Source organism: Molossus molossus, unplaced genomic scaffold, assembly GCF_014108415.1.
Source record: "Molossus molossus isolate mMolMol1 unplaced genomic scaffold, mMolMol1.p scaffold_m16_p_1, whole genome shotgun sequence".
Lineage (NCBI taxonomy): Eukaryota > Metazoa > Chordata > Mammalia > Chiroptera > Molossidae > Molossus > Molossus molossus.
The window spans coordinates 106,202,384-106,346,562 of NW_023425344.1; the positions used below are offsets into that span (position 1 = coordinate 106,202,384).

The 144,179-nt window shown below is 38.2% G+C and overlaps 3 protein-coding genes and 1 long non-coding RNA gene across 9 annotated transcripts; 1 reads left to right on the forward strand and 3 right to left on the reverse strand.

Moving 5' to 3' along the window:
- Positions 1–531: 531 nt before the first annotated feature.
- SPAG6 (sperm associated antigen 6) lies at positions 532–96,401 on the reverse strand. The gene is given in 15 exon segments (XM_036270191.1): positions 532–1,317; positions 19,585–19,648; positions 33,745–33,802; positions 33,805–33,885; positions 37,379–37,502; positions 44,542–44,687; positions 44,690–44,728; positions 47,328–47,472; positions 48,635–48,823; positions 49,688–49,893; positions 68,773–68,956; positions 72,351–72,516; positions 95,791–95,887; positions 95,975–96,062; positions 96,111–96,401. Coding segments are annotated over 15 exon segments (2,664 nt in total).
- A 13,857-nt stretch (positions 96,402–110,258) lies between these two features.
- On the reverse strand, positions 110,259–120,042 carry BMI1 (BMI1 proto-oncogene, polycomb ring finger). 5 transcript variants are annotated; one of them, XM_036268944.1, is made up of 11 exons: positions 119,794–119,968; positions 114,932–115,062; positions 114,516–114,612; positions 113,871–113,926; positions 113,727–113,777; positions 113,451–113,559; positions 113,327–113,372; positions 112,808–112,906; positions 112,379–112,459; positions 112,158–112,296; positions 111,971–112,075 (listed from the first exon to the last, which is right to left on the reverse strand). In XM_036268944.1, the coding sequence occupies exons 2-11, from the start codon at positions 115,041–115,043 to the stop codon at positions 112,068–112,070; spliced, it is 798 nt and encodes a 265-aa protein (XP_036124837.1). In that variant the 5' UTR covers positions 115,044–115,062; positions 119,794–119,968; the 3' UTR covers positions 111,971–112,067. The 5 variants fall into 5 exon arrangements, with proteins under 5 accessions (XP_036124802.1, XP_036124810.1, XP_036124828.1 ...); XM_036268909.1 differs by having other exon boundaries at positions 110,259–112,296; positions 119,794–120,042; XM_036268917.1 differs by lacking the exon at positions 119,794–119,968 and adding an exon at positions 119,318–119,364 and having other exon boundaries at positions 110,434–112,296.
- LOC118634435 lies at positions 119,762–123,486 on the forward strand. Its single transcript, XR_004960353.1, has 3 exons — positions 119,762–119,875; positions 121,568–122,136; positions 123,313–123,486. It is a non-coding gene; the product is annotated as an uncharacterized LOC118634435 (long non-coding RNA).
- On the reverse strand, positions 121,367–125,290 carry COMMD3 (COMM domain containing 3). 2 transcript variants are annotated; one of them, XM_036268957.1, is made up of 8 exons: positions 125,126–125,290; positions 123,667–123,778; positions 123,502–123,565; positions 123,375–123,409; positions 122,949–123,009; positions 122,811–122,867; positions 122,657–122,716; positions 121,367–121,728 (listed from the first exon to the last, which is right to left on the reverse strand). In XM_036268957.1, exons 1-8 carry the CDS (start codon positions 125,262–125,264, stop codon positions 121,669–121,671), a joined length of 588 nt encoding a protein of 195 aa, XP_036124850.1. In that variant the 5' UTR covers positions 125,265–125,290; the 3' UTR covers positions 121,367–121,668. The 2 variants fall into 2 exon arrangements, with proteins under 2 accessions (XP_036124850.1, XP_036124859.1); XM_036268966.1 differs by lacking the exon at positions 122,811–122,867 and having other exon boundaries at positions 121,617–121,728; positions 125,126–125,285.
- Positions 125,291–144,179: the final 18,889 nt, after the last annotated feature.

Consider the following 144,179-nt stretch of genomic DNA (forward strand, 5'->3'; position numbering starts at 1 on the left):
GGCTATGGAGAGAAAGAAACGAGTAGGTAAGCAGTCAGAAGCTCTAAACCCAAACTTTTTACACGGTGCTATCGACAAACATTCTACTCCCTCTGTTCTGTAATTGCAGGTCCTTGTGTGATCAAACAATAGATGCTTTCTCAGCGCACAAGCCCCTTTCTTAGGTTCGGGGGGCCTCCCACCCTCTCTGACCAGGCCCTTTCTTCGGATCTGCATAAAATCACAGACGCCGGGACCCCAAAGTAACGTCAGCCCCCAGCCCGCTCCTCCCTCCCAGCTCCGTCAGGGCCTGCGTCTCGGCTGCGAGCATCGCCCACCTGCAGCTTCCTGTGAAATCCCATTATTTCTGAGAGAAAAGAAAGGATGTTAGAAGGGTCCAAAGAGAACGTGGTTACGTAGACCATTTGAGTGGGGAAGGAACACATTAAAGGGTGGAGTTCAGCGAATGGTAGCTTTCTACTACTGCAGACAGTAGGACTCATGGCTGAGAAAATGTCGTGAGGGGGAAATGCGGCTTTTTCCTTTCTTCAATTAATTGCCACTGGTGCCCGGAGCGCGCCCGCTGACGGCGCCAGCCATTCGGGAGACGCCGCTTCGCGACAGCTCCTCGTGCGGGACAAAGCCCGCGGCGCCTCCGAGGCCGCGCCGCCACGCGCGGGCGGGAGAACGGGCCGCGCCGCCGGTGGGCAGGCGGACAAAGCCGCGGCCGGGCCGCTCCACGCCACAGAGCAAAACGCCCTCGTCCGTCCGTTTCCGCCGCGTCCTTCCAATGAAGTCGGCCAATATTACTGTAACGGGGCGGGGGGGGGGGGGGACACACGACCCGAGCCCGCCCCTCCCGGCGGGCAGCGACGCGCCCCAGCGCTTCGTCCGCTCCCGCCGGGCCGAGGAGGGTGTCCCCGCCGACAGCCCGGCTCCGCGGAAGTAGTGCCGTCCGCGCGGAGGGAAACGGCCGGGGCGCCGCGCTGGAGCCTCGGCAGGTGACGCGTCCGCAGAAACGCGGGCCGGCGGCTCCCACCCTTCCGCCGCCCGGGACTCGGCCGCCGCCTGGCCTCGGCCCGGAACAGCCCTGCGGGGCGGCCCGCGGCGGGGCGGCCGCGGGGCAGCGGCTCGGCGCGTTTGGCCCAAGTCTGCGCCCGGCCCGGCCCGCTCGGCCCCTGAAGCTTGACAGCAGGTGCCACAGGTCCGGCTCCAGCCCGAGGCCCCGGGCAGCCTGGCTGACTGACGGGCGGGGCTCGGCCGGGGCGGGCCCCAAACTCCTCCGCTGGGCGCCGGAGCCTCCGGCCGCCCTGCTGTGAAGCCCGAGGGTCGTGAGGGCTCCCAGGGGGGCGAAGCAGGTTAACGTGCCCTCCACGTAGCCTACGCAGTAATTTTCTCCAAAATAGAGTGGGGGTACACTGGGACACGGTGTTAACCCACGCGGCAGCGTCGTGCGTCTCAAGGCAGCGTGTCGGGGAAAGGTAAACGCAGGTGACCACGGTCACTCCGTTTCTCCGAAATTCTAGAACAGGCGAGACTATTTCCAGGAAGCAGTTGCCCGGGGAGGGGTGAACTGCAAGAGGATGAAACGCAAGGAGCGGGAGGGAACTTTGTGGGGTAACAACAGTTCCACAGCTTGAGGGGGGTGGTAGTCATAGGACAAAGACAGTTGTCAGGATGCATTTCGCTGAAGTCCTCAAATAGGTAAATTTTTATATACCCAATTACACCTCAAAAAAAAAAGTTGGGGGAAAGGTTACAGTAGTGGCTAGTGGCAGCTGAGGAATAAGGGACAGGTTGGCGGGGGACATCTGCTGTCTCGGCGCTGAGTGCTGTCTCTGAGTGGAGGGGCTCCTTGCTTCCTGAGAACCAGTGAACACCTCAGGAATGCCTCAGGTCCAAGGAGGATACACTTTGCCACACCCAGTTTATGCACCTCCCAGATATGGGGAATCCCACCCCTACAACCTCCCTTTTAGCCTCTCGCTCAGCGCAGAAGTCTGGCCTCTGGTGCTGTGGTTTCCCGTCAGGACAGCCTCCCGCTGGGTGAGGCAGCGTCAGGCGTCAGCACTGCCTGTCACACCACGGGCTCTGATGCAGGTTCAGGCTCCTCTCACCAGTCCTAACCGCCTGTGCAAAACCTTGAGGATCCGCATGTCCTTGCTTCCCTGGCAATGAAAAGGAGGGGTTAGTTGCCACACCCAGAAGAGTGGGAGCGTGAGGGCCCCAAGAGACAAACTTGCATCAAAGAGTGTAGAGAGCAAGAAGTAGCCAGCATATAAACCCCTCTGCCTCTCCATGGACAGAGGGTCTCAAGTTATGACGGTTCTGCATGCTTGTTTGGAAGCTGACCTTTGGGACCGAGCAAAGAGCTGTACTTTCTTGTGAAGCTGTTTTCAACTCAATGTATTTTTGCTTTCCTTTGCATTTGCCCTCACCCTTACCACCCTAGGATTGCCACTCCTAAAAAAGTCTTAGCTTGTAAACTTGGCCACAGGCCCTGCTTTCTAGGTAATCCTTTAGCAGCATTTGAGCTTCAGTTCTGTTCTTTACTGACAGCTTCACAGCCACAAGAGCAAACAGAATTAAGATAATTTTGGGCTCTAGCTTACTGTCCTTTTAGCCCTAAGCCACTACTTTAAAAGACATCCAGTTGAGACCATTGCTAAAAGCACACATTTATATATGCATGCCTCTGTTTGAAGTTGGTAGAGATAAAAGTTTAGTTTTCCACTTATTGGTGCATAGTGATGTTTTCTCTCAAAAATAAATTCCTAGACCACAGGCACTTACATGTTTTAAATATTTGGAAGCTTAAAAAACTTGAGATGCATGTGGGTGCAAAACAAAGACAATTCTTTTCGATTGTGATCATAAAGCTGTTAGTTGGAAGTGGAGGGGTCTAGATATGTTTTTGGTTCATTCATAAAGTCATGTTCTACCTTTCCTAATATCTTACCAGGGGAGCTATGTTAAAGTTTTTTAAAGGGATTTCTTCTGGTCCAGATTGCTTTGCAAAACCATTTTTCTTTGGGTTATTTTAAATATTGAAGACTTCAGTAAGTTTGTATTTTCAATGACACTGGCTTTGCGGCCTCCTGTTTATTGCCAAGTTTGTCAGAACTTTTCTTCTCTCCCACCTGGTTTGCCATCTGTAACTTGATCAACAGTAATTTGAGATGGGACTAGCCAGGGTCATATGTTAAATAGGACATTTCCACTTTCTGGACCACAAAATCCTCCCTTTCCTGGCCACTTAAACACTGTTACATAATATACAAACACATGGATCTGATGATCTTCTGAGACATATGTTGGCAAAGGTCACACCTGCAAATCTGCCTTTCTATTGGCACAGTATTTTCTGTTAGACATTTATTTTTCTTGTTAATAATCTGGCCTATCGGAGCATTTAAAAATTATTTTTAAAAGCATGTTCTGCCTACATCTATGTCATCATAGTGAATTGGTTTTTGCAAAGAAAACTTTGTTATCCTATCATGTGAATAATATTTAATCTTTGCATTTGAAAAAAATGTTTTATATGAGATTAATTCCAATCATAAAGCCAGGCTGTACATATAATGTATTTAAATACCTTTTCACAAAAAGAAAAACCAATTTAGAGTATATTGGGTTACAAACATGCAGTATCTGAGGATATCCCGTTAAGCAAGCATGAGAGCTCCTCTTTAAATCCTGGCCCTTGATTCTTTCCAAATATGAGAAGGGAGATAATATTCTAGCAAACATACAGATTTTATATACTATACAAATAGGTGTTGACCCCTTCAGGATAGGTTGTAAGCTTGCTGCAATTATATTGCCATTACTCAAACATTTTTAGAATTCTTTAGAAATTTGCCACAAGAGACTGAATCACATTCTTTTACATGGACATCATCAGTGATAGAAAATCTTCCTCTGTGAGAGTAGATTTAGTTTTTAGAAATACCCAAAAGTCTTTTGAAACCAGACCAAGGATAGTAACATAGTTTCAGAGAAGAAAATTGAACATGAAGAATAAAAATAAGTGAAGTAAGTAGTGCTTTTTAAAAAATCTGAGAAAGGAGAATTAAGGAAAGATTGAAGCAGACATTTAATAAATTAGAAAACAAACAAAAAATACAATTATTGATCAAATATATTTTTGGAAGAATGTAGAGAAATATCTGGCAAATCTATTTAATAAAGAGAGAGGGAAAATATAATAAAATTATAAAGGAGACAGGAGACATAACAGATATGGAGACTTCTTTTGTTTTGTTTAATTATATGAGAATACTGTGTGTAGTTAACAATATGCTAAAACATATTTTTCTGGAAAAACATAAATCACCTAAATTGAATCAAGAAGTAAAAAAACAAGTAGTTCAAAATCATAGGAGAAATAAAAAATGGCTCAGCCCTAGAGATTATATAGTCAAGTTCTTGCAAAATTTGAAGGACGTATAATTAATTCCTTTTCTAAATGCATAAAGTCATTAAATTTGATTCATTTTTATGAACCAAATATAATTATTATAAAATCTATCAAAATTGTACCAAAAAACACTCATAAAAAATAAACTCCCAGCCCTGGTCAGTTTGGCTTAACGATTAGAGCATCAGCCTGTGGACCAGAGTCCCGGGTTTGATTCCAGCCAACAGCACGTACCTCAGTTATGGTTCATCCCTGGCCGGGTTGGGGTCATGCAGGTGGCAACCAGTTGATGTGAGAGACATATTGATGTTTCTCTTTCTCCCTCCCTCCCACTCTGTCTGAAGATAAATGTAAAAATATCCTCGGGTGAGGATTATAAAATAATAATTATTAATAATAAATAAACTCACATAAGAAAACCAATGCCAGAATTCCCCATAAAATTACCTGTAAATTAAATTCAATGAAGTAAGTCATTTTTAACATGGTTAAGTAGATTTTATCATAGAAATGCCAGGATACTTATATAATACTAAAATAATGGAAATAAATCATACAGTTAGGTCATATAAGAAAAAATTACATTTCAATAGATGATAAAAATCTACCACCACCTTTTGATTAAAACAACTAAATTAAAACAAAAAACAAAAAAACACAACAACTCTTAGGCCCTGGCTGGTTTGGCTCAATGGTTAGAGCATCAGCCCAAGGACCAAAGAGTCGCGGGTTCAATTCTGGTCAAGGGCACGTACTTCAGTTACTGTTAGGTCCTTGGCCCTGGTTGGGGTCCTGCAGGAGGCAGCCAATCGATGTCTCTCCCCCTCTCCCTCCCTCCCTCCCAGTCTCTCTGAAGATAAATGGAAAAGTGTCCTTGGGTGAGGATTTAAAAAACCCAATCTTAGTAAATATTAAATCCATAGCCAACATCATGTTTTTTAGTGTAATGTTTTATATGTTTTTATTGATTTTTTTAGAGAGATAGAAACATCGATGTGAGAAAGATACATCCATCAGCTGCCTCCTGCACGCTTCCTACTGGGGATCGAGCCCACAACCCAGGCATGTGCCCTGACCGGGAATTAAACCCCGGGACCTTTTAATCCATGGGACAGCGCTCAATCCACTGAGCCACACGGCTGGGCTATTGTAATAAGATATTTAAAAATAATATTGCTAATGGTAAGACAGACAAGCTGTAAGGAAGAGGAGAAAGTGTAAAGTTAATTCCTCAACCTCTCCTCACCACTCTTTGTTCTCCCTCCCAGTTTCTTACATAACAATTTCTTACATAACCTTCCAGAAATTTGCTATGCACATAAAAGCATATGACTATTTTCTTTGGAAAAAAAAAAAAAGAATAGAATCACACTATACATATTGTTCTACACTTGCCTTTTCCATCAAATAAAGTAACTTTGATATCTTCCCACCTCAGCACATAAATCTACCAAAATTTTTCATAACATTTGAGTACTATTATATGAATGTACCATTTTCACTCACCTATGGAGAGTATTTAGGTTGTTTTCTTGTCTGCATTTATATGTAGTAACAGTGAGTATTGTTGCGTATCTTTGCCTATTGATGCTGGTGTTCTTATAGAATTAATGCCTAGCAATGGAATTCCTAGATCTATCAAATTAGCATACAAAAGGCTACATTAATGTATAATCCCATGAAAAGTATATGCAAGAAATTGATCATTGTTGAGACTAGGTGATGGGTATATGATAGTTTATCTTAATAGTCATCCTACTTTGGGGTATATTTTTTAATTTCTATACTTAATGATATGACAGTAGAGAAATTATTAAAATCAGGTATAAAGATGCCTGCTATTCTCTATTTTTGCCATAGATTGCCTGATATTCTTTAAAATTATGTCAAAATAATTCTATAATTAGATAAACAGAAATAATAGCTAAAATATTGGAAAGCTGAGGAAAAACTGCCTTTATTTGATTATCATATTTTAGCCTAAAAAACTCAAGAGACTTGATTGAAAAGCTACTTTAGAACTATTTAAAAAGTTAATAACTTTTTCCCTTGCCAGTGTTAGAGTTTTATCCAAAGGGTTGCAGGTTTGATTCCTGGTCAAGGGCACATACTAGGGTTGCAGGTTCTATGCTCAATTTCGGGGTTGGTGTGCATGTAGGAAGCAACAATCAACATGCCTCTCTCACATCAGTGTTTCTCTCTCCCTCCCCCACCCTCCCTCCCTTCCACTTTCTCTAAAAATCGATGGAAAAAAATAGACTTGGGTGAGGATTAAGAACAACAAAAAATAATAAATTTTCCAGTGACCTAACAATAACTTGTTGGGAAACATATTAAATGCTATTCACATATAAATAATTTTGGCAAGAAGTGGAAGGATCTATGTAACAAAAAAAGAGAAAGGAAAATGGAAGAACAAAAGGATTTTTATTTTTTATTTTTTAATTAATTTTTGTTACAGATGTTTCTCCTTTTTCCCCCACTGATTCCCCCCTTCCCCTCCCTCCCTGCCCTGTCCCCAGCTTTGTTGTCCATGTCTATTGTTCATGCATACATGCATATAAGTTCTGTGGTTTATCTCTCCCCCACCACACCCTCTTCTGGGGATTATCAGTCTGTACCCCACTTCCACATCTCTGGGACTACCCCATTCCTCATACTGTTATGTTCATTATGTTCCACAAATAAGTGAGATCATATGATACTTGTCTTTCTCTGTTTGGCTTGTTTCACTTAGGATAATACTTTCTAGGTCCCTCCATGTAGTCTCAAAGGATAAGAGATCTTTCTTTCTTACAGCTGCATACTACTCCATTGTGTATATGTACCACTGCTTTTTTATCCATTCATCTACTGATGGACACTTGGGCTGTTTCCAGATCTTAGCTATTGTAAATAGTGCTGCTACAAAAATGGGGGTATATATATATTCTTTCTGATTGGTGTTTCAGGCTTCTTAGGGTATATTCCTAGAAGTGGGATCACTGGGTCAAATGGAAGTTCAATTTTTCATTTTTTGAGGTAACACCATATTGTTTTCCATAGTGGCTGCACCAGTCTGCATTCCCAACAGCAATGTACTAGAGTCCCCTTTTCTCCACACCCTCGCCAACACTTGTTGTTTGATGATTTGTTGATGGTAGCCGTTCTGACATGTGTGAGGTGATACCTCATTGTTGTTTTAATTTGCATCTTTCTGATAATTAATGATGTTGAGCATTTCTTCATATGTCTTTTAGCCATTTGTATGTCCTGTTTGGAGAGGAGTCTATTTAGTTCCTCTGCCCATTTTTTAATTGGGTTCTTTGTCTTCCTTTTGTTGAGCTGCATGAGCACTCTATATATATTGGAAATTAACCCCTTATCTGATATATCATTGGCAATTATGCTCTCCCATACAGTGGGTAGCCTTTCCATTTTGATGATTGTATCTTTAGCTGTGCAGAAGCTTTTAAGTTTGATGTAGTCCCATGTGTTCATTTTCTCCTTTGTTTCTATTGCCTTAGGTGATGTGTCAGTAAAAATTCTGCTGCGTATGATGTCTGAAATTTTGTTGCCTACAGTCTCTTCTAGGATTTAGTTACATTTAAGTCTTTTATCCATTTTGAGTTTATTTTCATGTAGGGTGTAAGTTGATGGTCTAGTTTCATTTTTCTGCAAGTAGCTGTCCAATTTTCCCAGCACCATTTATTAAAGAGGCTGTCCTTACTCCACTGTATGCTCTCGCCACCTTTGTCAAAAATTAATTGAGCATATTGCCTTGAGTCCATTTCTGGGTTCTCTGTTCTGTTCCACTGGTCTGTATGCCTGTTCTTATGCCAGTACCAGGCTGTTTTGGCTACAGTGGCTTTGTAGTATAACCTGAAATCTGGTAATGTGATCCCTCCAACTTTGCCTCCCTTTTCAAGATTGCTGTGGCTATTTGAGGTCTTTTTTAGTTCCATTGAACTTTTGAAGTACTTGTTCTAATTCTGTGAAGTATGCCATTGGTATTTTGATGGGGATTGCATTGAATTTATAGATTGCTTTGGGTAGTATGGACATTTTAATGATATTAATTCTTCCAATCCATGAAAAAGCTATGTGCTTCCACTTTTTTATATCTTCCTCTATTTCTTTTTTCAATGACCTGTAGTTTTCTGCAAATATCTCCTTTATTTCTTTGGTTAAGTTTATTCCTAGGTATCTTAATTTTTTTGCCACAATGGTCAATGGGATTGTTTTCTTAGTTTCTCTTTCTGTGAGGTCATCATTGGTGTATAAGAATGCCATTGATTTCTTGACGTTAATTTTGTATCCTGCTACTTTTTCAAATTCATTTATTAAGTCTAATAAATTTTTGATGGAGTCTTTGGGGTTTTCTACATATAGTATCATGTCATCTGCAAATAATGACAGTTTTACTTTCTCTTTTGGATCCCTTTTATTTTTTCTTCCTGTCTGATTGCTGTGGCTAAGACTTCCAGTACTATGTTAAATAAGAGTGGTGAAAGTGGGCATCCTTGCTTTGTTCCTGTTCTTAAGGGAAATGCTTTTAGTTTTTGCCCATTGAGTATGATATTGGCTGTAGGTGTTTCATATATGGCCTTTATTATGTCTAGATATGATCCCTCTATTCCCACATTGCTGAGTGTTTCTATCAGAAATGGATGCTGGATTTTGTCGAAGGCTTTTCAGCGTCTATTGATATGATCATGTGGTTTTTATTCTTCATTTTATTTATGTGGTGTATCACGTTTATTGATTTGCAAATATTGTTCCAGCCTTGCATCCCTGGGATAAATCCCCCTTGGTCATGGTGGATAATTTTTTTGGTGTATTGCTGGATCCTATTTGCTAGTATTTTGTTCAGGATTTTGGCGTTTATGTTCATCAGGGATATTGGCCTGTAGTTTTCTTTCTTTGTAGTGTCTTTTTCTGGTTTTGGAATTATAATTATGCTGGCTTCATAAAACGAGTTTGGAAGTCTTCCTTCTTCTTACATTTTTTGAAATAGTTTGAGGAGAATGGGTGTTAGTTCTTCTTTGAATGTTCGGTAAAATTTCCCTGTGAAGCCATCCAGGCCTGGGCTATGTTTGCTGGGAGAGTCTTGATTACATCTTCAATTTCTTCTGTTGTTATTGATCTGTTCAAGTTTTCTCTCTCTTCCTGGTCCAGTTTTGGGAGACTATGTGTTTCTAGAAATTTGTCCATTTTGCTTAGATTGTCGAATTTGTTGCCATATAATTGTTCATAGTAGTTGTTAACGATCTTTTGTATTTCTGTGGTGTCAGTTGTTACTTTTCCTCTTTCATTTCTGATTTTGTGTATTTGAGTTCTCTCTCTTTGTTTTTTGGTGAGTCTAGCTAAGGGTCCATCAATCTTGTTTATCTTTTCGAAAAACCAGCTCTTTGTTTATTGATCCTTTGAATTGTTGTTTTTTTATTCTATGTCGTTTATTTCTGCTCTGATCTTTACTATTTCCTTCCTTCTACTTGCTCTGGGGTTTTCTTTTTGTTTGCTTTCTAGTTCTTTAAGTTGTGAGGTTAGATAGTCTATTAGAGATTTTTCTTGTTTTTTTGAGGTAGGCCTGTAGTGCTATGAACTTCCCTTTCAGAACTGCTTTCACTGCATCCCATAGATTTTGTGTTGTTGTGTCTTCATTTTCATTGGTTTCCAGGATGTTTTTAATTTCTTCCTTGATCTCCTCGGTAACCCATTCATTGTTTAATAACATGCTATTTAGCTTCCATGTGTTCAAATGTCTTTGTAACAAAAAGATTTTAATAAATTAAGAAATCTGTTAGGCACTGAGATGCATTTATCTATTTTTTTTTATTTGTGATTTTAACAAGAATTCCAATGGGATTTTTTTTTAAATTGTTTTTCCTTTATTGATTTTAGAGAGAGAGGAAGTGAGAGGGAGAGAGAGATAGAAACATCATTTGGCTGCCTCCTGCATGCCCCCCACTGGAGATCAGGCCCACAACCTGGGCATGTGTCCTGACCAGGAATCGAACTGGCAACCTCTTGGTGCATGGGTCAATGCTCAACCGCTGAGTCACACTGGCTGGACCAATGGGACTTCTTTTATGTTGAAAACATTAATTATTTTTGGAGTTAAAAAAACAGGAGAGAGCAGCCAGAATACTTTTGAAATATGAGAGTAATAACAGGAGATTCACTGTGCCAGATATTAATACATCTTTAAACCCACAATAATTACAATGATTTTGAACTACTGAGAACAGATTGGTAAATAGATTAAGATTTCAGAACAGATACTTTAAAAGAAAATTCAATACAGCAATAAATGAAGCATCACTAATAAGGAGGACGTGGATTATTCAATAACTTATAATACTAGGAAAATCAGATAATCATCTGTAAGAAAATAAAACAGATTAGACACTCACTTCATACTATATACTGAAGTACATTCCAGATAGATTAAAAAGGCAAATGTGAAAATGAAACTGTGAAAGACCTAAAAGAAAATATAAATGAATATTTAAGTGATTTTCAGATAGGAAAAAATTAACTACAAAACAATGGAAGAAAGCACACAGAAGTATCTGCATAAGCATCTGTGTGTCAAAAAATTACAAACAATATTAATAAGTTGCAAAGGAGAAAGAGATTTGTCATAAATATCATAAAATGGCAGAGTTAGTATTTGCACAAAGGTCCTTAAAAGTTTTTTCAAAAAAGAAATTAAAACACCTTTTGGGCAACAACTGCATTGTATTGTGGACATAAACTCAGAGGGAACCACTTTGAGAAAGAAGGTTCATTTGGAAGAATAATTCGTCCCGTTTCTGGAATGCTAGGTTTTTGTTGTCTGTCTGTATGTTTTGTTTTCACCTCATCTCACGTGTATTTGGACTACAAATTCCTTTTTCTCCAATTTCTTTTTCAAAGCATCCCTAGAATATCGTGCTTTCTGGATTCTCTGGAAGTGGTTCACTTGATTTAGCTCATTACAAGCCCAGGAGTAGGTATTCTCACTACCCCATCTTCTAGATTAGGAAGGATGCATCTTTCTGACTTTAAATATAAATAGGCAGCAAACTGATGTATCGACATAAATTATTCAAAATAAAGTCATCATCAGAGGAAAAGCTAAGACAAGTGAACACAATATATAGAGAGGCAACTATTAGAAGTACCTGCCAGTCCTCAAACAGGGCTCAACCAGACTCCTACACCCTGCTCCCATCCTTAGCTGTCACAGGCCACACCTGGGAGACATAGCTTAGCTTTCCACATGAGGACAGGTCCCAGAGGCCTTTGGCTGGAGAGACGTGAGACTGTGAGGAAGCTGGTTGACCTCAATGGGAAACACCATTTGATGCCTGCACTTGTGCGAGCACTTATTGGGGCTTAAAATGGAGACTGATCTCTGTTTTCCACATTAGGAAACTGAAGCACTGAAAAGTAGTTTGCTGAAGTTCACACAGCTAGAAAAATGCTAGAAGCTATATTTGAGCCGGGTAGTTGGAGCTGGAGCCCACCTCCTTGGCCCACAAAACCACAGACAAACAAAGCCTTTTCTTCCACAAGAGCTCCTTTGACCTTCACAATTTTGTGAGGAGGTCAGGAAATTGTTCTCCCCGATTTACACAAAGGCAGTGGGAAGCCAGAAATGGGTTATTAGAATTAGTAATTTTTTTTTAATGATTTGAAAGAAACTGACAGCAGAGCACGGATGGACATGTGATAAGGAGCGACTGGCGGGAAAACAAGTCTTAAAGGCTTGGATCAGAGAAAGAAGTGCCCTGAACTTTAAGTGGATTAACCACAAGCTGCATGGAGGGGAAGAGAGCTGGGAACAGACAAGAGGAATTTATCCTGAGCATGGTGAGAATGAAAATTATTCTAGCTCATGAGCTATCCAGTCTATAATGAAGCTAGATGATAAACAGAAAAAACCCATCCCCAGCATTTCCATCATGTTGAACTCAGCAGCTATCTTCCTGAAATATTAGCTCCTCTTCTATGTCATTGTTTGTTTAAGAATCCTGTTGTTAAATTTTTATCTGTTTATTTACCTGGCCTTTGTTAGTTTAGATAACAAGGCTAGAAGTGTCTAAACCACCCAAATGAAGCTCCCATTACACAAAAGGATTTTCATCTAGTTTTCAAATACAATTATGATAATAATGTTTATATAAATACTTTTAGAATTTACTTCCATAGAATTAAAACAGTATTAGTTAACTTCTGAACTTGTTGCTTGCTTTATTATTATATTATTTTTTTAATTCCGTAATCTTGTAAATTCAGAGGAATTCACAAGAAACATGCATGTTCCAAGAGACTAATATAAAAGGATCTATGTTAAATGCAGAGGACCTCCATCCATTTAAAAGTAGGGAAATAAAGAATCCTTTTGCTATATGACTTGCCCACTCATTTATCTGATTTTTGTTCAAGTCTGAATTGATAGGTATCAGAAAAAATACATATATTCTCTACTTATTTCAGAATGTTCCTAAAATCAATATGCATCATCAACTGAAAGAAAAATTCTTTTAGTACTGCAAATCACAGCATTAACCTCAAGTTCTATGTAGTATAACATCAGTATCATAAGATTTATCAAAAGAACATTATCTCTTTAGGTATAAACATTTTAATAAATTTCCATCTAAATTCTTTCTCAAAAGTGAGTAAATTCCATGCTCTAAGCCCTTTCTAATTTCCCCTTCCTGCTCCACACATGCATTCTTTCTTTCTATAATTTTTTGTCATCAAAATCTTTCAGTGACCTGTAGTAACCAAACAGGTTTCCTGTATTTGATCTTAAAGAGTTAAAAGAAAAAAATTGGGGGGGTGGTCATTCAGATTGAAACATTTAGTTATGCCTCAGGGGAAATAAATAAAAGGCACTCTTAATCCGTGGTTCAAACAACACCGTTCTGTTCTGATTTTTTTTTTTTTTTTTTTTTATTACTGGTGCTGGCATGAATGAAAGATAGGATGATTCATCCAATGAGAATTTGAATGCTGGTGGAAAACTGTACAGAAAATCCAGGTGAGCTAAAGGAGAAAGAGATCAGGGACTTATGAGGAAAATTTTGTCAGGAAATGAAAAGAGTTTCTATGAATACAGGAAAATAAACATAAGTTTGAACTCTAATATTTAAATCCTGCTGAAGTACAGTGGCACATGACACCAGAACAAGAGAAGAGCTGAGGATGAAAAGTTTTCTAAGCTGACTATTAAGTAGATGTAACTCACTGATGAGTGTGCCCATTTGGGATTTTAATTACTGAGACATCTGTTTATCGAAGTGTACTACTAAATATTGATCAAATACAGAGATCAAATTACATGAAGAGAAGAGTGGAGATGACATTCATGACTCAGAAAGGAGAGCTATTGGCCAGGGGAAAATCAATCCTGGCTTTACATCTCACCAACAGAGAAGCAATTATTTTAGATGTGGGCTGGTTAGCATCCTAGGTCATGAATTTAATTAAATAACCCTCAAGTGGCAGAAAACAGAGCAAACCACTGTATTTCACTGTCAGCAAGACATGCTGCAAATAAATGGCCCAAATTCCTCTTCTTTTCCTTCCCTTGTCCCTCATAGATTTGGTGTCGTTTTCTTAAATTCGCAACTCTCTTCCTTTTCCTAGTTTAGCCTTTCTTTCCCAGTGGCACCCAAAAAACTCACCCCTCTAAATAGAGAGCTTGAACCAGAAGCAGGATTTGCCTTCCACATTCTCACAATGAGATACTTGGGAAGTCAGAGAAAGGGGACAAGGATTAAGTCACTAATTAAATTCCTTCTTTGGGCTCAATTAAAAGGCTAATAATTCAGAGAAATATCTTGGAATCAAAGAGAAGGCCACATGGCCCTCTTGTTGGTAGTTAGCATCTTGGCAGGTAAAGAAAACCTGAGGGAGGGAGTCGCAAAACAAGTGATGGGGCAAGAACTGTAGGAGAGATTCCCAAGCAGAGAAGCCTTCAGCTTTTAAAATTAATATTTAAAAACCAATCTTACTCAGACTGGCCCCTGGCAGCCCTCTGCTGAGCTCCAGTTAACAGTTGGCAGCCTCTTGTCCACAACTGACTCTCAGTAGAAAGGTGATGATTGTTTTCAGAGCCTTCACCTCATTATTCCATTTAGCTTTCCTGCCCACACCTCACCACTTCCTTCAGCAACACCACCATTCTTCCAGCATCCAACTTGGATTCACTGGTTCTCTAAAATGCTTTCCAATGGGAGAAAACTTAAGTAAAAGTAAAATTGCTGGACAGATATTCAGGTAGCTCATAGAACCCAAGAAAGAATTGAGCAACCAAACCTTCCTCACAGAGAACTGGACCATGACGCTTCCCAGGACCTCAGAAGCTGAAATCCACTAATTTCTCCAAAGAGCTGCCATTAACAACTTAGCTACAATCACCGGCTCTCTGTGTAAAACCCAAAATTCCCAGGACAACCTCTCTCCCTCTCCCTCCCTCTCCCTCTCCCTCTCCCTCTCCCTCTCCCTCTCCCTCTCCCTCTCCCTCTCCCTCTCCCTCTCCCTCTCCCTCTCCCTCTCCCTCTCCCTCTCCCTCTCCCTCTCCCTCTCCCTCTCCCTCTCCCTCTCCCTCTCCCTCTCCCTCTCCCTCTCCCTCTCCCTCTCTCTCTCTCTCTCATTGTATGTATTCAGGCTCATGATATTTGATAAACTCTGAAAATCATCATATAATGTGGGTTCATTCCTTTGAAACTGGTTGTGCAGGCTACCATTTTAAAGTCTGAAGAACTATTTCAGGCACTGCTAACTTGAGTTAAGTGGATGTGGCTGACAGCACAGCCAGATTTCCATGCCAAATGTGAATAAAGTGGCAGCAGTCCTGACAGAATACAGATTGAAAAGAGCCTGTTCTTGCTTGGTTGAGCTACAGTTTCAAAATGTCCTGGCCAAAGTCCCCTCAAAGGGTGCCAACAACCAGGTTGGTTTATGGACCTCTGCAGCCTCATTCATTCATTCATTCAATCAATCAATCATTATTCACTGATTGCCTCCTGAGTGCCAGGCAAAGCAATGTATTGGATACAAAGATGCATAGTTCCTGCCCTGGTGGTGCTTAAAGGCAGACTTGTATCTCTTGTGTGAGCAACAATGTAAGAGCTTCTGAGAATAATTTTTCATATGAATACTGTGTTGCTATTTTTAAATCCCCTCCCCCACCTTCTTGGATGAGAAGCCGGAGGATTCTGTCTGAGCTGTGAGGTAATCTCATTATTAATGATGTTAAGATTTCACTAGTTGAATTCAGAGAATTAGGTAAGAACTGAGATTGCTTCACAATTAACCATGGCTAGGTGCCACTTATTTTTATGATGTGACTTGGAGGACATGATGCTGGGTGAATATAAAATTACTTTCTGAAAAATAACTGATGTTTTCTTCCGCATCTGAACCAAATAGACAACTGAATACAAGTTAATTTTTTAAAAATCCTAGTCATTTTTCCCCAACCTCAGGTGGGAGCACACTTTGGAGGACATTTATCTGCTAAGCTGCCAGAGTAAAGCTAGGAGCTTCTAATTAGCAAGAGCTGCTAAGGCCACAGACAGTCTACCCAAGGCTAGGTGTGCAGAGTGTATGGAACTTTGGTTTGGATTTAGATCTGAGAAATTTTGATGTTCTGGCTTGGTTTGATTCCAATTTGAACTAGTTGCCTAAGAGTTCTTACTTGTTTTTGGTTCCACTTAAGGTGTTAATTTTAAGGTTTAGCAAATTATTAAGGTCCATTCTACTTGTGGTTTGAGGATTTAATTCAGTTTATATCTGTAGTAAGGCTATAAAAGGTTTGACTAGAAAATGGCAGCAGCTGGAGGATGGCCCTCAATGGGAGATGTTCGTGAGGCATTAGAGTATCTGTTATAGTTCACCCCTTGTGGTGCTCAGATCCACTTGCTTCTTACAGTAAGTTCTGCTACCTAGTAACCAGCAACTCCAGGACTCTGGTTGGCCTTTACTGCTGAGGAAACACAAGAAAGTTAGTGGGAAAACCACAGTTGCTGCAGCTGCAATGGATCTCAAGCCTGAAGTAACTGATACCTTACTCCCTTCTCCACCACCCATAGTAGATTCGCCTCAGCCTCAGCTAGCAGCCATGCTGGTCTAGGCAGATCACATCACAGATGTGAACACCACAGTTCTGAACACTAGCACAATAGTGGCAAAATGACATGGGGATCTGGGCCACCAGCTGATACAACTTCATTGTGCAATTGGCCCTACTCATGCCCAGTCTTTATCTGTCACTTCCATCCTCACACCTGGGGTCCTCTCTAGGGTGATAATCTTTATCCTGGGAGAGTGTACCCATTATCACTAACACTCTCCCTAATCCAAATGTAGTCAATCTTCTTCATGATTATACTGCTATGTTTGAGCCAAATTTTTCCCATGCGTGCAAAAAAAAAGGGGGTACTATAATGGTCTCTGAATAAGGATGATCCCAGCCCAGGTTCCAGATTTGCTTTCCTAAGATCTGCCATCTTGCAATTATAATATGATATTCTTGATCCAACCTTAAAAATCATGATTAAAAGTTATATGGATTAGTCCAAAATGTGCTTTGCTTTTGCATACCCAGCACTGTGTTATTTTATGTTTTGCATACATAAAATATGTCCACTGATTTGGTCTTACATTTAGTGTTTATGAATACAAGAGTAATGGTTTAATTCGTATTTCTGCTAACTTAAATTGCAGGTTTTAGTGTAGAACATGCTTTTCAGTGAGGGAAATGGGGAATGAGGCAAATAGTAAGCTCAAATGTTTCCAGGTTATGCAATAAAATGCTGACTCTTTTTATAGAGATTAACTTTGACTCCTTGATTTTTTAAATGACATTTAATGCAATAATAGCACTATCAGGAATTCTCTTTCAAACCCCATCTATACAAGTGAAAACACTATCTACTGAGCACTTACATGCACAGTTGTGCAGGCTGTGATTGCACAAGGGCACAAACACATCGAAGGGGGTGTGGTTCATATTGCAGACATCATTATTTGCATATTTATTAAGAAAATTTTCCAGCAGATGGCAGTAAAGTGTCTTTCTACCACGTGGAAGTAAAGTGTCTTGAGGACTGAATACCTTTTTCTATGGATATAAAGATATCACAAAGACTAGTGGTGGCATTGCTTACTACGTACCAGGGTCTATGCTTAGTGTTGCTTAGTCCTCAGGATTCAATGGAATGGGTGCTATTAGTAACATGTCAAAGCCACTGAGCCAATTGTAGTAGTTTTGAGACTCCAATGTGGGTCTAACTCTAGAGTCTGTTCTCTTTTGCACTAGGTGGTGATATTTCAGAAAACTACGAATTTAAGGAGACTTGACCATAGACAGCCTTGCTGCCCTGATGCTCAGTCCAGCCTGCCACCTGTTGTACTGTGTGCTTATACCACAGTGCTGGGTTTCATTCAGGACTGAAGAGCAGGGCACATATCACTCATCCCAGAAAAAGGTCATACTTGAATTAGTAAATAAAAAATGGGAGAATTATGACATTTTCTTTGGCATTTTAATTACATTTGTATGATTTAAACTATACATGCTACAGAAATTTAAAAAATAGAGAACCCAATATAGGTTGTAATAGTTCTCAAAGAATTGAATTTTTATATAAAAAATACATTAATACCATCAGTAATGTATCAATTTTATATTTTAGTATAAATTTTTAGCAAGACTGCATTATCACATTCTATATGCATTTGGAAAGCTTTTACAAATATATATCTATATCAAATCACCTTGCAAAATTATATATTATTAGTATAATATTCTTGATCCAATGCTGTAAAACTGACAGTCATAAATAGCACTCAGTTTAAAATCTCTATAGTAAATACTAGTCAATCATTAATAAAAGCAAGCCACTTATATATTTTTATATTAATCCCTAATTTATCATTGAGGAGATCCTTTCCCTAAATGCACTAAAGTAAACAAATAAGTGAAAATTCCATCTTCTGTGAAACAAACTGCTATAATTTGCTCAATGAGGAATTTGAAATTATGTTAACTTGTTAATGACAATTTTCTGAGTTGTGAGATTTGGAGTGCTGCTTTTGCTTTTTTATTTTTCCTTTCATGTACCCTAAATTTTTTAAAAAACTGATTTTTATAAACAATAAAACTCACCATTATTTAAAGCAATTATCATTGAATATGTGTCCAATTTTATGGCCTACCAAGTCCTCTTAAAAAACAAAACATAAGTATTTATATTACTAAAAAGATAATTTTATACACAAATCAAAATGTAAAAGTCCAAAGTCTCTTAAACAACTGGTAAATGTAATAGTTACTATTAAGATTGTCATTTGATCTATTTAGTCTCTGAAACAGAATAGCTACAAATCAGTATTTTCTAGACAGTAAATTTTGTGGCAAAATAAGCCAGAGTATACATAAGCCACATTTGCTAACACCTAGCTTAATCAAAGGGTTGGTGATTTTAAAACACAACAGATAAATCCTTCATTCTTTCAAGGTCAGTTTCTAAACTTGACATCTTGGATTGGAGATAGCCTCACCCAGGAATTTAAGGTCAGGGTTTATGAACTTAAAGGAAGGGTTGACAATTTGAAAACACAACAGACAAATTCTTTATTCTTTCAAGGTTAGTTTTTAAACTTGATGTCTTGGATGGGAGATGGCCTCACCCAGGAATTTAAGGTCAGGGTTTATGTTAAGCAGAACCTCAAATCAAGTTTAGAAACAAGCAAATCTTTAATCCTTTCTTTAAAGGGGTAGTTTGAGAGGAAAAGGTTAAGAAAACAGGTCAACCTCCTGTAAATATGAGGTGGTCATTTGTTTTTTATACTAAATGAAATATGCCTATTTTATGTTCAAAGTCTTGTGCCTATTTTACTCCCTGTGTCCAGGCAAATGTGTTTATATCAGAAAACTCCACATGGGCAGGAAATGTAGCTTTTCTTTATCATAAATCATCTGGTATAAACTCCACTTATCTAAGAGTATGGGGCCTGGTCTGCCCAATTGCTTGATTTTGGGCTCAAACGTGTAATCTGCTATTGACTGTCATTGCTCAAAAAGCACATATTGGCTTGCACAGAATGGTACAATTTACAAGATTGTTACATGCGCCATTTCAAATTATTTTCATATGAATCTTATTAGTAAGCTGAGCAAGTATTATCACCCTTACCACTGAGCAGATAAGACTGGAATCCAGATTTTCAACATCTCCTTCAGGCACCACTGATAGGCATCTATTTCCACAGCAAGGGAACTGAAAAAATAAGTGTCAACCAATAATAAGATTCAACCAATTCTCTTCCTGAAGTCCTAAAACTAATTGTTCAGCTAAATGAGAAGTCTTAATGACAGCTGAATTTTAAATAAACTGTAGAGGAGCAGGAACAGTGAGGACAGGGGTTGGTCTGGCTGAAGAATTAGAATTGTCAAAATTCAAATCAGGGGTGAAAATATCAAAGAACACCATTAGTGAGAGACACTGTTTTTGCTGTAGCACAAATAACAATGTCTCATAATAGACTTTTCAAAAAATAACATTACATGTGCTTTTAAGTATTAATATAAATTTTTCAAATTGCATATGATCGTATTGTAGCACCCATCCATACACTATTCAATATTTATTATTTCTTAGTCTAATACTCTTTGATAAGAATGAAATGATGTGTGAAGTAAAAACCTTTACATACAACATAACAATGGCAAGAAATACATAATAGGAAATTCACCATTCCCATAACATCAGAGGAGGTTTTATGGAATATAGACCAGTTTATTCATTACTGACATGGTCATCTAAAAAAAAAGTTCTTAATGTAAGAAAAGATGAAAACTACTTTCATTTTCTCATATTCTTAAAAGGTTCATAAGACAAACAGGCAGACAGGAAAGAGGAATAAAAGCTACAAAATTGGGAATAAAAATTCTATTTTCTAATGCAATAAGTCAACGAAATTACTGCAAGAAAGGAAAATAGGTCCAAGGAAGTATTAAAAAGTCAAACTGCAAGCAATCCCTGGCAGATATAAGGGGAAAAAACGGGGGTGGGGGGGCATCTTGGGTATAATGACGTTTAAAAAATGCAAAAAGCTATACACTATGAGGAAATGATGACAGAGATGAAACCAGAAAATATCAAAAATAAATTGGTAGGTTCCTTTTGAGAAGGAATCAAGAGTCTGAGAAGGAAGACTGAAAGCCAGCCAGATTGGAAACACTATGGCCTAGGGGCTCCCTGGTTATCACTCCCTCTTTCCAGTCTTCAGGGAGATCACTGTAAGGACTGTCCCTTTAGATCAAAAGGCACGCACACACATGCTGACTAACCAAGATTCTTAAACCTAGTCACGTATTCCCCAAGGGCAGAAACACACTAGCTAGGAAAGATGAAAAGGACAATTCTAATGCTGTTTTTACTTAAAATTTATTGAAATTCCCTCTCACCTTATTTTAGCCCCCCCCCCCCCCCCGAGTGAATGAAGATTACTATGTAAAGTCTGAGCCTGATGGTGTTCTTTTCAAATTATGTCTTAAATCTCTGAAAAAAAACTGTGACTTTTGAAACTTGAGAAAGTGAAGCGAGGAAAAGGGAATAGCGATGACCCATTTTCCATGCCTGCTTCCTTGTTTATTCACGAGCAGAGCTAGACTAAGAAAGCTGTCCATGAAAATGGAAGGCATGTCTGCAGGAACATAATGCTTAATGTTGACTTCTGTCCCCTCCAGCCCAGTGAAAGGTAGGCAACAGTTTAGGTGGGGTAAGAAAAGAGCTTAGGGAACTTGGGATAAAAAGAATTTTCTAAGTTCTTAAGGTTATCTATGACAGGTTATTCACAGAATCTGTGTTCAGTTAATGCATTTGTGTCACCAGTATTAGAGTCTCCATACTTCTGTCATCAGTTTCCTCTTTCAACTATTTTCCTTCTATAACCTACTGTAGAATTTGCAAGGATAGTTTTCCTTGCCTTTGTCTGTGAAGAACTGGCCAAAATAACGATGAGTTTTTTAATACCATCTTTCATCTGTATCTAGTTAGAAGTGTATGTGTATGTATGTTTTTTAACAGAAAAATAAGAAATGCTTTAAAATTCTTTGATATGCCCTGGCCAGTTTGGCTCAGCCGTTAGGGCGTCAGCCTGCGGTCCCGAGAGACCCGGGTTCGGTTTCTGCCAAGGGCACATACCTCAGTTGCGGTTTGTCCCCGGCCCTGGTTGGGTTGTGCGGGTGGCAACTACTCGATATGTCCCTTTCACGTCAACGTTTCTCTCTCTCTCTCTTCCTCCCACTCTATCTGAACAAAAATATCAAAAAATGTTCTCGGATGAGGATAAAAGAATAAATAAATAAAAGTTCTTTGATGTCCTTTTTAATCTACCTTTAGAGTAAATCTTGTGTAAATGACCATGAGTAGTTTCTCTTACATTCAAGCCACTAATTTTTAAAGTACTACATAAATTTAGAAAATATTATCTAACGCTATATCATATTAAATAAATCTACAATGTACTTAGTTCAAATATTTAGAAAGAACTTTATTTAACAACTCTTATTCATAACTACTCTACTGTGAATTCAAGTATAAATATGTAACTTTGCTGAGTTGTTCAGCAACATCAGTTACTTGACTTAAGAAAGACAAAGTTGCTTTTGCCCTAGCTGGTAGTACTTTATTAAAGCGACTTTGTTTTTATTTATTTTTAATTTTTTTTAATCCTCACCCAAGGACATGGTTTTATTGATTTGAGAGAGAAAAGAAGGGAGAGAGAGAAATATTTATCAAACTTGCAGCCTAGGTATGTGCCCTGACCAGAATCAAACCCGCCACCTATTGGTGTAAACAACGCTCCACCCAATTGAGTCACACCAGCTAGGGCAAAAGCAACTTTGTCTTTCTTAAGTCAAATAACTGATGTTGCTTTAATGAACATAGCTAATACATTTTTTCATAAGTTAGACAATACACTAATCAACTTCTGCATTCTGATTGTTTTTGAGATTATTCTCAGTGTATGTTTAATCAAGTCTAGTCACCCATAAAAACAAAACTTTCTGGGAGCACACTTCATATTAAAGAACTATTTTATATATGATTTACAAATATTCCATCATACAAACCTCAGAAATTAATCTATTTCATTTGTTCTTGGGCATTTATAATACTATAAATTTATATTTATAAAGAGAACATTTTATGAAAGATTTCATCTACAAGTATTAAATATATTGATTAATGCAGTATGGGATGCTTCATATACCATGGAAAGAATTTACATGCATATAAAAATATGTCAAATAAAATTTGGCAGACATTCTAGAATATAATAAATGACTAAAACTTCTAAAGTGTAATTTAAAAATTTCTAAAACACTTAAAATAAGTAAGCCTCTTAAGGTGTTTTTTCTAGATAAAATCTAATGTTGGAGACTCGGTTTAGCCTTGTTAGTTATCTTTGTTTATCCTCAGATGCTTGACATAAAAACACAAAATTGAGAGTGTACTAATTTCTTCCGCAATTTGTCAAGTTATAGTGAATAAAATAAAGCTATATTTTCTCAATAGTGTCTTTTTATAGGTAGCCATAGTTAACAGATACATACAAACAAACATAAAAGGCTACCTTGAATGTTTTTCTTCTAAAGGAAAACTCTTGAAAAAATTGCCCTTTGACAGTGGATCTCTTCAAAGTCTTCATACACTGAGGAAGTCACAATTCTCTGTGTCTGGGTTAGTCACACGTTTTAAAGTAGCCCTCACTTTCCCAGGTCTTACAAGTATGTCAGACACAAGCTAGGTATTTTTAAATGTAAATGGCAAGAAGATTAAAAATAAAAATCCAAAATTTTTTAATTGTGCTGTTATATGGTAGTTGCTAAGCACATACTCTTTATATAAGAACCAAAATGAACATCCAAAAAAGGACACAAAATTCCTTTTCTCTGCCCATCAACCTCTGCTATCCCAACGTACCTCTGTATGACCTTTAAGAATATAATTGAATTAAACTTACCCTAGACCCATGCAGAATTTGGGTTATTATACAGTTATCATATTAGAAATGTGCCAAATGGAAGACTGTATGCATGCCTCCCTCCTCAAACTAGATGTTTCCTAAAAGCATCTTCTGCCCTGGCCAGTTTGGCTCAGCGGTTGAGCATCGGCCTGCGGACCAGAAGAGTCCTGGGTTCGGTTCCTGCAAGGGGCACGTACCACAAAAAAAAAAAAAAAAAAAGCATCTTCCTCTCCCCAGTTTAGTCAGAGATCCAGAAGACAGAAGAGTTCCCAAAATATCTCTGGCTGTGGCATGGACAAGGACTAGAACTTAGATCTTCTGACATCTAATCCTGGGTCCCATCATACCAACTATCTTTATTAGAAATTTATTTTTGCCCTGGCCTGTATGGCTCAGCGGTTAGAGCGTCAGCCTGCGGTCTGGAGAGACCTGGGTTCGGTTCCCGCTAAGGGCATGTACCTCGGTTGCAGTTTGTCCCCGGCCCTGGTTGGTCGTGCGGGTGGCAGCCACTCGATGTGTCCCTTTCACATCAATGTTTCTCTCTCTGTGTTCCTCTCTCTCCCTCCCACTCTACCTGAACAAAAAATGGAAAAATGTCCTCGGGTGAGGATAAAAAAAAAAAAAAAAAAATTTATTTTTATTTTTTTTAGAGAGAGAGGAGAGGGAGAGAGAGAGAGATTTGTTTTTTGTTTTTTTTTAATTTACGCACTCATTGGTTAATTCTTGCATGTGCCCTGACCAGGAACAGAACCCAAAACCTCGACATATCAGTGTGACACTCTAACTAATTGAGCTACCAGGCAAGGGCCTTTTAGAAAATTTTAAAGATTACTCAAATTGAAAGGCAATATAAAGTCAATGTTTAGGCTGATAAGAGCAGAGAGAATATAACCATTGATAATCTGTTTAATAAAGAATAGTTCTAAAATAGTCACCAAGAGATTCTTGAGAATTATATGATTGCAAAGATAAAACCATTTTAAGATTATTTGTCTCTTTTCATAGAAAGACAATGTTTCAAAGATATATATAAAACACTTTATAGAACCTAATGCTTTAAAATATATATATCAGAAATTTTAAAAAGTCAGCTAACCAAAATTCTTCATGATAGTTAGCCAATTTTTAAAATAAAGTAGCAGATCAGAGAATGTTAGAAGTTAAAATGTTTACAATGGCATTTTGACAAAGCACCATAGTAGAGTCTAACATTAAATTTTTTTTTTTATAATTTCCCATCATGCTCTGTAAAATAATCCTAGAAAGGAGTAGAAAGAAGACTTCTATTCAAGTACTTTATCATTGGTTAATTCTAATAGGTCATTCCATTTGAGGGGCCCTTTAGTTTGCTTTTTTTTTTTTTACATTTTTCTATAATTTGGTTTATGTTAGAAAATTGTATTGAAAGTTATTTTAAACTTACATAAACCTAAAGGGATATGTAGATGTGTAAAAATGAACTTTCTTTTCTTGAGAAAAGATTTTCATATTTCCTTCACTTTGTGATCAGTATAACATTATATTTGTAAATTACATATGGTAGATATACATTTTATGATATACTATTCCTTTGGTATATTTTATATGTTCTAATATTTTCAAAGCTAACTCATTAGAACTCTTTTGGTCAAGGAGTTCTGATAAACCTTCCAAAAGTGAATGAACATATCTTTGGAAAGAATTTACTTGCAGAATATATGTAAATAGAAAACAAATTTTAATCTTAAAAATATTATCTTTGTGTTCATAAAATTAATGTTACCATATGTATTAAAAGTCACTGGCATTAAGTGGAAAGAATAGGTTATATAATTTATATAAGTTATAAGCTTTTTTTGTTTGTTTTTTAATTTTTCTTTTTTATCAAATAATTTTAGTTACAAATGTTTCTCCTTTTCCCCCCAGATACCCTCCTCTCTAACCCCCCAACCCAGGCAAACATTGTTGTCTATGTCCATTGGTTATGCATACATGCATATAAGTTGTTTGGTTTATCTCATCCCACCCCTCTGCCCCCCACCTCTAAGGTTTGTTAGTTTGAACTGTACTCCTTTCTATATCTCCGGGTTTATTTTTTTGTTTGTTTGTTACAGGTGTTTCTCCTTTTCCCCACCACTGACACTCTCCTTCCCTTCCCTCCCTGCCCCATCCCTAGCTTTTTTTCCATGTCCATTGGTTATGCATACATGCATATAAGTTCTGTGGTTACCCCCCTCCACCTCCTCTTCTGGGGATTATCAGTTTATACCCTACTTTCATGTCTCTGGGATTACCCTGTTCTTCAGACTGTTATGTTCATTATATTCCACAAATAAGTGAGATCATATGATATTTGTCTTTCTCTGCTTGGCTTGTTTTGCTTAGGATATACCCTCCAGGTCCCTCCATGTCATCTCAAAGGATAAGAGATCTTTCTTTCTTATAGCTGCATACTACTCCATTGTGTATATGTACCACTGCTTTTTTATCCATTCGTCTACTGATGGACACTTGGGCTGTTTCCGGATCTTAGCTATTGTAAATAGTGCTGCTATGAACATGGGGGTACATATATTCTTTCTGATTGGTGTTTCAGGCTTCTTAGGGTATATTCCTAGAAGTGGGATCACTGGGTCAAATGGAAGTTCAATTTTTCATTTTTTGAGTAGAGGTAACACCATATTGTTTTCCATAGTGGCTGCACCAGTCTGCATTCCCACCGGCAGTGTACTGGAGTCCCCTTTTCTCCACACCCTCGCCAACACTTGTTGTTTGATGATTTGTTGATGGCGGCCATTCTGACAGGTGTGAGGTGATACCTCGTTGTTGTTTTAATTTGCATCTCTCTGATGATTAGTGATGTTGAGCATTTCTTCATATGTCTCTTGGCCATTTGTATGTCCTGTTTGGAGAGGAGTCTATTTAGTTCCTCTACCCATTTTCTAATTGGATTTTTGTCTTCCTTTTGTTGAGCTGTATGAGGACTCTATATATTTTGGAAATTAACCCCTTATCTGATGTATCATTGGCAATTGTGCTCTCCCATATAGTGGCTTGCCTTTTCATTTTGATGCTTCTTTTGCTGTGCAGAAGCATTTGAGTTTGATGTAGTCCCATGTGTTCATTTGTTCTTTTGTTTCTGTTGCCTTAGGTGATGTATCAGTAAAAATTCTGCGGTGTATGATGTCTGAAATTTTGTTGCCTATATTTTCTTCTAGGATTTTTATGGATTCACGAGTCACATTTAAGTCTTTTATCCATTTTGAATTTATTTTTGTAAATGGTGTAAGTTGATAATCTAGTTTTCATTTTTTTGCATGTAGCTCTCAAATTTTCCCAATAACATTTATTAAAGAGGCTGTCTTTACTCCATTGTATGCTCTTACCACCTTTTTTGAATATTAATTGAGCATAATGTCTTGGGTCCATTTCTGTTCTATTCCATTGATCTATGTGCCTGTTCTTGTGCAAGTATCCAGCTGTTTTAATTACAGTGGTTTTGTAGTATAATCTGATATCCGGTACAGTGATCCCACTTATTTTGTCCTTCTTTTCTAAGATTGCTGTGGCTATTTGAGGTCTTTTTTGGTTCCATATAAACTTTTGAAGTATTTGTTCTAGTTCTGTGAAATATGTCATTGGTATTTTGATGGGGATTGCTTTGATCTATAGATTGCTTTGGATAGTATGGACATTTTAATGATGTTAATTCTTCCAATCCATGAAAAAGCTATGTGCTTCCACTTTTTAAATGTCTTCCTCTATTTCTTTTTTCAATGTCCTGTAGTTTTCTGCAAATAGCTTCTTTACTTCTTTGGTTAAGTTGTATCTTAATATTTTTTTGCAACAATGGTAAATGGGATTGTTTTTCTTAGTTTCTCTTTCTGTGACTTCATCATTGGTGTATAAGAATGCCGTCAATTTCTTGACATTAATTTTGTATCCTGCTACTTTGCCAATTTCATTTATTAAATCTAGTAGATTTTTGACAATGTCTTTAGGGTTTTCTATGTATAATATCATGTCATCTGCAAATAATGACAGTTTTACTTTCTCTTTTCCAATTTGGATCCCTTTTATTTTTACTTCCTGTCTGCTGTGGCTAAGACTTCCAGTACAATGTTAATTAAGAGTGGTGAAAGTGGGCATCTCTGTCTTGTTCCTGTTCTTAAGGGAAATGCTTTTAGTTTTTGCCCATTGAGTATGATGTTAGCTGTAGGTTTTTCATATATGGCCTTTTTTATGTCTAGATATGATCCCTCTATTCCCACATTGCTGAGCATTTTTATCAGAAACCGGTGCTGGATTTTGTCAAATGCTTTTTCAGCATCTATTAATATGATCATGTGGTTTTTATTCTTCATTTTATTTATATGGTGTATCACACTTATTGATTTGTGAATATTGTACCAGCCTTGCATCCCTGGGATGAATCACACTTGGTCATGGTGAATAATTCTTTTTGCTGTATTGCTGGATCCGATTTGCTAGTATTTTGTTGAGGATTTTGGCATCTATGTTCATCAGAGTTATTGGCCTGTAGTTTTTGTTCTTTGTAGTGTCTTTTTCTGGCTGTGGAATTAGAATTATGCTGGCCTCATAAAACAAGTTTGAAAGTCTTCCTTTTTTTTGAATTTTTAGCAATAGTTTGAGGAGAAAGGGTGTTAATTCTTCTTTTTTTTTTTATCCTCACCCGAGGATATTTTTCCATTTTTTGCACAGATAGAGTGGGAGGGAAAGAGAGGAAGGGAGAGAGAGAGAGAAACATCGACGTGAAGGGACACATCGAGTGGCTGCCACCCGCACGACCAACCAGGGCCGCGGACAAACTGCAACCGAAGTACGTGCCCTTAGCGGGAACCGATCCGGGGTCTCTCCGGACTGCAGGCTGATGCTCTAACCGCTGAGCCAAACCGGCCAGGGCAGTTCTTCTTTGAATGCTCAATAAAACGCCCCCATGGAAGGGCAGCCACATGAGAGAAAAAATGGCGGCGGAGTGAATGGAAACTACACAGACCATCTCCCAGGACCAAACTGGAATTACAATGAAAATAAAGACAAATCATCAGGAAGGGGAACCGAAAGGCAGCTTGGAGGACCACATAACCAGGGACACTGACTCAATCCTGGTAGGCTTGCGAGGATGCGAGAGGGGGCTGGGAGACCACGGTCCACAGCGGCCTGGGCTGGGACCTGTTGAGGTCTCGGCTGGGTGCTACACCCTTGGCTGGGAGCAGCGGGAGCCTCGGCTGCCCTTAGCTGAGAGCGGCACCCTCGGGTTAAAGTCCCAGGTGGCTCCACAGTGCAGAGCCCAGACAAATGCTAAATTGGCAGCAGCCACTCACCTTGGGCTCCAGCAGATAGAGGGCAGACTAGACTGGAACTGTGTGGGGACACTTGAGATTTGGAGGGTGCTCAAGCTTTTGCTGAGTGCAGCCACGCAGGACTGTGGTCATCTTACTCCTTCCCAGGGCCCTGGGGAGACGTGGTGGCCCCTCCCTCAGAGATTCAACCCCACCGGGTGGCCACCGAAATGCTACTTGAGGCCCATTAACAACCAGCATCTGCCCCACCCTCGGGAAATCCTTGAACACTGAGAACCTGAGGGAGTTTTTCATTCAACTCAGAAACCAAGGTTCTTCAGGTGACCCCTATTAATAGCCTCCAGGCAAAAAAGCTAGAGAATAACTACCATTCCCTGGGCTAGCAACTCTAACCAGGAAAGTTAAGACTTGACAATGGTTTTTAAAGTGGGTCCTCCTTGCCTCATCCAAACCCAGGAGAGGGAGCCACAAACAGCAGAACACCAACAAGCACAGGGAAAATTTGGCAGGCTCCAAAGCCCACAGTGATAGCCAAAATGGTGATAAACAGAAACAAAAGCCAAATGAAAGAACAAGAGACCTCTACCAAAGATGAGATAAATGAGGTACAGTTAAGCAAGTTAACAGAATTAGAATTCAGAGCCATGATCTAGAGGAAGCTCAACAGCATGTGTAAGGACATGAGCACCATGAGTAAAGACATAGAAATGTTGAAAATCAACCAGATGTAAATTAAAAACCACCAAGAAGAAATGAAGAATGACATATAAGAAATAAAAAACACATTGGAAAGTCTAAATAGCAGAGTAGAGGAAGCTGAGGACCGGATCAGTGAATTAGAAGATAGAGTAGAAAAAATCAACCAATCAGATAACCAAAAGAAAAAAATAATTAAAAAACAGGAAGACAGTTTAAGACAACTGTGGGACAAATGGAAACGTAATAACATTCACATCATAGGAGTCCCCGAAGAAGAAGAAAATGAGCAAGGGTTAGAGAATATATTTTTAAAAATAGTGACAGAAAACTTCCCTAATTTGGTGAAGGAAGAGGGCATTCAGGTTCAAGAAGCACAGAGAGCCCCAAGTAAAAAGAACCCAAACAGGCCCACACCAAGACACATAGTAATCAAGACTCTCCCAGCAAACAAAAGCCCAGGCCTGGATGGCTTCACAGGGAAATTTTACCGAACATTCAAGGAACTAATACCCGTTCTCCTCAGACTATTTCAAAAAATTCAAGAAGAAGGAAAACTTCCAAACTCGTTTTATGAAGCCAGCATAATTATAATTCCAAAACCAGAAAAAGACACTACAAAGAAAGAAAACTACAGGCCAATATCCTTGATGAACATAGATGCCAAAATCCTCAACAAATACTAGCAAATTAGATCCAGCAATACAGCAAAAAAATTATTCATCACGACCAAGTGGGATTCATCCCTGGGATGCAAGGCTGGTACAATACTCGCTAATCAATAAATGTGATACATCACAAAAACAAAATGAAAAATCAAAACCACATGATCATATCAATAGATGCTGAAAAAGCCTTTGACAAAATCCAGCATTCATTTCTGATAAAAACACTCAGCACTGTGGGAATAGAGGGATCATATCTCGACATAATAAAGGTCATATATAAAAGACCTACAACCAACATTATACTCAATGGGCAAAAACTAAAAGCATTTCCCTTAAGAACCAGAACAAGGCAAGGATGCCCACTTTCGCCACTCTTATTTAACATAGTACTGGAAGTCCTAGCCACAGCAATCAGACAGGAAGAAAAAATAAAAGGGATCCAAATCATATATATTTACCAAGGTTATATCTTTCTGTTGGATAGATCCTTTCAATATTATGTAGTGGCCTTCTTTGTCTCTAGTTATGGCCTTCATTTTGAAATCTATTTTATCAGATATGAGTATTGCTACCCCAGCTTTTTTTCCCTTTCCGTTTGCTTGGAAGATTTTTTTCCATCTTTTTACTTTCAACCTATGTGAATCTTTTGTTGTGAGGTGGGTCTCTTGTAAACAACATATATGTGAGTCATGCTTTCTTATCCAGTCAGCTACTCTGTGTCTTTTTACCAGAGCATTCAAACCATTTGCATTAAAAGTGATTATTGATTTGTACTTATTTATTGCCATTTTTGTTTAGTGTAATTATATTTTTCTTCCTATTTCTTTTACTAATTACAGCATTCCTTTTAACATTTCTTACAGTGCTAGTTTGGTGCTAATATATTCCCTTAGCCTTTTTTGTCTGGGAAGGAAGCTCTTTATTTGACCTTCTATTTTGAATGATAGCCTTGCTGGAAAGAGTAGTCTTAGATTCAGATCCTTGTTTTTCATGACCTTAATTATTTCATGGCATTCCCTTCTGGCCTTTAGTGTTTCTGTTGAGAAGTCAGCTGAGAGCTTTATGGGGTTTCCTTTGTAGGTAACCTGTTGCTTATCTCTTGCTGCTTTTAGGATTCTCTCTTTGTCTTTAATTTTTGGCATTTTAATTACTATGTGTCTTGGTGTGGGCCTGTTTGGGTTCTTCTTACTTGGGGCTCTCTGTGCTTCTTGAACTTGAATGCCTTCTTCCTTCACCAAATTAGGAAAGTTTTCTGTCACTATTTCTTTAAATATGTTCTCTAACCCTTGCCCATTTTCTTCTACTTCAGGAACTCCTATGATGTGAATATTGTTACGTTTCCAGTTGTCCCACAGTTCTCTTAAGCTGTCTTTCTGTTTTTTAATTATTTTTTCCTTTGGGTTCTCTGATTGGTTGACTTTTTCTACCCTGTCTTCTAATTCACTGATCCGGTCCTCAGCTTCCTCTACTCTGCTGGTTATTTCTTCCAATGTTTTTTTTTTATTTCTGCTATGTCATTCTTCATTTCCACTCGGTTGGTTTTCAATGTTTCTATATCTTTACTCATGGTGTTGATGTCCTTACTCATGCTGTTGAGTTTCCTCAAGATGATGGCTCTGAACTCTACCTCTGATAATTTGCTTAAGTGCATTTCATTTATCTTATCTTCAATAGAGTTCTCTTGTTCTTTTATTTGGATTTGTTTCTCTGTGTCACCATTTTGGCTATCTCAATGGGTTTTGGAGCCTGCCAAATTTTCATTGTGGGTGTTGGTGTTCTGCTGTTTGTTGCTACCTCTACTGGGTTAGGATGAGCGTGGGAGAGCCCATGTTAAACACCAATGTCAGCCCTGGCCGGTTTGGTTCAGTGATTAGAACGTTGGCCTGCGGTCCAGAGAGACCCAGGTTTGGTTCCTGCTAAGGGCATGTACATCGGTTGCAGTTTGTCCCTGGCCCTGGTTGGGTCATGCGGTTGCCAGCCACTCGATGTGTCCCTTTCACATTGATGTTTCTCTCTCTCTCTCTCTCTCTCTCTCTCTCTCTCTCTCTCTCTCTCTCTCTTCCTCTCTCCCCCTCTCACTCTATCTGAACAAAAAAATGGGAAAATGTCCTCGGGTGAGGATAAAAAAACAAAACCAAAAAAAAAAAAAAAAAAATTCACCGTCAAGTATTACTTTCCTGGGTAGATGAGCAATCCCAGGAAAGGTTCAGCTATCCTCTAGCTTTTTGCCTGGAGGTTATTAGTCTCAGTTACTCAGGGCCTTGGAATGTAGCCCTCTGGTGTTCTGTATAAGAAGATTTCCAGAGGGTGGAACAGATGCTGGTTGTTAATGAGCCTCAAATTGCATTTTTTGGCTTACCTGAATGGGGCTGAATCTCCAAGGGAGGGGCTGCTCTTTCTCCCCACAGCTCAGGGAAGAAGCAAGCTGGCCACTGTTCTGTGTGGCCAGGAAGGAGCAAGCTGGCCACTGTCCTTTGTGGCCACAACTCAGCAAAAATTCTGAGTGCTCTCCAAATACTGGGCGTCCCCACAGAGTTCCAGTCCAGTCTATCTTTCCTCTGCCAGAGCCCAAGGTGAGTGGCTGTAGCCAATCTAATGCTCTATCCTGGCCCTCTGCACTGTGGAGCCAGCTTGGGATTTTAACCCTGAGAGCACTGCTCACAGCTAAGGCCGCTACTGTCGTGGGTTCCCAGCCCGCCACCCTGTCACACCTCTGCAGAGCCGACCAGTGTCCCTGGTTATATGGTCCTTTCCCGCTGCTTTTCTGTTGCTTTGTTTCGACGAGATATCTTTATTTTAGTTGTAATTCCCATTTGGTCCTGGGAGATCATCTGTGTAGCTTCCATTCTTTCCACCGCCATTTTTTCTCTTCTCTGGGTCTATTTTGTTCATTCTAAGTTATGTTTTAAAATTGGAATTTATATTCTCTAGTACTAATTAGAGAAAGTAAGAAATAAATGTAAGATCAGAAAAAAGATGGACTTTAATTCTACATGTGTTATGGGCATTTTTTCACATAATAAAAGGAAAGTTACCAGGGAGGTAATTTTCCTTTTATTTATTTTAGGTTTAGTGGTATGGTTCTCTTTTAGGCTTACAAAGTTCTCTCTTTAGGTTTAATGCTCTTCAAATCAACCTCATTTTAAAAAATTAATTTTGAAAGTAGCTTTCTGCTACGTTACTATGAAGCACTCACACTCATAAACATTATTTCATTTTTTTCAAATGTAAATTGTAACATTTTTTGACAACATTTATTTTCTATTTGTAATACTCTCAGTAATATAGGTGTGAGCTTAATAATATGCAGGGAACTATGAAAATCAGAATCTATAGTCCCTTTCTAAATCAGATTCCCATTAAAGATTCATTCAATTTGAATTTTGTATTTAGGTGATTTTAGTAAAGCATGTATTAAATCAGTACAGAAATGTCTCAAATGACCTTCCAGTTCAACTTGGAAATGTGTATGTCAATCAGAACATTATTTAACTTGTGAGGGGAAAATGTGATCCAGAGCAGAGGTAAAGGCATACACTGGTCTCATGTAGTATTTTTAAGTCCACATTTTGACACAGTGGATATAAAATCTAGATTTGAAAACAGAAAACCCACATTATAATTTTGAACTTCTCAAAGTCTATTTTCCCACCTTATTATTTCTTCTGAGTAGCAGTTAATACTACTGATGTATTTTTGAAGAAGAGATCAGGTTCTGCTTTTATCTCTTGACCCTTTTTAAGTCCACCACTTGTTACCAAAAGTCGTCAAGCTTCGCTTTTAGCAGCAGCACCTTAAAAAGTGAAGGACATTAAAATGTCAGCTTTTCTTTTCCAAGTTGGATTGTTACTACTGAAAAGCAAAAATATATCCAAGGAAATGTAAGAGAGAATTTATGTCCAATATGCTTGTAACATGATGAGCCTAAATTTGCTGATGATTGGAAGATTCAGTCTTTTTAGAAATGTATGAAGTTTTTATGTTGTGCAGATGAAATAAAGGCAATTAATATGAGCAAAGGCAATGCAAATCCACTCATGTACATACAACATAAGGTGGTGTCCCTGCTTTGCTGACACCCATTCAAAATCTTTCCACTACCTTCAAAATTAAAGGCATACTCCTTAACAAGGCTCAGAAGGTCTTCTGTGACCCAGCAACTAAATATCTCTCCAGCTCCCTTTCCCAAGAATCTCTATCCCAAATTTTGTTCAATAACCTCAAAGGGTGCAGCTGGGTCATTCCTTGCCTTTGCCCATGCTGTTTCCTCTCTGATAATGCCCTTTGACCTCCCGTGCACCTCCCCCTTTTGCTTGGCTAACTCTTGCATATTTTTTAAGATTCAGCTCAGGTGTTACCTCCTTTAAGAAACTTTCTCTTATCCCAGGATGTTAGGAACTTTTCTTCTCTCATAGCCTTCTGTTAAACCCCATGAATTTGCCACATAACAATTTACTATCAGTCTATATGTCTGTCACACATAAATATCATGAAGACAGAAACTGTAAATTTATTCATTCATTTATTTCTCTAGTGCCTGGTGCCTAATAGATGCTCAATTAATATTCGACAAATAAATGAACATACTAAGGAGTAGGCAGAAAAAGGAAATTGAGGAGATGTTAAAGAATAGAAGAAGAATGAGGAAAGTAAGGAATCAACAAATCCAAGAGAAGATTTTAAGAAGCAGCCAGTGAGGACTAAAGAAAGTCACTGGATCTGACAGTGGATGTTGGTGTGCTGAGAGGAAAGAGCCAGTGCAGATGAAGAAATTAATTGTGCAGGACAACAGACAAGGGGTGTCCTGGAGAGGGGGCTCACAGTGGGGATCCCACTCTTCCTTGGTCATTGTTACTATTCCTCTGACAGAAGCACCCTTTCTTTCCCCACCGTTCTTACGCTTTCCTCAAAACCAGCTTTTTTCACGTGTACCTCTTCCACTGAAGCCGTCCCGGAATACCTCAGACCGCATCCACATATCCCTTCCTATGAAAACATTTACTGTGAAGTCTAGCACGCTGACGTATTCTCTAAGTGTTTCTGCTGGTCTCCCCAGCTAGGTTATGAAGTTCCTTGAAGAAGAACTTTGTCTCACTCTTTTTGTCTGTCCCTCAAAGCCTTACAGGGTACATGTGGGCACTTAACAAATACTTAAACCTACAAAAGGCTCCAGCCAATTGGATGTTAATACACATCACCTGGACAGTAAAATATCACACAAGTATGTATTTTTTAAAAAAGGAATGGTCCACAGATACATCAGTTTTAAACATCTTACTGGCCTGGAGAGTTTTCATACCCATGTCCGCCCCCAGCCACAGTAAACTGTCCTTTTACCTTCTGCCTTGCTTTCCCTTCTCTGTCCAGTGCTCTGGTATCCTGAGGTTAAGATAACACAAAATTCTGCCTGAAGCAAATATTCCTGAAGGCACCTTTCTGAGTGTATAACATGAGGTACGACTGTCTTTATTTTATCTTGGCTATCTAACCTTCCACAATCTCTTTGATTTATTTTTATTTACTTTAGTGACTGGTTTTTAACTCTTAATTTGGATTAGTGTTCATTTTAATAGTAAGTTCAATAAAACTAGAATATCCCACCAGCCTAAAAGCTTGGCTATAAAATGAAACCTTCAGAAATAGTGTCAACTACTCATTTTCACGAGCTGATGACTCCACTCGGCTTCTTACTGCCCCCCCTCCCACATTTAGCTGGTCAGTTTCTTACTTAGAACGGGGGTGGGGGAATGTTTAATTATTTTCTTTGTGTACTTCTTTAAAGAAGGGAGATAAGGACAGAGGTGTTTGACACAGAATTGTATCCTCAGGCAGCTTCAGCAGTGGAAAACCTACCATCCAGTGCCTGCGGTGCCTGAGGGTCAGCCAAACTGTTCAAGATCTGGGAACAGTTCAGAGAAGTTTAGGCTGTTAGTATCTTTATAACAATAGTATACTGTTTAATTAGTCTTAGTTGCTTCCATGTTTTATATCTTAAAAACAACTGTGTGTGTGTGTGTGTGTGCACGCATGCACTTAATATTATGCCTAGGATTGAGCTAAACTCTTTTCATATAACATCTCATTTAACTTTTTTTTCCCCCTTAGGCCACCAAATATTTGGTTGCCTCCCACATGAAAAAAATGGGGGAGAGAGAGAGAATATACATCTCATTTAACTTTACAGTGACCCTATGAAATAGGTGCTCTTATTATTCCCATTGTTTGGGTAATCACACTAAAGTTTAGAAAGATTAAGACTTTGATAAAACCGGGTTGGTGTGGCTCAGTGGATTGAACATCGTCCCATGGACTGAGAAGTCATGGTTTGATTCTCAGTCAGGGCACATCCCTGGGTTATGGGCTTGATCCCCAGTAGGGGGTGTTTCTTAAACCATATCACCTGAGCACAATTGAACCAATTCTTGATGGCTTAGGGTCACCATCCTGGCCATCAGGGGCTGTGCAATGCAGGCATTCTTAGCCTTTGCTATCAGTAGTCTGTCCAGCTGGCTGCTACCCACTGCTAGCAGCTTGACCTTCCTACCTTACTACTTTTAATCTGCAATAAACTAAGAAATATAACAGTTACATTTGTTAAAATTGTTCATAATATAAATCAATAAACTTCAAATGACTGAGAACATCTCCAAGTAAGTACATGAACTTTGCGGAAAGTATTTCAGTGGTTCAGAGACAATTCTGCTTTTCTTTTCTTTTTAAAAGAATTTTATTGATTTTTAGAGAGAGAGGAAGGGGAAGTGAGAAACATCGATGTGTAAGAGTGCAACATTGATTGGCTACCTCTTTCCTGCATGCCCCCTACAAGGGATCAAGCCCACAATTCGGGCATGTGCCCTGACCTGGAATTGAATTAGCAACCTTTAGGTGCAGAGGATGATGCCCAACCAACTGAGCCACACCGGCCAGGGCTCTCCTTTTGTTTATAAGGTTTTACAGTGTTCCCAGATGAGTGAGGCTAACAGACACCAGGAAAATTACTAAAAGTTACTTAATAATATAAATTTTCTATATTATGAGGTTTTTATGTGTTGATATATTATTTAATCCTCAAGAACACTAAAAAGACAATACAGAGATTGTGAGGAAGAAGGAAATGTGAATTATATATCTGTGAATTTTATTAATCTATGTTACCATCCCTGTCAATACAATCAGTGAGAATTAAGTAGGAGAACCCTGCCCTCATCTTACAGAAGATAACATTGACCCACCAGAAAAAAAAAAATTATTTTTATTTTCTTCCTCCACTTACAGGCTAAGAGCACTTCTTACCTTACTGAACTGTCCAACCACATGCTTCAGAATATTGGGAGGAGCATCATATAGAAATGGCTCAAGGGCTGGTAAATAGGTGCATTTTTGTAAGATACTCTTTATGACTTTTTTACTCTGTTGAAACACAAAGCAAAGTACATACCAAAGTAAGCAGTCAATGAAAGCTTGACAAAAATTCATGTCTCATGTTCCTGGAATTTGAAATGAAATCAATTTCCTGGTCTAAGCTGCAGTTGTTTCATTTTTTAAAAAGAGTTGCCAGAAAAATCCCTTCTGCCTTTCACTGGTTTTATCATAGGATACCCTGCCAGTTGTTTTTGTGTCAAATTTTAAAATGTATAGTGTATTATTGCGCTCTTAAAATACTTATGAGGAAATTAAAATTATTAATCATAAAGCGATAGACTGAAAATTATATGTATTATATTTTCTTGGTGTAAAAATTTGTATATATGATACTGTGAGATAACTAATGTCCTATTTCTTCCAATCAACAAATATGAGAAAATACTTAGCTTACTGTAGAAAGCCATTATCAGGGATTCTATGTTCTCCGAAAGGCTTCATGGCTTATAGGTATGTAGTCAGAAATATTCTATGGTATGCAATATTCAGTGAGCATTTGCAGATATGCTGCTATAGATCACGGGTAGAAATGACCCCCCCTTACAGAAGCACAAAGAATCTACTCAACTGTAGAGGAAAGCTCAACAAAGGAGTGTATCACCCACAAACAAAAGAATAGGTACCTTGCCTACTCTCCCCTGTATTTCATGGTGACACCATGGGGTGCCCCCCCCCCCCCAAGGTATAGCTGAAGAAGGACACTGATGAGACTGGAGCACATCCACAGCCAGCTCTAAGGCCATGCTAGTTGTGATTCGCTTTGGAAGGCTTCACAATTGGATTTATCTACAGCTGTTTTCCAATAGAAATCCACATCTGCTTGTATGTACAGGGATGGGCAAAAATAATTTTCTTTAAGATTAAAATTTGTTTTCTGTTCACATATATTCTACAGGTAAATTCTTTCCAAAGATATGTTCATTCACTATGGGAAGGTTTATGAGAACTCCTTAACCAAAAGAGTTCCAATAAGTTAGCTTTGAAAATATTAATACATATAAAATATACCATGAAATGTATATCTACTATATATAATAATATACCAAAAAGTTTATATGACATACAAAGTATGTGTAAAATCACTAAATACAGACAATATAAAAATAATTTCTCAAGAAAATAAAGTTAATTTTTACACATTTACACATCTCTTTAGGTAGAATGCTATTTTATATAAGTTTAAAATAACTTTCAATACAATTTTCTAAAATAAAGTTATAGAAAAATGAAAAAAAGTGAACTAAAGGACCCCCAAATGGAATGACCTATTAGAATTAACCAATGGTAAAGTACTTTCTTGAATAGAAGTCTTTTTTCTACTCCTTTCCAGGATTATTTTGCAGCACATGAGGGGAAGTAAAATCTCTGTCATGTTAGAATCTAATTTGGTGCTTTTTCAAAATACTATCTGCTAGAAATACTATCCTTTTCCCACTAAATTACCTTGACACCTTTGTGAAAAATCAATTGACCAAAAAAGAGTCTATTTCAGATTCTCAATTTGATTATACTGTTATATGTCTTTCTGTAAGTAAGTGCCACACTATCTTCATTACTGTAGCTTTGTGGTAAGTTTTGAAATTAGGCAGTGTAAATCCTTCTTTGTCAAGATTGTTTTGGATAGTCTGGTCCTTTACATTTCCATGTGAATTTTAGAATCAGCTTTTTAATGCAGGGGTGAGGAGGGTGGGGAGGGGGGACAGGGGAGCCTGCTGGGATTTTTGATAGAGATTATATTGAATATATAGATCAATATGGGGAGTATTGTAATCTTAACAATGTCGAATCTTCCCATCCATAAACATGGAATGTTTCTCAATTCATATTTCTTTTTTTTCAGCAATGTTTTGTAGTTTTCAGTATAGAAGTCTTCTACTTCTTTTGTTAAATTTATTCCTAAATAATATATTCTTTTTTTTTTTTTTTTTTTTTTTTAATCCTCAACCGAGGACATTTTTCCATTTTTTGTTCAGGTAGAGTGGGAGGGAGAGAGAGGAAGAGAGAGAGAGAGAAACATCGATGTGAAGGGACACATCGAGTGGCTGCCACCCGCACGACCAGGGACAAACTGCAACCGAGGTACGTGCCCTTAGCGGGAACCAAACCCGGGTCTCTCTGTACCACAGGCCGATGCTCCAACCGCTGAGCCAAACCGGCCAGGGCATAAATAATATATTCTTTTTGATGCTATTGTGAGTAAACTATTTTTTTTAATTTCGTATTTGAATTGATCATTATTAGCATATGAAAATAAAACAGATTTTTATATTTTGATTTCATATCCTATAACTTTATTGAATTCATTAGTTCTAGTATTTCTGTGTGTGTGTGTGTGTGTGTGTGTGTGTGTGTGTGTATTCCATAGGATTTTCTATATACAAGATCATGTCAGATGTTGGATTTAAAATTTGATAGCCCTTAGTAAATGTGCCTTATGTTAGGTTATTTATAATTCTAAGTAAAATAAAATAGTTCTTACAACTTTATACTGTGAATGGAAAAAATTATATGAGGTCAACAAAATTCTTTTATTTACTTAAATCAGTAAATCAAGTAATATCTTACTTTGAACTAATGAATAACAGATTATAAACTTTGCTGTCACTGTATTTAGTAGTTAGTGCTTACCCTTAGTCACACATAATATATGATGATGTCAGAGAAGGACAGTTTGAGCCTGTTTTCCTATAAACTAGCATAGCATCTAAAGTTCTATATTCAGTCATTCTTCTATCATTTCTAAAAACTGACTGGGTCTTCACTGATCAAAGGTGTTGTAAAAACCACACTAATTGACTAGCAATACTATATTTTACCTCTTAACAATATACATAAGAATAGTAATTAGCCCTGGGTGGTGTGGCTCAGATGGTTGGGGGTTGTCCCATGCACCAAAAGGTTGCCTGTTTAATTCCTGGTCTGGGCACATGCCCGGGTTTCGGGCTCAGTCCATAGTAGAGAGTGTGCAGGAAGCAGCATATTGATGTTTCTCTCTCTCTGAAAATAATTTTTTAAAAAAGAATATTAATTAACAAAATAAAACTGTCAATACAAACACTTGATACCATTTCAAATGTTTTTCACACAAAAAAATGAAAATAATAGGTCTTCATTATTGCTTTTTTTAATGGGTGATTTTTAATAAAAACTGTTTAAAATAAAAAATGTTTCTATTCAAAAGTCAATTTTGTTCTGAAAGTATTCTGGCCCAAAGAGTTATAATAAAAGGGGGACACAGAAATAAATATTGTGACCTTTGGTTAGGCAAGTCTTCTTAGGTATGGCTCCAACTGCACCACCACCACCACCACCACCAAAAAGTATATATATATATACACACATATATATATACTTTCATTAAAATTTAAAAGTGTTGTTGCTGCAAATGATATCATCAAGAAACTGATAATACAATCCAAAGATAGCTGTTTAGCACTTACATTAAGTGCCCTGGCCAGTTTGGCTCAGTGGTTGAGCATCGACTTGCAGACCAGAGAGTCCTGGGTTCGGTTCCCACTAGGGGCACGCACCACAAAAAAAAAAAAAAAAAAAAAAAAATCACATTAAACAATTACACTAAGTATCTCCCAAGAGAAATGTCCAGAAAATAGTCCAGACAAAAACTTGTACAATAGCAACATTATACATAATAGTCAAAGGCTAGAAACAACCTAAATGTTTATCAATTGGTAAATGGCTAAAATAAAAGTGGTATATCAATACAATAGAATATTATTGTCCAATAAAAAGGAACATAATATCGATATATGTTATACAACAATGAGCCTTGAAACTTATGCTAAGTGAAAGAGGCCAGACATAAAATGCCACATATATTGTACAATTCTAAAAATTAAATGTCCAGAAGAGACAAATACAGAAAGACAGAAAGTAAATTAATGGTTGCCTGGGGCTAGATAGGGAAGATATGGGGTAATGGGGGCAATAAAAATGTTCTCAAATTAGATTATACAATTCTGAATATACTAAAAGCCAATGAATTGAACACTTTAAATGGCTAAATTATATGGTATATAAATTACATTTCAATAAAGCTCCTAAAAAAATTAAAGGGCTAATCATTATGATAAGAGCAGGATAAATCAAATAATTATCTAAGAAATAGTTTTATAACTAAGGTGATAAAATGAATTTAATCAAATGCCAAAATTAACATGGAACATTTCAATAGGATGCCTCTAAATCAAAACAAATGAAAATGCAATTGCCTGAATATTTAAAAAAATATTTGTAGGTAAGCTTTTTAAAGAAAAATGTATTTTTTCATTTTTTAAACAGGCACTTGAAATGACATGAGCACAGGCAAATAGTAAGGCAGATATACAAGAAATTTTAAGGGGCTGTTTATTGGTTCTCTTGAATCAGAACCAATTAGAGAATGCTTATAGAAGTTGACATGCCTTTGGGACAAAATAAACTTCAACATGGCTTTACAATTTGAAAGCTGCCACAGAGTAACAAATGAGAAATACTATTAGACAGTTTCTGAAACTCTTGGTTGCATTTTTCCCTACTGAGATAGAGTAAAATCAAACAGACTTGGACTTTCATCCAATAACTGATAGAATCCAAGAGACCTGGAAGAAGAAAAAAAAAAGAATGATCAAGTCCCTGCATTAAGGAAATATTTGAATGGATTGAAAGCCTTGGAAGATTGCTAATAGGACAATGATTGATAGAATTTAATTTATTACCCAGTGTATTTCCTGCAAGTAAATATGGTATCAAATGTAGACAGAAGGAAACTTAACTTCTATTAGTAAACCTAACTGTTTTACTAAAAGCACCTTTGTTAAAATAAAACACAATGAAAATTATCTTACTTTTACTCCAGTGATATTTATACATCATAATATCATACTAATTCATTAAAAACAAAATTATATAAACTTGGTAGTATATAAAAAGAATACAGGGTGGGGAAAAGTAGGTTTACAGTTGTAAATATGTGAAACACAGAGTTTATTCTTGCATTATGATTGATCAATTGTTGTATTAATTATTTGTATTACAACTGTAAATCCCCTTTTGCCCACCCTGTATAGTGCTACCTAAGAGACTATTTGCAAGGGCTCTCAGCTATAATTACTATTGACTTCACCATAAATTATTCATGCTCACTATAGCTCATATATTCCTTTATTTCCAAAACTTACAGGCAAATAAAAGTTGTTGAGTGCAGGAATCTGAAAGTGATAAAGACTTTTTTAGGATATTAGTAATGTATCTGTTGATAATCTAGAAGTTGAACATAATTACTCTCATAGCCTGGCAGCACAGCTTACGCCTATAGAGACCCTGCAGAGGAGACCATAGTCGAGTCACTAGAGTTAGAGGGCAGGAAAATGTGAAGTGAGGAAGAAGGAAGAGGAAAGAAGGGGAATTTGGGGGCTGGGGAGGGAAGAGGAGAAGGAAAAGACAATAATGGTAATGGATTAAAGAAATGCAAAGCTGAAAGAGAAATACATATATAGGTTAAAATTACATATATGTAAAGAAGAGGTCCTGGACAACTCAAAATTGAAAATGGAATTGTGGTTTCTAAACCAGAAAGTCAAAAAATCACAGAATTGTGAAACAAGACAAGGCCTTAGCACATTGCTAATCTTACTCTTCCTACCAAACATTGCCAAGGAACGCACTCAACATCAGAGAAATATAAGGGAAGCCCCAAATCTATCAAATCATTGTTTTGATCTAGAAAATCTTATAAAAAATGAAAAACACATTCATCTTAGAAATCAACTTTACTCAATGAATTTGTGGGGAAATAACATGTAAATATCACCAAATGTACATAAATTCGCTTTTATAAAATTTATACATTATAAAATATTTAATTGATAAATATATAGAATGATAAATAAATAATTTATTATATATAACTTTCAGAGTCCCTGAATTATACAGTTCTAATAAACTTCCTGCCTCGTTGTATCATCAACGTGTTTTCTTATTGGTTAATTTATTGTTTTAATTAAATGGTAAATATAACTTGACTTACTATTGTCAATTTTATTTTGAATTATTGTCTTTTCTGTGCACTTTCTTCAATCCAAGTCAATTCTAAAAGCTGTTTTCAAAAAGTTACATGTTTTCCTAATAAGGTAGTATACTGGGAAACAGTTTCTTTCTTTGAAATTCTATAATTATCAAACAACCCATCCTACTTTATATTCATTTTTGATGAATCATTTTAGCAGCTAATAATATTTTTTTCAGAAAGTTGAATTTTTAAAACTATATATTTTTAAATGTTTAATTTAAGAAATACTATGGGCATTTTTCTTTTAAGGAACAAATGTAAGACATATACTTAAAAGACAAGGAAGACTTGAAATTAGGAGAGGTAGATCATGACTTCAGGAGCACCCCCTGCCCGGTTACTTTATACATTTGAAAGCACCTTAAATTCTTTTGGACTAAATTTGTTTAAAATATTTTTAAATATATTTTTATTTATTTTAGAGGGAGAGGGAGAGAGAGAGAGAGAAAGAAAGAAACATCGATGTGAGAGAGAAACATCGACAGACTGCCTTCTATATGCCCCCTACTGGGAATAGAGTCCGCAACCTGGGCATGTGCTCTGAGCAGATTTTAACCCAAGACCTTTTGGGGGATGGGGTGACACTCAACCAACTGAGGCACACTAGCCAGGGCTAGATGGAATTTTTAATGTAAGATGGACTAAAGTTCTCTGCAGCCAATTCTAACTTCAAAATTCTTTTATTCTTCAATTCCTGTTCTGTAGGAAAAGTCAGCAGGAGTGTAGAAGCAACAACTAGACATTCATTTCACAAATAGTTGTGCACCTGCAGGGAACTGATTTGTAGAGACAAGGCTAACCCATTTACAAAGAAGAGTCAGTCTTCTCAGTTCTTCTGATAAATTTGTTTCTTGACTCATAAAAGCAATATTGTCCATAAAGAAAATTAAAACATTTAAAATTACATATTGAGTAAAAATCCAACAAATCTTCACAGAACAGTAAGAATTAGGCACTTACTTTTACTTGAAGTTCCTCAGAGCTTTCTGTTGACAGGTACAAAGCAAGCAGAACTGGCTGAATATTTGTGACTGCAACAGCCCCGGAGTGCTCCGCAGTGTTTCCCAGTCTGGGCCCAGCCCCTGCAGTAGCAGCCTTAATATGTCTTCTGGTTCTTCTGACAAGCAGACTGACAACCGGCACACACACCGCAGTGTTGATCAAAAGAACAAGTGTTGTGAATCTACAGCAGGATTTAAAAGTCTTCCATGTCTCTCAAACACTGAAATCATTTTGACCTTGATCCTTTTTTTCCTAGATGGTTCAATAAATGAGCAAAACAGGGACTGTCATTTTTCAAGTGAATAAAATGACTAGAACTAATTTACCTTAATTATCTGTTACAATCCAACTAAACTAAGTCTATCTCTGCTGGCATTTACTCCCTAAATACAGAGGCATTTAACCAAACAACAGATGCCACGGATTAGTATATAGGCAAAACCATACTTCACTGTGACAAATTTTAAATGCTTAGATTTTAAAACTGTTCATTTAGAATCCTTTAAAATTTGCCTTTTCACTAAGTATAATAGATCTGACAACAAAATAAAATTTTAAATCCAATGAATAATGTGAGCCAGAATTCTATTTAAGTAACTTTTAGATGAAATATATTTACTAAAACCTTTCCTGAACTAGTAAATACATTTCTATTCATTTTGATCAACTTTCAAAAGGTAGTGTTGCACATTTTAACATGATTCAATGTCAAAGTAGAAATGATTACTTTTGTTACACAGACAGCACGTGCTTATACTTTAGGCTTCAGTTTTATCTAAATAATCAAAACAGAATTCATTACAGGGCCTCGACTACATCTGTTTGTATATCTAAAAGAATCAAATAGCCAAATCAAATTCTAATTCCAGATTCTACATAGGAGTCATTTTCTTTCTAATTTGAGACTATAATGATTGTCACCTTCAATTTAGCACTAACCAAAGTCAGTGTCCCATCGTCATGCCACCATAGCAAAGTCCAAATGATCATATACACTTGATTTTTCTTTGTACTTTTAAATTTGGTTATTATGGCCAATTTCCTGGAGAGACCTGCCATATTTCTACATTGACTTCTTTTTTCCAACTAAAAATGTTTGTCTGCCGATACAAAAGGTCAGACCTGTCTTCAGAATGAGGAAACTTGCCAGAAAGTCCATACTCTGGGACATATCAAGACTGAAGAAGCAGGAGGAAAAGAAGCCAGCCTCCTCCACCCCGTCCTCAGCTGTTATGAATAGCAAAGGAGATAAGAAACATGTATGTGCTTTGGAAATTATCGAGTATTATTTAAATGTGAAGTACTGCTATTAGTTTTAATAGCACCATGTAGAAAAAAAAAGAATAACACCGTGTATGCTTTGGCTCAAACTGCTGCTGCCATCTTGATCTTTAACTACCCGAGACAACAAGGTGGGAGAGGCCAGCAGCAACCCTAGACCAAAGGAGGGCGCGCCTCCTGGTTAGTTTGGGGAGGAAATATAGGAAGCAAAAGCAGTTGCTGCTTCCTTCATCATTCTTCCTATGTGCAAGCTTTCTGGTGGCCACAGAAGAACCAAGTCACAAATCCCAGTAACATCCCCACAGCGACCCTGCAGAAAGCAGCACTACTGTTCTAGTCACGATCATAGTCTTTGGTAATAGAAGAACAAAAGGAAAAGCAGAGGATAAAAAGTAAGCAAAGCAAAGAATTATCAAGGAATAAGTAGAAAATAAATATCTGAGGCTCCCTTTTATTCTGAGGATTAGCAAGGGATAAAAAAAAAAAAAAATCCACATTTCTGTTTAACATACAGCAGCAGGTTTTCTATGCTGATAAGAAACCCACACCCGAGGGACACACTGTGAGCACACAGCCTCTGAAGCGTTCCTCAGGAGATCAGTATTTATTCATTCAACCAATATTTGTGAGCACCTACTATGTGTCAGGGCTACAATGTATGGTGGGTTAATACCAAGTTGTAAATTGAGATGAGGCCAGCCCTGGCCAGTATGGCTCAGCGGTTAGAGTGTCGGCCTGCGGTCCGGAGAGACCCGGGTTCGGTTCCCGCTAAGGGCACGTACCTCGGTTGCAGTTTGTCCCCGGCCCTGGTTGGTCGTGCGGGTGGCAGCCACTCGATGTGTCCCTTCACGTCGATGTTTCTCTCTCTTTCTCCCTTCCTCTCTCTCCCTCCCATTCTATCTGTACAAAAAAAAAAAAATTGAGATGAGGCCAAATTCCTAAAGCAAGAACACAAAACATCGCTATCTGACATGTGCTCTGAATTGCCTACATCTAAAAAGAGAAATTAGTTCATGAGAGCTGAAGGAAAGTGGATGAAAAAGGATGTCCCAGCCATTGTCATCATCTACCCAAATGACAGGAAAGGGGAGAATGACTACTGGGCATGTAATTTATAATAGCTGTCTTAATCAAAATATGCTTTACATGTTTGTAAATATATACAGTCAATCCTTCAGGATACAAATACACTGAATATTTCAATGCAGGTAATACTAATACTCAGAGGTATTGATATTTTGTAGATATTAAATACTGAGTAAAACTTTAAACTGCCTACAAAGTAAACCTTATTTCAAGCATTACTTTTGGAAATTTACTAATAAGCCTTGAAAACAAGCTGAAAAATTCTTCAGGTTTCTTTCACTCTGGTCAGTTATATTTTATCATCTGTGGGAGCGTATTCTATGGTTCTGTCTTAGAACCTCACTGCAATAACTAGAAGAAAATTAAGCAAGAACAAACCTTGCTAATGATCACCGCCATTGCCAGGTTTTCAGAATGAGCCGCCACATGACCAAGCATCAAGATGCCAGGCAGCCTTACTTTTCCTTTTCAAGAGCCAATGCAGGCGATCTCAGCAGGAACTCGTCCTGTGTTAACCATCAACTGCAAAAGCAAAGGGAAAGGAAAAAGAGCTAGGTAATTGTGACTGTAAAGCATAAGATAATCTGTAAATATTACTTTAATATTGCCAAACATTTTAAATTAGGACCTAAAAACACCTGGTAAAGTTTGAAATGTGATTTAGTGAAATTACTATACTTATTAAAGAAATATACAAATATAATAATCCTATTTTGAATGTACAAATATACTCACTGTGTGGAGCTTACTCTGTGCTTCAGTTTTCATGCATCAGTAGCACAACTTTTATCCCTATTCTAATGGTTGTCAAAATTCCTCACCTAGACATGAAGCCTAGGGCTAGTTCATGACTAGCTAACTATGAAAGCCCCAATCACAATGTGAGTATGAAGCAGATTAATCATTGAATGCTGAACGACAATGTCAGACTTGAACTATTCTAGCCTAATTATCCCCTTTGCAAACAATGACTACTAGCTGATTACACTTCAAACATAAAAAATCTCAACCAAGATGTTAGGTGAAATAAAGAATGAGGACTTTATACTTCAGTGAAATGAAACTGATTAGTCAAAATATACACAGAAAAAGATGCAACTGCAGAATCTACTCAGGTTTGCTTCCTCTCTGTGCTTTTGGCGTCTAAGAACTCAAAGCGGGAACCACCATGTAAGAACAGCTACTAGAGGAGTCACACTAGGCTGAGGGCCTGGGGGGTCTCTCCCACGCGGGACTGTACAACCTCTCACACTCCCAACTGACCTAAACTGACAAGAATGGCAAAGATCTTCGGTCCCCACAATCTAGAAATGGAAAGCAGGAAATGATTAAAAAATGGAGATTTCTGTCTCAATCTCCTTTAATATAACCCAGCAGGGTTCTCAACAAGGGGCACTTTTGTCCCCTGGGAAACATCTGGCAATATATGGAGACACTTGCAATTGTCACCACGTGGAAAGGGATGCTACTGGCAGGGGCCAAGGATGCTGCTAAATATCCATCCTACAGTGTACAGGACAGTCCCCCACAACAAAGAATTATCTAGTCCAAATGTCCACAGTGCTCTGGATGAGACACCCTGACCTAACCAGATCATGTGACACAGCACCTGGGCCTGGTACACAAGTTGGTGTTTTACTTTACAACTTTACAACAAAAACTAACATTATTGTATTTAAAAAACTTTTTTTTTTTTTACCTCGGGTGTATGCTTTGCAACCTCTCTAATTAAAGTACAGGCATTTTTCTTCACATATTCATCTTTGTCCTTCAGGCAGGTGAGCACAACTGGAAAAATCTCTGCTTCCACCACCATTTCTGCCAGATCCACAGAATGTTTTGCAATCTGACCAAGAACTGTAAAGACCTGATGCTGTCAAGCAAAAACCAAAATAAAACAAAACATTATGTAGAGTTCACTGCAGAGTTCAGATATAATTTAAACAGCTTTATGCATAAGCAAATCCTTTATTAAGAAGAAAAAAATTACACATGTAACATAACCTAGGATTTCTCAAGACACTCAAATCCAAAATACTCAATTTCTTAAATTCCCTAATTTCCAAATTAAATGTCTTAGTTTTCTATGGGCTATGTAAATCTCTATTGCAGGTGATCAAGGAATATGACCTTTGGATAAATACTGTTTCTTCATTATGTAATACTTAAATTGTTAATTTGTAATACATGTGGTAATAATTGTACAAAAAGATCAGGCAGAACTAACATCTTAGTTTTGGCATGATGCTGATAACATTTCAAACAACTTTCCATCGCTTAGTTAACATTAACAATTTTAAAACCTTATAGGATATAACTTTTAACATGTAAAAGTGTAATTGGTGACTGTTAATTGAAAATCAGATTTTGAAAAGCTATAAAAAAACATAAATATGACAATTTTCATAAGAAATGTAAATATAATAGTGGTGAGCTAGAAAACCTTTCAGTGCCTTTCCACCCTGAGATTCAATCATTATGTGATTCCATATTTTAGTAATTAATGTTAATACTGATGCTACCTCTAATTTTTAGCATTGCACATATTTTTTCTAGTCACGTCTTTACTGTTTAATCCTTACAGGATAATTTTCACATATTAGAAAACCAAATATGTAATATAGTCACATCTGTTTTTAATAATAATTTACAAATTATTTTTGAAAATATATTAATCTGTATACATTTCCATTTTCTTAGATTAACAAAGTCTGTTTTTTAACTTATTTTTAAATACCTTCAATTTAGCATCAGGGTTCAGAATCATCTGGGCTAAGTAAGCAATGGCTCCTGCATCCACTACTGTCTGTGCTAACTCTGGAGAATGCTTTGAAATATCACTGAGGTCCGAAGCAGCAATCCTTTTCAAAGCGATTTCTGGCTCCTGGATACAGAGTACTAAAAGAGGAACTGCTTCCGCATCCACCACAGCTTGTGACAGTTCTGTGGGTCCAAGAAAAGTAATTAAGTGAGTATGGGTGACTGACCCTTGTGCAAGCCATTTACACCCTGACAGATACAGCAAAGAAAAAAGGGGAGGGTGTACTTCACTGTCTCGACATCTGCATTTCAAATCAGCCTTCCTGGTTTGATAAACCATGTGGACCAATCTTGAGCTGAAAAGAATACAGGTCAATGGATGGACCTCCATTTACATGAACACATTTGAGGTAGATTAGGCTGAAATGGCTTGTTCTTTTTTTTAAGAGAGTAAGCAGATGTCAGCTATTTAAGCTCTGACAATTCTCACTTCTCAATAGGCAAGCGTTTTATGCGTGGTTTACAATAACAGAAAATTAAAGTACCAAAAATTTACCAACCACACTAATTAGGCAGTATTCTGTACTATTTACATGAGTAAATATTAACATAAATCTTGTGCTAATAATGTTGATTTTTAAATTCCACTCATCTTATAGTATTTTTTAAATATTTTAGAAAACATTATATAAAATAAAAAGGTGCATTTTATTGTACAGATAAAAACACTCAAAATGAGATCTATGACTAAACAGCAAGCTTTAATATATATAAATGTTAATATTTAGATAAAGGAATAAATTTATCTTAAGCATTTTACTTGTCAGGAACAAATATCTTTTGAATATACACATTGATTTACTTGTGTGTCCAAGAATAACAGCTATAAAAATAACACATTTTAAATTTTAGATAGAGATAGGTAGACTCATATAATAAATGTGTAAAAAATGTCTTTTGAGAAGCATAAAGCACAATACACAGTTACATGATGCTACTTTCATTGTATTCAAGGTCTCCCCTACTAAATCACATATAACTATATCTATAATCTCTTCCTTTCACATTATGTTCTCATTTCCCACATTTATAGTGGCCTGACAATTTATGTTTTTATAGCCAAGTTATTCATTCAGCATATCACTTAAAATCTTTAAAGAAAATACAGTGTTTAATTTTTCAAAAGATGAGTAATATCACATTTTCTAAAAGGAAATAATGTTAGAAAATACGGGTTAGGTGCAGATGACAGACTTCTACAAATTAACACTACACTGATTAGCAAATATGTTTCAATTTTTAAAATCTAGTGTGAAATATGAAATACAATAGAAAGTCAATATGTAATCACAATAACTAGAAGCAGATAAGAGAAAAAGGGCTTTTGGGGAGAAAAAAACAGACTGGAATATCAACCTAGTACTGTAAATTCCTCAGAAGTATCACTGTGACTCTACTGCAATTGCCTGAAGACCAACAAGACAGCAGGTGAAATAGGTGATCACTGTTTCTCTCTCTCTCCCACTTCACCTAGAGAAAATGGAAGGAAACATAAAGTGTGATATTATATATAATTTTTATATTTTGTGTTAATTATTAACATGTTAATAATTCACTCCAAATTATATGAGTGTTGTAATATCAGCTTTATTGTACATATTTACGGGTACCTAGGAGATATATATATATATATAAATGGGGTGAACATTTTGTTTCTAGACAGTATAAAGATTAGTTCATCATTTATGTATTTTCATTTTCATGCATAGTTTCCAAGAGCCAAGAATTTGCAGTAAACTACAAGTTTTTAAACAGTATTAATAAAAAGTTAAGGTTCTTTTTTTAAAAAGTCCATTAAAAATTTAAAAACAAAAACATCCATTGTCTTTGTAATCCCACACATTTTTTTTAAATGTATTGATTTTAGAGAGAGAAACGTCCATTTCTTGTTCCACTTATTTATGCATTCATTGGTCTATTCCTATATGTACCCTGACCAGGGATCGAACCTACAACCTTGGTGTATCGAGATGACACTTTAATCAGCTGAGCTACCCAGCCAGGGCTTTTCCTTTTCTTTCTTTTTCAATCCTCAACCAAGGACATGCATAGAGAAAGGAAGGGAAGGAGGGAGAGAGAGAGATAAAGAAAAGAGAGAAAAACATAGATCAGCTGGTAAGCTGCCCCTCCGCCCCCTCCACATGCTCCCCAATGGATTCAAACCAATAAGGGAGGACCCTCAACCAACTGACCCACTCTGGCTGGGCCTTATATTTATCTTAAATAATCTAGCGCCATATCCTCTTTTCCCTGAACTCTATAATGTTAATAATAAAGCAAACTCTGTTCTAACTTGCTACCCAATTTCATTGTAAGCTGTTTTCTCTTCTCTCTAGAGTAGTGTTGTTAAATGTGGGGAAGGCTGAGGGCATCACTGGAGAAAGATTTGCCATGAAGGTAATGAAGCATTCAAAAACCTGGATTGGGCCTAGTGATGTTGTACTTGTGATTTCCTATAATTTACATCTCCATATGTATATGATTCTACAAAACTGTCATCTGCATGATACACACTCTACTATACTACACAAAATACAGGCTCTTTCAACCTGCCTCCTATCACTACTCTTTCTCCTATGACACATCTTTCTCCTCTTCCCTGCTATTGCTTCCTCTGGCATTTCAGTGCCAGTGACTCTTGGTGTCTACCCAATAGCTTTGTCATGGGCTTGTTAACCAATGCTGGACACTGGGACCTGAGTAGAAATCAGCTAAAAGCATCTGTAAAAAGTTTTCCTCAGTCATAAACAGAGATACACAGGAGGAAACACTGCCTCTCTGCTGGACATAGCCATGTCTACAAATGACATCTGGAACTCCTATATACATCTTGCAACTATAACAAAAGAAATGACCAATATGCTGAGGATGGCTGAGTACAACAATGAAAAACATCTGGGTCCTCCATGACACTGTTCAGCTGCATAACTTACCTTAGAGCTGCCCTAACTCTGAACTTTGTGTCATGTGAAATAAAAAAATGTCCTTATTGTTTGAGCCACTTGTAGTTGATAATTCTGTAACTTACAGCCAAAAAGCATCCTGATATAATTCTGTCCTCTCTCATGCTTAGTGTATGTGCATATTTTTTTCTCTTCTTTTAGTCACTGAGTGTTCAGTAAGTGCTTACTATGTGCTAGAAACTTGGCCAAATGTTGGGGAAGCAGAATAATATTATAAAATATTGCTCTGTTCTAGAAGACTCTGCCCACGGCGAATATAGAAACAGACCACTTCAAGTATGAAGTGGGGCTAGGAATCAGATCTGTGGAGTATTTGGAGAAAATGTATACAGGGGTGCCATTTCAGGAAGTGCTCCCCACCTTATTTATTTGTACCTTTTTATTTCTTCTTATACTTTTCCACTAAAAAAAAAAGAAGCAGTAGTAACTAAAACATACCAAATTCAGATAACATTTAAAAATAGTTTCTCAGCCCTGGCCAGTTTGGCTCAATGGTTAAGAGCGTCGGCCTGTGGTTCAGAGAGACCCAGGTTCGGTTCCCGCTAAGGGCACGTGCCTCCGTTGCAGTTTGTCCTTGGCCCTGGTTGGTCGTGCGAGTGGCAGCCACTCGATGTGTCCCTTTCACGTCGATGTTTCTCTCTCTCTCTCTGTTCCTCTCTCTCCCTCCCACTCTACCTGAACAAAAAAATGGAAAAATGTCCTCAGGTGAGGATAAAATAATAATAATAATAATTTCTCATAGGAGCAAATTCACAGAGCTCATTTTGAAACTCTAATCTGGAAATGACTGATCATATTTATAAAACCAAAGATTAATATGTACAGATTCAGATGCTCTGAAAAGGCTTGACCAAAAATAAATAAATGAAATCAGTGAGTCAAGAGATTTATCTTTTGTATCTGAAAATATCTTAGCTTCATTTTAAATTTTAAGTGAATCTTCAAAAACATTTTTTTTTAATCCTCACCCAAGAATATGTTTTATTGATTTTAGAAAAAGAGAGGAAAAGGGAGGGAGAGAGCGAGCGAAAGAAACATCTCTGTATGAGAAAAGCATCATTAACTTGCCACCCATACACACCCACACTAGGGATCGAACTGTCAACCTTTCAGTACTCAGAATGATGCTCCAACTAACTGAGCCACACCAGCCAGGGCAAAAAGATGAATTCTTAAAAAATATACCTTCTACTGTGCAATAACAACAGACATAATTATATACTGTTAATAACAAGCAAGATTAGTAGTAGTTATGCAAAGGAAAATGCAGACAAAAAAGGCTACATATTATACCAACATACCTACAGGATTTATACTGTGCCGATGATACTATTGGTGATATATTTTTCTTCTCTATTTGCCAAACTTTCTTCAATGTAATTACATTTTTTTCCGTTAATTGATATTTAGAGAGAGAAAAAGGGGGAGGGAGGGAGAGAAAGAGAGAGAAATATTGACATGAGAGCAAAACATCAATCAGTTGCCTCCTGTACTCGCCCCAACCAAGCATGGAAACCACAACCTGGGCTTGTGCTCTAACTGAGGATCTAACCGATGACCTTTTGGTGCATGGGACAATACCCAACCAACTGAGCCACACTAGCCAGGGATGATTAAAAATTTTTTTTAACTGAAATATACGGCCAGGGTGGTGTGGCTCAGTGGATTGATCATCGTCCTATGGACTGAGAGGTCCCAGTTTGATTCTAGCTCAGGCACATGCTTGGGTTTCAGGTCCAATCCCCAGTAGGGGGGCATGCAGGAGGCACACTGATGTTTCCATCTTCCTCTCCCTTCTAATCTCTCTTTAAAAAAAAAAGATATATGATCATGTTTTTTTTTTTCCCCCCATACATGTAGCTATTGCCAGGGCTAACTATATTAACATCACTATTATAAGTGACAAATAAATATAAACATTTTATCTTATTTCTCAATGACAGACAGTTTTTTTTTTTTTTAAATATAGTGGGCCTGTACACCTCCTTTAAAGAAAATATTAAGAAAGAATGTATAACTATTCTTTCAAGATTTACTAATATACACTAAAAATATTATCCATTTACTTCTTTGCACTTTCCCTCTTGTCTTAATCAATGTTCTTATTACATTTAAGTTAAAATATTACATTTTTTAAATATTAAGGATTATTAATCATTTTTAACATTTTCAGATTGCACATTATCAGAGAGAATAAACTAATAAACACCTTCCTTATTCAAAAATAATTAAAAAACCCATTTATTTCATACATTGTAGACAATTGAATAGTCAGTCTTCAAATTTGATGGTCAGCTGTTCTCAGTATGGAATAACCAGTTCTGTTGGACCTCATGAATAGCTCATTGTTGAGTGAAGGAACTGAGGCAGCTTCCTCCATAGGACCGTGACAAGGGTTGGTGGTGGAGTCATCCCATCACAGTTCTGTTTGTTTTTCCATGGTTCTTTCTAATAACATTTATGAGGCTTATGTGCATGAAATTCTTTGAATATTAATAATGTGAAAATTTTGGGTGACAACTCTTTGATTCTTAGACAGTTGATTTTTTTCTTATTTTATCCTATGCTGTTTTTGGAACCTCGATTTTTGTTTTCAGGTTTTTCTTCCCCCTAAAAAAATTAAAGACTGAACTTGTAAGGCTCTCTCACCAACGGGTGTGAAGTGTTACCATTTAGGTGGATCAAAATCTTCTATTTAGAATAATCAACAAAGCTCAGTATAACTTCCGCTTTAATTTTAAAACAAAAAGAATAAAAGGAAGGGCTTTTAAGATCAACAACATGGATAAAATTTGTGTTTTCTAAAGCTAGATGAATGGACTGTTAGAAATGACTTCATGCTGACTAAAAGGGAAGAGTGAGGACAGGAATGCCCATCAGCATACAACTGGCATGACTGTAACAGGTAAAACTAGATGAATCAGGCAAAAGTAATTTTGCTTTAGTAGTTCCCACAATGGCCTCAATCCCTTCTCTTAACTGTTATTTATAGCTAGTTCTTAGTTTGGATTAAGAATGGTAAATTGAAATGTCCACAAGGCCCAGACAAGTAACCAGAGTAGTGAAGCCAGTGGGTGTAAGAAACATACCTAGTTGGGGAGCGCAGCAGACTGGAAAAGTTTAGGCACCAACTCCAAGGAGCAGCCATTACTCAGCTTCAGCCCAATGTGGCCATGGAGGAATATAAGCCTACTGTTGTCAGATCTTTTGATTTTTTCAAGAGAAAGCAGAAATCTGATTTTTAATGTTAAATCATCCATTTTTTAAGTGTTGGCAACTTTTTTTTTTTTTTTTTCAGAACACTGTGGGAGAGAATATAGTGCAGGCCAAATAAAACACATCCACCTGTGGGCCAGCAATAGCCTGCAACCGCCATGTGCAGCCTGCCTTCACCTCACACCGTCTAGAATGGCACGGGGGAGCTTCCTGGATGTGGATTCTTACAGTCATGTTTTCAAGTCATAAAGGAAAAATCACTCTAGTGGTGTTATAAGAAAAAAAATTTTAATTGATAAAAACCTAAAAATTGGTCTTCAAAAAAAGGATTCATCTAAACATAGCAATCTCAACTAATCTTTCAGCTCACACAGCAGATGTAGGAGAGAATTAAAGCTAAATTAACTGACCCATCATGAGAAATCATAAAAAGAAATCAGAATGAAGAAACCCTCCAAAAGGAATAAAGGAAAGGAAATACAGCCCTGCTCGTGTGGCTCAGTGGTTGAGCGTCAACCCATGCACCAAGAGGTTGCTAGTATGATTCCCAGTCATGACACATGCCCAGGTTGTGGGCCCGATCCCCAGTGAGGGGTATGCAGGAAGCGGCCAATCGATGTTCTCTCTCATCGATGTTTCCATCTCTATCGTCTCACTTCCTCTCTCTCTAAAATCAGTAAAAGTAAAAATTAAAAAAAAGTTTTTTAACGACAAGGAAATACAGAGATATATATGTATTTAGCAAACTAAAAATAATCAAGCAAATCAAACACTTCAGGAATTCTAATTTTCTTAACTTTATTGTTTTTTAATTTATTTTTTCAAATACCTACAGAATGTTATATTTTGTTTTATTAAAAAGTAAAAGAAAGTCAAGAATCGTCATTTCTCTGCACTTAGGTGGCCTTAATGATCAGTTTAAAGACAGGCTGGTATTTGCATCTAGCTTCAAAACATATAGCTATATCACTTTAAAACCTTTTGGAAATAAAGCAGGTTAAACTATATTTAAAATCTGCCTACCACTTATGATGTTAATCTTATGTTATAATAATCAGTCACCTTATTCAACCAAATTTTTCATGATTTGATAATAGTAAAAATAAATATGCTGTTGCAATTCCAAAGCTGGTTATATCTACCCATACTCCAATATGATTTCAAGAATGCTACTAGCAGTTTACTGCTGGCTCAGTGATCTACTGCTGTGTAACAAACCACATCCCACTTAGCTGCTTAAAACAGGAAACATTTATTATCTCCTGGTTTCTGTAGGTCAGGAATCTGGGAGTGGCTGAGCTGGGTGGTTTAGTCTGTGACCTCTCACTAGGCTGCAGTCAAGATGGGACTGTTGCTACCTGAGATTTGACTGGGTCTGAGGATCTGCTTCTAACCACAGTCCTGCCAATGTTGGAAGGCTTCATTTTCTTCTCTTTTCTGGGGCTTTCCAGCATCTGTTCATGTTGAGGCCTGCGCCAAAGTGAATAATTCAAAAGAGAAACCCAAGACAAAAGCTGCAGTCTTTTATATTCTAATCTCAGAAGTAATGTATTATTACTTCCGCTATATTTCACTGGTACAATGTGGGAGAAAACTATACAAGGATGTGAAGAGAAGAAAACAGGCAACACTGGGGGGCCATCGTGGAGGCTGGCTACCACCAAACCCTTAATTCTTCAACACATCTGAGAGAGGCAACATCCTTCTGTAGGTAATGCTCATTTTAGCTATAATTCTGAGCCGAGAAACTGATATCTCCAATTTCAGATGAGATTGAGAAAAGGATGGAGAAGGAGTTTGCATATTATGATGAAAAAGACTAATATTTTATGTTTATCTCTCTCTCTCCCCCACCCAAATGTCATTTTTTCCTATTTTTATTTCCATGCCACTTCTCTCCATCCAACAGTCAGAGCCACTGTCTAACCCTTACACTTGGGTTAAGTGTTTGAGAGATTAAGGGTTAACATACATACATATATATGCTTTGAAGGTTAAATAATTCTGGCTCCTTTAAAAAGTCAAGTGAGTCAAATAAGCCACTGATCTGAAGTTAATGGGGCCTTAGTAAGAAATTATAATCAGCTGGAATGGACAGCTCACTCTTACAGGGTTCAAGTATAAAAAGCAGCTTCAAAATGTGTTAAGAAATGGAGACTAGAGAAAGAAAAGGTAGAAAAGATAAAGACTTGAGTTTGGCCTTGGAAGATAATAGGTAGCATAAGATATAAAGATATTTTTAAAACCCCAATTTGAGCAATTTTTAGTTTTTTACTTGTAAGTATGTAACAGCTGAGACTGAGCTGACTAGAATAAGGAAAACCTGTAGAGAGAGTCTGGAATGCTCTTGTGAAGAAAATTGATTACTTGGAGTCAGAGCGTTACAAAATATACTCTTGTAGTACCTAGAAACTTTTTCATTTGTTTTCCATTTGCTTTGATATAATATTGCAATCATGGTTGTCACTACATACTACCTACCATGTTGCATTCTGCTTTTTTAAAAACGTAAATGAAAAATGCATATTTTATTATTCAAACTTTTCTGGCATTCACACTTTGCCCCATCCCAGTTTTAGATAAATCCCTGCCTTCAAGGAGCTCAGTTCATGGTGGAGGCTAAATAGTAAAGGGCTACTGGTGCCCTGGTGGAATCCTCTACAAGAGCACACAAAGGAAAGAGAAAACAGAAAGGGGAGACGGAAATGAGACATTAGATGGTTAGAAAGTTTCATGGTATTTTATACAAAAGTGGTCCCTTATCAGTAGTTGTTAGTGTGACTCCTTTTGAGTAGTTCCTTGAAGTTACATGTGGGCTTCCACTGTCCACTCTCATTTCTGAGTATGAAGCCAGACCAACATTTTTAATAACTGCGTAATATTCCGCTCAGTAAATATGCCATTATAAAGTACAGTATAGTGAACTTCTTTGTGCTTTAAAATTATGTACTAGTTATCTATTGCTATGCAACAAATGACCCAATCGCAGCAACTTAGAACTTATTTTTATCCTCACCTGAGGAGTTTTTTGCATGTATCCTCAAATAGAGCAGGAGGGAGAGAGAGAGATAAACATCGATATGATATGAGAGAGACACATGGAGTGGTCGTCACCCACATGACCCCAACCAGGCCGGGGACAAACTGCAACCGAAGCACGTGCCCTTAGTGAGAACCAAACCTGGAACTCTCCGGTCCACGGGCAAACACTCTAACCGCTGAGCCAAACCGGCCAGGGCTAAAACAACATCATTTTTTATCTCACATTTCCTGCAGGTCAGGAATCCAGGAGCAGCTTTGCCAAACAGATGGTTTTCATGAAATTGCCGGCACACTATCAGCTGGGGTTGCAGTCATTTGACTGACAACTTGGGGAGGATCTGCTCCCGAGTTCACTCATGTAGTTGTTTGGGAAGCTCAGTTTCTTACTGGTTGTTGGAGACCTCAGTTTCTTGCTGGCCACATGGACCTTTTCATAGGCTTCCTGAGTATCCTTATGTCATAGTAGCTGACTTCCCCCGAGCCATGATGAGAGGGCTGGGAAAGGAGGGGGAGGGAAGGGGAGGGGAGGGGAGGGAAGGGGAGGAGGAATGGAAGAGAGGGGAGGAGAGAACCCAGGACAGAGGCCTCAATCTTTTATAGCTGGTCAGCTATTCTCAGAAGTGACATGCCATCACTTCTGCTATATTCTAGTGGCCACACAGACCAATCCTGGTACGATGTGGGAGAGGACTACACAAGGGTGTGAATACCAGGACTCAGGGTCTTTGAGGGGCATCTTGGAGTCTGGCTGCCCAGGACATACATACATACATACATACATACATACATACATACATACATACCTCCACTGGGTTATACAACCAGTGTCTGTTTGTGCATTCATGTGTGTATTTACTTAAGATAGAGGTTCAGAGGTGAAATTACTGAGGGGAAGAATGTTGACATTTTTTGAGGTTCTTGATATTTTTAGATTAAACCACATGAGACTATTATTTTTATTAAGTCAAAACCAGTCGAATATAGGTAATTTTATAGGTCAACCTAATATGCACTGCAATATTGTTTTCAAAGGGGATGTATCAGTATATGTCCTTATCAACAACGTGTGAGGCTGGCAGTTTGGCCATTTACTTTATAAAGTTCATTTTAGCCCTTACATCAAGTAAAGTTGAATCATCATTTACTTCTCCCCAAACGGTATTTTTAGTTTCATATTTCTTAACTAACAGCATACCACAGTGGTTGAGTTACACTGATTAAGAAACATGAATGTTAAGTATGACTTTTTTAGACCACAGCATTACCACCATATTTGACTTTTAACAAATACCTACAACACCAATCAGAAAGAATATATGTACCCCTATGTTCATAGCAGCACTTTTTACAATAGCTAAGATCTGGAAACAACCCAAGTGTCCATCAGTAGATGAGTTGATGAAAAAGCTGTGGTTCATATACACAATGGAATATTATGCAGCTGTAAGAAAGATAGATCTCTTATCCTTTGAGATAGCATAGAAGGACCTGGAGAATATTATGCTAAGCGAAACGAGTCAAGCAGAGAAAGACAACTATCACATGATCTCACTTATTTGTGGAATATAATGAACTAAAAAAACTGCTGAACAAAATTAACCCAGGAACAAGCCTCAGAGGGGTGGGGGCTTGTGGGGGAAGAGATAAACCACAGAACTTACATGCATGTATGCATGACCAATGAACATAGACAACAAAGCTGGGGATGGGGTGGAGGGAGGAAGAGGAAGAGGGTGTCAATGGGGGAAAAATGAGAAACATCTGTAAGAAAAACAAATTAATAAATAAAAATATTTAAAAAAAATACCTACAAAGCATAGACACAGTAATCCTAAATCAGTCCAATAAGAACATGAGGCACATACATAATTTAAAATTTTCTAGTGGCCACATTTAAAAAGTAAAAGAAAGTAGGTGAAATTAATTTTTAAAGTCTTTTTCCTTTTTTACTGAATTTATCGGAGTGACAGTAGTTAATAAAATTAAATAGATTTCAGGTGTATAATTCTATGATACCTCAATTGCATATTGTATTGTGTGTTCACCACCCCAATCAATCTATCAGCATTTATCTTCCCTATATCCTCTTCTACTTCCCTCCACCCCTTTTCCCTCTAGTAATCATCATACTGTTCTCTGTGTCTATGACTTTGTGGCTTTTGTTGTTGTTTTGGTATGTTTTTTGTTTAATCCCTTCACCTTTTCCATCCAGCCTTCAACACCCCCTCCTGTCTGACAGCTGTCAGTCTGTTCTCTATCTATGAATCTGTTTCTATTTTGTTTGTTTATTTTGTTCATTAGATTCCACATATAAGTGAAATAGTATGTTACTTCTCTTTCTCTGACTGGCCTATTTGAAATTAATTTTAATAATATATTATTTAACATAATATATACAAAATATCATTTCAACGTGTAAGTAATATTTTAACATTTTAATGGGATATTTCACATTCTTTTTCATACCAAGTCTTGGAAATCCAGTGTGTATTGTATACTTACAGCACATCTCAGTTAATCTGCTATATTTTGATGGAATACTCTCAACTCTATTTAGATTTCAAAAAGTTTACAGTTGTAAAACTCAGTTCACATATCCAAGTTGTTCCAATTATGCCTAAAAATGTTTCAATAATTGCTCATCAATTGTTAAATTTATATTAATTAAAAGTAAATAAAATTAAGAATTTAGTTCTCATATGACTCGCTGCTACCATATTGGTAAACTCCAGTGGGAAATCAAAGGAGATATAGAGAAATAGTCTATGACACAAATGATTAAATAGCTAAAGTTCATACCTCTTTAAAGCCAGAGGTCCTATCCTGAGCAAAATGCTTGGATGCAGCTAACTTACACTACACTTTTAAGCTAGTTGGATTATTCATCTAAAACCACAAATTGGAGCATCATCAGATAACATAATAATTATACAGCAATTATTTTCCTATAGGACACTAATTTAAAATTTTTTATTGATAAGATGATGAACATGACTAATGTCAAAGTACAATTCTTATACTAACAAAGTCTGAAGCTTTTAATAAGGTAAAGTCTCTTGTAGATGTTTGTGAAATGCTAAAGTACTTTCAAATTTCAGTAAGTACACTATGCCTAATGTACTTCTAGAAATTCAAATAAATATAAAATGTAAATAATAGTGGTCTTCCTTCAATATCTACCAGATGTTAGGAGGATTTATACATTAGTGACTAGAAAATAAACCAAGTTAGAGAAATAATTTTGTTCAAACTTAAAAAATACATCATGATACATTGTTCAAATCTAGTGATTTATGAAATCACTAGGATACAAACACCCTTCTCTTTATTCACTCAGCACACTCATTTGGTGACATTTCTCACACAAGTATTTGTACTAAACAGGAATCAAAGCCTCAGACTGAAAAAATGTTAGGTGACATCAGGTAGAGGAAGTATTGTGTGGGGTAGAGAGCTAAGTGTCACAAATACCTTTTGGTGATTATAATGATATAATGATGGTGATGATAAAGAAATCATTTGCTAGCCTCATATAAAAAGTTCTCAGTAATTTAGGAATCTGAGATTACAGAATTATATTTTATTGTTCCATATTCTAAATTCTAAAAAAAAAAAGCCAAAAAGTTCAGATTTTATTAACTATGAGTTCATAATTTAAAAAATCACAATAAAGCCCTGGCCAGTTTAGCTCAGCAGTTAGAGCGTCAGCCCGCGGACCAGAGAGTCCCAGGTTCGATTCCCGCTAAGGGCACGTACCTCAGTTGCAGTTTGTCCCCGGCCCTTATTGGGGTTGTGTGGGTGGCAACCAGCCAATGTGTCTCTCTCACATTGATGTTTCTCTCTCTCTTCCTCCCCATCTCCCTCCTGCTCTATCTAAAGATAAATGCAAAAATGTCCTCAGGTGAGGAAATAAATAAATAAATAAATAAATAAATAAATAAATAAATAAATAAAATCACAATAAATAAAAATACAGAGTTTATAGCATATGTTTTTACTAGTATACAAAGAACCCCCAAAAATGACTGACAAATTGTGTAACTATTAATTAAAATGTTATTTTGTTTAACACACTTGGCTTCTATGCCCAAAGAACATAGAAGAGACGTTTATTTTCACTTTATCCTTTTTCACCAACACCTAAGTAAATAGGAGAGTATTTGTGGAAATGAAATTAGAATAAAATTAGGACCCAGCCGGTGTGGCTCAGTGGTTGAGTGTCGACTCATGCACCAAGAAGATGCTGGTTCGATTCCCAGTCAGGGCACATGCCCAGGTTATGAGCCTGATCCCCAGTGAGGAGCATGCAGGAGGTGGCCAATAGATGTTCTCTCTCATTGATGTTTCTATCTCTCTCTCCTTCTCCCTTCCTCTCTCTGTAATATCAATAAAGAAAAAAAAAACTTTTTAAATAGGTATATTGCCCTGGCCGGCTTTACTCAGTGGTTAGAACATCGGCCTGCAGACCAGAGAGCCTGGGGTTTGGTTCCCACTAAGGGCACGTACCTCAGTTGCAGTTTGTCCCCAGCCCCTGTTGGGGTTGTGTGGGTGGCAACCACTTGATGTGTTTCTCTCACATCAACATGTCTCTCTCTCTCTTCCTCTCTCTCTCCCTCCTGCTCTATCTACAGATAAATGCAAAAATGTCCTCTGGTGAGGATTAAAAATATATATATAAAATCTCATAAACATCATTTGCCTCTATGCTTGTGTTTTTCAAGCCCTCCAAGATAAAAAGAAAATGTTATAAAAAGAATAACATGGTACAGAAATCAACAGTATCTACAGGCATCAGTGAAGATAGTTGGCTGTAGGGCTTTTAAAATGATTTTTAATTACCCAGGCTCTTGCCTCCTTCACCCATCCATCCTTACTAACTCTAAGACATATACTATAAAGTGCCTAGTTAATTCAGATATTTGTTAGTAATATGTATATTTTTTAAAAAGTTAATTACTGCTTCCAAAGCCTGTTGCACACGATTTAGGATTTAGGTATTTATGTATAAGTAGCATGAGTGGCATGAGAAGAATATTTGTAAAACTTCTGAATTTTAGAAATGTTTTCTCCTTTAATCATTTCATCATTTTACACAAGAAAGAGAAGAATCAGGCTGGCAAGCTCTGTCTGGATTCTTAACTTACATTATTTATTTAGTAAATAGGATACACGCTACTAAATGTGTCCATAGTGTCCAAACCAGCCGTTTCCTGGAAGCACTGCTCATCTTTGGCTGCCTCAGTCTCTTCTCCTAACTGCTGAGCTGGAGTGAAAATTCCTCACTTGATTTGTGTCCTAAGGACATAAATCAGGTCTATGGGAGAAAGACTAGTCACACATGTGGAAACCAGCCATCAGGAATTGAAACAGGATGTATCTGGAAAGACTTTCAAATAGAAGGAGGAGGTTGAAATGAAGAATGATGAGCTCTCACACACTTTCCTTTCTCACACTATAAAAATGAAAAATCTCTGAAAGGTTTTCAGTAACTGCCAAGCAGTTCCACCATAAATTGCAGTCTGACCAGAATAAATCCTTTAACCCCTCTACTTCAGTTTCCTCATCTATAATATGACAATTATATCAATAACTGAAATGTTTTAGAACTCCTAATCAAATGTATTCCTGTTAGCCAGGCTCGAGAACAGCCAAAATTTACAGGAGACCAAGTTTACAAGAGACAGTATTTTTAGCTAAAGCTTCCAAAATAAACACTTAAAACTTTCTTTTGAGCCCAAATGTGGAAGACCGTTCATACAAAAAACATTTATATGACTTCTCCTTCCTCACACTTGCAGCCAGTAGACTGCCCTCATCTCACCAACTACTCAAATTGCTGCCACACCCTTCACACAAATTCACTGGCAGCACCCCGCTGTGCTGCACACAGGAACGGGCGAGACTGAGGCGAGACTGAGGCCACCAGGTGGGAGCAGGGAGGGAGGGCCAGGAGCGGGAAGCACCGAGCTCTGGGCTCCACAGCCCAGGTTGCTTCTGCTCACCCCTCACACTTCCAGCCCGCCCAGGCTGCTTGCCTCATTACTTGTATCTCCAAAAGCAAGGCTAATCTTTAGAAATAGTGACAGATTTGACATAGATTAGAATAATTCTGCAGAGTGGGAAAGTGACAAGGAAGAACGGAGATAACCAATATGAGAAGAAATCTACCTCAGCTTTTATTAAGGAACAGCAAAACATATAAAAATATAAAGAAATAACTTATCTTCACAGTAAGAGGTACATGTCATCAAGTGTATCCAATAACTGGTGGTTCAATCATAGAAATTTAATGACACGATTTGCACCGAACTTTTTTTGAACTGCCATTTCTAGTTACTAGCCCCCAGTTCCCTTTGATTATCTGTAAAATGCTTTAAAATCTATGCATAAAAGTGACCTTTAGAACTTGTGTTTTTTAAATAAGGAAAAGTCAGATAATGCCCACTGGTTTCTCTCTACAAATTGTGTGCTTACTTTATTTTTTTTCCTATATACAAAATATTTTCCTTCTATTGCCCTTAAAGATACACTTTATTTCTTTTGCATCTCTATTTGAAGTTTATATTTCTTAATCTGTCTAAGTAAACATTTCAACACTAATACTAAGAAGAAAAGACTGAATGAATGTCCTCCCATTAATCTCAATATATGCCATTTTCAGGAAACCACCGAGAAAGAAATCAGGTTATTTGGAGGTAAATCCTCTATTTTCACTGATAGTCAGGATGTGAATGATGACTTCTTTTATTGCTTACTTGATAACAATTCCCTTTCCTTCAGAGAAGTCTATGCAGTAATCTCTTCTGGGAGCTTCTGGGTCCCAAGCCTTTAAGTACCATGAAATATTGAAATTACAGGGGGAATTCCATGTGGGATCCAGATTATAGCAAAAAAAATTGGAATAGAATCCCTAAAACAGACCCCTTTTATGAACTGTTATCATTTAGCTTCAAACTCAACAGAAGGGAGGTATGTAAAGGGTATCTGTGGGTACCTGCCTGAGAATGTATCTGTGTGGTTGTCTCTCAAAGTTCTTTTACACCACCCTCTGAAATACTCATGTTACAATCTGTTTGCCATTAAGTCTTCTGACATAAAAAAAAAAAAAAAAAAAAAAAAATTTACTAAATAGATTCATGTAGTTTCCCCTGATAACCAGCTTCGGATGTAAAACGCTACCTTAGTTTTCTCCATCAACATGTATTAAGCAGTAGTCCTACGGTGAACCTATCTGGAAAACCAAAATTCAGATACTAAGAAAATAATTTTAATATACTAATTCTGAATCATTCTAAGCATGACAATAGTTTTCTTCTTCTATTTACTTTTTTAATTTTTTTCTTTATTTTTGTTTTATTTTTCCATCACCATTTATTCCCCAAACCATCTTCCACCTCCACTCCCCTCCCCCCACCCCCAGCAATCACCATACTGTTGTCCATATTCATGAGTTATTTCTTTTTTTTTCTTTTTGCTCAATCTCCCCACCACCCCAACAGCCCCAATATACTTTTATATCATTTTATTTCTTTTTTGTCTCTAATAATGTCACCACTTTATGAACCAAATTAAACATAACTATGGGAAAACTTCTTACTGTGTCTGTTTTGAATTTCTTCTTCAATAAACTTTCAAGAACTATTCAGTGAAGCTGTATCATAAAATGGTTAATATGGTCTTAGATTCAGACAGAGTTAGACTCAAATTCCAGTTCTACCTTTAACATAACTTCAGGCTTCTCTCTAAGTTCCACTTTCTTCCTCTGTTTAACAGGAACAGTAATGCCTACCCTAAGGGTAGCACGTTCAAAATGGAGTATTGACCACATGCCAAGCACTGGTCTGAGTGCTTCACACCTCTTATCCTCCTCCCAACAAATCTCGGAAGTAACTCTGGAGCAGTAGTCAATGAGTAATAGGCGAGGAAGTAAAGGTTCAGAAAGTTTAAAAGTCATGTCCAGTGTTGCATGGCAACAACGCAGTGGTAGAACTCGGACTCAGACGCAGGTCCTGTCTAATGCCACGTGCTCTGCACGCTTGGCTCGAGCTCTGCTGTACTCTTTCCCCCAAGTAATAACAGGTGGGGAAGATATCTGCACTAATGTCTTACTACGCAGTTCTTGATTACTAGCAAATCTGATCATTTTTATGTTTGTTAAACTGCAAAGTCTTGTTGTGTTATTTGTTGGAATTATTTAACAATTTCCATAAAGTGGTGGGGGCAATTTGTTCCCTGTGTACTTTGTACTAATCAGGTGTCAGCACAGCCTTCACACCAGATCCAGGCACCGAGCTGTCAGTTTATAAGAGGTGATCCTTTTCTTTCTCCTCCTTCCTACCCAGTATGGGCTAAATATAAGCATGTTCTAGAAAGTATGTCCATATCTTTCTTATATTTTATTTTTTTAATTTTTTTATTAATTTATTTTTGTTACAGTTCTTTCTCCTTTTTCCCACATTGACACTCTCCTCACAATCCATCCCCCCACCCCAGCCCAATCCCCAGCATTGTTGTCTTCGTCCATGGTTACACATATAAGCATATAAGTTCTGTGATTTATCTCTTTCCTCCCACCCAACCCCCTCTTCTGAGTTCTGTCAGTCTGTACCCTACTTCTATGTCTCTGGGTCTATTTTGTTCATCAGTTTGTTTTGTTCATTATATTCCACAAATAAGTGAGATCATGTGATAATTGTCTTTCTCTGATTGGCTTGTTTCACTTAGGATAATATCCTCCAGGTCCCTCCATGTCATCTCAAAGGATGAGAGATCTTTCTTTCTTACAGCTGCATAGTACTCCATTGTGTACATGTACCACAACTTTTTTATCCACTCATCTATTGATGGACACTTGGGCTGTTTCCAGATCTTAGTGATTATAAATAGTGCTTCTATGAACATAAGGGTACATATATTCTTTCTGAATGGTGTTTCAGGCTTCTTAGGATACATTCCTAGAAGTGGGATCACTGTGTCAAATGGAAGTTCAATTTTTAACTTTTTGAGGAAACTCCATATTGTTTTTCATAGTGGCTGCACCAGTCTGCATTCCCACCAGCAGTGTACTAGAGTCCCCTTTTCTCCACAGCCTCGCCAACACTTGTTGTTTGATGATTTGTTGATGGCAGCCATTTTGACAGGTGTGAGATGATACCTTATTGCTGTTTTAATTTGCATCTCTCTGATAATTAATGATGTTGAGCATTTTTTTCATATGTCTCTTGGCCATTTGTATGTCCTATTTGGAGAGGTATCCACTTGGGTCCTCTTCCCATTTTTTAATTGGGTTGTCTTCTTTTTGTTGAGTTGTATGAGTATAGTATATATTTTGAAAATTAACCCCTTACCTGATGTATCATTGGCAATTATGCTCTCCCATGTTGTCCATATCTTTTTAACATTACTCACTCACATGATTTGAAATACCCTATGTTAGGAATAAGAGTGAAGACTCAATGTACCCTGAGGGGTGACAAACTAAAATAATGTTTTAACTAAACCAATTTACCAAAGGTCTTTGAGAATTAATATCTCATTCCCTCTACTTCCTCCCACCTTTTCTTTCCATGTACAAATTTCTCTTCTCCTCAGATAAAGACTGGAATGCATTGATTTTTGTGTGAATTTGTAATCCAAACAACTTGGGCATCATTCAGAGGTTCTCTCCCATAATGTATAGAAACGTCCTTAAAACCTCACCTATGCCTTACTAAGCAAAGCCAGATTTATCTAATACTAAATATAAACTTTAATAACCCTATTTTAAAACATACTCCATTACCTGCATTCTGTGCTGCAATACATCCGAGTGCCCAGGCTGCAGCCTTTTTGATTCCAGGGTCAGAATCTTGCAGATATATCACCAGTGCATCCGGTGCTCCACAATCAACTATTGCCTGAGTGAGCTGAGGAGAAGGTTTACCAACTGCGGCTAACACAAAGGCAGCTACTTTCTTGTAGAATCACTATAAGGATAAAATAGATAAAACTCAAAGTGAGTTGAACACTTATATAATGAAAAGTTAAAATAAACTAAAACCAGCATAAAAATAATGTTAATATAATAAAGCGCAACAGCTTTTAAATACAAAAGAAAAACATCCTGCAACATCATTTTGAATTTTTTGTTACCCATTGCTTTTGTTCAGTAGCTAAACAAAAGCCATGCAAGTCTTATATTTTATGTTTTATTCTAAAACATGCACTTATAAAAATATATTTCCTGAAAACTGTATTTCCTACAAATTTATTATTTAATGAGATTTATATGCATCTGCACTACACTAAAGGTATTTGACCCATGGGAACTCTTGGATTGTTAGCATGTGCAGCTACACTAGCAACTCACAAATTCCATCCCTTTACTTGCTCTGTCTCTGAGGCTGGTGGGCCTTTCATAACCTCAACTAATCTTTCTAGTGTCCTAAGTTATCCTGAAATAACAACCATGTTTCAAGATACACTTATCAATCATTAAATAAACGTAAAGGCAAAACATTCATGATACATTTTAAACTTTTCCTGGCAAATAAACTAGCCAAACAATGGGACATGTTATTTGTCCCTTTTTAGAGGTGCTTTTTTTAAAAAAAGGTAAATACAAATGACTTAACATTATGTGACTGCTTCTTATTTATAATATTTTCTACATATGTTTTATCAGACTAAGAAATAAAATAAAACTGAAGCATGATTTTCTTTGTATAGCTAAAAAAATTAAATGTTAAGGAAGTATTTAGTTATAACACTCACTGTGGTTTTATGGTTGACATAATGACACAGTGATGGTCTCTTAATTCTTCCTTTTATTGACAGAACCCAGTTAACTCCAGATTTTAGATTCTGTTTCTATTTCTTTACAGTGACTACTAAAAAGTGTCTGGGTGTCATAGCACCTGTTTTGAAAGCATTCTACTTACTTACGCTAAAATATTAAGACACAAAAATTATATATATTTTTTAAGAGAGAAAAGATACACCAAGTTATTTTTAACATTATTTCACAAAACCTGGTATATATTGATGATATAAGAAATATGCTGTTTGGTAATGATGTATGGATTTTACATATTTCTTTAGTTTTTTTAATGTAACATGTAAATATTAAAATATTTGTCATAAAGTCTAATTTTATGTCAGTAATCAAATAGCTACTAATTTATTGTAAAAATTAAAATAGTTTTAAGTAGCTTTCTACAGATTTTCTTATACTTGTGGAAAAATAATGGTGATACATTTCTTATCATTATCGTAAGCTATTTTAACTTTTTATATTGTAGAATTTTCAAAATCACAGACAATTCCTTGCATGTTACTAGTCACTGCTAACTACAGAGCCTATAAGTCACACTTTCAGATCTCATTCTTTCCTATCTCCTAATTTCTGCTTCCCCAAATTCCTCTCTTCTCTCCCATTCCTTATCAAAAGAATTTTCTTTAAAAAAGCAACAGCAAAACCAGAGGACTTTGTACTTGGTGAACAGAGATTACATCTCCTATGAGAAATGAGTTAAAAGACTAGTAGGTGAAGAAGACAGAGCCTGTGAATAATGCTTCACATTCCCACTGTCTCTGTGTCCTAATACATTTTTTTGTCTCTTTTCAACTAATCAACATTGTTCACAGTTAGAAAACTTCTACTAAGGACCTTCTATGTGGGTTACCAAAATACACACTCTGACTTCAAAGGAAGAAATGAAGAGTCCAGGAAGAGGAAAGTCTAATAGTATTTGATGATAGAAGAAATAACTACAAGAAAAATAAAATCTCTGTGGAGATAAAACAGTCATTAGTAAATGACTCTCCAATTCATAAAAATAATGCAAATTTTTCAACAATTAGGGTTTGTGTTTACTTTTTTAAATTCTGATAAAATATACATAACATTCAATTTACTATTTTAACCATTTTAAAGTTTGTAATTCAGTGGCATTCAGTGAATTCATAATGTGGTGCAACCACCTTTCTAGTTACAGAATATTTTATCACTCTATCAAGAACCCCATATGTTAAGCAGTCACTCCTTAATCCTCTCTCCCCCCAGCCCTGGGCAACCACTAGTCTGCTTCTCTCTCTATGGATTTACATAATCTGGAGATTTCATATAAATGGAATCATATAATATGTAGTCTTTGTGTTTGGCTTCTTTCTCTTAGTATAACGTTTTTAAGGTTCATCCATGTTGTAGCATATATCAGTACGTGATCTTTTTTATGACTGATAATACTTCACTGTATGGATATATAACATTTTGTTTATCCAGTCATTCTTTTGGCTATTGGAATAATACTGCTATGAATATTTGTGTACAAGTTTTGTTTGAACACATGTTTTCAATTCTTTTGGAAATAGAAGTAGGAGAATTGCTGGGTCATCTGGTAATTATGTTTAACTTACTGAGGAATTGCCAAGCTGTTCCAAGCAGCTGCACCACTTTACTCAGCTACCAACAATGTATGAGGGGTCCAATTTCCCCACATCTTCACTAATGCTTGTTATTTTCCTTTTTATTATGACCATCCTAGTAAGTGAGGTGCTATCTCGTTGTGGTTTTGATAGGCATTTCCTGATGACTATTGCTGCTGAGCATCTTTTCATGTTTGTTGGCCATGCATACGTCTTCTTTGGATAAATGTCTATTCAAGTCCTTTTCCCATTTTTCATTGAATTGTTTGTCCTTTGGTTACACAAATAGGAATATAATTTTAAAGATATGTCCAGAAAGATATATTCCTAGGTTATGATAAACCAGTAGAATAGAATAAGCAGTCCAAAACCTTAACCATAGGAAGGTCCGTCCTTACCCACTGTTGGGTGGTGCCGTACAGAAAGAGTGGAATCAGACAGAAGGGGGAAAGGGGACTCTCTTAAATGACCCGTAAAAGGCCTGACACACTTGCATAAAAATGCTTTACCAAACCTTCCACTAAACACATTCTCCTTCCCTTTGGATGCTTCTCTCCCCCTTGCTTTGAAGCAATTTCTTATTGTTGCCATTAATCAAATTTCACCTATATATAAAGATTTCTATAAATAACTTTTTGTTTGCTTAAGGCTTTATATACCTAAGACTAATCCTATAATTTTAAAACTCTTATACACAGACATTCTACTTTATGTATAATCCCATTACATTTTTAAACCTGTTTTCTCTTTATATTAACAATAATGGGGAAAAGCTACATATCAACCTCAAAAAATAATGCCTCAAGATATTATGTTCAGTTCAAAGAATTGAATGTTAAGAATTGAATTGAGTGTTAACATCTTAATAATTCTAATGCTTACAAGCTTGCAAATGTACCCAAACAATCAAATATTTTAAAGTAAAAAACATACATAACATTTTAAAATTCTTACATTCTGTTCTGCCATCGAAGAAACAAGCTGTGGAAGAACGTCTCCCTTCACAACTGTGTCTGCTGGGTGATCACTGTAAATAAGCAGCCTCCCAAGAGCCAAAGCAGCAGCCTATTGAATTGTTGAGACCACATCCCAAAGAAGAGGCCTCAGCAAAGACATTACATCCGAGTTAAATTATAAAAGAACAGAAATCAGCAAAACTTAAAAAGCAAACATACAATTCAGCATAGTATATGCACATAAGAAAACTGAGGGAGAAAATCGGAAAAAGAAAACAACTTAGCCACTAAAAACTAATGGCATATTTAGAAGAATATAACTGGCCTAGACAGAATAAACAACCTGCAATTATCAAAGCAGCAGTATAGTGTGGAAATAAGAACGGTTTGGGGGTTAGATAAGAGTCTAAATCCCTCATTTGCAAATACTAGCTAAGTGACCTTACAGGAGTGCAAAGAAAGGTTGGGAAGCACAAAATATAATGCCTAGCACATGGTGGTGGATGGGGCTGATCCTCCTCCCTGCCCCCAGCCATTGCAAATTCTATCTTTCAGGCCTTAGGTTCAGATCCTTTCCTCTCAATGAAGTCTTTCATTTGTTTTGTGTTTTTTTCTCTGATTCTAACTGTTGGGTCTTTTCTCTGATTCCAAATGAACTTAGAGTTTATTACAGAAATTTTATCAGGGCCCATCTCAGAGCCAGGCAGCAGGGGCCATTTGGCGTGGACCTCACATTCACGAGGGCTGCAAATCAGATTTCGGACATTAACTCCAAGTAAATAAATTATTTGATATAAGAAAGCATATCATATTATCAGGTCTCATAATATTCATTTTAGGATAGCAGGTATATCATCCTCACAACAGTAATAAAAATAGTATTTATATATTTGGTTGTTCATGGTTTTTAGGTAATATTATAGCACAGCCGAAAGATTCAAATGGCTCCATGTAGTGTTCTGAAATTCATCCCACAGTAGGCTGAGTGGCCTGCAGGTTGGACAGTCTGCCAAAGTCCAAGAGCTTCAGCATTTCCTTAGTATCAGGATCAACTTCAATGATCTCCTGATCCAGGGCTGAGACCTCCAGAACATAATTATCTCTCCTCTCTCTCCTCTTCCTGCAGCTTGATGGATATACCTCTCACAGGGCCTCTCTGAATCTGCTCATACATGCTTCTCAGTGTGGAAGTCATTGCCCGGGCACGTGTGTACTTCTCCATGATAACCTGGGCCGCCTTCTTCACGGTCTTGGTGCAATGCAGCCCATCTTGGCGTGTCCATGGTCAAAAGTAGCTTATATTTATGGAGTACATATAGGCATGCATTGTTTTAAAGATTTTTTTCCATGTTAATTCACTGACCTGTCATAACAAACCTATCATGTAGGCCCTATTATCATGTCTATTTTACAGATGAGAAAATTGAGGCTGAGAAAGGTTTTTTGTTTTTTGTTTTTCAAATCTTTATTGTTGGATGTAAAATGTATTACAGATGTTCCACATTTTTCCCCCATTGACCCCCTCCTCCCTTAGAATTGATGGACATATAAAAACTTTCCCAGACAAGAAAAAGTTCAAGGAGTTCATCACTACCAAACCGTTATTATATGAAATGATGAAGGGTCTTTTTGAAGAAAAAGATAAAATGTATGAACAAACAAAATGGCAATGAATACATATCTATCAACAATGGAATCTACAAACAAAATGAACAGGTAGAGAAAGGTTTTTAAAAAAATTGTCATACTGCCCAGCTGGTGTGGCTCAGTGGATTGAGTGTCCTCCCATGGACTGGAAGGTCCCGGTTCTATTCCCGGTCAGGACACATGCCCAGGTTCCAGGCTTGGTCTACAGTGGGGTCCTGCAGGAGGTAGCCAAATGATGTTTTTCTCTCACATCATGTTTCTATCTCTCTTTTCCTTCCTCTCTCTCTAAAAAGTGAATAAAAACCTATTTTTAAAAATTGTCAACTAATAAATGGTAGAGCAAGGTTAAACATTCTGACATTCTTTATTGATAATTTCTAAATAAATAATATATACCAAAATAGAGGAGGTAGGGAAAGGGAGACAAATAATAATTGCATTTTGGTCATTTTATTGGATGTTCCAACTCTTTGTATTAACTTTGCCTTACTAGAAAATATGTAAAATAGTCAGCTGCTATCTGTACTTTAATGATGGTGTTTTAGTCAAAAGCTACAAGAAAGGTAATGACGTTAATGATGGTGTTTTACTCTAAAGTTACAAGAAAGGTAATGATGTTAATGATGGTGTTTTAGTCGAAAGTTATAAGAAAGGTAATGATGGAGTTCAAACTGGAACAAAGTACCTCTTGGCTTTATAAACTTTATGTAATTTACAGCAGGCTATTCAACTGAGGGTGCATCCTTTCTATAAAAACATATTTCAATGATCTATAAAAGCATATATTACCAATATTATTTTATAATGTTATATCCAGAAACACTTGAAATAGAATAAAAATGAATATGTTTACAATAACATTTAACATTAGACTAAAGTAAGATAAATGGTACTACCAAATAACATAAACAAAGAATAATGATGCTTATCTCAGATACATTTAATGATGTGACCTGTGGCTTTTCAGTTTCCTATTTCATTTAGTGATTATTTTTATGTCTAAGTTGGCTTGGTCAGCTCCTCTTATATGAGGCCGCAGTTGCAAATGTAAGTCCCCCACAGGCTGGTTAGCTTTGCAGGCACAAAGCACTCATGCTCACGCCTAGGTCATAGCTCCTGTTAAACCAATGAACATGTCTGTGCTCATAAGTGTTGCTTATATTAATTGTCTATACTTTTTCCATAGAGAAGATTTCTGAAAATCTAACAAAAAATTTAAAGCACAGAATAAGGTATTAGAATTACTACCAAGTGTTAACATGGGTTCTTCCTAGAAAGTTGGGTTTAAGACAATTTGTTTCTCTCTTCTTTGTAGTTTGCTTTATTGCTTCATTTTTATTTTAATTATGGTAAAATACACATAACATAAAAATTATCACTTAAACCATTTTTAGTGTACAATTCAATAGTATTAAGTATATTTCCAATGATATGTAATCATCACCACTACCTAGAAACTCAAACTGTTTTCTACAGAAGCCGCACTATTTTACATTCCCACCAGCAAAGTGCAAGGGTTCAAATTTCTCCACATTTTCACCAACATTTATTTTCTGTGTTGTTATTTTTTAATGATAGGCATCCTAATATGTATGAAATGATATTTCATTGTGTGTTTGATTTACATCTCCCTAGCACTAATGACAGAGAATGTCTTTTTATGCGCTTTATTCGCCATTTGTACATCTTCTTTGTTGAAATGTTTATTCAAGAAAATTGCCTGTTTTTTAACTGGGTTGTTATTGTTGTTGTTAAATATAATTTGCCATTTTTTAAAATAATAAATATGCACCATTTTAAAAAGAAAAGCTAAATTTGTTAATTTATATTTAAAGTTTTGTAATAAATACATTAGTGAAGCCAAAAATTATAAAGTATATGTATGTTTAGAATAGTTTGAAAAGAATCACAATTATAATTCATGTTTTTTTTTTTTCCTGATGATTCTGTTATTACCTTTTTCCCTTACTTGATAGATTTATTTATGTGACGTGGCTTATTGTCTTTTGAAATATAATTGGAGAATTAATCCATACTGGGTTATTTCACCTAAATGTTACAAAATAAAGTCTCAACAACTTCAAACTTTTCTGGTAAGAATTTGATGAATTCATCTATTTAGGTCTATATTTAACTTAATGATGTGTTTATTATTAGTTATAGTATTCAGCTAATATACCAAAAGTCTCCAATTTTGGAAAATGTCAGTTTGCAATTTTAGCAATAAAATATTTTACACCTCAAAATGTATTTCACTTGTTCATATACTCAACGGTATTTTCTACTCTATATATTTTCTCCTTTATTTTTCTATTGCATCTGGCCTAGGAGAAATAATATCAATAAAATGACACATAATTCCTTTCCTTCTATTCCTGTAGTCAATATTCAAGTTAGGCTTCTGCATGGGAACTTCTGCTCTATATACTTTCCCTATATTCCTTAGTTCAGACAGTAGCACAATGAGAATTTTTTAAAAAATTAAATCTCTGAACCTATACAAGTAAAAGTTAAAGTTTCCATTTAAACTATCTTTGTTTGGGGGTGGGAGTAGCTAGAAGGGGGTAAATGGGGGTCAATGGTGATGGAAGGAGATTAGACTTGGATGGTGAACACACAACACAATATAAAAATGATATATTATAGAACTGTATACTTGAAACCTATATAATTTTATTAATCAATGTAACCCCAATAAATTCAATAAAAAATTTAATATCTTTTTTTGAATAAGATTATTCTTATTATAGAAAATACTGCTCCTAATTTCTAGTCCTTAAATTTTTTTTAGTGCTTTATCATCATTAGTCCTCAGGAACATTTTTTTTTATCTCTTATACAGATTAAGCATAGAGACTTTGTTATTAAATACAGGTTGTCACAGATAATGATGCAAGAGAAACTGAGAGACAGAAGGGGAAATGGGAAGAGAGGGGAGGAATGGGGAGGAGAGAAAAGGAGAAAAGTATATATAACATAAAAAGAATTATTTTCTTACCTGCCTGTTCATTAGGAATCCATAGTGATTGATCATCGGTGAGTGAATGCATGACATTTTAGAGTTCATTAAATTACAGCAGTCTGAATAGTTACTATAATACTGGATACACAAGATCTCTAGGGAGCAGCTAATGACCTCACTAGGGTCTCCACTGAAGGAGCCAACATACTCTTTCTATTATCTAATATTAAAAATAATTCATATATTGTACTCTAATATTTATAAAACAATTTAGTCTAGTCTATACAAACTGATAAAATAGTGTGAAACTATTTTTGAAATTTAACTTGTAGGATAAATGTTTACAATCCTCCCCTTCCCCCAACTTTATAGCTTTGAGTTTCTTTTCTATTTTTCTTATTCCAGTGCCACACTGGGGACATCGCTGCTAATACCTACACTGCCATCCAGTTCTGCCCCAAACAAAAACAACCCTGCTGATCCTGCCCAGTCATTCATTCAAAAGACAGATCAGAGTTTACCAAGTGGCAAGGAATAGAACTGCACATGTGAGGTAAGGAGCTCCTGCTCTCAAGAAACTAATAAGCAAGTGGAGATTATAAAATAGCTTCAAAACAATCACGGCTCTTTCCTGTAATTCCTTTCAATGCAGCATAGGCCTAATTACTTTGATTTTGCATGCCAAGTGCACGTATACATTAGGAAGGAAATGCCAAGCATTTCCAAAGACAAAAACATTACCCATTCATTCTCATATCACATACATATAATTTATATACATATTAAGTCTTCTGATTAAAAAGATATTTAACATCTCAACTTTGTTTCTTTAAATACAAGTGTCTGTAAACTGGGCCTTTGGGCCCGTTTAAGTCATAGTAAAGATATCTGGTTGCCCTGGTTACTTCTTTTTTTTTTAATGTTTTTATTGATTTTTGAGAGAGAGAGAAACGGAAAGAGAGAGAGAGAAACATTGATTGGCTGCCTCCTATTGTGGATCAAGCCCATAACCAAGGCATGTGCCCTGACCTGGAATCGAACTGGGACCTCTCAGTCTCAATCCACTGAACAACACTGGCCCTGGGCTGCCCTGGTTACTTCTTATCTTCTTTGTTTGGGTTTTCAAATGTTCAATTTTATTTATTTTTATTGTGGTAAAATGTACATAACAAAATTTATTATTTTAACCATTTTTAGATGTACAATTCAGTGGCATTAAGTACAGTCACAATGGTGTGTAACCATCACCCACTATCATATCCAGAATTTTTTTCATCATCACTGATACTCTAAATTAAACACTAACTCCCCATTTCTCCTTACTTGCAGCCCCTGGTAATCTTTATTATACTTTCTGTCTCTCTGAATTTGTCTACTATAGATATCTCATATAAATGGAATCATATATTATTTGTCCTTTTTGTCTGGTTTATTTCAAACTTAGAGTTTTTCCAAGGTTCATCTATTGTAGTATGTATCTGAATTTTATTATTATTATTATTTTTTTAATCCTCACTTGAGGACTTTTTTTTTTTGCATTTATCTTCAGACAGAGTGAGAGGGAGAGAGGGGGGAAGAGAGAGAGAGAAAAACATCGATGTCAAAGGGACACATCGAGTGGTGGCCACCCACATGACCCCAACCGGGGCCGGGGACAAACTGCAACCGAGGTATGTGCCCTTAGCGGGAACTGAACCCCAGACTCTCTGGTCCACAGGCTGACGCTCTAACTGCTGAGCCAAACCAGCCAGGGCTCATTATCTTTTTAAGATGAATAATATTCTATTATACGTATACACATTTTGTTTGCCCATTCATCTGTTGATGAACATTTAGGTTGTTTCCACCTTTTGGTTATTGTGAAAAATACTGCTATGAACATTGGTGTACACATATCCATCTGAGTCCCAGCTTTCTATTCTTTTTGGTGTGTACCTTGGAGTGGAATTGTTGGATCAAATGGTAATCCTATGTTTAATTTTTGGGAACCATCAAACTGTTTTCCACAATGGCTAAACCACTTTACATTCATTCCCACCAGCAAAGCAAAAGGGTTTCAATTCCTCCATTCTCACCAACACTTATTTTTTGTTATTGTTGTTTTTATAATAGCCATTCTAATATGTATGAAGTGTTACTTCACTGTGCTTTGATTTGCATTTTCCTAATGACTAGTGATATAGAGCATCTACTCATGTATTTATTGGCCACTTGTATAACTCCTTTGGAGAAATGTCTATTTCAAAACTTTTGGCCATTTTTGAATCAAGTTGTTTGGGGTTTTTTGTTGTTTCTCAATATAAGGAGTTCTGTATATATTCTGGATATTAATTTCTTATCAAATATATACTTTGAAAATATATTCTCTCATTCTGTGAGCTGTCTTTTTACTTTCTTGGTAGTGTCTTTTGATGCCTTTCTTTGTATTTTTTTGACTTAAATATGAAGTGATTTCTACCATATATATTCTTTACTTTCTGATTTTATTCAGAATTATTATAAACTTATAAAATATGTTAATTTATTATTGTAAATTTTGCAAAGCTTTAAAAATGTAAATTCCAAAAAATTGTTTTATTTTTATCTCAAACTACTTTCTATAAGACTGTTTACTATTCAATTGCCACTATAGTTGATTCAAGTTTTGGAAATAGTGATTTCTGCATACAAGTAACCAATGCACAGCAAAGAATTTGCCTTTGATTGTCATTGTTACTACCTGACTCTGGCATTCTGTTTGGAGTACAATGAGAATATAAAAGAAACTTTGTGCTTTAAAAATAGAAGGAATCACTTGCCCTGCTTGGTACACGACTGTCTATGTTGATAAACAACAGACTGGGGTAATTAAAAGCCTGTATCTGGGGGTAAACCGATTGGGTTCAAATCTGGGTGCTGCCACTTTCTAGCTGTGGGGCTCAGCAAGGTAACTTAACATCTCTGTGTCTCAGTTTCACCATAAGTAAAATGGTGGTAAATTCTAGGACTACCTCATAAAATTGTGTGAGAATTACAATGAGGTAAATTTCTAGAAGTATTAGGAACGTGAGTTGGGACAAAATAAACACAAGTGCTTGATAAATTAAAGTGCTAACTAAAGGAATCAATTCCTTATGTTGACCATATCTTTCATCAACAGTTTATTACTATTAGTGTACATGACTCATTAATTAATCAACACCTTCCATTCTGATGAAGAAATACTTAAGGTCCTATGGCTCCATAGATTAAGCCTTTTCTACCATATATTTTAGAATTACCATGGAATGAATAATTCATTCAAGAAATATATTAGGATTCAACACAATTCCCATCAAAATACCAATGGTATTTTATAGAACTAGAACAAATAATCCAAAAATTTGTGTGGAAACACTAAAGACCTCAAATAGCAACAGAATTATTTAAAAAAGAAGAACATGGTAGGAGGTATCACACTACCTGATATCAAACAATATTACAAGTCTATAGTAATAAAAGCAGCATGGTACTGGCATAAAAACAAACATATAAATTAATGGAACTGAATAGAGAGTTCAGAAATAATCCATGCCTATAGGGTCAATTCATCTATGACAAAGGAATCAAGAAAATACAATAGGGTAAAGACAGACTATTCAATAAATGGTGGTGGAAAAATTGAACAGATGCATACCAAAAAAATTGAAACTAGACCACCTTCTTATACCATGTCAAGAATAAACTTAATATGGATTAAAAACTTAAATGTGAGATTCAAAACCATAAAAATCCCTGAAGAAAACAGGCAGTAAAATCTTGGACATTTTGTTTAGCAATATTTTTTCTGATATATCTTCATTGTGTAAATGTACCACAGTTTTTTTAGCAAGGAATACATAAGAAAAAATGAGACTACGTCAAACTAGAAAGTTCCTGCACAGCAAGAAAACCATCCACAAAATCAAAAGAGAACATATGAATGGAAGAAGATATTTGCCAATCATACATCTAATAAGGGTTAATATCCAAAACTGATAAAGAACACAGATAACACAACACTAGAAAAACAAACAACCCAATTAAAAAGTGGGTGGAGTCTGGCTGGTGTGGCTCAGTGGTTGAGCATCGACCCATGCACCAAGAGGTCACCAGTTCGATTCCCAGTCAGGACTCATGCCCAGGTTGTGGGCCCGATCCCCAGTGGGGGGCATGCAGGAGGAAACCAGTTGATTTTCTCTCTCATCAATGTTTTTATCTGTCTCTCTCTCTCTCTCTTCCTTTCTCTCTAAAATTAATAAAAATAAAAAAAAATTAAAAAGTAGGTAGAAAACCTGAATAGACACTTTTCCAAAGAAGACATAAATATCCAAGAGACACATGAAAAGTTGTTCAACATCACTGTCATCAGAGAAATGTAAACCAAAACCACAATGAGATATCACCTCATGCCTGTCAGAATGGCTATCATCAATATATCAACAAACAGCAAGTGTTGGCAAGGATATGGAGAAAAGGAAACCCTCATGCACTCTTGATGGGATTGTAAATTGGTGAATTCACCATAGGAAACAGTATAGAGGTTCCTTAAAAAACTAAAAATGGAATTTCATTATGACCCAGCAGTTCCACTTTTGAGAATATATCCAAAGAAACCCGAAGTACTAATTCAAAAGAATATATGCACCCCTGTGTTCACTGCAGCATTATTTACAATAGCCAAGACATAGAAGCAACCCAAATGTCCATCAATAGATGAGTGAATAAAAAAAGCTGTGGTACATTTACACAATGGAATACTACTTGGCCATAAAAAAAATGAAACTGTACCTTTTGTGACAGCAGAAATGGATCTAGAGGGTATTATGCTAAGTGAAATAAGTCAGACAGAAAAAGATAAATACCATATGATTTCACTTATATGGGGAATCTAAAGAACAAAATAAGCAAACAAACAAAATAGCAATAGACTCACAGATACAGAGAACAGAATGTCAAATGACATAGGGGAGGGGGCTGCAGGGATCTGGGTGAAAAGGTGAAGGGATTAAGTATAAATTGGGACTCCTGGTCAAGATGGCAGCATAGGTAAACGTGGTACTTGCCTCCTCCCACAATCACATCAAAATTACTACTAAACTACAGAAAAAACATCATTCAGAACTGTCTGAAATAGAGCTGAATGGAAGTCCTACAACTATGAAATTATAGAAGAAGCCACATCAAGACTGGTAGGAGGGGCAGAGGTGCAGACAGGCTGGTCCCACACCCATGTGGGGCGGATAAAAATCAGGACGGACACCTCAGCTGGAAAGGTCCTCCCTGAGGAGCAAAGAGTCCCCATCCCACATCAAGCCCCCCAGCTCAGGATTTCCAGTACCAGGAAAAGAACTCCCATAACTTCTGGCTGTAAAAACCAGCAGGGATTGAGGCTGAAGGAGGTTGAGGCTTCTAGAGTCCCAGGCAGTCCCTTTTAAAGGGCCCAAGCATAGACTTACTTGGACCTGCTCCCTCCAGACTCCAACATGGAAGAGGCAGCTTGAAAATCACCAGAGACATATGGGGAAGAACTGAGTTGTTTGGCATCAGGATGAGAGCTGGAGAGGCAGCTTTCTCCCAGACAGGCATGGTGGTGGAGGCAGTTGTAGCTTTGGTGAGCCCTTCCCACATGTGGCAGGCAGATGGGTGCTGTATCTGGGACTCCAGCAAACTTGCTCATACTGTTTGCCCCACCCTGGTGACTCTCTGAGGCCCTGCCCTACCCAACTTTCAGGCCCACCCAAGCTGTTTCCAGTGGCTTTACTATAGGATTGGCCTGTCTTGGCTCCTGCTTCAGATTTCCCTAAATTCTCTTAAATAGCATCAGGCCTCAGGAAGCCCCATACCTCTCGCTAAGTGGCCCCAGGCCCAGCACTAGAAGCAGCTAGCCTTGGTTCACAGCTTGGCTTTGCCTAGATACCTCCAAGACCAACACAGGAACTGGCTAACTGTAGGTCACTTTGTAGCTATGCCTAGTGGCCCCAGGTAGACTACAGGCTGTGGGTGACCTTGCCTCAGAGCCAGCACATCCAGTGGACAGCTTCAGACCACATTGAAGCACCACCACCCAACCATCTCCACAAGCAACACACTCAAGGAGTGGTCAATGGGTATCAGAGCCCTGATGAAGTAAGTCTCGCTCTGTGTGTTGGACCCCTATATAGCTGATCTTCCAAGATAGTCAGAGGTCAGTGGTCAGTGGGCACAGCCAGTCTTTGCAGCTGATTAGCCTGAGTAAATCCCTCCCATTGACATGCCAACAGCAATCAAGACTCAACTACAACAGAAGGGTAGACAGTCCACATGAGGGGTACACCTTGAGGGCCCAGCTGGGGTGACCACAAAGGCTGTGCCACTGGACCCTACAGAACACCTACTATAATAGGCCACCCTATGAAGCTTGGGAGACATAGCAATTCTACCTAATACATAGAAACAAACACTGGGAGGCAGCCAAAATGAAGAAGCAGAGAAATATGTCCAAAAATCAAAGAACAGAAAAAACTCCTGGAAAATGCTAAACAAAATGTAGATAAGCAATCCGACAGATACAGATTTCAAAACACTGGTTATAGGGATGCTCAGAGAACTTAGTGAGAATTTCAAGGAACTTAATGAGAATGCCAAAGAACTTAGTGAGGACCTCAAGAGAGTAAAAAAGGACCAGTCAGAATTGAAGAATGCACTAACTGAAATAAAGAATAATTTACAGGGAATCAATAGTAGAGTAGGTGAAGCCAAGAAGCAAACCATTGATTTGGAATATAAGGAAGCAAAAAATCAGAACAAAGAATCCAAAAAAATGAGGATAGTGTAAAGAACCTCTAGGACAACTTCAAGTGTACCAACATTCGCACTGTGGGGGTGCCAGAAGAAGAAGAGGGAGAGCAAGAAATTGAAAACCTATTTGAAAAAAATAACGACAGAAAACTTCCCTAACTTGGTGGAGGAAACAGACATAGAAGTCCAGGAAACACAAGGGAGTCGCAAATAAGATGAACCCAAAGAGGTCCACACCAAAATACATCATCATCAAAATGCAAAAAATTAAAGACAAAAAGAAAATCTAGAAAGCACCAAGAGAAAAGCTGGTCAATGGGGAGAAAGGAGAGACATCTGTAATACATTCAACAATAAAGATAAGTTTTTAAAAAAAGAAGTACAAATGGGTAGTTACAGAATAGTCATAGAGATAGAAACTACAGCATAAGGAATATAGTTACCTACAAAGGAGCTCCCATAAGACTGTCAGCTGATTTCTCAAAACAAACTTTGCAGGCCAGAAAGGAGTGGCAAGAGATATTCAAAGTGATAAAAAGCAATGACCTACAACCAAAATTACTCTATCCTGCAAAACTATCATTTAGAATTGATGGACACATAGAGGTTCCCAGACAAGAAAAAGCTAAAGGCAGTCATCACCACCAAATCAGTATTATATAAAATGTTGAAGGGTCTTCTTGAAGAAGAAACAAAATATGAACAATAAAATGGCGAAAAATACTTATCTATCAAGTGAATCTACAAACAAAACAAGCAAGCACCACAGAATCAGACTCATAGATACAGAGAACTTTTTGTTGTTGCCAGAAGGGAGGGGGTGAACGGATGGGTGAAAAAGGTGAAGGAATTAAGAAATACAAATTTGTTGTTAAACTAACGAACCTCAAAGGGAAGCAGGAGTGGGGGGGGCAGAAAGAGAAACACCAATCTGAAAGAACTATTTAAATGAAGCTCAGAACCCAAAACAGTTTGATGACATTGACAAAACGGAGAATACAGCATGACTGCAGCACAAGAGCAGGGAGAAGGCTGGAGGAAGACGGCTAAGAAATGACAGAACCCAAATCCTGAAGGATTTTGAATTGTATCTGAACATTAATGTCAGTGCAGTGGCAGATCAAATTTGCACTTTGTAAAGAGGGATCACCCTGGTTACAATGGGAAGAAAGGAGGAAAACAGACAAGATTGGAGGCAGGAAGCCTACTTAGGAAGCTGTTGTAGGAACACCAGATGTGAAGATAGCCCGGAGAACAGCAATGGCACAAGGGAAAGAGAGAAGAGAAAGGTCTAAGGAGATACTTAGGAGACAAACTGATTGTGTGAAGAAGATGGAGGAATGGGTGATACTTCCAGCTTTCTGGCTTGGACAAGGGATGCAGGATTGTGGCTGACTGTTGAAGAAGCCAGGAGAAAGTCAGACCAGTCTGAAATGTCAAATGGAAGGGGTGACGGTTCAAGGGATAAAGCTGGAGAGTCTGGCTGGGGCCAGGTCAAATTGGGCTGTAGGTCACGTAAGATTTTGTGATGTTATTCTAAGTGAATGGGAAGCTATGGGGAGCTTTATTGTTTACACTACTAACTCTCAGGGAAACAAATGAAAAGGAAAACTGAATAATTCCCAGGTCCACCATGCATGGCTGAGCCGGCTGTGTCCTGCACCCATCCAGGGGATGCCACTCACATAGATCATGATATCACTGGTGCCTCCAAAGTCATGCAAAGCACAGCAGCCATCCATGACATAGCATGTTATGTGGTTCTCTAGTTTCTTATGTGAATAAATGTCTTATCTCCAGTATAAAATAAACATCTCTAGAGAAGGGCTTATGTTTTATACTTCTTTTCTGTTTCTCAAATAACCTATCATAGTTCTGAATATACTGCTAGCTGTTGTTAAAAAACTTGTGGTCTTGGTTCTAGAAACCACCACTCACTTTGATTTTACTGCGTTAAGCACTACCTATTGTCCTATCACAGTTAGTTAACTCCAATTACACTTATCAGCTTTAATGATTTAATTTTTTTATTTCTATAGTAAGGTATTACATTTACATGATTATACTTTTACTGAAGCAAGTTTCATAACACTGATGGATTATACAATTTGTTCTCATTTTCCTTCATGGGTCATTTTTTGTTTGTTTTTGTTTGTTTGTTTGTTTTATCCTCACCCGAGGACATCTTTTCATTTTTTGTTCAGATAGAGTGGGAGGGAGAGAGGGGAAGAGAGAGAGAAACATCGATGTGAAAGCGACACATCAAGTGGCTGCCTCCCGCACGACCCAACCAGGGCCGGGGACAAACTGCAACCGAGGTACCTGCCCTTAGTGGGAACCGAACTCAGGTCTCTCTGGACTGCAGGACCGACGCTCTAACCGCTGAGCCAAACCAGCCAGGGCCATGGGTCATTTTTTATTTGAAGATATTTAAGTGTTTCTCCTTTGCATTTATTTATTTGTTTGTTTGTTTATTTATTTATTTATTTTTATCCTCACCTGAGGACATTTTTGCATTTATCTTCAAATAGAGCAGGGGAGAGAGGGAGGAAGAGAGAGAGAGAAACATCGATGTGAGAGAGACACGTCAACTGGTTGCCACCCACACAACCCCAACTGGGGCTGGGGAAAAACTGCAACCAAGCTACATACCCTTAGCAGGAACCAAACTTGGGTCTCTCTGGTCTGCGGGCCGATGCTCTAACTGCTGAGCCAAACCAGCCAGGGCCTCCCTTGCATTTTTTTACAGTAAGAATTTTCAGGACCTGATTTGGTTTCTCCCAGCCTCTGGCCACTATTCCTTCATTTGATTAAGAAATAATAAATTTTGGTATCACATGTCTATTTGTTTTGTTTTGTGTGAAATACTTTTTCACTGTCATAACTGTCAAGTCAATTATGTTAGTTTAGAATGAATCACAAAACATGTATGGTCTTTTTACATTATGATCAAAAGTAATCGATTTCCCTTTTTTTAAAAATTATTCTCATTATAGTTAATACTTTAGTTAGTATCTTCTGAATTTTATTAACTCAGCTGTTTATGAGTGAAGGGCCGCCACACCTGATACACCATCTCTGAGTGGGGAGAGGGGAGAGGAAGATGAGACCGAGACCCCTGACTCCCTGAGCGAGCTAGCAACTCTTCTAAGAGGGCAAGGAAGCACAGTGTATATTTATTTACTTATTTCACATATACTTACATAGCATTTACCATTTACCAATGAAAACTGGCCTATTGCCAGGTTTAGAATGCATACCAAAGGGTGTAATCTGCTGAACTGACATTATTCTCCCATGTACGCTACTGTATCTGTCTTCCGTGATTACTGTTTTAAACTGGTGCATCTGTCTGACTCTCCACTAGGTCACAGCCATCACCATCCACATATGTGGTATTTTAACTGAGTGAGCATGTAGAGCATACAAATTATGGCAAGTTCAATTTACACATACTTTAGATAAAATGATTGGAATTCACGTTTATAATTACATAAAGAAATATAAAAATGAGCCCTGGCCAGTTTGGCTCAGCCTGAGGTCCAGAGAGACCCTGGTTCGGTTCCCGCTAAGGGCACATGCCTTTGTTGCAGTTTGTCCCCGGCCCTGGTTGGTCATGTGGGTGGCAGCCACTCAATGTGTCCCTTTCACGTCAATGTTTCTCTCTCTCTCTCTTCCTCTCTCTCCCTCCCACTCTATCTGAACAAAAAATGGAAAAATGTTCTCGGGTGAGGATAACAAAAAAAAAAGATATATAAAAATAAACTTTAACTATGGTTTTCAAATGAGCATGTAAGTTCCACATACCTAAACCTTTATTCCCAGCCGAGCTCTCTCCTGGGCTCCAGAGACCTAAACATCCAAACTGCTTACCACAGTCACAGGCACACAGATATCCCAGACACACTCCAACCTCAACACTGTTAAAGCGAAACCATCATTTCCTCTACCTTTGGTATCCTCTTTCTCCATCAATCAATGGCACTAACCTAAGCAGCCAGCAGCTGGGAATCATATTGAATTCATCTCTCTCCTTAGCTGCCCCTGCCCCCTTCTACCAAGTCACAAGTCCTGCATGTCTCTTATCCAGCTAGACTGGCACAGCAAAAATGGATACCTGGTCTTTCTGGTCCTGTTTTAATCCTCTCCAATCTGTTCTCCACACTACTGTGAAAATCGCCTTTCTAAAACACAAAGTGGATCCCAACGTTCCTGTCATTAAAACTCTTCAGTGGCTTTCTATTGATTTCAGGATAAATCCAAACTTCAGATGAGGTCCTTCATAATTAGGCCTGTTTTCCTCTCTAGCCATTGACTTCTCTCTCCTTGCTTTATTACCCCAAGAAGCTCCTAAACATTTGCCTTTTCTATCAAGTACACACCACACTTTCTCTTGCCTCTGTGCCTTTACACATAATTTCCCTCTACCTGAATGCAGTTCTCCCCTCCCCTTCTTGGTTAGCTAACTCCTAGCAGCTCCTCCTATAGACAGCACCCTTCACTCCCAATACTTGAGGTTAAGTACCCTACCTATGTGCTCCATATGTCTATCTTTAAACACTTACCAAACTTATTTTATTTATTTATATCTCTCTCCATTAGCAAATAAGCTCCTCATGGGCTTTCTAGTTCTGCATGATCATCATCTAAGCATTCATCTGGCACTCAGACACTCAATAAATGTTTATTGAATGATGAACAAACTGTGAAAATTAATATATAGAGAATAAATAGAGCAGTTCTAAAAGGATTGTCTGCTCCAAGAGGTTTCATGAGTAATATTTAAAGAGGAAAATTTTGGAAGACAGTCAGTTCAAAAATATATCTTCAGATAGAATTTATTTTATTCATACTCCACCCTATCCTAATTTTTTTATATAGTTTACTCTAAAATACATATATACAAAGACAGATATATAGAGATTTTTTTTTGGTACGTGCCTCTAGCAGGAACCAAACCCGGGACTCTCTGGTCCACAGGTCAGTGCTCCAACCGCTGAGCCAAACAAGCCAGGGCTACAAAGATAATTATTTAAAGCCATGTGGTAGAGACGGGGACTGACAATTTTATTAAAAACATAGGTTAGGGTAGGGATAGTGGTTGCATTTGAGCTCTGAACATAGCACTGCGTTTCATGACAGCAAAAGTAAAAAGGGAAATGCTTGTGAAATAAAAGAAAATAGGAACAATTTTTTTCCCTGAAATTTCATACCAAGGGCTAGCTTGGTATATAATAATTTTTTTTTTTTTTAATCCTCACCAGAAGACATTTTTCCATTTTTTGTTCAGGTAGAGTGGGAGGGAGAGAGAGGAACAGAGAGAGAGAGAGAAACATCGATGTGAAAGGAACACATCGAGTGGCTGCCACCCGCACAACCGACCAGGGCCGGGGACAAACTGCAACGGAGGTACATGCCCTTAGCGGGAACTGAACCCGGGTCTCTCAGGACCGCAGGCCAACGCTCTAACCGCTGAGCCAAACCGGCCAGGGCGGTATATAATAATTAATAAAGATTGGTTGCATAAAAGAGTATATGTAACTTTATATTAAAAACAATTAATAACAAAATGAAAAATATCTTCCATGACAGATTTAAAGATGATATGGGAAAATTATCTATTTTTAAAGTAAGTCCACAATTTCAAAGTTTAAAATAGGGTATATTATTAGACTAACTTTACAAAGACATTTCTATGGAAAACAAATATAATCTAGTAAATGTACATAATTTAATAGTGATTCTAACTTGCCACATAGACAGAATATATGGAAAAGTAGATAAAGATCATTTCCTTTGGAGACATATGCATACATACACATAAACACAAATGTTACTTGTTTTCACCTAGACTTTTAAAAGAACTTGAATAAACAATAAATTTTAAATTGAGCTACCCTTATGATAGAAAACATGGGGCATATGGCAAAATCAAACCATTATTTTACTTTGAAAATTAGAAAAGTCTGATTTGTGTTCAGATGGATCATCCCACCCCACTATAAAGCAAAGTCAAATGTTTTCTCAAGGTGTAGCCCTGGATTTCTCCTAGGGTCAGTACCTCTACTCAGTAGAAATCCCAAAGTTCTGCTCCCAAAGAACAGGGAAGAAAAGTCCTTCACATAAGGTATGTTTAAATGAAAAACAAAGAGAATTGTTAAGTATACGTTCACCATCAGTCAACCAACAAATATCAAGTGCCGCCTCCGCTATGCGCTCCCTCGGGTGCCCTGGAGAGAAGGCAGTCAATCGCAGGCGGCTGACCGCCCTGGGCTCTGATGAGTATCCTCTGCACCTTCCCTGATCCTGATAGGGTCTCAGCCCAACAACTCTCTGAAGTACTCTCTTGGGTCTCAACTCCCAGTGGATTACACACTCTTCCCTAGGTACTTTAATACGTTTCTGGTTTGATAGGCTTTTCCTTAGAAGCCACAGGAAGCCAAAAGGTCCTCTAGAGCTCTGAGGCCAGTTTAAGCTCAAAATATAACTCCTTCTCCCCCAAAACCTCCAAGTATTTATCAGAGTTAGTCCTCTGCATCTGGCCTCTACTTAAGCTCCCATAATGGTCCTCAAGGAGACCTCAAAAGCCAATCATGCACAATTACTGGACAGCCTTTGTACCCAAAGGCATAAACAGACAATTTGTTTTAACAGTTAACACTGAGGTTTACTAGAAATTCCGAGAACCATTTAGAAATAATTTATTTATACCTATAAGCAGAAAGAGCACAAGGTCAGACAGCAATTAAGAAATAGGTCTTTGTCCCACTTCAACAACTGACTTTGTGATGAGGGCAATTATCCAACCATTTTGGGCTTAAGTATCCACACTGAAGATACCTATGCTGCCTACCTGAGCTGTTATTAGAATCTGATTTTTAAAGAGATGTGAAAAAACTTAGAAAAATAATTATTCCTTTATTCGATTTAAACATGTGAAACATCTGCTCTATGTAAAGTATTACCCTAGGCACAGAATTTATGGTTAGTGGAGAAAACAGAAATGAAATAATTGCAATTATAATAAGTATTATGAAAGAGAAATATTAAGAGCAAGGAAAGCATAAATCAGGAGACTTCTCTTACTATGAAGGCCCAAGGAAGGTTTCCCTGAGGAATCAACATCTAAATAGAGCCATAAGCCAGTTGAGCATCATCTCATCCAGCAAAAGGTGTAGTTGGTTCTTGGTCAGGGCACAAGCCCAGGTTTCAGGTTTGATCCCTGGCCGGGTGCATGCAGGAGGCAACTGATCGATGCTTCTCTCTGACATTGATGTTTCTCTCTCCCTCTCCCTTCCTCTCTCTCTCTAAAATCAATAAAAACATTTTTTAAAAATGAGTAGAAATTAATTAGGCAAAGAAGTATAGGAAAAGGTTCTAGTCATAGGAGCAAAGGTCATGGAAAAAAAAACATTAAAATGTAAAGTGGAATTAGAAAATATTTAAATAAACTTTCAAAAATGTTTAATATATAACATTTAGATTTAACCCACACTACTTGCCATTTCTAAGCCTCACTCTTATAGGCTCAATGATGGCTTGGAATTTTGTTTTGTTTTGTTTTGTTTTGTTTTGTTTTGTTTCCTTAATTCCAGCCCTCATTGTATTATTTTCTACTTATGTACCAATGCTTAAATAACAAAAGAGATAAATGTCCTTGCAGAAACAATGGTTTGGAACACAGAATAAAATTCTGAATAATCCTGGGTATATTGTTAGGTGCTACATTTTCAGGAATGTTATAGCTCTATAGAATATTTTCCACTTAAACATATGTGAAAAAGCCTCTATCCCTATCTTTAAAAAAAAAAAAAAAGAAAGAAAAAGCTCAGTGCTTTGAGTTATATATTTACAATTATAAGACTCCTTTTATAATGACAAAATGCATCAAATATAAATAGCATAATTCACTTTTTGAAGTTGCTCCACTAATTATCTTTATCCTATGGACCAGTAGTTTTTGTAAGAGAATCATGGTACATTTATCTACCAGGATATGGTTTAAATACATTATAAATGCTTAACACAGGCTTTTCCTTCTCATAGCACATTGAGGTGCTAGATCATTAATCTGAAATGTTTAACCCTGCCCCAGACACACGTAATTTTAAAATCATTTTATGTCAACATATATTACTTATTTTCTTGAATTCTGGGTCCATTAAAATTGCCTTGACTTGCAAATTAGCTTCATACAAATGCATATTAAAGTGTTATGCAAACTTCTCTATTCCTACTCTTCTGAAAATGCAAATGCCTACTATTTTACTATAGGTTATATGTAATATATTACAAAGTATTATTTTAAACTCTACCTTCACTTTACTTATAAAAATATCTCCTTCAGAGAAGTTTATTTTATTTAGCAAACCAGTTTAAAAATTATTTTCTTGGAACTTCTTTAGCTTATTTCAAAGGACCTCCTAAACAACCTAAGAATGGCCTGTTATTCCACTATGCCATAAAACATGATTCTGATATCTTATAACTAAACAACTACCTTAAATTGCTCAAATTATATAATTGGTAGAATTAACAATGTATTATTTCTACTATTATTATTCAAAGAGCAAAATTATCAAAATTCATTTTTAAATAGCTGCATGATGTAATGGTTCAAATGTACAGGGTTTGAGGGTGCATAAAGAGACTTTATAACAAACATTAAACTTTTAATGTTTCCATGTATGCTCCTTTGATTTAGAAGGAATAAAATCTCAGTGAGAAAAAAATAACTCTAGGTTATAGACACATTGTACACAGTTCTTTCCAGAAACAAGTTTGATTAGAAATCAAACTTATTTTTTGTCCAAATACTGTGAAGAATATATCTTGCAACACTCTGTTTGCTTTGGTAATTACTTTAGACATATTTAATGAGGCAAATTTTCTCATTAACACATCAAAAACACAACGAAAAACAGCAGAGATTTAAAATGAAATAAAAACTCCATTGATGATTTTTCACCTTTAAAGTTCCTTTCACAGTGAATGAATTTAAAATTTTTTCACAACTGAACTGTTGATTTATTATATGCCTATATGGAAATGATTTTCACTTCATCTTGAATACATGATATGTATTTATTTAAATAGTTTATTATCAAAGTGAGAAAACAAAGCCCTCCAGGGTGTACAGAAATTATGTCAAAGGAATAAAATGCACTGGTATCTTAGGCTACCAAAATGAAATCACATTACTAAAAAAAAAAAAAGCTTGATCAGAATATATAATTGATGTTTACATATAGTGGCTCATTCAAAAACATTTTTAAATCTAGGTGATTTTTTAAAATTAATTTTTAAAGAATAAACCATTTGAATGTTTAAGTTAATTGACTATTAACAAAAGTTTTCACAACAAAGCTTACAGGTTATTTTTAATTAAAAGGATAAGTATATTAGAATACTCATTATATGTCTACTTAAAATGACTAAAGAAATGCTTGAATCTAGATAACATGAAATATGTTAAAATAAATTTCTCAGGAAAAGAAAAATTTTAGATTAGTCAATGAGTGCATAAAAAAAAGCTGTGGTACTACTCAGCTGTAAAAAAAAAGAAAGAAAAGAAACCTTACCTTTTGCAGCAGCATGGATAGACCTGGAGAGTATTATGCTAAGTGAAATATGCCACTCAGAGAAAGACAAGTACCATGTGATCTATTATATGTGGAATCTAATGAACAAAATAAACTGATGAGTTAAATAGAAATAGAGGTATGGATACATGGAACAGACTGACAGCTGTCAGAGGGGAGGGGCATTGGGGGCTGGATTAAAGAGGTAAAGGGGTTAAGCAAAACAAACAAACAAAAAAACACACAGACAAGAGTGTGGTGATAGCTAGAGGGAAAGAGTAGGGTGGTGGGGGTAGGTGGAGGTAGGCAAAGGAGGGGAAAATGGAAATGGAAAGACACTATGACTGGGACTATGGACACATGATGCAGTGTGTAGATGATGTTTTATTGAGTTGTACACTTGAAACCTGTACCCTAATAAATTCAATAAAAATTAATAGATAGCTTAAAAATATATTAGTCAAGTGAAGATCACTTTAAAACATTAAATTATATTCCTTTTGTATTCCATTCCTTCATAAGCCAGACCATAGTGAAAATAGGTGCCTATTTAAAATGTTATATCTAAGTCACTTATACTTTAATAATCACTTAGCCTAACAGTTTGGATTGATTAAATTCTATAATATGCCCTGGCCAGTGTGGTTCAGTTGGTTGAGTGTTGTCCTTTGCATCCAAAGGTCACTGGTTCAATTCCCAGCCAGGGCACATACCCGGGTTCCCATTCCAACTCTAGTCAATGTGCATGCAGGAGGCAGCCAATCAATGTTTGTCTCTCACATTGATGCTTCTCTCTCTCTCTCTCTCTCTCTCTCTCTCTCTCTCCCCCCACCCGCTCTCTCTTGCTCTCTAAAATCAATAAAAATATATTTTAAATTTCATAATATATTCTACATTGTGTACTTACAGAAAGAGGAAACCTGCTACCATTATATAAAACATTATATTCTGTATCTTAACTGTTATATATACTTCCATATTTCTGTATCAAATTTTTAATATAATGTAAACAGCAAGTGGATAGTCACAAAGGCCATTAAGAAGCACTGAGAGAGGGAGAAAATAAGTGCATTTAAAAATGTAATATGCTCTAATAAACTTTAGTGAGTATATGTGAAACACTGTGTGTCCAGCACTGTTCTGGGCACTTTGAGAAGTTTACATACATACAAGCATACACACACATGCAGAAGAAAGTAAATTAATCCACATGAAACAACTGCAGAACAAAAGATGATCAATTTTGAAATAACAAAAATTTCTAAATGGAAAACAGATTAGTGGTTGCCTAGGGTTAGGGACAAGAAGGAGGTGGGTGTGCTTGTAAAAGGGCAACACAAAGAGGCATCCTTGTGATGAAAGAGTTTTTTATCTTGACTGTGGTGGTGATGGATACACACAGGATAAAACTGTATAACACACACACACAAATAAGTACAAGTAAAACAGGGGAAACCTGAATTAAGTCAATGAATTACCAATGTCAACATGCTGGTTGTGATATACCAGTTTTCAGGTACACGGGATCTTGTATTCTTTCTTACAACTACATGTGAATCCACAATTGCCCCTAAATAAAAGGCTTCTCATGATGCAGTAGTGATAAAATGCTAGTTTACTTTGAGTTCAAATGGTGATGGAATCATGCTCAATGAGGGAGGGAGGGAGGGACGGAGGGACGGAGAGAGAGAGATACCATTATCTCTTTGTTAATAGATAAGAAGCAAATCACACACACACGTCCTCTCTACTACAGTCTGCCTGAGTTCGGGCTGAGGGGTGAAATGAGAACACCAAAAGGATTTCTCAAAGCTAGATCTTTACCGACTTTGAATCTCCTGGAAAATATTCAAGCATATCATGGTTATTTCACTAATGCAAAACGAGGAAAATGCCAGCCGCTCTGGAATTCCTTTGGTGTGAGGAAGGAGATGATCAAAGGCAGGGTGACGTGCACAGGCCCCTGGATAAAACCGGTGTAATTAAGGTAGATTCCCATTCAGGGGAAAAATGACTTCCAGGCCATTAATTTGGCTTTGACTTTCAACCGGACACTTGCCTGGTTGCGATCAAGATGGAAATACGAACTTTGGGGCCCTCTCAAACCAATCTTCACCCTCTCAGCTTCACTCCCAAAGACCTGCTAAAGAGTCTGAATACTTCCACAACCTTCGTGGTGAATTGGAAGAATTTAGGTCCTCCGTCCTCCAGTCCCCATCTTTCTCCCCCCTAAAACTCAGCCGGCGGGGCGGGGCGGGGATGGTGGTGGGATAGGAGGCTGGGGTAAAGAGAGGTTTCAGTCGAGGAACGGGAGGCAACTGGCCGAGGATACAGTGAGGGGCGAAGCAGGGCTGAGGACCCGGGGGGGGGGGGGGGGGGGGGACTAATGACTCGAGGCGCAGGGCAAGGCCGAAGCATCGGGTGATACAGCCCCGGGGGTGCAGGGCGACGCGGGTTCAGGTGAGGGTTCACCCGCATTCAGCACGGTCTCGATGCTTTGAGGTCTGGTCGCCAGTTCTGCCACCATCCACACGAGCTGGGTTCGGGTTTCCTGATACTGCTCGAGCACTGCAAGGAGAGACACGTTAGAGCGGGCCTCCCTGTCGTCCCCTGGCTCCCGCTGCCAGCCGTCGGGGCGCCCGCACCAGCCCTTACTTTGCAGCACCTCCCTCTGATTGATTGTGCCCGCAACTTCCCACCGGCCGCAGACTGCGGGGCGACTCGCGGGGCTGCGCCTGGCCTGCTAGTCCGCGGAGGAGAGGGGCGACTGAGGCGGGTCCTCTCTGTGTACCCGCGTCTGCCCGACCAAAACCGGAACGCGGCCGTTGAACTTCAACACCCAGTCTGGGGAGTGATGTCCTGGCCGCGGGTCCCCGCACACCCGAAGGCCGCCAGCCTCCGGGGAACTTCGCCTACAGCACCCCCCAACCCCACCCCGCGACGTGCCAAACGCACCCAGCCGCCGCAGGAGTCGTGCACCGTCGAGCGTCACTACCCTGATGGGTAGGGCGTCCGCGGGGAGCACAGGTTCTTTACATACCGACCTCAGATCTGCGGAGCTGCCTGGCTGCACGAGATTCATCCCAGCCGGGAGCCCCGTGTGCCCAGAAAACCCAGTGCAAGTGCAGTGAGACAAAGAAACTGGGCAATGGAGTCGTCTTGGCTTCCACAGTCGAAATAAATTTCACGTCACATTGTATACTTTGATAAATACATTATTGTCAATGCAATCTTGAAGTCAAATGCTTTTCCCTTTAGTCCAGCTTTTATATACCTGGCATTTCGGATTTCAGAATTCCTTGGTGGGTAAACAATGTTCATACACTGAATTATATTATATTGAAAGCATTAGTAATTACTCCCAGATATTCAGCGAGAAAGACATACAATGAAACAATGTGATAGATGTCCTTTCTTTTGTGACTCTCTCCTCCTCCTACCTATGTTGTTTCTTCACTTTTGTGTAATTTTTAAACATTTTCACTTTTTAAAATTTAGGCTTTATTTTGTTGCTGAATGACATTCCCCCCCCCCCAAAAAAAGGGGGTGAGGGATCTTTACCTGGAAAGTCTTCATTCAAATATCTTAATCAGACTTCCCTAGTGTATATAACTTTAACTCTTTACCTAGTCTCTTTTAACAAAAATTAGGTACTTAGTCTATAACTGGTTTCTAGCTTCTCTAAAAACTGTATACCAAATGTTCCAATCACAGGTGTCAACTTAAAATGTTTCTCCATCAGAAACTACAATTTCACCAGATGTCAAATAAGCAGATAGCCACAGCTCCTGAGTAGTGCAAAGATAGATCTCTTGATATGTCTTCTTCAATAGAAGGGAGCATGCAAACTTAGCTGGTTCTTATATTTGGGGTGAGTCCTATCAAATAATCTTGGAGATCTCATTCTGACTTGAGTTCTCTGGTGAAGTCCTCATATTTTGTGGAGCTCTAAATAATTGGGAATGAACCTACAATCAGAGAGGGAAGTAAGTGTTTTCAGTAAGGCAGGTGTCTGTCTTTCACTCCGAAATTCAGAAGCCAATGACACCCACCATCCCTTTATTTAACTCTTAGGCATATGTTTCACAATGATCTCCACACTTCCCTAAGGAAACAGATCCTTTAAAATTAAAGTTGCTGTGTGTTTCCATTTTGAGATGCGGGGAGGGGGGGGGGGCACAGATTGAGCAAATAATTTAAAATACAAATAAACTTGCATTGTAATTTTGTTTTCAGTTCCTTGTTGCATTATGAAAAAAAAATTCCCTTAAAACTAAAAGGTGCCATAATTGGTTTCAGTCCTTAAACAATCAAACTATTAGGCTAGTACATATGCCATTTTTAGTGATTGTATCTTCTTTTCTTTTTTTTTTTTTACTATGTATTTTCTACTGTAAAAGTATTGAGATAAGAGCTAAGTGGTGGGAAAGCTGTAAAACTATAAACATAAGTCTATTTATGGAATGCTACAAAGTTTGAAAACTTTAATTCAAGTGGTATCTAATATATTTTTAACTATAGATTCTGACAGTTTGTCATTAACAATGTCTATGGATTAAACTGAGAAAACAATATAAGATTCCTACTTTATATCCGAAATTGGAGATACTAAAGAAGCTAGATCCTTTCTCCTTAATTCTAGCTTTCTTTTTTAGAAGTCTTTAAAATTAAATGGATAAATATAACATGAAATGATCATAATATACATATAAATAAATTATTAGTAATTCAAATATAAAATATGGCAACAGATTACTTTTACTGACATGAAAGTCAATTTATATTTTTTGACCCACTTTTCAACTTTCTAACTTTAAAATAAACTACCATTCTGTTTTTACAAAGTTAATTGAATGCCCAATGATCACATGTACACGTTTAACAAACAGTTAAGCAGTGAGAAAGAAAACTATTTAAAGGAATAGTTCAGGTTTTAAAAAAAGAAAAATGTTATTTAAGATAACTTAAAGTTCTTAAAGTACCAGCTGACTTTAAATACAGATATGCAATGTACTTGACACATTAAACTATACATTTAATTGAAAATAAAATATTATCTGAACAACTTGCAAAAATGTTTCTATGAAAGATTTGTTTGGAAGACTGGCTCTTTTGTAAAAAACGAATCTTATCTAACTTCAAAATCATCTTTGCATTCCTCTATGCAAATGAGACTCAAAAAGATGACAGTATAAAGCCAGTTGAAAAATCCTGTTCTATTTCTCTTTAAAAATTTGCTTTGGAAATTCAGAAAATCCCATTATCATGGGAATATATTCTAAACAAGCCTAGAAGAAATTTTGTTAATTTTAACATGTATGTTTTCTTCAGCTCCTAGCTGAATTTTAAAATTAAAGTTTTATATATGTTAATTAGATATTAACATCCACATTTTAAAAACTGCTGTTGTATATTCATATGTGCTAGACACTGCTAATAACAGAATGTGCCTTCTAGAACATGAAATCTAGTGGGAGACAGACATGTAAACAAAGTATTAATTCATTCAACAAGTATATACTGCAGCTTGCCCTGTTTTAGGGGTGTAATTTCTCTAAGCACTGTAAGTGCTTTGGGAGCAAGGAGGAGGGACATAGGATAACCTAGGTGAATAGGTGAGGTTATCTAAAACATCACTTAAATAATAAAAGACTTCTTGTTTTTTTTTAAAAAAAAAAAAATTAGCTGTTTTATCTAGATATGAAATCTCCTTCCCTCCTCCCACAAATAATTAAAACAGTGTTAGCATTTAAATAGGCATTCATTTGGCTATTGCATTTAATTCAAATTATGAGAAAATGTAATCATTTTGCCAACACCAAATCTAAAATGACTGAAATAGCTCTTTATTTAAATACTTAAGTTAAAAATAAAGGATTACATACTCCATAACTAAGTGGATTCAAAATATTATCTATAATGAAAAAAGCAAACATACTGCATCTTAAATGTTACACTACCACTCTTTGTTTTGGGGGAAAGGGGGACGTCAGGATTTTACCCTTAGGTCTGAGCAGACCAACTAATTCTGCCATCAAGTTTGTCAGTAGGGCAGAAGACTCTTGAACACTTCGGTCCTGGAGGGGAAGACTGACATTTCTATGCTTGTGTCTTATTTCCCATTCTTTGCTTTTCAAGCCTTTCAAGTCATTTCTTTACATTTTAAACTTTATAAAGTTTTTACGTTTCTTTTAGTGTTAAGGTCAAAGAAATGTTATGATGACAGTGATTTGGCTGACCCCAAAGTTCTAAAGATACACCTGTATCTTTCCTACTAATCCAGTGGATGCAGAGATTTTTGCCACTCCCAAAGTAAACCGTCATTGGGAGAATTACACATAAGAATAATTTCATCTCCAAAGACACCATACAGCACAAAGTGACTGATACTAAAATTTGATGATTCCAACATAGAAGTCTGAAATACAGCATAACATTTTCTAAGACAATGGGGCATGCATAAAAGTCAAATTATTGCTGCTGGGGTGTGTGTGTTGTGTGATGTGGGAATATCAACCTTCTCAAAACTTCTGTGTGTGTTCTTTCAAAATTGTGCCCAAACTCCACATCACCAGATAGAAAACTCTAAAAGCCCTACCAAAAAGTCTGTCAGTCACTCCCTTTCATCGCCACCCAGGCCCATCACCCCTTTAAAATCTTGGTGGTATTGGACTTTTCTCGGAGAAGGTAGATACTATTCCTTCTCCACCTTTTTATTAGTGCTGGACACAAGAGACAAAGATGAAAGGTGCCACAGAGGAAACCGACCCCTGGAGCCCACCAAGCCCGCATCCGAACCATGACACGAGCTACCGTCTAGGAGGTCGCGGCCAGCGCATGCCTTAGGTGCGGATTCTGCCATCCCTGAGCCATAGGTTCTCAGCCAACGCCGCAAACCTGGACACTTGAGGGTCCCTGCGCGGCATGGGCGCAGGGTTCCGGGTTCCAGGGCGCTGGCCCTCACAGACACCTGCGTTCAGTGTTAGCAAGGGTGCTGGGGCTGGAGTGGAAGGTAAGGATGTAGACCTCCCTGACCTCCAAGGCTTTTCCTTTATTCCGAAGTTTCTAGAACCCCAGGAGCACCTCTGCGCTCTCCGCGCACTTTCTAATGGGGCTAGGGTCAGGCAATCACGAGGGTTAGAACCCCGCGAGGCCTGCGCGGCGAGTTGCTGGGCCAGGCCGAAAGAGGGGAGCGAGTGCAGGGCGCGGGGAGCGCGGACGGGAAGAAGGGGCGGGGGCGCGCGGCTCCAGGGCGCGAGTGCGGAAGAGCAGCGCAAGCTCGGCCGGGCGCCTCCCTCCCGCGGGTCCTCCCCGGAGGCCTGCGGCGAGGGCGAGGGCGAGGGCGAGGGCCAGGGCCTGGGCGAGGGCGAGGGCGGGGGCGGGGGAAGTCCCTCTCTCCAGCTTTCTCGCTGCTCGCGGGCCGCTGGCCTGGGGATCGGGAGGAGAGGGGCCGTGGGTCCCGCGGACCCGGCTTCAGCCGGGCGGAGGGATAGACGAAGAAGGCCTCAGTTCTTTCGCTTTGCTTCACGGCCAACCTCCTGCGGTAACCGCACTCTGCGCGGGCTTCCGCGGAGATGTCCCGGCCCGAGCCTGCCCGCGGCGCGGCTGACCCATGGGCCCGGGGGTGGTGCGGCCGACCCAGAGGAGAGCCTGGAGCGAGCGGAGACCGGAACTCGGGAGCCGAGGCCCCGAAGAGCTGGCGCAGCCAGAAAAGCTCGCCACGGCCGCTTGGGTCGGCCTTGCTTCCCTCTGACTTTCTGCCCTCGGGACTTATAAAGAAAGCCCTGTTGGGGGGGCGGGGAAGGGTGTGGGGACTCCAGACTCTCTTTGCCCCGAATGGGGTTGGGAACCCTGTACCACCTTACATTAGTCAGCTCCGTAGACTTCGCGCGCAGGCGAAATCCCAGAGGCGGGGTAAAGAGCCAAAAGCTTACTTAAAAAAAATAAAAGTAAAAAAAAAAAAAAGCTGCACCTCACTGCGCATGTGCGGGCCTCGATTTTTTTGACGTCATTTCGCTTTATCAAGTCTCATGCCAAAAACTTACTGCTCATTGATTACGCTGAAGAACAATTGACTGTATGCTCTGACGCCCAGGAAATATTGCAAAAGTACAGAGAGAAGGTTTTCAAGATCCTTCTTTCACAAAAATAGCATAGGCTATTTATCCATTGCGCATACCCCCCCACAAAGATTATCAGAGCCGAAAGTAAGCTACTACGCTGACGAGTAGCTAGTAGGAAGATGCGGTGGCACAGCATCCCGTCTTTAAGAGGAGATACTTGCACTACAATTTGCAATTCCTGTTCTTTTTTTTTTTTTTATTTCAGAGGAAACATCTGAAAGCTGCTAAAGCTGAATTACTCAAACGTTTCCCCATATTTATTTTTAAAGTTTAGAATAAAGTGTCTTATATATACAATACAAGAAAAAATTAATGACCACTTATAAGAAAATACTGATACCCTTCCTATTAGTAAGATATGTAATTAATTATAAAGAAATGTTCTTTGTTCTAGGAGTGCCTTTTTTTTTTTTTCCTTCTGGTGAAATAATACGTAGTTGCTTATCATTTTAATTTTAACTCAAGGGTTAGAGTCTTGGAAGTTTACAAATACACTTGGAACTATGCAGATAATACCAGTATATTTATGGTCAAATCTCAAAGAAAAACAAACTTACAAACTCTTTGCTTAAGAGTACACCAGACGGGGACAGTTGGAGATACAGACTTCTTGCAGCACAGTTGGATAGAAAAACTTTATTTTTTAATGTGATGCTTAATGCTTTAAATGTATGGCAAATCTTTAAAATTGCTGCAAGTAACTGGTATCAATTATCTTTACAGGAAAGGATATTCCTAGAAACCATTGCACACCATTATAATATAATAGACTTGTGTTGCACTAGAGAGTCTATATGAATTATGTATATTAAAGTTATTGAAAAGGCATCTTCTTAAGTCTGTTTTAAGGTTGCATATTATTCTATTGTAAACTTACATTACTGTAATAAATTTCCGTAAAAGTGTTCTCCAAAGTGACATGAGTTTTAATATGTGAATAATTTGGGCAGAATGATCACTTGATAAAAGTGAGTGAGGTCAACTATATCTCAACCTCTTTCTCTTTAGAAAATGATGGAATAGTTTGAAGAGAACCCAAGTGAAAATATTTTAAGAAAATTGTCATGAGGCATATTTAGAAACAGCTGGTAAACACATTTTCCCAAGCTTATCCTGAGTTCTTCAGTTACACTAGAAAACAAACTGTAATGAATCATGTTCAAAGCAAAGTCACTCTCCTGAGTTAATTACTGATAAGATTATTTTCTGATTCATGAACAACTAGGTGCTTTCTATACATTATCTTCCCAGTACAATTTATACTTACATATTTTGGAAGTGTGTTTATTGCACTTTGAAGTTTTGTTCGGGAGGTTGGAAAGGAGTCAAAAATTACGTGGTAAAATTCTATAGAATATAACCAATTCCAATAATAGGTCCTCTGTACGGATGTACATCATGGAAATGACGTGGTTGTCAAACCTAATTGCGTGGCTTTGAATCCTGGTAGGAGAAATTCTACAGCCTTAGGGGTGGAGACTCAAAAGCAGCAGCAATTCTGGTTTCAGTTTAAATAAAACAATGAAATGCATCATTATTCAGGTCAATAGCGATAATTCACATGAATATGAATGCACTTTGATCTTATCCTTCAAATTCATTGAAAGACACAGTTGTAATGAAAAAGGGAGATAATCTCTTTAACTTGGTCCAAAGCAAGTTGTTGGAGCTTTTCATTCTTGAAAGACCATAGAAAGGAACGTTTCACTAAAGACTTGCTTTCCTATTTATTTATTTATTTATTTATTTATTTATTTATTTTGGAGGGGGACAGCTATTTGGACAAGCTACAGGTCATTATGTTGCCTCCAGGAACCAAGTAGTGCTAACTTTCTTCTTTGAAGTAAACTGTCTTATTTACTAAACTTGACATTTTGTGCAGCTTAAAGGTGAAAGCCTTCTATAACATCATACCTAGGAGTCATGTTTGAGTTTACCATCTGATATGATTAAAACATATTAACTACTTTCAGGAATTTTTAAGGTTTATTAAAATTAAACAGGATATTTTGAGATGCATTTTCTTAGTAGAGTACAATATCCAATACTAGCCCCTTACGTGCTCCTGTTGAACAGCAAAGATAGTTAATGCCAGGTCTGTACTCTATGAAAGTCACTTTAAAACTTTAAAATTTAATCTTACTTATGGCTGTTTAACCAGTTTTCAGACACTTTTGTTGGGAAAATAGCAAATTCTACAACTTCTTATTTACAATTTATCATTCTCCTTAGAATTCTGGAAATAGCTATCAAATATTTTTTAGTACAGTCTATCACAGTTGAAATATAATAAGGTTAAGGCATAATGAATAAGGATATCTGATTAATGCCACTAGCCTGGAGAATGTTTAGGTTTCAATTGAGCTTATTAAAGATATCCAAGCTTTATTGTAGTTATTAGTAAGGTTTTGTTTTTCTAATAAGGGTTGTTGAACTTCTGGAATCCTCTGGAAATTCAACAAATATTTGTTGAGTCATGTTAAAAGGACCCCAGAGCATACAAAGATAAATAAAACAGATGCTTGTCCTCAAGGAGCTTTAAACTTAGAAATTTCAGCACATCTGTGATTTACATGAAATTTCAATCCATGAAGAATACTCAACTGACTTAACTATTTAAAGCCAGGAAAATTATTAAGAGCCAAGAAATTTAGCAGTGCACATATTTCCTGAGTTATTCTACTTGCAATATTAAAGACTTTGCTGGATACTTTGGAGATTTTTCTTCAGTAAAAACCTGTTTAAAACACTAACAAGAGTTATGTTTAAAAAACAAATCAGTATCCTAGAACCAGAGAAAATAGAAAAGGCAGAAAAATGTATAAGGATTAATGTCAGTCATTTTCTTTATGCTTCAGTGTGGTTACTCAGCCCATACTGCCAAGGAGTGATGTGGATCATCAAATGAAATGAAGGGGGCAGGCGAAGTGTTCCATCCACTTCTGTATAGCAAGGACAAGTATATAGGTTTGAGCCAGTATAAGTGGTTATATTATAGGTTTCGTGCAAAAGATCTGTGGCAAACAAAGACGGTAGCGTTTGCCCGTGGCTCCAACCCAGAGGAAAGCCATCATTACCAAGAGTAGACAGAACCATAAGCTTTTCTTTGTGTCCATGTAACTAGAAAGGGAGTGGGCAGCTGGTTTTGACTTTTTTCTGTACCACCATCCTTATCTCTGATGTCAAGAAAAGCTTTCTAATGGACTGGCCTCTGACAAAAAATTTCGGCTCAAGGTGGAGAGGAGGGCACCTGGGGTTGGTACTAAGCAAAGCACCCCTCTCTCGGGGGCTCAGGTGCCTGTTCAGCGCGCGGGCGGGCGCAGCAGAGTGCACTCCCAGCTCCCCTATTGTCTTCTGTGGGGGCAGGGCCAAGCCCCGGGAGCTGGCTTTTGAGCGGAGCTGAGGTTCCTGAAGGACCGAACGAGGACCCAGGGCGGGGGAGAGAGAGATGTCAACGAGGGCCACCCCCCAGAGTTGCAAATGCTCGACCTCGAGGTGTAGGAGAAGGCAGCAGTACCGGCGGCAGCAGCGGCAGCCCTGGCTGCAAATCGCCGTCGTGTGGTTGCTACTGGCAACCGAGCCTCTGCGGAGCGCGCAGCCCCGCAGCCCCTGGAAAGAAGGTGGCGAGGGAAAGCGGCTGCGGCGCAGTGGTCGCGCTGGCCGGGCCACTCGTAGGGCTCTACCTCGCTCTGGAGCCCTGCGGCCCCTTCGGACCTTGTCTGCAGCTGTCACACGAAGGGCCACAGGGCTCTTGGGTTGGGGTGACACTGCCTCGGGAGCGTCAAATTACTGGCGCCTTCTGTGAAGGCAACATGGCAGCTGGGTCTCGAAGACTGGGTTCATTCAGTCCGCTGGAAAGACGGGATTTGCGGACTCGACAGAACACCTGCCTGCGCCTTCCCACGCCGGAGTCCGCCCTACACGTGCCCCCGATTGGGAGCTCGGCCGGGCCCAGGGCAGCTTCGCGCGTGGACCCGCCTCGCCTTCACCTCTCGGTCCTTTGTTCTCCACTCGGTAGGCTCCTCACACCCTGAGGCTTTCATTGGAAACCCTCGAAGACAGCGACCCAGCATGGGACTTCAGACCTTGCGGCCGAGCACAGAGTCCTCTAGCTTTTCCTGTCTCCGGAGGGCTCCAAGCCGCCTCTCGTCGGGTGGCCTACTGCCCGCGAGGCCCAGCTCGCTGTTTCCCCGCCTCTCAGCTGAGAGGTGTGAGGCGGGAGTCCAGGGCGGGGATGCAGGCTGGCGAAGAGACAATGCCCTTCATGGCCCCCAAGGAAATTAAATTATTCTCAATGTGGAGAGGAAAGCTGCGGGCTCGGAATAGCCCCAGTATCGGGAAAAATACACCCTGTTAGGTCTGTGCTGGGCTTAATCGCGCTTCACACTAGCCCTTGGGTGGTGGAAACCGGTGTCGCCCCAAGGAAATATAACCCCGCTCGGGTTTCAGGAGCTAGCGGAGCCGTCTACCTGGAGTGGGGAAGGTGTTCACTTCTGGGAGGGGCAACCTAGGGAAATTTTGCATTTTTTAAAGCCGCGGTTTAAAAAACCAATCACGCCACAGGGACATGCCAGTTGTGACGTTCAACACAACGTGCTACTGAAATACCGAAATCTGCCACCAAATGGCGGCTCCTGCAGTTGGCTGCACTGATAGAGGACTCGCCCGATGTCGCCCATTTTAGGCCGCTTTCACTTCCCTGCCGTTACCCTGATCCTCCCTCCCCAAGTCGTTCCTTCCTGTTCCTTGGGTACACGTAGGACTCCCGGGTCGGAGAGGCATTTATACCCTGTGTTCAGAGAGGTGTTTATACCCTGGGGATCGGGTAGGCGCGGGCTCCGCAGGAAGCCGGCTGTGTCCCCGAAGCTTTCAGAGAACACATCCCACTTCGGACCGCCCACTCCTTTGCCCGGCGGGGGCGTCCTGGGTCGCGAGGACGCAGAGAGGGTGGGGGTGGGCTGAGGGCGGGGGTAGGGGGTTGCGAGAACACCCAGCCTCCCAGGTTGGCCCTGACCTGAGACCCATTTAGGCGTCGCCATTGGGTCCCAAAGTTCTTCGTCCAGAGATTTTTGGAGCGCACCAACCCCTCCTGGACTCTGTCACCGGGTCAAGTTCGCTTCCCAGGGGATTAGAACCTGTTCTATCCATCAAACAAGCTCAACTGGAGGACCCTTTTCCATGGCCTTTCCAGGCACCGTCCGCGAAGCGCAGCCTTGGGGAACCTTCAAGGTGGCCGCTTTACATTTTGTTAATTTAGTTTACAGTATATCCAACAAAATCTCCAACTCCAAGGACACCTCATGATTGACGGAGAAAGGGCATAGGATCTGAAGTGAGAAGGCAGAGCCAGGTGATGATCTGGAATGACCCCGCAAAAATGTGCTAATGTGGGCTTTGCAGGAGAGACCGCAGCCTCCGTGGGTCAGTTTCCGGCGGGCGCTGCTCCTCGGCGGCCGGGCGAACCCGCCGGTGCCTCTCCTCGTTGAGAGCCTTCCGCAGTGAGGGGGCCACCTCGTAAGGCCTGCGCACCCTGCTGTCGTCGCCGATCGCCACGGGCTCGACGTTGTAGAAACGACTTCGCTCCCGCGCCAACAAGCCCCGCAGGGCCTGAGAATCTAGCTTTCAAAATTGGCGGGATGCGAATCCGCCCAGCCGAGCGTGGCGCAAGGCGAGCGGCGCACGCGCAAAATGGCCTCCCGGTGCCCCGCGGCCTGGGCTCGCGCGGAGCCGGGCCGAACCCCCGCGGCGCGGTCTGTAGCGGAGGTCTGAGCTGTGGCTCTTTGGACTCCTCCGAGAGCTGCTAGTTAAAAAATTAGGAGCCTGGGTAGGGTCCTTTCCTCCTGACGTGTGTCCATCAGGTAGAGTTTCCCTGACCGGGAAGGAAGCGCTGCCGGGAGAGGGAGGTCATTTTCTGCAGACGGGCGTCCTGTGCGCTTTCCACCGAGCACAAGAACTTAAAAAGCCTTTTTGGGGGGTTTGGAGAGGAGCTGTTGATCTTTCCACTCTAATCACCGTCGTCCTGGTTTTCTCTTCTAAGCCGCGCAGTGCATGCCTGTCTTTGGCTTTGTTGGAGTATCTTCCATTCTTGAGGGTATTGAGACCTAAGGCTGTAGCTCCTGGACAGACCTACCCTAGTGATCTCTTTCTCTCTCTCTCTGTAACGTTCTCATTCCTTGCATCTCATTTTTCAGTACGTTTCCCCGAGTATCCTGGTCCTCAGCCTTCCAAGTCTATTCTCTCAAATTGGGTTCTAGCTACTTAGGATCGCAGGCTGGAGAGCGCCGGATCGGTACCGCACTTGAAATCACGTTCTCTGTGAAGTTTAGACTTTATGCTGACCCCCAACAATTAGAGCATGAAGTAATATTTGTGTTGAAATGTAAGTGATTCTGAGGAGCAACACCTGCTATTTTGGGGAGTTCCTTCTGATAGTCTCTGGAAGGGATATTTTAAGACAAGAGTTAAAAGAATGGAAGCAATTTAACTCATTCATTGGAAGTTTTTGAGTGCTTACTTTATTTATTTATTTTTTTGGGAGGGTTAAATGAGTCTTCGGGATGAGTTTTCCACATACACCTGAACTTATTCAGAAAACCCACAAGGATCTTAGAGTAGCCTTTCCAGATAAATGACTTGATGCCGTCGACTTGAAGACAGTAGTTGGTAGTGATGGCTTTGTGAGACCTAGAAATTGCACACTAAGAAAAAGAAACTAGTGCAAATAAAGGAAATCCGTTTCAAGAACCAAAAGAAGAAAAAAAAAACGTTAAAAAAAATTAACTACGGAAACAGGAAACACTCGACTGTGTAAACATTTTCGGAGACTTTCATGATCAAAACTGAGCGATCTTGAGATTTGCAAGATCTACAGGCTCAAGGTCGTCGGGGGACTAGTTCCCAAGTCTAATTTACTAGGAGGCTCTAATATGTGATATCATCTCTTCCTTGTAAAGGACCAGCTATCTGAAATCTGTAGTCCCAGTTTAGTTTAGGGTTTACTTTGGAGTCAGAATTGTTTTTAGAGTGACCTTAGCAATAATCTCCTGCTGTACTGTTCATTTTATACTTCAAAAAAGTCCTCAAGTGAAATGACATTATCTAACTAACCCAAGAGCCTTATGCTGGAGCTACATTCTATGCTCTTTGCACCAATAGCTGTCTCAACAAATATGTTCTTTTTTTTTTAAAGGGTCATTTAAATGTAATTTCACTAAGACCTTTTGTTTTGGATAAAATTCGAGTTAGACTGTATAGGGGAAAGCACTAAACTAAATCAGAATTTCCACTGTCATTCTAGGAGCAATGAGAAGAGATACATTTATCAAACCTTTAAATATAAAACAATGAAGAAAAAACCCTAACATTTCATTCACCACAGGATTCTAAAAGAGACCAGGGTCCCTGTGCAAATTGTTTCTAAAATTAAAACCCCATTCCTTCAAAGATTACTGTAAGCTATTTTTGAAAAACCAAACATCTTCATTTCTTGTTGGACAGTGCAAGTAGTATGTCACATGGGTTCCTATTAAATGCCTATTAAGATTTCATAACAAAACTTTATCTTGGTAGGCCTATATGAGTGTACCAAAAGATTTCACGCATGAACTAAAACTCCAAATACTGGGAAAAGACAATAGGAAAGGATAAAGAAAAGCCCCTACCATTATTTTGCCTGTTGCATTATACCGCCAGAGATCCTAACACTGGCACATATAGATATGGAACCTAAGTAAATGTGGTTGGTAGGTTAAGTCAACTCCCCCCCACCATCACCTCAGTGCAATTAACGGCCGGCAATTTTAAAAGCTAAAAGTAATTGTAAAGTGGTATGCATGTAAAGCAAGACAGATCACTATTTACACAACAGCAACCAGCTTCATTCTTTCTGCTTTTAAGCTAAAATCTGTGAAATCAATTTAGGCATTTTCTGTGGAATATTTTGTTAGTACTAACTTTGTGGTACAGAATCCTAGAATACTTTTCAGAAGCAAAAGCCAAACTTAAAGCAGACTTTCATGTACCCTGCTTTTACTGCTAAGAGTTACAAGGTTAGTAGCTTTGCTATAGGTTTATTTTGTAAGGTTTAAATTTTTTTAAGTGGTAGTTTAGCAACAGTTTTAAATCTTAATTGTCAGAACTGTGATGGCTGATTATGGGAGATTTCAAAACATTGTAATCTTCTGTTTTATTAAAAGACAAAGAAGTTTTAGGTGAAATATCCTTTAATGCTTAAGCAATTTCAAATTCAGTAGGGGAAAAAATCCTCTTTCAAATAAAATAAATGTACGTTTTCAAGTATGATACAAGTGTTGAGTCATAAATGCAGTATTCTGATATTTTAGTAAGTAACTTCAAAAATAAATCCATCATTAAAGCCTAAGTTCCATGTTGGTTTTACAACTTGGTTTTGTATAAGTCAAATGATAGTTGCATTTAAAGTTTTAAGCCTTTGAAAAATGTTTTCATTTTTTATACACATGAACATCCGAAGTAAAAATACCACTTGAAACTTCCATTAACCAACTTTTGTCTTAGATAACATCATGAAAAACTTGAGGCCTAGAAAAATAAGTTAAATTCACCAAAATTGGCAAACATGGGTAACTTTTACTTCAAAGATTATAAACTAAATAAACAGATACATCTTTCAACTGGGCTTTCAAGCAATTATACAACAAATTGTGTATTCTTAGCAACATCACTATTTAAGACAGCAATGGATTCCCTTTACCTTTTACCTGTTGCTATCCACAAGAGTTTCCAAAACTTCTGCACATTGTGCTTTTCATGTCAAATTTTTATTACAGTCTTAGCTATTTTCTAAATGAATGTCCTTTTCATTGGATTTTTTTCCCAATTACAAATGAAATTTAATTTTACATCTATAATTAGAAACACTTACAGTGGGACTGTACAAATTTAGGTCAAAATAAAAATATATGTATTTTTTAGTTTCATAAAACTTCATTTACTGTATTTTTAAAGAAAGCAAGAAGTAACAACAATATATGTAAAGTAATGATTTAATGACTATAAGCAAGACAAAGCAATAGAATTGTGCTTCTTTTGCAGACTGGGGACAATGAAATTGTTTAGCTACAATTTTCCCATACAAACATGAAACAATATTCATAGAGAATAAACACCCTCACAAACAACTGATGGGTGATGAACACATACCAAGTTCGACCAAAGCAAAACACAAACTGAAAATTGTTGGGGTTATTCATATTTTAAAGTCAACATGCTCACTCTATTTAAAAGTTAATACCTGTAGAAGTTCGTAATAAATTGCTGCTATTTCCAGGCATTAAAGGGAAGGCATATGCCATTGTTTAAAACTGTAAAAGCAACTCTTAAATTTTAAATTACTGCTATACCACATATTAAAATAATTTTAGATAAAATGTCTTCTTCCAGCAATTTGCTGGGTTATTTTAAAATTTGTCTTAAGATTATTGTGATCAATAAACATTTTTAAAAAACAGTAATTTCATCATAAGCAATGGGAAATTAAGACACTATTTCCAAAATCCTTAGTTAAAAGTTTTTCTTTACTGCAACAATATATTTTAAAAGTAAATATGCATCACTAGAGAAAGTCAGTATTACGATTTGCCAATTGCTTCCAAAGGAACAGACTTTAGAATTAGATATCCACATTAAAAATATTCTATGCCAAAAAGGCTCAAACACAGGGTATCTGCAAAGGTCGAACTGGTTTGAAGAATTTTAACAACCATTTCTGAATGCATGAAACACAATATTTTCTTTATAGTATTTATAAATATATCATACAATACTGTTTCCTGTTATGTCATATACCAATATGGCATTGTACAACAAGCATAATGCCATCTGATTCTTACAAAAGCGAATCATTTAAACAAGTCAGTAAAATAAACGGTAGTACCCGCTTTTAGGTATACAGATTGTAAAACTTAAGTTTACTTTCCTTTGATCGGTTTTGCGTAGCAACAGAGAAGTAAAAATCAAACAGGAATCAAAATGGCTAAATATGCAAGAAATCGTTATTCACAGTGACATGGCTACATAGAATGCATTATTCTATGCATATTCTTTCTGTTTGTTGAATTTCCAGATAAAAAGCACTTGTTTTCTACAGGTTCACAAAACAGCTTCATAACAAGAACAATCAAGGAGAATGTAATGTAGGTGTTAGTTGAGATTAACAAACTATGGCCAAATGTTTATATTCACTGCAGGATATTTTCAAATCCAAACAAGTTACAGAAACCATTTCATAGCTTTCCTAACACACAGAAAAAAAAATCTTGCCTGCCTTCTCATAAACCAATTCTTTATAGGAACAATCTTTCTTTTCAATTAACATCCATATCAATATCACATCTAGTCCATTTTTTATAGCCAAATTTAATGTCACTACAAAAGAAAGCAAACTGGATGATAGTTACATGTATTAGCATCTATAAAGCTGTAATGGCATGAAGATATCTATATAAATCAGAGATTTAAAATTTTTTTTCCTTAAGGTCTCAGGTATCAACCAGATGAAGTTGCTGACGACCCATTTACTGATGATTTTCGAGGTCTATTGGCAAAGGAAGATTGGTGGTTACCGCTGGGGCTGTTGCTGGTTCCATTCATAGTACTGGAAATGTGAGGAAACTGAGGATGAGGAGACTGAACTGGAGTACTAGGGCTAGGCAAACAAGAAGAGGTGGAGGGAATACCTCCTGCTGGGCTGTTGGCCTTGTCACTCCCAGAGTCACTTTCCAGTTCTCCAGCATTTGTCAGTCCATCTCTCTGGTGACTGATCTTCATTCTTTTACAAGTAGGTCGAACTCTGTACTTCAAAGGAAGTGGACCATTCTACAAAGTTAAAAGGAAAAGAAAAATCAGTCTTCTTTAAATACAGTTTACTACAATAATCTGTATTAGATATGGTACTTACCCTTCTCCAGGTATAAATGTAGGCAATATCCATTAGTGTATAGTAATCTTTTAAAGGTTCCTCTTCATACATGACATCAATCTATTGAAAAACGGTATTTCAATTAAGTATCACAAAGTACAAAAGTATATCTAGATTACTTTGGTTGTCTAAATATAACCCAAAAATGCTTTAAAAAACATTTTCTCCAAACATTTGGACAAATCTCTCTTTAAACGTCAAACGAGGAAAAATACTTCTTGAAATTATTAAGGGATTTGTTTTCATAGCATAAACAGAATTTATTTTAAGAGATATTTCCAAGTTAAGTACTAAATCAAATTTAAAATTTTTTTCTATTGCTCTTTTGGGTTCAGAATCCAACAAGAAAAATGCCACTGAATTTTTTAAAAATCTATATAAAATGCATGAACACTATAAAGTACATACCTGGAAAGTATTAGGTATGTCCATTTTACTTCTGAGAAACTTTCTTAGGTGCATCACAGTCATTGCTGCTGGACATCGTAAATATCTTTTATCATTCACCTAAGTACATTTAGAAAAGTAATTTTTTTTATTCTTAACTTTCAGATGAAAAAGGAGTTTTAATTAGATTGCCTGATGTGATAAAAGGTATCTATCTCCAAAAGTGGGATATGACTAAATTCTCAACTACACTTTGAGTTTATTATTTTTATAAATGTTAAATGAACATATTCCTGATATAACAAGGTAACTTGAATTATATCAAAGCATTAAACATTAATTATTCAAAATACTTGGTAACAATAGTAATCATATATAAAATAAACTATATTTATTAACTATCAGATATAAGTCACTCTCAAACATCACACATGACATTTTTCTTCTATTCGACAGCATCATCTGACCCTAGAATATTATAAAAAGCAATATACACTCAAAATTCAGAATCTTTTACACTTTGGAGACATGGAATCTTACCTCCTCCTTAGATTTCTCCTTGTCTCTGTTTACTTTCCGATCCAATCTAAGAAAGAGATGTATTAGTGGGAACAATGTACCTAATAAACATATAAGTATAAAACACATTTCCTAAAGAATTTACCTGTTCTGATCAAAGAATTCAATGGATAAGCTTATTATCTCATCATCAGTTATAATTCTCTTATCTTCATCTGCAACTTCTCCTCTGTCTTCATTAGAGCCATTGGCAGCTATAAAGACATTTTGAAATTCATTTAAAAAAATTAAGTACTCAATTATGTGTGTGTGTGTGTGTATAAAAGAATGAAATTGATACTTTAGATTAAATTCAATTTTAATAAATTAGTAAGTCTCCCTCCAAAGAAAATGTCTTCCCCTCCCAACCCAAAGAGTTTACCATCAGCTGAAGGATGAGCTGCATAAAAATCCCTTCTTCTCTTCATTTCATCTAAAGGGGCAGGAAAAAAGACTTACACATTTGGTATAGCAAGTAAAATTGATAAAATACTTTTAAAAATTAATTTTTAAGCAAGTTACCCACTTTTGAAAAGCCCTGGAACTAATTTGTATACAATATCTTGAAGAGTTTTATCTGACCTGAAAAATAAATTAGAAAAGTAAACTAGCAATATGACAAAAACTAAAAATGTTCATAAGTTATTATAGATTCTTTGTTTTCCTGGTTCTATCATATTTTACTTGATTATGACACTAATTACATTGGTAAGATAACTCATTACGGGAATAAAAGTTCTTCATGTAGCAGCACTATTTTAAATCAGTAGAAAAATACTTTATTTTATATTCATGAATATATACTTCAAATTTCACTAAGAGATGTGTGCCCTTCAAGTAACTAAATTAGCTATGAAAGAGAATGAAGAGGAGAGGATAGAAGCACTTTGAACATATTCACTTTTACCTGTCATAAGGTCAATAAAACAATGAAAAAATGGAGAACTGACTTAATTTTTATAAATCTTAAATTCACTCGAGTAACACTAAACTTTGTTTAAAATTAGTCATTAACATGGCAAAAAATTAAGGGCTACCTTCCAAAAATGCATACATACTAGGTGGGGGATCCCAGGGTAAGTTTTCTTTGAAGAAATAAACTGGGTAACCCTTCACTACAGTATACAATTCCAACATCACTTATAAACAATGTTTTTAAACATATTCCTACCTTATATTCAGCAGCGGTCTGGTTTTGTGAACTTGGACATCACAGATAGGACAATACTTGCTGGTCTCCAGGTAACGCACAATACACGTTTTACAGACTAGAAATAGAAACATATTTTGTAAGTTTAGAAATCTTACACTAAGCATTAAAGTTAGTGTTAGAAACGGAACTAATGATAGCAAAATGGTAAATGCCAAAGATCTTTTCAATAAACTAATATCCTGAGAACACTTATACGTTGCATGCTTATACAATAATATTTTATTAAATATGTATCAAAAGTCACTAAATGCAAAAGAAGAAACAATTCCATCACTTTGTCCAATACTTCCAAGGACTGCAGAATTGTCAGTTTTTCTATTTCAGGATGAAATGTGAAATACATGACACAAAAAGGTCTAAAACTTTGTACTTACAGGAATGTAGACATTCTATTATGGTTGTGGCATCAATGAAGTACCCTCCACAAAGCACACACATCAGGTGGGGATTTAGCTCAGTGATCTTAATTCTGGTCGTTCGATGCATTTCTGCTTGATAAAAGATCCTGCAAGACATAGAAATATTGGCCATAATTCACAGAAAGAGAAACGACATTATCTCCTAGTAACCGTACACTCTGAAATGCTGAGGTGTTCATGAAACTCGTTTAACACTGAACAACTAGACTGTCCCAATGTTTTCTACAGAAGAAATTTACTAATCAGGCTTGAATCAATTACACTGGACCGTTGAAAAAGGTTCCAACTAAAGTTAACTTGTGGTCCCTCAGGTCATTCCAGCAGGATGAAGAAAAGGTCTGGGGTGGGGGCAGGGAGCCGAGAGTATTCGGGTCTCTTTCTTCCATTTGTCTTCCAGCCTAGCAGACCCACGGCTGTTGCCGTCGCCACACAGTCCCCGCAGATATTTACCAACCGCTAGGGCTTGTCCAAGTTTATTGTAAAACTTCCTTATGGATCCTCAGTCGAAAACTCAGGAACATGCCCTGGCTTTCCAAGGGTTCCTGTTGTTTTAGGAGCTTCCAGCAACCAGAACCTGGCACGTTTTTTGCGAAACACAAAGGGAAAACAAATTCTGCTCTATCTGCATCCCTGGCATTTCCGGAGCTGGGTGCTGGGGCCTCAGGAGAAGCACCTCGAGTCGGCCTCGGGCTGGGGCCTGAGCGCGCGGACGCCCGAGGGCCGGGATGCGAGGGGCGGATCCGGCAGCACCGGGGCTCCGGGGCTCCGTCTGCTCCGGATTCGGAACTCGCCTCTGTCGGGGTTTCCATAGCAACTTACACTTACACTTGGCATCCGGCCACAGCTACAACTCCGCAGACCCGGGCCAAGCCGGAGCTTCGGCGGCGGCAGGCGTGCGGGGCGGTCGGTCGGGGCGGCGGCAGCGGTGGCGGCGGGCGCGGGGGAGGGGCCGGCGCGGCGCGGGGGCGGGGCCGGCGCGGGGGCGGGGTGGGGTGCGGGCGCGAGGCGCGGGGGTGGGGCAGCCCCACGAGGCCCGAGGCGCTGGAGAGCAGGATCCCCGCCCTCCACGACCCAGCGCGGTAGCTGGGGGGACCCTGGAGTGGGCAAGTGGTAAAGGAAAATGCAAACCGCACTCCCGGCCATTTCGGACACTCTCGGGGGCCTCTTTCCACTTAGACTCTGTGCGAAGAGCTTCTTTCAGATCTTGACTCTTTCGGTCTCTCCTGTTAGCAATCACTAGATCAAAAATTTCACGAAGGGATCTTTTGAGAATTGCCAACTGTGCACTTAGCCCGAAACCGTCAGGGCTCAAATTGCAGAGATGTTTATTGAACTGAACGTCTTTAAAGCTTTCTCCTTTAATATGAAGTTCTGCTGTAGATTAGATGAGCGATACAAAGTTTTGGAAAGGCTGAAAACTGAAATTTGTTTTACAAGAAGAGGAGAAGGGGGAAAGCCCTGTGTTTTATTTGAGCTATGCTGAAGGGAAGTAAAACTACTTTAATCGGTACAATAGTGACAATATGTAAAGAATCATGTGACCAGCCCATTCCCAACGCTAAATCAACACCTTGTCAACCCAGAGCAACCATAGAAGAGAAAAACAAATGTCATTTTCTCAGCCTAAACTCCATAGAGACCCCCACACGATGAAATGATATTCCCAACAGATTTTGTATGTTATAAAAAGTCACGGTGGGTAACTGTCAGCAACGATACACCAGTGTACAATGAAGGAAGTCAATTACTTCGTGTAGTATTCTTGAAAAATACATTTCTTACTCACACTTCATTTATTTCAGAACCTGAAATAAGACTAAGTTTCTAGACCTGTCTAAAGAACATTCTCAAAGCTGACTTGAATAGAAATCTGGGAGCTTGTAAAACTTCAAGATATATCTGAGGTTTTACTTATTAGGAAATTTTAATGTAGAGTAGGGAAATACCAATCAACATACCTCAATGGCCAAAACTAAAAGCTTTAGAATACTAAAACAGGGTGAAAACAAAACAAAACCTCTTTTATGAACGTGCCTACAGGGGCAGCCAGCGGCTTAAACCATAAAGCTTCAAGTGTGATTCCTCAGTTATCTTTGGGTTACTTGTTTAGAAGAATACTGTCAACATATTGTTGATATAAGTGGGGTTGCAGAGGAGTTGTGGGTGGAGCAGTGTCCTCAAAGAGTAGCAATATTTAAATCCATTGTACTTGGTGATTTAAAACAAGCATTCTTGGTTGCTAAAGAAAACTTTGTGACACCGCAAGACCTTCCCTAGCAAAGTGATACACTTCTATTTGCCCATGAAAGCATACCACAGGAATGCCACCGATCACCGAAGTTTAAGTTTGGGTCTTCAATAAAAGGAGATCCTTTACTTCTCCTGTACTTTACAGAAAACCAACACTAAACACAAATATTAACACAGAACAATCAAACCTCAGTGGAGGGTTATCTACTGATTAGCTTTACACATTTAAGTCACATGTACTTGACCAAAACCCTTTCAAATTCATCTTAAGCCTTAATTCACACAACTCCTCTACCTAAATTCAGAAGAATCTGGCCACAACCCTATTATCATTTATGATGCTAATAAGTATCACTTTGTTACTATATAAAAATCAATCGGTTCTTTGTCTTTTTACACCACTTGAAAGTACTGGCAGCTTAATGAAGACTGAAAACATTTGACATGCTGATAAGGCTTAAGAAACACTTGCACCTTAGAAATGAAAACCTTCTAGGTTCCAACACTGAAACTGCCAGCTAAGCAAGCAAAAATGCACCAAACATACAATGGTAAAAATACTCAATAGTTAAAACTTGGCATTATAGCATACTTAGCTGGGGCTGTCAGTTGGTTGGAGGCCTAACACCAGTAATGTCAAAATGAAGGAAAACAGAAGCAAGTTCATACTATGTTAACAATTGGCTAAACTACTGCAATCTAAGAAATGCAAATGAACTTCAAAACTCCAGTGTGGCTCACAGCCCAACACAATTATGGGTGAAGTAGGGGTTAACTTGGCTCCTAGAGAGAATTTTGCCTATTTGGGCACTTAATGCACATCCAAGAACTTGGTAGAATATTAATGAATTGATTTATCAAGTACAATGAAATGCTTGATTTTCTCACAAAAGTGTTTATGTGTATACACATGTGCACATACAATGACTTTTACATGACTTCAAAAATTGTTACTTGATGTATAACTTGCTAGGTTATTTTAAACACTTGCATTCTGGGGCAGAAATATGGTAATATACTTATATTAAAAATTTATAAATTTGCTCACAAATTCAACCTCCAAGGGATTCTGATTAGTCTACTTAAAATTCACATGTTAACACAGTCTCATAAGTTAGGGTATACTGTCAACAATTTGCATCCTTATGTTTCAAGTGTTTAATATAGCTTACAATGTGTTTCCAGAACTTGGAGGTTAAGGATATAAGCTGAACTACTCATAACATTTCGGGTACCACCAACCTACACTTGGATTTGGAAAAACGTGCCCAGAATTTTGCCTAGTTTAAGGGAAGATGTTAATGCATCCTTCTCTAATACTGAACCGTGACAACTAAACCCATTAAGTCCTTTTATTGCAATTGGAAATGATTAAAGTCTCTCTACTAGTTTACTTCCAATTATTAACTGTAAATCTCTGGGGGAAAAGTTCATGCAATATCGCTGTCAAACTCAAAAGACTGCGTAAATACAGTCAATCACTTTTTTTGTGCATCTCTTCCAAAGTATTTCTTTATATAATCTATGCTGACATTTAGCAAAATCTACGTCATGGTTCTAAGTACATCCATAGTAGAGGTTGTCAGAAAAATTGTAGAGGGAAAGAGCGAGAAGAACAAGAAGCTTGAAAGAAAGGAAACCTGCAAGACTAACGTCCAGTCACCATAATCACTCCAAGAAAAAAAAAAAAAGCTCCAAATTTGAAATGGCCACTTCCCAGTGAGCGTGTCCCAAGTGATGTTTGGATAACTTATTCAAGACTAATAACAAACAACACCTTGAAAACTTTATCATTTTAAACACAAACGCAGGAAACCTTGGAAACAACTGGGAACCGCCATCTTACAAGCCATCCAATTTCACACAAGTGTCCCTCCAACTTAAGTTAATAACATTTTTATTCGGGTTCTCCCCGGTCTAACATCCACCTTGGCGGGACCGCTGCCCTCCACGTAACCCGTCCCTATAAAATGGGGGCGTTCTCTGGTGGTTTAAACCCCTCAAAAGCCCTTTCTTCTGGAGAGGAGGGAAGCCACTTGACCCAAGCAGCTCCCGATTTCAGGAACCCGTCCCCGTTTCATCAAAATCTACCTCTCAACAAAGGGCGCCGTTGCTACGAGAGCCGCAGAGGCTGCAAATAGAAGTGTTCTTCTCGGGGGCCATGTGCGTCGCGAGGGTGAAAAGGGGCGCTGGGGGGAGAAAGGAACTAAAACGTGGGGCCCGCGCGCGGCGCGTCGGGGCTGAGCGGGAGGCGGCTGGAGCGGCGCCGAGCCCGGCTGGCGGCGGCGGCGGCGGCGGCGGCGGCGGCGGCGCGGCGCGGGCTGCGGGTCGGTCCCGGCGCCGCGGGAGTCGGCGGGCGGCGCGGGCGCGTGCTCGCGGGCGCGGGCGGCGCGCGGGGCTGGCGGGCGGCGGCGCGGGGCTCGGTGCCCACGCTGTCAGCGCCCTCCTGGCTGGCGGGGCGAGGCGGAGGGGGGGGGCCGCTCCCAGTCCACCCGCGGCCAGCTCCAGCCCTGCGCGGCCCCCGCCGGCCCCCAGCCCCGGCCCGGGGCGCTTCTCCTCCTACGTACCCGGAAAAAGCAGCCGGCGAGAGGCGATCGAAGCAGGCGGAAAAGACAATGAAAGTTAAAAGTCGTTCAGCAGAAAATGAATGTGAGCCAAGCGGCCATCTTGAAGCGAGCTGCAGACGCCGCTGTCAATGGGCAACGAGCGCAGCCGAGAGGAGCCGCGGCCGCCGTGCTCGGCTCATGCTGCCTCCGGAGCCCGGCCTCCTCCTCCTCCTCCTCCTCCTCCTCCTCCTCCTCCGCTTTGGCCTCCTCCTCCTCCTCCTCCTCCTCCTCCTCCTCTGCCTTGGCGGCCTCCTCCTCCTCCTCCTCGGCCTCCAACGCCTCCTCCTCCTCGGCCTCCTCCTCCTCCTCCACCACCTCCTCCTCCTCCTCCACCTCCTCCTCCTCCTCGGCCGCTGCCTCCTCCCGCTCCGCACTCGGGGGAGGGAGCGCGCGGAGGGGGTGCGATTAGTATTATTCTGCGGGGTTGGGAGGTGTTTCTAATCCGGATCGGGGCTCCCTCGTCAACATCCCCATTGTCTCGCCCCAATCTCTGCCTTTAATACTACAATTATTATTTCATAGTTGCTGTGGGGGAAGGTGGGCGGGTGGGGGGCGCCGTGAGTGTGCGTGCGGAGAGGCGGGGGGGGGGGGGGGGGGGAGGGGAGGAAGGATGAGGAGGGGGGAGGGGAGGGTGGAAAAAAATGCACTGCTGAAGGCAGAGTGGAAACTGACACCGGCTCCAAAATGGCTCAGAGTCCGCCCGCCCCGTCCCCCCGCCCCCCTCCCCGGTCACGTGCTCCCCTCATTCCTTAAGGGCGGCCTGGGAATTAGTGTCGGTGTAGTCGGCCCGTGGCCGCCCCCTCCTCTCGGAGCTCGCAACCCGGCCCTTTTCCCCTTGCTCAGCGCGGCGGCTGCGGCTGCGGCTGGCGAGACATTTCTCCACAACGCCACACGCGCCACCCAGCTCTCGACGCGGGCATCGCTCCCGCCCCGCACGCAGATCAGCCCCCCTTCCCCCACTAATTTCTTTTTTCTAGAACGCCTCTGCGTGCAAAACACAAGCCCACGGGCTCCATCCGAAGTAAGGGCTGGCCACTGTCCCCTCTCGACCCTGCCGCCCCCTCGGGCTGCGCGGCCCAGACTCCGGCGCCGAGGCTCGGAACCTGTGCCGGAGTTGGGCTCGGGAAACAACAGAGCCTGCCCCTGTCTTCCCGCGGTCGCGCCGGCCCCCTTCCTCTCCCGCCAGCAGCCGAGGCGGGGCGCGCACGGGCAGCCGCTTGCTCCTGGCAGGGGCTCCGTGCGGGAGCGGACCGGCCGGGCCTGGAGCCCCGCGGGTGGGGGTCCGGCTGCGGACGAGCCCTCCGCCGCAGGTAACGGGACAGGCCAGCTCCTCTTCGCTGGGCGACCGCTCTCGCTCCCCAAGTCTCCAAGCTGGAGTCTAACAAACCCGGGAGATCGCATCCTTCTCCACTGGGTTTAATTTTAATCCAGGGAAAAGACCACAATCGTTAAGAGTTAACTCTAATCGTTCTGTCTTCAGAGTAATAACTGACATACAAATACATCCAAACACATGCTCAGTTCTTTTGGTGGGAACTTATTTATTCAGAATGTAAATACTGTCTATTTCCTTTTGCAAGACTTGAAAAATGATTAAAATGGATCAATGTACAGTTAATACTAAAGATTCACATACGTAGGCAGAATTTCCCTCTTAAATCTTTCACAAGCATAAAAAAGTGTCAAAATTATTGAGTGGCATAAATCCAAAATGATTTTTTTTTTTCTATTACAGAAAGGTGATATCCAGGTCGCACAAACGATGGTTTGGCCGACAGGACGGCAAGGAGTTCCCGGTCGTCTTCTAGACCCAGACGGATCGCTACCTTGCCCAAGTTAAAATTGGGTTGCTCTTTCCAGGCTTTTCGAAGCATCTTTAAGTTTCCCCACTAAGTCCTAAAAGACGTATACAATACTACATTTTAAAGATAGAACATGGGAAAGAAGTATCCAAGTTCGACAAAGATTCAAGAAAAAAAGTCGGGAGACACTTTATAAACAAGTTTAAAATTCACTAGGATATTAACCTTTGACAGCCTATTAAAAGAAGGTTTTCCTCTAAAACACTTCATCTTCAAATCGGCTACTTGCCCTCAAATTTGAAATAATGATTTATAACCAAATCCTCTTAAAAGGCAAGGTATAACTAAATTAAATTTCTCAAGTTATCTAACAAAGAGTATGCTGTATTCACATTTTCTGAAAGTTTATTGAATGGTTACATTAAAACAACTCTGCAGGAGATGCCTTTTGGAAAATTCAATTTCACCAAAATTTCAAGCAATGATCTTCATCTTTTAAGTGGTAAGAAATAAATTCGTTGTCATGTCCATTAATCAATGCAGTTTTGAATTTCCCCACTCTTACACTGGCAATATAAAGTTTTAGAAATGTATGTATACTTTCCCTTTTATAAAAAGTCATTTAAAACCAGTTTAAAAATCCCATTCTGAAAGTTTATTTCAATTTCTGAAAGCAAAGAATACCTTTTCAAAGCCATGCTCATAATTTTGTTTTGTCCTACTGGATCAAACTTACAATAAATAGAAGGAATCCACACTCAACAATACAGTTCAGAAGTTCATTTTAATTGGAGAGAACAGCAAATATAGATCAACTCTATATTAGTAACATCTTCATTTCAAAAGTGAAGTCTACATTAAAATATTGCTTTTGAAGTCCCCTTCCCATTAAATCCTTAACCAACCTTCATTATCTACTGACAGATGGTTAGATTATTTTTCTTTTGAACTTTCCAAAAGCATAATTCTCAATTAAACATCTATAAAAAAGATAGGCATATTCACAGATCCTAATACTGTACCTGTAATTGTTCCATGTTGCAACTAAAACTAATCTCTGGATGGGATTGGGAATCAGTGTTCTAGAGAAGGAAAAAAAAATGCTGTTTATTTAAATCAAGGAAATTAAAAGTCCATTATACGTTTAATTTTTAGACAGGGCTAATGTATATATACCTCTACATTTAAGGTCACCAAATATGCAGGTCTGTACATCTTATGAAGCTGATTGGTCTAAAACAACATAACACATTTCAGTCTTTAACTCTATATTTTTAAGTTTCCGAAATACCCCTAGAGAACAGTAAACTTTACCTTTATCTGATATTCCAAACGCCAAGAAACATCGGTTATATGAGGGAGAGATCTGCCTATACTGAAAGATACAATGATAATTTTGTATATAATATCTACAGAAAACTTTCAGTATTTTTCTTTACTAAGAATGGTGTCTACCTTCCAGCACCCCCCCCACACACACAAAATTTTAATCCATTCAGAATTTAAAACATTGTTAAATATTTTCAAGTCCTGAATAGTAAAAGAACATTTAAAAAAGTGTCTCAATAAACTTCATCTTTAAAAACATTAGCTTAACTTCAATTGTTTAACTTGCCCTTTGGCCCCCTTTCTTTTGGTCAAAATCCCTGATTTTCTGCCCTGTTTTGTTTCACACCAGCATTCTCCATTCATACCTGCAAGTGAAAAGTGGCTCAACTTGACACCTTATACAGTACCTACCTTCCCAGCAGGGTTTCTAGGGAATCCTTATAATTCTGGAGAGTGGAAAAAGAGAAAAAGAAAACACATCTTTGCAAACAGAATAGGAAAAAAGTCCTGTTAATTTTTAAAAATTGAGGTAAGTAACCTGATATTCAGTGCAAAACAGTTCTATTCGTTCTTTATCAAATTTACAGTCTTCTAGATAAGTGCTAAAGGGGGAAAAAAAGCCAAAGTTTAGTTCCCATTTTTAAAACTAAAATTGGAAAAAGATACTATTTTATAATAAATGGAATTTAAGTAAATCCTATACCTTAGGGTTGATTTATCAGCTCTTTGCTTCCCTGCTTCCAGTATGTAAGTTGCAGCTGCTGCATGACAATGTTTCAAAACCACTGGGTCGATATGTTTCAAGTCTGGGTGGTCTAAAATAAATTGCCAGTGATGCCTGTGATCAGTTTTTTTATAGTCATGTTTCTTAAAGGGATATTTTAATTTGGGTAACACCCCATCCCTCTTAACAAGATAACAAAAAGAATTCCAATGTAAGGACTGGCACTTATAAGTAAATGAGATAAGCAACAAGGTCAATGGCAAAACAATAAAGAGCACGCATCAATAATTCTGCTGTTTCCTGGTCTCAATGACCTTTTATGTTTGCCTTAATATTCTTACTGTTTTTAAAAAACATCATAGTCCCAAAGTAAAAATAACTATACAGTGGTCATTCTCACACGATGGATAAATTCAGAGGAAAATAAGAACATAAATATTTTACATGGTGCAAATTTAAGAATGAATAAACATTCTCTGTAAAGATTGATTAATTATAGGGTAAACAGTTCCATGCACAGTAATACATCAAAGGAGGCAAGGGCACGAGTTCAGAATATTAAAATAATTTTCAAAATATTTTCAGGTTTTGACAGCCATCCTTTTTTTTAGATTACCCAGGTGGTGGTGACTATTTTCGTTTAAAGAACTTCCACTTTCATACTTTTTGTACATGTTTAGTTTATGAAACTACAGAAAAAAACACACAAAAAATTTGAATTGTTGGGATATTTATATTTAAGAAAATTATCTAAAAGCGATCTGTCTTAATAATATATGTCTTCAATCCATACAAACACCGCACTCCACAATCATTGACCACACCACTTAAAAGACACTCGCCTCCTGGTAACTGGTGCGGAACAAAACATAATGCACCCTATCTTAACGTTTTAGGTGTGCAACCTGTGCAAAACATACTGAACTAGAATGTCAGAGTGATCGCAGGAACTTGAGGTATTCTCTAAGTTGGAAACTGTCAACACTATTTGACCTAGAAATTACTTTGGAAACAGACCCTTTAAAACCTTTGCCAGCCTGGCACTGAAAGCTTGAATTGCCAGGGAGTTCTCCTGAGGAAATCAAGTGTCAAACAGCCTTTGCCTCAGACCACGCTGAAAACCTTAGATGTTTAGGCCACAAACAAGACTTAAACACGAGCTTTACAAAGGAACAAAGAGCCTAGGAAGGGGAATCCGGCTAGGAACGTGTAGCGGGCCAGGAACGTGTGCAGGTGCCAACAGGGGCTAGAACAATGCTCAGGGTCCGCTCTGTGTTCCGGCAGAGCCACAACCCCACACTCCGTCCGGAGCGAAGGGCAAAGCCAAAGCCCGAAGACTTCCTCTTCCCGGGGCTTTCCCCCCTCTTGCTCGGTCTCACAGCTCTCCTCCGAGCTCCCCTCCACCCAGGCTGATCCAGCTCAGCGCCTAGCGGCTTACCTAACACAGCCTCGTCCGCCTGGGCGTCCAGCAGGCTCTGGAAAGCCACCCGGAGGAGAAGCGTGAAGGCGCTGGAGTCAAACGAGCCGGGATCGGCCAGCATCTGGAAGCCTTTCTGCACATACTCCGAGAGCTCCATTGTGAGCGCGCTGTGACCTTCGACATGCGCACCACGTGATACGCGCCGCGCGCTCAGCTGATGAGGCCGCGCGTGCACGCGGCTCAGGGCGGCTGGGCGGGCTGCGGGCCTCCCAGACCAGGGCGTCCGCCGCTGGCCGCCTTGCCTTCGCCCCCAGCTGCCCGCTGCCCGCCCCCAGCTGCCCGCTGCCCGCGCCCTGCTGCCTGCTGCCTCTTCCTCTGCGCCAGCCACCGGAGCTGCTGAGCCCGAGCGAGAGGGGCGGCCCCGGGTACTCTGTGGACGCCTGCGGTGCTTTCTCTTCCCCTCTGGTGCTCACCTGGGACTGTCACCAGCGCCTGCGGAGCTCCGCTGCCGCCTTCCCTGAAAGACCCCCTCGGGAGGTGGTGGAAGGTGTCGGGATCCCGCCCCACTTCCTTGAGAACACGCCTTCCCTGCTCTCCGCTCGCTCGCGCGATTGCCTGCGGAAAGCTCCGATTTAAGGCAACTGATGTTTTTTTAAGTTTGGGCGTTTCTTTTATTCAACAGCTTAACCCCCTAGCACGGCCCTTTTGTGAGACTATAGACATCTAATTATGTAATTCTTGTTTACTTTTCCTTTTTCGTTGTCATTTCTGGAGCACGGCAATTGATTCCTTCCTGGGTGGAGTGTGCGTGTGTATACAAATATAATATAGCGCGCGTGTGTATGCAGTGTACTAAAACGATTGAAGAGTTAATAAATTATTCACAAATATACTTGACAGGATTATTAAAATTAGTATATTCCGCTGCAAATAAATACCTTTCTAAAGCAAACATTTTGTGCTACTGTATTCAGTACATCTATGGGTCCATTTTTAATTACTCAGAAAGATTCTTCATATATTTATATCAGAAAGTTATCTTAGTAAAATACAGTTAGGAACAGAAAGAATTTTATTAAAAGTGAATTGCTTTTTTGGATACCCATACCTTTAAAGATTCAAATATTATATAAAGTTTAACTTCCCCTTTATACTTCTACGAAGTTGGAGAACAAGAGTGATTCTTTAAAAACAAACCCATGAGGCAAAGTAGATGACGAATTTTTGATCAAAAGAATTTAAAAGAAAAAGTCAAAATGCAAGTGTTTTGCTAGTGGAGGGAAGGGATAAGGAACAGAAAGGTGTTTTAGTCTTCAGGAGAGATTATTTGAAACAGACTCAACGTAAAAGACTTTTCTGGGCATAATTTAGATGCTTATTTGAAAGGAAATAAAAAGATGTTTCTAATGAATACAGTCAACATTTAACCTTGCACCAATACATAGAGAACACCTAATACTACAATAGGGTGTAAGTGAAATAATTTAGCATCAGTAACAGACTACTCAGTTTTTTGAAGGCTTTGAAAGGCATATGAACTAGCTCTTTATTTTAGTGAGCATAGAGGAACAGTGAAGGATTTAAAAGAGTTTATGAAACAGACACCTATTAATCATGTTCATCTTTTCTTCCCATCTCTCATTGTCATCTAAACTCCTTGTTTCTCATGAGTAGTAAAATATCAGTCCACAAATTTCCAGATATCTGATTTACATAGGGGGATATTTTACAGGTGAAAGTTGTGTAAATGTTAAATAATACTAACAACAGCCAAGCTCATTATATTTATTACACATATTTTTATGACCTTGTGTAACATTGTTAATACTCTAATAAAATTTGAGTTGATAATTGTAATCATTCCATTTGGTGTTTTAAAAAAAGCATTAATACTTGAGCATAGATTTTAATTTTTTTAAGAGGAAAGAAAATACAATGGAATGATTGTGAGTTTGTGGGCATAAAGGTTTGAAAATTCACAAGAATTATTTCCTTAATAGCTGTTATGTTATTCTCTTGTACATACATAATTCCTTTCTTTTATAGGGCATTTGTTTTCTTCCTGAATATATTTATGTTAGGCCCAAGTGATGGATACATTTCCAGCTCACACAAAACTTTTAACCATAATGTTTTATAATGCTAGGAAAGCTGAATTTTTCTATTTTAGATACATTTATTTCAACTTCCTTTGAAGGAGTCACAGGATTCAGTATTTGTTTCAATGCAAATAGAACATGTGTGTCTTTGTCAAATAAACCATTGAAATACATTGAAGTATGATCATTAAAATGGCATGATTAGCCAGCTGTAGCTGCTCTTGGTTACAGCAACAAAATTTTATATTGTTAGAAAAACTATGTATTAACACATTCTAAAGGTGTGAAAAAAAAACTTTAAAATTTGTTCTTTGATTACTGAAAACCACATTGGAGTTTTCACTAGGATTTGAAAAATTCTGTAGGCTTAAAGCTAATAGGCTAAATTTGACCTCAGAGACCCTTTAAAGATAATTATGTAGAGCTGAAAATAAGATAATAGATATTTAAATAACCTCATGTTAATAATACATTTTCCTTCTAAACTGCAAATATTAAGATTGACAATACTGATAAATTTATGTTTTTTTTTAAATCTAGAAATTATTCAAAGAATTAGAATCATTTTAAACAATGTTTCAAGTGGTTTTAAAATACATTGTATCCTTTAAACTGGTTATTTTTATCTATCTATTTATTTATTTATAGAAACCAAATTAATACTGGCTTCTGCACTGCAGTACAATTAAAGTGATCCGGTTGTTTATAGGATCTCTGTGGTCAGCTTTCCCCAGAGGCCTCTCTTGTATTTTTGTTAGTTTTATGAAGTAAAATATTTTCTGGTATTCTTTTAGATTGTGTTAAGTACTTTTGCTTTTTTTGGCAAAGAAAGCTGAAGGAAAGTATTCCTTTTGATTGAAAAGTTCATTGAACATCCATGGGGAGAGGGGGACAGCCAATATTCCTAATGCCCATGAGACATCCAGAAGTTTTAACTGGCATATAAACTATGCGTTCTAGTGGAGTTCTATTTTATTCCTGCCCATGGAGTACCTGCTCATTTTCTAGAGAGAAGTAAGTTAAAAATGCTTAAAAATTACCTATACACAAGAAACTGTCTTCTCCGTGCCCCCCTTATACTGATTCTTTGATGGTTAGTGATCTTAAAGCCTTGAGATAAATATTAATGAAAATAAAATTTAAAGTTAACTTTAAATTTAACTGTTTTAAAGTTATTTTAACCACAAATGAATAGCTGGGGGGAATGCGTAACTGAGTCATACATGACATTAGAGTATAGATCAAAATTATTTCAGTGAGCCCTGGCCAGTTTGGCTCAGCGGTTGGAGCATCGGCCTGCGGTGCAGAGAGACCCAGGTTCGGTTCCCGCTGGGGCCATGTGCCTCGGTTGCAGTTTGTCCCCGGTCCTGGTTGGTCGTGAGGGTGGCAGCCACTCAATGTGTCCCTTCACATCGATGTTTCTCTCTCTCTCTCTTCCTCTCTCTCCCTCCCACTCTATCTGAACAAAAAATGGAAAAGTGTCCTCGGGTGAGGATTAAAAAAAAAAAAAAATTATTTCAGTGAAGTTTATAACATCGATGTACATTCTTTATTATTATTATTATTATTATTATTATTATTATTATTATTATTTTGGTATGTGCCCCTAAGTGGAAACAGAACCCGGGACTCTCTGGTCTGCAGGCCGATGCTCCAACCGCTGAACAAAACTGCCAGGGCTTATTAAATATTTTAAATTGGTAAGGCAAAGATTGGGACTTGGGTCTGAATGATCAAGTGTTTGCACATTCATGATCACAGAATACAGTGATTTCAGATGAGTTTTATGTCACATACGTTGTCAAACAGACCACACTGAGTATTCAGTGGGGACAACAAAGCTTTTATTTTCCAATTAAATGTGTAACCCAATTCCTAATAATTTCTAAATGGTCACTGCTATAATAATTTACATAGGCAAATAGAGCCTTTTACTCTGTCATATATTATGGACAATCTTGTATATGTGGACTTTTAGATAAAACTCAAATTCATTTAAATGAAATTAGTGTCTTAATATGTGAGGAAAGTGAAATGCTAGTAACAAAATGCTAGTAACATTCAAGAAACTGGAACCAAGGAATGAACATCAATGATACAGTGTTATCTAAAACACTTAGCATATTCATGCTTGTTATTTGGCATGAGTATTTGGATTCACCCCCCCACACCCAAAATTTACATTCAAAACATGTAGACTACACAGAACAATTACTATTTCAGTAATATTTTTATAAGTTAATACCATTTAAAATATTATTTTTAGATAGTTGTATTGAGTAAATATAAGACTTTAAAATGTGATAAAACAATAAATAAAATTAAGTATTTTAAATCTAAGCTTCAACAGGTTAAATTATCCATACTACTAAAAAACTGAGGTTTTTCTTTTTTGTTGTTAATCCTCACCCAAGGATATTTTTCCATTGATTTTTAGATTGAGTGGAAGGAAGGGAGGGAGGGGGGAGGGAGAAACATCAGTGTGAGAGAGAGAGAAATATCCTTTGGTTGCCTCCCCCTTCAAGGTGGCGGATTGAACCTGCAACCCAGGTACATACCCTTGACCAAGGATTGAACCCAGGACCCTCTGGTCCACAGGCCGATGCTCTGACCACTGAGCAAAACCAGCCAGGGTAAAAAACTGAGTTTCTTTAAAAGATAAGTCTGAAAGCATTTCCTGAAGTTAGGAAACTTGAATTTTGTTAAACTTTGCAAACAAGAAATTCTATAGTCAAAATATTGTCCAAAAATAATACTTTTGAATTTGTAAAGTGAAATTTGGTAGTTATAAAGTGTCATGCAATGATTCTGCTAGCTACTTAGGTCAGAATAAGATGATTCTATCATTAAAGCTATGAACATAATAATAAATTGTAATTTTTAATATAAAATCTTTGGATCTAACCAGTCTATAGTTTTGAAAAGATTTTGCGCATATTAGAGAAATCATGTCTGCTCTTTAGGGCTTCTTTTAGGAAGTTTAATCCCTTATTTTAAAGCAAAGCAACTAATATTACATGGGAATATCTGAGTCATACAGACTAAAATTGTGAGGTCTTCAGCTAAGAAGAAATGAGGAATTAATTTTTCAAAGGAAATGACAATAAACAAATGCAGTTTGGCAAGGAATGAAGGCAAATTTTAATTTGAAGTTTAAGAAATTAGAGCCCTGGCCAGTTTGGTTCAGTGGTTGGAGCATCAGCCTGCGGACCAGAGAGTCCTGGATTTGGTTCCTGCTAGGGGCATGTGGAAGAAGGAGAAGGAGAAGGGGAAGGGGAAGGGGAAGGGGAAGGGGAAGGGGAAGGGGAAGGGGAAGGGGAAGGGGAAGGGGAAGGGGAAGGGGAAGGGGAAGGGGAAGGGGAAGGAGAAGGAGAAGGAGAAGGAGAAGGAGAAGGAGAAGGAGGAAGAAGAAGAAGAAGAAGAAGAAGAAGAAGAAGAAGAAGAAGAAGAAGAAGAAGAAGAAGAATAGAAAGAACAAAAAAGCAATCATACTCCATATTATATTTAATAAGAAAAGAGCAAGTTGAATTATGTTTTAGAATTTTTCTATGTAGGCAAATAAAAACTAATAATTTATCTTTAAATTAAGTGATTTAAATGATTACAATTTACTTGTCATTTGTGTGTATTATAAAAAGCAAGTTTACTCCTCAAATCACATAATTCATATCTATTTCACCAGTGATATGAAAATTAGGAGCTCACCAATCATCCAATAAATTATCAAACAGAGAATTTAGATTATAAGCACTCTTTCCACCTTAATAGCAGGTTGATTTTTTTTTCTCTCTATTTAAGTTATAAAGATTAGCACTTTGGTTTCCTACATCATGATCAGCCAGAATTAGCCATGTTAGCTACCAAAGTGAAGCATGGACATTGTTGAAACAAGTTTACTTTGATTAATGTATCCAATTAATTCTGCCATATGTCTACAGGCAGCCCTTTAAATTGTTAGCATATTCTTTAAAACAGAGAGAGATCAAATATTTTTAGAAAAAGGAAGGGAGGGAGGGAGGGAGGGAGGGAGGGAGGGAGGGAGGGAGGAAGGAAGGAAGGAAGGAAGGAAGGAAGGAAGGAAGGAAGGAAGGAAGGAAGGAAGGAAGGGAGGAAGTTTTTCCCTTTGTGGGGAGAAATATCATAGAAAGTTTATTTACTATTTAATTTATCTGACACAATCCATTACAGCCAAATTCTCTTAGCTACACTGAATTCAAGTGAGCCTCACAATAATGCTTGAAATGGACTGAAAGTTTCATTTAGCATGTCCAGAACTTAATTAGTTTCAAGATGTCCTACATCTTGATATTTAAATTACAGCAACAGAACATCTAGCAGACTCTCTCTCTCTCCTTTTTTTTTTTTTTATTCTGATTTTGGGATCTCTCTTCTAACACTGTATTTTCTTAGAACTCAGAAATTAGAGTTGTGCCAGATCCGTGAATTTCAACGAAAAATAGAAAAAATTGGCCTATTCTACGAAATATTGTCTAAAGCCAATAATTTTTAGAAGTTTGTATTTTGAAAGAATGCATTTTACATATTACATTTTAATTTTTAATTAATATACAAATATTAATATTTATCTTGTTTAAAGGACTATAATTTTTAAAATAAAAATGAAACCAAAAATATTAAAGTTTTGTTTTATAAACTAAAACTCAGGTAAGAGTTTTATCAAATAAAAGATTTGACCCACTTATCAAATGAATCATTTCAGAATGGAAATTGCGTACACAGATACACATGATCTGAATTGAATACATTACAAACGCTATACCAAATGTGCTTTTATCTCATTTAAAGTAAACATTCAAACTAAAATGAATATTTTTAAAGGGTTACCTGGCAAAGAAAGGCCTGGGTAAAAGTGGTTTAATATTTTGAAATATGTATGATATTTTAAATAATAGTGGGTAAAGATTTCACTTTTTTTTTTTTTATCCTCACCCGAGGACATTTTTCCATTTTTTGTACAGACAGAGTGGGAGGGAGAGAGAGGAAGAGAGAGAGAGAAACATCGACGTGAAAGGGACACATCGAGTGGCTGCCACCCGCACGACCAACCAGGGCCGGGGACAAACTGCAACCGAGGTACATGCCCTTAGCGGGAACCGAACCCGGGTCTCTCCAGACCGCAGGCCGATGCTCTAACCGCTGAGCCAAACCGGCCAGGGCAAGATTTCACATTTTTATTGTGATATTTTGAAAGTTTTATTTTATTTTGTTTTATTTTATTTTATTTTATCCTCACCTGAGAACACTTTTGTTCAGGTAGAGTGGGAGGGAGAGAGAGGAACAGAGAGAGAAAAACATCATGTGAAAGGGACGCATCGAGTGGCTGCCACCCACACAGCCAACCAGGGCCGGGGACAAACTGCAACCCAGGTATGTGTGCCCTTAGTGGGAACTGAACCGGGACTGCGGTCTCTGGACCGCAGCGGGCTGATGCTCTAACCGCTGAGCCAAACCGGCCAGCGTAAAAGTCTTATTTTTAAGAGAAAATATATATTTTATCTCCCTTGTCAAAATAAAACATAGATTTGAAATAATTTTATGCAGCCCTGGCTGGTTTGGCTCAGCAGTTAATAGCATTGGCCCACACACCAGAGTCGAGTTTGATTCTGCTCAAGGGCACATAACTCGGTTGCAGTTCAGCCCAGCCTGAGTGCGCTGAAGGCAACCAGTTGATGTTTGTCTCTTCTCCCCGCCCCCAACTCTGTCTGAAGATAAATGAAAAAATATCCTTGGGTGAGGATTTTTTTAAATACTTAAATTTCTGTAGAATAATTGGCTTCAACTCTCTCACTTACATAGTTTACATAGACAGACAGATAGATAGAACTACTCAGAAAATACCTTAGGCCCTGGCCAGTTTGGCTCAGCGGTGAGAGCGTAGGTCTTCAGACCAGAGAGTCTCAGGTTCGAGTTCAGTTAAGTTTACATACCTTGGTTGCATTTTGATCCCTGGCCCTGGTTGGGGTCATTCAGGAGGCAACCAATGTGTCTCTCTCACATGGATGTTTCTCTCTCTCCCATTCTCTGTTTCCCTCCCCCTCTGTCTGAAAATCAATAGAAAAATATTCTCAGGTGAGGATTAAAAAAAGAAAAAACAAAGGAAATACCTTAGCTCGTACATAACTGATTTTTACACCATGATAAATGCTCAGAAAGTAATTTTATAGATTGTTGTGAAAACAGACTCCTATGAAACATGAAAACTTTCCATTCCCTCTGCCTCCCTCACCCCATAGACTCGTTTTTTTCTCCCAAGCTTTTGTTTTATTAAGGTTAAATATAAATACATCTAACTCTTTCAAGTATTATTTTCAAAATTACATTCCTTTGTGTAAACATTTTAATCTGTATTCTATGGAAAGGGATTGGGGAACAAGTTTTATAAAATGTTTTTAATGTCATAAAATACCAAGGAAATACAGATGGTTTTTTACTTAAAATGGTCTAACTTATGATTTTTCAACTTTACTATAGTGCAAAAGTGATATGCATTTAGTAGAAACTTATTCAAATTTAGAATTTTGATATTTTCACTGGGAAGCAATATGCCATATAATACTCTCTCTTGATACTGGGCATTATAAAATAGGTTTTGTGTAGATGATTTTTCCCAACTGTAGGCTACTGTAGGTGTGCTAAGAATGTTTAAAGCAGGCTAGGCTAAGCTATGATGTTTCGTAGGCTAGGTGTATTAAATGCATTTTCAATTTACAATATCCTAATATTCTCAATTTACGATGGGTTTACTATGGGTATACCTGGGCACAACACCATTATAAGTCGAGGAGCATATGTAATAACTAGCAATAGGGTAAAAGGGAGAATTGTATTAACATAGTCAATTTAGTCCATGTAATTAGACACTGAGATCTGAGTTATTAGTATCTGGGTAATTACTTAATTTTCTTTTTATTGTGCTCTAAAGGAAAAAGGCCTGGATTATTTGGAGCAGCAACATTCTAAATCAAATCAAATGTTGGCAATTTTTATTTTACTTGCAGTGCTCTAAAATTAAAGACCAAAAAATGAGAAATTTGGTAAAGAAAAAGTATAGAAGGAAATATGTCAGTAAATGAGACCTAGACAAGTGAATTTTCATTTGCTTTTCTTAACATTTGAAGGTGACAAAAATTTTTAAATATGGCCCAACTACAATATCTAGGTGAGTAGTTGACAGAGGTTTAAAAAAATTCTATTTTTGTTAATATAGCAATTTAAAAAAAAAAATTTGAGAATTGAAATGAATTATTTTCTAAGACCAATGGTATCAGTAAAAACATATTTTATTTTATAACGTTTTATAGACACTATGCATTCTTTTAAAAAAATATTTTCAACTGTATATTGGAAATATTGATTTTACATTTGCAAATTATAATAGAAGGAAAACAACATTCTACTATATATTGTAGATTTGAAGGTTGCCTTAAATTATTTTTGTAACAAGGTGGATGTAAATAAAAATCTTGAATACAGATGTTTGTGAGCTATTTTAATCAATAAAGTATTTTTTTTAGAAAACTAAAGCATTTTGAACTAATACTTTTAAGTTAATTTTCTTTTATTTTGCTTTTATTCTGTTTCTAAAAGTTACTATGATCAATATTTGTCTGTAAAGACAGTGACATTCCATGATGACTAATGTTCAAGTTGAGTCATAATGACAGCCTGTTATATTAAAATCAAGAGTAACTGTAGGAAAGTAGTCATTTTGCAAGTAAACATCCTGTCAGGTAATTGGGGGGAAGAAGGGAGGGAAGCATATGTCATATAATAACAGACTTAAATTTTTAACAAAGCCTTAAATATCTGTCCATTGACATAAATGGCATGAAGACCAAATCTATTTGTGTTTGCCTTAAACTTCTCTGTGGTTAGATTTGAATATACTCAACATGATTCCTAAAATGGTTTAAAAAAAGAAAACAAAAAAACACAACTTTTACATTGAAATGTCATCAGAATCTCAGGCATAGTTTTATATTATGCAGAGATTTTAAATGATTATTCCAGCTAAATATAATAATACAATAGTAGATAATGCTACTTTGTGTACTCTTGCACCATTTTTGTGGGGTTTTTTTTATATGTTATTATTGATTTTTTAGAGAGAGAGATAGAAACATCTATGTGAGAGAGAAACATCGATTGGCTGCCTCCTGCACAGCCCCCAACGAGGGATTGAGCTCAAAACCTGGGCATGTGCCCTGACCCAGAATCAAACCGGAACCTCTTCATCCATGAATTGATGCTCAATCCCCTGAACCACACTGGCCAGGCCATTTTTGAATTAAAATAGTTGGTACTCTTTTTCCTTTTAAGATAATCTGAATAATTATTTTGGAAATACAAGAGTTTAATTGACAGGGAATTCCAAAATGACAGGGGAGTGAATGGAAGCTACACAGACCATCTCCCAGGACCAAACTGGAATTACAACTAAAATAAAGACAAATCATCAGGAAAAGGCAACAGAAAAGCAGTTGGAGAGGACCCATATAACCAGGGACAGGCTAAAAGGATATGGAATTGATCCTGGTAGGTCTGAAGAGGTGCCAGAGGGAAGGCTGGGAGCCCACGAACAGCAGATGTTTTACCTGTGAGAAACTCCCTTGGGGTTAAAATCCCAAGCCAGATCCACAGCACAGAGGGAAGGGACAGAGCACTAAATTAGCTGTAGCCACTCACCTTGGGCTCTGGCAGAGGGAGGGCAGTCTTTACTGGAACTGTGTAGGGAGACTCGGGATTTGGAGGGTGCTGAGAGATTTTGCTGAGTGGTGCCCCACAGGACAGGGGCCATCTTGCTTGAGGAGCCCTTCCCAAAGCTCTGGGGAGAACTGCAGCCCCTACCTCAGAGATTTAACCCCAAACAGCTGAGCCAGAGAAATGCAAATTGAGGCTCATTAACAAGTAGCATCAGCCTCACCTTCTGGAAATCCTCTTATACTGAACACCCGAGGGCATTTTAAATTCAGTACAGGGCTACAACACAAGACTCATCAAGTAACTGAGAATACTAGGTTGCAGGCAGAAGGCTAGAGGATAACTGAACCTTTCCTGGGCTTGCAAATCTACCCAGGAAACTAAGACTTGACAGTGGTGTTTAACATGGGTCCTCCCACACTCATCCAAACCCAATAGAAGGAGCCACAAACACCAACACCCACAGGGAAAATTTGGTAGGCTCCAACACCCACTGACATAGCCAAAATGGTGAAACAAAGAAACAAATCCCAAATGAAAGAACAAGAGACCTCTACCGAAGATGAAATAAATGAAATGCAGTTAAGCAAGTTATCAGAGGTAGAGTTCAGAGCCATGATCTTGAGGAAGCTCAACAGCACGAGTAAGGACATCAACACCATAAGTAAAGATATAGAAACACTGAAAACCAAGTGGAAATGAGGAATGACATAGCAGAAATAAAGAACACTTTGGAGAGAGAGGAAAATGGCGGTGGAGTTAATAGAAGCTACACAGATGATCTGCCAGGACCAAACTAGAATTACAACTAAAATAAAGACAAATATTCAGAAAAAAGCAACAGAAAAAAAGCAGGACAGAACCATATAACCAGGGACACTGGTAGGATCTGTGGAGGCATGAGAGGGTGGCAGCCTGGGAGCCCACGGACAGCAGAAGTCTTAGCTGTGAGCAGTGCCCTAAGGGATAAAATACTAACTTTGCTCCACAGTGTAGAGGGCCAGAAAAGAGCACTGGTTTGGCTACAGCCACTCACCTGGGGCTCTAACAGAGGGAGAACAGGCTGGACTGGAACTATGTGGGGACATGCAGGATTTGGAGGGTACTCAGAGTTTTTGCTGAGTCACAGCCACAAAGGACGGTGGCCAGTTTGCTTCTTCCCAGAGCTGTGGGAAAAAACAGCATCCCCACCCTAGGAGATTTAGCCTTTCCCAGGTGAGGCAAAAAAATGCAAATTGAGGCTCATTAACAACCAGCCTCTATCCCACCCTCTGGAAATCCTCTTACGCAGAACCAGAACACCAGGGCTGCATTCCAAGGCCCTGAGTAACTTGAGATTACTAGCCTCCAGGCAAAAAGCTAGAGGATAACTGAAGCTTTATTGGGCTGGGAAATATACCCAGGAAACTAAGATTTGACAGTGGTGTTTAACGTGGGACCGCCCAGGCTCATCCAAACCCAGTAGAGGGAGCCACTAACAGCAGAACACCAATACCCACAGGGAAAATTTGGCAGGCTCCAACACCCACTGAGATAGACAAAATGGTGAAACTAAGAAACAAATCCCAAAGGAAAAAAACAAGAGAACTCTGTCAAAGATGAGGTAAATGAAATGCAGTTAAACAAATTATCAGAGGTAAAGATCTTGAGGAAGCTCAACAGCATGACTAAGGACATCAGCACCATGAGTAAAGATATAGAAATGTAGAAAACCAACCAAGTGGAGAAGAAGAATGACATAGCAGAAATAAAGAACGCATCAGAAGGACTAACCAGCAGAGTAGAGGAAGCTGAGGACCAAATCAGTGAATTAGAAGACAGGGTAGAAAAAATCAACCAATCAGAAAACCAAAAGGAAAAAACAATTAAAAAACAGGAAGATAGCTTAAGGGAACTATGGGACAACTGGAAATTCGCCTTATATGAGTCCCCAAAGAGGCAGAAAATGGGCAAGGGTTAGAGAACATATTTGAAGAAATAGTGACAAAAAACTTTCCAAAGTTGGCGAAGGAGAAGGCATTCATTTTCAAGAAGCAGAGAGACCCCCAAGTAAGAAGAACCCAAACAGGCCCACACCAAAACACATAGTGATTAAAATGCCAAAAATTAAAAACAAAGAGAGAATCCTGAAAGCAGCAAGAGATAATCAACAGGTTACCTACAAAGTAATCCCCATAAGGCTCTCAGCTGACTTCTCAACAGAAACACTACAGGCTAGAAGGGAATGGCATGAAGTAATCAAGGTCATGGAAAACAAGGATCTGAATCCAAGACTACTCTATCCAACAAGGCTATCATTCAAAATAGAAGGTCAAGTAAAGAGCTTCCCAGACAAAAAAAAGGCTAAGGGAATATATTAGCACCAAATCAGCACTGCGAGGTATGTTTAAAAAAAAAAAAAAAAAAAAAAGCTAAAAACTGCTGTAATTAGTAGAAGAAATAGGAAGAAAAAATATAACCACACTAAACAAAAATGGTAATAAATAAGTACATATCAATAATCACCTTAAATGTAAATGGTTTGAATGCTCTGATAAAAAGACACAGAGTGGCTGACTGGATAAGAAAGCATGACTCAATATATGTTGTTTACAAGAGTCCCACCTCACAACAAAAGACTCACATAGGTTGAAAGTGAAGAGATGAAAAAAAAAAAATTTCAAGCAAACAGAAAAAAAAAAAAAGCTGGGGTAGCAATACTTATATCTGATAAATTATATATCAAAATGAAGGCCATAACTAGAGACAAAGAAAACCACTACATAATATTGAAAGGATCTATTCAACAGGAAAATATAACCTTAGTAAACATATATGCATCCAATATAGTAGCACCAAAATATATTAAAAATCTTCTGGAGGACTTCCAAGGAGAAATCGACAGCAATACAATCATAGCAAGGGACTTCAACACCCCCACTGACATCAATGGATAGATCATCTACATAAAATATTAACAAGGAAACAGAGACAAATGGATTTCATAGATATCTACAGAGAATTACACCCCCAAAACTACAGAATTTACATTCTTCTCAAGTGCACATGGGACATTCTCAAAGATAGACCACATGATAGGAAACAAACTAAATCTCTACAAGTTCAAGAAGATTGAAATCATATCAAGCATCTTCTCAGATCACAATGGCATGAAACTAGAAATCAATTGCAACAAGAACATGCAAAGACATTTGAACACATGGAGGCTAAATAGCATGTTATTAAACAATGAATGGGTTACCCAGGAAATCAAGGAAAAAATTTAAAACTTCCTGGAAACCAATGAAAATTAACACAAAACAACACAAAATCTGTGGGATGCAGTGAAAGCAGTTCTGAGAGGGAAGTTCCTAGCACTACAGGCCTACCTCAAGAAACAAGAAAAATTTCTAATTGACTGTCTAACCTCACAACATAAAGAACTAGAAAGCAAAGAAAAAGAAAACCCCAGAGGAAGTAGAAGGAAGGAAATAGTAAAGATCAGAGCAGAAATAAATGACATAGAGACCAAAAAAAAAAATTCAAAGGATCAATGAAACAAAGAGCTGGTTTTTCGAAAAGATAAACAAGATTGATGGACCCTTAGCTAGACTCACCAAGAAACAAAGAGGGAGAACCCAAATACACAAAATCAGAAATGAAAGAGGAGAAGTAACAACCGACACCACAGAAATACAAAAGGTCGTTAACAGCTACTATGAACAACTATATGGCAACAAATTCGACAATCTAAGCAAAATGGACAAATTTCTAGAAACACATAGTCTCCAAGAACTGGACCAGGAAGAGATAGAAAACTTGAACAGACCAACAACAAACTAAGGAAATTGAAGAGGTAATCAAGACTCTCCCAGCAAACAAAAACCCAGGCCCAGATGGCTTCATGGGGGACTTTTACCGAACATTCAAAAAAGAACTAACACCCATTCTCCTCAAACTGTTTCAAAAAATTCAAGAAGAAGAAAGACTTCCAAACTCGTTGTATGAGGCCAGCATAATTCTAATTCCAAAACCAGAAAAAGACACTACAAAGAAAGAAAACTACAGGCCAATATCCCTGATGAACATAGATGCCAAAATCTAGAACAAAATACTAGCAAATCAGATCCAGCAATACATCACAACAACTATTCACCATGACCAAATGGGACTCATCCCAGGGATGCAAGGCTGGTACAATATTTGCAAATCAATAAATGTGATACACTTCATAAACAAAATGAAAGATAAAAACCATATGATCATATCAATAGATGCTGAAAAAGCACTCAACAAAATCCAGCACCCATTTCTGATAAAAATGTTCAGCAATGTGGGAATAGAGAGATCATATCATGATATAATAAAGGCCATATATGAAAAACCTACAGCCAACATCATATTCCATGGGCAAAAACTAAAAGCATTTCCCTTAAGAACAGGAACAAGACAGGGATGTCCACTTTTGCCACTCTTATTTAACATAGTACTGGAAGTCTTAGCCACAGCAATCAGACATGAAAAAAAAAAAAAATAGAAGGGATCCAAATTGGAAAGGAGGAAGTAAAACTGTCATTATTCGCAGATGACATGATATATACATAGAAAATCCTAAAGACTCCATCAAAAATCTACTAGAATTAATAAATAAATTTGGCATAGTAGTAAGATACAAAATTAACATCTAGAAATTGATGGCATTTATACACCAAGAATAAACTCACAGAAAGAGAAACTTAAAAACAATCCCATTTACCATTGCAGCAAAAAAAAATTAAGATACCTAGGAATAAACTTAACCAAAGAAGTAAAGGACTTCTTCACAGAAAACTACAGGACATTGCAAAAAAGAAATAGAGGAAGATGTAAAAAAGTGGAAGCACATACCTTGTTTATGGATTGGAAGAATTAACATCATTAAAATGGGTCCATACTACCCAAAGCAATCTATAGATTTCATGCAATCCCTGTCAAAATACCAATGGCATATTTCACAGAACTAGAACAAATACTTTGAAAGTTCATATGGAACCAAAAGCAACCCCGAATAGCCACAGCAATCTTAAAAAAGGACGACAAAGTAGGTAGGATCACAATACTGGATATCAAGTTATACTACAAAGCTACTGTAATCAAAACAGCATGGTACTGGCACAAGAACAGGCATATAGATCAGTGGAACAGAACAGAAAACCCAGAAATTGACTCAAGACATTATGCTGAATTAATATTTGACAAAGGTGGCAAGAGCATACAGTGGAGTAAGGACAGCCTCTTTAATAAATGGTGTTGGGAAAATTAGACAGCTACATGCAAAAAATAAAACTAGACTACCAACTTACACCATACACAAGAATAAACTCAAAATGTACAAAGACTTAAATGTGACTTGTGAATCCATAAAAATCCTAGAAGAAAATGTAGGCAACAAAATTTTGGACATCATACGCAGCAGAATTTTCACTGATACATCACCTAAGAAAACAGAAACAAAGGGAAAAATGAACACATAGGACTACACAAAACTAAAAAGCTTCTGCACAGCAAGAGAAACAACTATCAAAATGGAAAGGGAACCCACTATGTGGGAGAGCATAATTGCCAACAATACATCAGATAAGGGGTTAATTTTCAAAATGTATAGAGTGCTCATACAACTCAACAAAAGGAAGACAAAGAGCCCAAATAAAAAATGGGCAGAGGACCTAAGTAGATACCCCTTCAAAATGGACAAAGAAGTTGCCAAGAGACACATAAAGAAATGTTCAATGTCACTAATCTTCAGAGAAATGCAAATTAAAACAACTATCACACACCTCACACCTGCCCAAATGGCTGCCATCAACCAAGTGCTGGAGGGAATGCAGACTGGTGCAGCCACTGTGAAAAACAGTATGGTGTTTCCTTAAAAAAGTAATAATTGATCTTCCATTTGACACAGTCATCTCACTTTTAGGATTATATCCTAAGAAGCCTGAAACACCAATCAGAAAGAATATATGTACCCCTATGTTCATAGCAGCACTATTTACAATCACTAAGATCTGAAAATAGCCCACGTGTTCATCAATAGATGAGTGAATAAAAAAGCTATGGTGCATATATACAATGGAATATTATGCAGCTGTAAGAAAGATTTCTTATCCTTTGAGATGACATGGAGGCACCTCGAGAGTATTATGCTAAGCGAAATAAGCCAATCACAAAAAGACAAGTACCACATAATCTCATTTATTTGTGGAATATAATGAACACGGTGGGCTGATGAATGAAATAGACCCAGAGACATAGAAAGGAGTATGGTTCAGACTGACAAACCTCAGAGGAGGGGGGTGGGGGAAATGAATGAGATGAACCAGAGAACTTGTATGCATGTATGCAAACCAATGGACATAGACAACAATGCTAGGGGAGTGGGGTAGGCGGGATGTGGAGGAGGGTGTCTAGGAGGGAAAAGGAGAAACATCTGTAACAAAACTAAATTAATAAAAAAAAATTAAAGTTTAAATGACAAATTTAAGGATTAGAGTTTATCCTTAGTTTCAAGTGGAATATCAATCTTTTAAATAACGTATTTGATTAGAATAACAAGATTGACAAGAAATATAAAACATATTTTGCAGTGTATTTATCCAGATATGCATTCTATTGTTTTTAATAGGGAGATTTTCATAACTTTGCTTAAAATTTTTATTTTATCTTAATAGCTGTAAGAATCACTATAAAGTTATATAAATAAGTAAGAATACATATTTTTTTTCTTTATTGATTTGAGAGAGAGAGGAAGAGAGAGATTGAAACATCGATGAGAGAGAACATTGATTGGCCACCTCCTACATACCCCACACTGGGAATTGAGCCTACAGCCTGGGCATGTGCCCTGGCCAGGAATTGAACCGGAGACCTCTTGGTGCATGGGTCAACACTCAACTACTGAGCCATACCGGCCGGGCAAAATACATTTTTATTATTATTATTATTATTTTTAAACATTTTTTTTTCTTTATTGATTTTAGAGAGAGAAGGAGAGGAGAGAGAGATGGAAACATTGATTGGTCGCCTCCTGCATGCCCCCTACTGAAGATCAGGCCCACAACCTGGGCATGTGCCCTGACTGGGAATCGAACTGGCGACCTCCTGGTGCATGGGTTGATGCTCAACCAGTGAGCCACACCGGCCGGGCCAAAATACATTTTTAAAGTATACCAAAGTTCATGGGATTTAGACCTTTATGATTGTTACTTCTTTACTTTTTTTTTTACTTTGCTTTGCACTTATAACCCTTTTATTAAACAAGTACTTGGTACGTAATAGTCAAGAACGTTAGCTAAATGAAGATAGTAGAGCATGGAGACAGTGCAAATGGAGCTCACATCCTTATACCACTTACTTCCAGTTCTATGAGCTTGAACTTATTTTCTCTAAGTCTCATTTCCCTTAAATGTACAGTGGAAATAATGACAACTTTTTCATATGGCTCTTGAAAAGCATTCCAAGCCAAGCCTTAGCATGTGCTCCATGCATGCAATTATAACCAAATAATGTAATTCTGTGATTGTAATTTTGTTTTTACTGTCATATGGTTTTTTTATTTTTTTTAATTCAAATTTACAGCTGTTGTGCACATGATGTAGCCATTTGAGGACACCAAGCACATAAGCCCCTAGTTAGAAAATGAAATAAAAACCTTCTGAGCTGCCTAGTACTTCTTTGCTTTCAGGGACTCTAAAGTGACTCTGACAAGAACTCTTTTAATAGCAACAGTCCTTGATGACAATCATTATTTTGATCCCCCAGGAATCTCGGAATCCAGGCCAGTGTCCATTATGATCAGCCTACCTTCAACACCTCCCCCTTAAATAGGCCTAGTGGGGGCAATTTCCTCTCCTCCCACTCATTCTAACTCTAGTTTTTCCTGAATCATTTCCTTTGATTAGCAGCTTTTTAGAAAGTCTCTGTGAGCAAAATCAAGATGTCTTCACCTTCTCCTCTGGAATATCTCTTGTCTAATTTCAGGGAGTTTTTGTCTCATACTCTAGTTAGAGTGATCCACACTTACAGTCCTTTCAACTCTGTTGGAACATCTTCTACAAAGATACACATGCTTCATAAAGCACTGGGAAGATTTAAGCAAATTTAAAACAATAAGAAAAAAAGGACTCTTATCAACCATGGAATGGAAGACACTTAAGACAGAATATGGAGGTGTAAACTTTACAACTCCAAAATATTGAACAATTCAGTGAGTTCTGGCAAATGTATGCACTCATGTA

Coding starts and splice junctions, on each gene's coding strand:
- BMI1 (XM_036268909.1), bottom strand. CDS start 115,043: ATGCATCGAACGACCAGAATTAAGATCACTGAGCTAAATCCCCACCTG. Junction 114,613..114,931: donor AATAGAATGTCTACATTCCT/GTAAGTACAAAG, acceptor TTCTATTTCTAG/TCTGTAAAACGTGTATTGTG. Junction 113,560..113,726: donor AGCTCATCCTTCAGCTGATG/GTAAACTCTTTG, acceptor ATGTCTTTATAG/CTGCCAATGGCTCTAATGAA.
- COMMD3 (XM_036268957.1), bottom strand. CDS start 125,264: ATGGAGCTCTCGGAGTATGTGCAGAAAGGCTTCCAGATGCTGGCCGAT. Junction 123,779..125,125: donor GGCGGACGAGGCTGTGTTAG/GTAAGCCGCTAG, acceptor AATTTATTTTAG/ACCACCCAGACTTGAAACAT. Junction 121,729..122,656: donor GCAACATGGAACAATTACAG/GTACAGTATTAG, acceptor TACGTCTTTTAG/GACTTAGTGGGGAAACTTAA.